The sequence below is a fragment of the Brachycentrus maculatus genome, unplaced genomic scaffold, assembly GCF_059751285.1.
Source record: "Brachycentrus maculatus isolate JH-2025_06_01 unplaced genomic scaffold, ASM5975128v1 h1tg000175l, whole genome shotgun sequence".
In the NCBI taxonomy this organism is placed as follows: Eukaryota; Metazoa; Arthropoda; class Insecta; order Trichoptera; family Brachycentridae; genus Brachycentrus; species Brachycentrus maculatus.
In genome coordinates this window covers 511,675-640,941 of record NW_028280927.1, presented here as the reverse complement: position 1 = coordinate 640,941, position 129,267 = coordinate 511,675, and the positions used below count along the sequence as shown (strand labels likewise).

General features: G+C 30.9%; 5 protein-coding genes and 1 pseudogene across 7 annotated transcripts; 4 read left to right on the top strand and 2 right to left on the bottom strand.

Annotated features, from left to right (window-relative positions):
- The first annotated feature begins 28,136 nt into the window (after positions 1-28,136).
- Nep5 (M13 family metallopeptidase neprilysin 5) lies at positions 28,137-45,807 on the top strand. Its single transcript, XM_088262178.1, has 15 exons — positions 28,137-28,176; positions 29,044-29,140; positions 29,335-29,429; positions 29,809-29,921; positions 31,933-32,119; positions 33,439-33,700; positions 35,108-35,381; positions 36,434-36,736; positions 37,450-37,644; positions 40,029-40,365; positions 42,637-42,685; positions 42,848-42,915; positions 43,306-43,436; positions 44,242-44,397; positions 45,631-45,807. The coding sequence occupies exons 1-15, from the start codon at positions 28,137-28,139 to the stop codon at positions 45,805-45,807; spliced, it is 2,484 nt and encodes an 827-aa protein (XP_088118304.1).
- Positions 45,808-50,289: 4,482 nt separating this feature from the next.
- LOC148308142 (uncharacterized) lies at positions 50,290-60,595 on the bottom strand. Its single transcript, XM_088262185.1, has 6 exons — positions 60,242-60,595; positions 57,611-57,749; positions 56,271-56,429; positions 54,132-54,323; positions 52,719-52,916; positions 50,290-51,709 (listed from the first exon to the last, which is right to left on the bottom strand). Exons 1-6 carry the CDS (start codon positions 60,329-60,331, stop codon positions 51,348-51,350), a joined length of 1,140 nt encoding a protein of 379 aa, XP_088118311.1. The 5' UTR covers positions 60,332-60,595; the 3' UTR covers positions 50,290-51,347.
- An 11,362-nt stretch (positions 60,596-71,957) lies between these two features.
- On the bottom strand, positions 71,958-83,489 carry FucT6 (alpha-(1,6)-fucosyltransferase 8). Of its 2 annotated transcripts, none has more exons than XM_088262230.1 (10): positions 83,283-83,489; positions 80,744-81,234; positions 79,388-79,705; positions 78,579-78,744; positions 77,594-77,780; positions 75,883-76,120; positions 75,203-75,356; positions 74,602-74,775; positions 73,813-74,055; positions 71,958-72,500 (listed from the first exon to the last, which is right to left on the bottom strand). In XM_088262230.1, exons 2-10 carry the CDS (start codon positions 80,986-80,988, stop codon positions 72,408-72,410), a joined length of 1,818 nt encoding a protein of 605 aa, XP_088118356.1. In that variant the 5' UTR covers positions 80,989-81,234; positions 83,283-83,489; the 3' UTR covers positions 71,958-72,407. The 2 variants fall into 2 exon arrangements, with proteins under 2 accessions (XP_088118356.1, XP_088118358.1); XM_088262232.1 differs by having other exon boundaries at positions 83,316-83,447.
- Positions 83,490-84,796: 1,307 nt separating this feature from the next.
- LOC148308140 (V-type proton ATPase subunit D) lies at positions 84,797-89,475 on the top strand. The gene is made up of 6 exons (XM_088262229.1): positions 84,797-84,883; positions 85,050-85,167; positions 85,677-85,824; positions 86,848-87,063; positions 87,560-87,690; positions 87,984-89,475. The coding sequence occupies exons 1-6, from the start codon at positions 84,843-84,845 to the stop codon at positions 88,068-88,070; spliced, it is 741 nt and encodes a 246-aa protein (XP_088118355.1). The 5' UTR covers positions 84,797-84,842; the 3' UTR covers positions 88,071-89,475.
- A 645-nt stretch (positions 89,476-90,120) lies between these two features.
- On the top strand, positions 90,121-94,135 carry LOC148308139 (uncharacterized). Its single transcript, XM_088262205.1, has 4 exons — positions 90,121-90,375; positions 90,509-90,972; positions 92,485-92,981; positions 93,756-94,135. Exons 1-4 carry the CDS (start codon positions 90,247-90,249, stop codon positions 93,992-93,994), a joined length of 1,329 nt encoding a protein of 442 aa, XP_088118331.1. The 5' UTR covers positions 90,121-90,246; the 3' UTR covers positions 93,995-94,135.
- Positions 94,136-107,650: 13,515 nt separating this feature from the next.
- On the top strand, positions 107,651-124,250 carry LOC148308138 (arylalkylamine N-acetyltransferase 1-like; annotated as a pseudogene). The gene is made up of 4 exons (XR_015837711.1): positions 107,651-107,854; positions 115,418-115,619; positions 120,950-121,219; positions 122,266-124,250. The product of XR_015837711.1 is annotated as an arylalkylamine N-acetyltransferase 1-like (transcript).
- The last annotated feature ends 5,017 nt before the right edge of the window (positions 124,251-129,267 follow it).

Here is a 129,267-nt window from a genome sequence, read left to right as displayed (position 1 = left end):
CGTCTAACTGTCCATGGGATTCAGAGCATAAGCCTCCAAAGCCACGTTTGAGCAGTCCACTTGCAAACCACGGTTTGTTAAAAAAAAATAGGTTTTTAACCAATGGCGCCAATCGGTGGAAAATCTAGAATATTAACGTCATGTTTGACAAATCTGCCAAAACTCGTTAAGTTAGAAATAAATTGGAATAGAAAAATCAATACTCTTGCAAAACTCGCTATGCCGATGTACAGTTCACTTTCAAATATCTCTCAAAAAGGTTCAAATCGGTAGAAGATTTAATCTTCTACCGATTGCCGCCATTGGCCAAAAAACTTGATTTTTTAACATAACGTGGTTTGCAAGTGGACAACTCATTTGAAATGCGTAAAATTTTCTCCTTTCTGCCTCTTTTATGGTCCATGTTTCAACAGCATATACAAAAAAAAAGTGGACCAAATCCTGGCAAGCGTTTTGGTGTTGTTGCTCATACTCCGATCTTTCCAGATTTTGTCTAGCTCTAGGTATTGCACTTTTGGCAATGGCGATACGACGTCTGATCTATCCTTCGCAAGCTCCTTAATTGCAAATTTGAGATCTAAGGATTGAAAGGTTTGATATTAATTATGAAATACTCGTATTTTTGTTTTCAGGCTATTGCATGGATTATGTTAATACTGACATCGGTATTAGTAACTGGAATTGAGGATGAAGATAGCAGAGAAATAGACAACGTGAGCTCTTTTGTAGGAGTATTCATCGCATTAGCATTATTTAGTGCCATCGCGATATTAATGGATATAATGCTACTCATTGGAATAGTCAAGGTATCGGAAATTAATTTTATAACCATGTAAACTGATATTTTCATTGCAGAGAGGATGATAATGGACGGTCAGCATGCTCGACTACTGTACTGGAGGTCCCGGGTTCGATTCCCGGGGGGGGGAGGGGGGAGTACTATTGAATAAATATCACAGTTTTTCACTGTAATATTTATTCAATACTACCCTGGACTGGTACCTGAGGAGGAGGGCTGATCACCATTCCTTCATGTGTTAATGATCAAGATAACACTGCGTTTATATAACGCAGTGCCCTATGCACCGTTGGGTGCGGATGAGGGTTTGAGGAAGATTAAGTAACTGATATTACATATTCTGTTGCGCTCCCTAAGACGAATGTGTGGAAAAAACGTTGTATGACAGAATTAAAAAATGAAGAAAGGAATCTAAGGCTGAATTTGGGATAGTTGAAAAGATTAAGTTCTTTCAGGTGGTATGTGGATCGAATGGATAACGAAGAATTAATAACAATGAATAACGAATATAATATATTTAGAAAGATGTGTTGAGATGGTTTGGACATGTGGAACGTATGAGTGAGGAAAGAACGGTTAAACAAATTTATGAGGCGAATAGTTGAAAAAAAAGCAGAGGAAGACCGAGGAAAACTTGGCACAGTCAGTATGTCAAATACTTGAAAGCGGCCGGGTCAGGAGTCGTAATAATCGTCGGGCATGTATGAGGAGATGCATGAATATACCAAGAGAAGAGGCGAAGAATGCTTGCAAAGATAGAGTGGTGTGGGGTTCGATTCTCTCTACCTGCCCCTGCGGGGAAGTGGTTAGATAGTTAGTTTTATACATATTAATATAAATATGTGTGTGTGTGTGTGTGTGTGTGTATATATATTTTAATCCTTACTGGGATTTCCCGTGTCGATGATACATTTTAAAATACTTAAAAAATTACTGTCTGTTATTTTTCGTTACTGTCTGTCAAGAGTCATGCAATCATGGATGACATGTGGGGAATAACGCGACTTACACAAGTCCTATCCATTTATTGACAGGTCTTTCTTATACTTAAATAGTTTCGCTATCTTTGTTGATAGTGGGTGAAGGCCATACGACTTTACTAAGTTATATTCAATGTTCCTTTGATGAAATGTTTGATTTGTTTCTGCATTTATTTTATGCAGTTTATTATACATAGCGCTCATTCAATAAAAAACTTTATTTTTCAGGAGACTTCAAAAAACTTGTTTTTAAAGTTTAAGAATATAATGAAACGTATTAAAAATAAATATCAATTATTGATTAATTAGTGATTACTTTTCACACTTTGCTCACTCCTTTTAAGATCGTCATAAATCAAAAAACTTCATTTTTCAGGAGAACGATTTTAAATATAATACAATGTATTAAAGATAAATATCAAGCCACTTACTGAACTTTTTACTGTGCAACAGATCTTTTTAGGTAAAACCTGAAGGTTTTTTCTCCATTTGAAAAATATTTAGTATACTTAAAAAAATATTTAAACAATACCTTTTCTTCAAAATGCAAAAACAACACTTTCTACCCTGTAGCGGGTAAATATTAAGTTAAAAATATGCCTCTTTTGCTGGGATATAGTACATTTTCAGGGCATTTCGAAAAAAATCCACAACTGAAAATTGACGAGTTTTGATTAATGACGTTCTTGAAAGGAGTGAGCGATAGGTGCTTTGTGTGTCCTGAGTGTGTTGTCCTGCGATTAAGAGATTTATATCAGAACTTTGAGTTATTCGCTTAGCGAGCAGAAAAAATGGGAAAAAGTTGCTCCCTTAACGAGCGACTTTTCGCATGAGTTACAGAGAAAAGATTTTTTCAAATCATTTTTTCACGACATTCAGTTGTGAGCCGGGACTTTAGAGCCGGGGTGCTAGTCAAAAAAAGTTTCGCTTAACGAGTAAAATTCTAGTACGAATTATGGTCGTTATGAGTTTATTTTATGAAAATTGTAAATTCTTAATTTTTCTCTCTGTTTTGTGTGTATTAGGTTAAAATTTGTTAAAACCATAAAATATATTCAAAAAGAACTCTACCGACAAAACATACAAGGTGGCTTGGTGGGTCTTTGTAAAATATATTTAAAATTGTGATTTAAATGAATGTATACAATTTATGTTAATAAAATAAATAAACATGAGGTGTTCCACTGTATTTTAAAGTGCCTCGCTCGAACCACTGTATCCAATAATCCCAAACTGTGAAATATATGTCAATAAAGTTGTTACAGATTATTATAATTAACCTAATATGTACATTGTATCGATTTTTAGGAATACACATCACTCTTAGTGACATGGAATTTTTTCTCGATAATTAGTATACTTGTCAACATGATATGCCCTTTCATATACGCGGTACTGTGTTTTGCGGATGATGAAAGTGAAAGTGGTATTCTTGGAATATGTTACGCTATAATTTACCCAGGTAAGACAATAACCATTTTTATAGTACAGTAGACGCTCTCTTAACCGGCCTTGAGGGGACCGACCCGGGGCCGGATAGCAAAAAAAGCCGGTTAAAGAGGAGGTAGTGAAAAACACATTTAAAATGAAATACAATTACAAATTGTAAAAATTATGTACCGGAAAAAACCACACATCACTCCAATATTTTTTTGTTGTATTTTGGGCCCGAGGTACTCTTAGAAGAGGCCGGTTAAAGCGTCGGGACCGTTAAGAGAGGGTCTAGTGTATTACATGTATCGAGATGGGGTATATTTAGAGATTATTATATTATATTATATTTAGAGATCTCGACCTCAAAAATTCAAACTGGAAGGACAATGTCAAGTCAACAAAACTAAATATAGTTTTGCTGACTTGAATTTTACATTTAGAACTGAGTTTTTCGACAATTTAATAAAAATTCAATTATTTTTGACATCTCAACATATGTTAAAAAGGATATGGAAGTCTGGGCATTTGCAGGAATGTATACACCATAAATGTCTCTAGTAAACTCTCGTATACTGTGTTTCGAATTTGATATATTTAGCAGTTTCAAGAATTTAAGTGTGCTTGTAAATCGTGGGTAGAATTGATGAATGTTACACGTGTGTAAACTGATCACTTAAACCAGCCTATGACGGTCGTAAGCCCTGTAAATGTCCAGACTTCCACATTTTTATAAATAATATAAAGGTTGCAGGTATCTAAAATTTGTCATTATCGAACGCAAAACAATTGTACGTTTGTTTAATTACAAAAAAAATATATACCACGTTATTTTTTATTTACAGGATTGAAAATTTACTTCATTGTCGTGGTGAGGAATTATTACAGCGCATTAGTGTCAAAGAATATAATTCAATCACACGCTATGCCAAATCCATATTTACAATCGCCGTATCAATCAAATGCACCAATGCAGTTCACAAATGCACAAACGGTGTATCCAGATACCCAAATGCAGTACCCAAACGGACAAATGATGTATCCAAACGAGCACATGGTGTACCCAAATGCGCCACCTCCGTATCCTGATGAACAAATGACGCACTCAAATACACAAATAATCTACCCAAATGCGGAGCATCAGTTCCGAAATGGCCCAGATAATAGTGGGACCGTGCAAGTGTCCCAAGATGTTCACCAACTCAAAAAATAATCCCTTTACCTACATAAATTCAGAGGAAAATATATAGCTTTAAAATTTCCATTTTAAAACTGAACATGTTATCGAAAAACGTTTTATGCATTTATATTTTTTACGTTTTAAAATTATTATAAATAAAATAATTTTTATATAAATAGAAAATTACACTTATATTTATGATATTAAAAAAACCAAATACAAATGGAAGAAGTTTTTTTTTTATTAAATAATTTATTTTAAGCTTAATTTTAAACTACGTAATGCAATTACTTGACATATTGATATTGATGCATCTGTAAATCGAATTCATTGATCTGGAAATTAAATGGAGGTTTACACAAATATATTTTACCGATAGCCAATATGTCAATATTAAGACATTCACTTAAAAAATACTCCATGCTGATTGGAAATAAAGAAAAATATGAATAGAACTCATAATATTATTATTATTATTTTGAACAAGTATTTGGACACACTCAAAATATTGTTAATAGAACTCAGTAGTATTCTTTTGCAGAGATAAAAAAAAATAAAATTAACGCACATAAAAAATACAATTAACATAAATAAAATTTTTGGAGGATATAAAAGTTAGCACCAAAATGTGAATTCATTTTCATAGTGATTTTACTCTCTTCGTATTTCAATAATCGTTTTATTCTGAGATGAATTTGTTAAGATCAACAAATTAAATAGTTTCATAACATAACCAGAGTCTTTGCCAGCATAATAAATTGTACGACACTTCATAAAGTGACATGACTATTACTGATCAACTTTAATTGCACCTGAATATTAATTCAATCCAATACAGTAGACGGAACAGAGATAGCTTAAGGAATTACGATATACATATATTTTATTAATGTTGATATAGATATACAAGTTCTACGATAATCAGTTAACAGTACATTTTTGTATGAGAGAACAAGTTAAACTATTTTACAGAGAACAAGTTATATCAACATTCTTAAACAAACACGACATTTTCTGATTTTTTAGAAAATGGGAAGTAAAAATATTTACCCAAAATGTAATGGAAAACCACTTTATCGTACCATGAAGTTTGAGTAAAGCGATACATTAATCTATTGTATTTGGCACAGTTTCACCCAGCAATAAATAAAACAGTTGCTTCGGACTTCTAAAATGTAAGGGTATTAAAAGAGTTATGCATTTTTAAATAAAATAATAATAAAAATTATCATTATGTGATAATAAATTTACAATTTCTACTTTTTTGTTTTAATCGGTACTTAGCCAAAGCAAATACTTATTCTTCACATCAATATAAATATTACATTTTTTTTTGCATTTAACCTTACAAATTATGAAAGAGGTAATCAATATAAAGATATTATAAATTGAAAAATATAAAAAAGATTCAGAAAAATTACATTAAAACATTATTTCATTAATTTCATTTAAGTAAAGTCGAGAAAAGTATTAAAGTAAACATTCATCGAATTTTTGTTATGCTATTTTTTTGTTTTTTACCTTTCCTTCATGTGTAAACGATTAAGATAACACTGCGTTTATATGACACAGTGCCCTATGCACCATTCGGGTGCGGATAAGGGTTTTATTATTATTGTATATTTTTTTGTTGTTGAAAATATCTATGTTAAATTTCTAATGAACATATTATTTTGTATTTTTTTACTCGCTACTTACAGATGTTGACAATAGCTAATATAATTTCTTCCCCATCCTTTTTCACCTGTTTGCGGGTGATTTCCTAAAAGGATTCACCATTGACAATAATAATAAATGTCGTAAAAGAAAGGTTTCCACACGATAGTACAAAAAAACCGAAATATTTTAAATTTTAATTAATGCTTATTATAGAACACCAAAGACTAAATGTAAAATACTTTTACGTGCTGCTCGTTATGGTTATTTTTTTCATATTAATGTAAAAATCATCCTGATTCGTATTTAAGACATGGAAAGCAACTTTAGAGAACAATGATGCATGCTAAAAGAATTTTTTTTTAAAAATTAATAAAAGAGAGATATTCTTATGAAATACTTAAATGTTTTAACTTAAAAGTATTTTATGGCACGCTCAAGTAACTTATGTTTGAAAATAGGAATCAAATTGTGGTAGAATAAAAAACTATTGACTGCAACTATGACGACAGTGAACTATCTACGAGGATAATAAATAATTATTCTTTATTATATTAAAAGTTAAGTACGATGATAGTATTTATTCATGTTACACCTATTTCACATAGTAAAAAGTATTTTTCATGTATTTTTTACCATCAAATACGACATAAATTACGACATTCAGATAAGCGGTTTTGTATCACAATAAAGCGAAAATTGCAATCATTATCTGGGATGTATTATGACTACTTTTATGACTTACTATCGTAATCATAAATGATTCACGTTCAATAAATTCAATTTGTTTACAAGTTTTTCATAAATTTTTTTTGGTAAGTAATAAATAAATATTTTGTAAACTTAATGAATTGTTAAAAAATTGAAGTTAAAAAACACCTATTTTGGCCATGTCTTAGATGATTAGATAGAAAAATTACAAATGAATTTTTTAATTTTTTTTGTAAAATATTCCCTTGACATAGGGATATTCAGTGAGGGCAGCTTATTAAAATTTTTAAAGGGATGAAATTAATAAAGTATGTACTAAGATTTCAAAAGAAATATGGAATTATTTTTACAGCATAACATTATTTGATTGTAAATCATAATAAAAAATAGATAAGGAATCGGTTATTCCAATAAGAGTAGCAGAAAATGAAACAATTAAAATGGGAAATCATTATCAAAGGCGGATTTTTCGAAATTAATCTAGACGAAAGTAACGCAGTTTTATCAGTTGTTAGCATTTGTGACTAATGGGTATTTGTAATAATGAAAAAAGGATTATTCAGAAATTTATATGAACATTGGTTAAGAAAGTTCCTACTGTAATATTTTTTACAACATTTTAAGTGTGTCCAAATACTTGTTCACAAAATCTGGATTATCTCCAATTACAGGAGTTATTTTCATATTATTTTTTGACATCTCATCAAAGATGAAGAAGAATATGGAAGTCTGGGCATTTACGGGGCTTACGACCGTCATAGGCTGGTTTGAGTGATCACTTTACACACGTGTAACATTCACCAATTCTACCCATTATTGACAACCACACTACTCAAATTCTTGGAAGTTCTATATATATGAACCAATTTAGAAACCTTGTTCATGAATCACTAGAACTTCACTAGAGACATCTATTGGTGAGATGTAAAGAAGCTTTTTATTAAGCAGAAACTCTTATATTAGTATGTGAGATCCGAATCCTGGATTATAATCACACACATGAGAAACGCCAGAAAATAACATTTTCATTTTTATTATTAAGCTTAATAATAAAAATGAAAATGGTATTTTCTGGCGTTTCTCATGTGTGTGATTATAATCCAGGATTCGGATCTCACATACTAATATAAGAGTTTCTGCTTAATAAAAAGCTTCTTTACATCTCACCAATAGATGTCTCTAGTGAAGTTCTAGTGATTCATGAACAAGGTTTCTAAATTGGTTCATATATATAGAACTTCCAAGAATTTGAGTAGTGTGGTTGTCAATAATGGGTAGAATTGGTGAATGTTACACGTGTGTAAAGTGATCACTCAAACCAGCCTATGACGGTCGTAAGCCCCGTAAATGCCCAGACTTCCATATTCTTCTTCATCTTTGATGAGATGTCAAAAAAGTAATATTTTTTAAGAAGAGAAATATTTGTGTTTTCATTATTTACACAATTATTTCAATTTCATACTATTCTGTGAGCCTAAGCGGCTCATTATTAGAAATAGGTATAAAATTTTAATAGAGTGTGTTCGAATCAAGAAACTGTGACTTAAGAGTCCGCGACACTAATCACGGGACCACAACCCTACTCTAAATCTAAAGATGGCAAAAATTGAATACCGTTATAATCAGAAATAATATTCACCCTAGAGTAGTTAGTTCAACGGAGTAATGGGGGGGTCAGAAGTTATTAAAACAAGTATTATTTCAAAATCTGCTATAAATAGTAGTCGTATTGCGGAAGTTTTCACTTGTTGCATTACTTTCTGACCACACTGTGCGTGTCGTGTCGTGTTGTGTTGAGGTGACTTAGTTATTCAATAGGAAATCTTCCATATACGATGAAGCCCATTGTAAGTAGATAAACAAGATGATACATATACAGTGTGCAGTGTAATCTGCAAAGGAACTGCCCATTTAAGGCTGGTCGCTAACTTTTACCATATCATTAGTTATTTATTTATTAAAAATAAAAAATACAAATATAAAACAAACCGCATTTTCACATAACTATGTTTCATTCTTACTTCTCTTTTTTTTTAATCTAAAATAAAGTTTACATTATTTTGAGTGTGTCCAAATACTTGTTCACAAATTTGGTTTTTCTCCAACTATAGGAGTTATTTTTCCATTTATTTTTTGACATATCAATATAGATGAAGAAGCATATGGAAGTCTGGGTATTTACGGGAAATATTTAGAAATATTTGTGTTTTTATTACCGTCATAGGCTGGTTTAAGTGATCACTTTACACACGTATAACATTAATTAATTCTACCCATGATTGACAATCACACTACTCAAATTCTTGAAACTTCTATTTACGTGTATATGATCCAATTTCGAAACATTGTGCTTAAATTACTAGAATTTCACTAGAGATACCTATTGGTGAGATGAAAGAAGCTTTTTATTGAGCAGAAACTCCTTAATTTGAATGTGAGGTGCGAATCCTGGATGTAAAGATAATAATCACTTACATACAAATACCCTTAAATACTTAGACTTTCATATTCTTCTCTATTTATGTTGACATGTCAAAAATAATATGTAAAGTTCAGTAAAAAGTTCGTTCAGGAAGATTGAAAAATTATATTAAAGCGTTTAAAAAAATACACTTTTATTTTTCATATTAATATTTTCTTTATAAACATTGGACCATTGTTATGTGAGGAATTATCTGTGGTTCATCGAATATCTCCTTTGATAAAGCGATAGAGTATCATAGTTTAATGAATGTTTCGATTTGTTTTTAATAGGTGCCATAGCTAACCCAGACTGACTATCAACGGTCAGAATAAAATGGCGCTCAATGTTTACTTTAAAAAATATATATTAAATCTATAATATAATATTTAATTCGGTAGTAAAATGGCTTACTAGATTTCACTCATATTTCACATTTGAAGTTTATGGAGCATGTGGCTTTTTGGACGATAGTTGAGGCCTAAGCCCATGGTTCAAAACTTAAATTAATGGGTAAGATACCATAGTAAAACGTGTTTTCGGTCTTCACAAAACTACTTTAATTTATTTGATTAGGTACATCTCATAAACTTTTTCATTTTATTTTCCATTTTCAGTGGTTTTGAGAATAATGATAAGTCAAAATGAATTGCTTAATTAACATGTTATTAGAGTTTTAATCACATAAACTTCATTTCCTCTAAATGTCATGTTTAATCATTTATTTAATTAATTAATTTAATTGAAAATTCAGTGATAACAACGAAACCGGAGAAAATATTTCTTCTTCCTTCTAACTCTTATCCACACACAATGGTGCATAGAGCACTGCATCCCATTACATTATGAGGCGGACTAAGTAGAAAATATAAAAATATAACACTATTATTCATAGCAGCCAAAATATTGGATCTTTTACGAATTAATTCATAGCAAAATATTCATTAATATTTTTGGCACATCTGGATCGACATCAGTTATAGATTTATTATTTTTTGCAGATTTTCTTCTCGTTGTTCGCTCTCGCAGTTGCCATAGACCACAGAGAAAAACATTTCCTCAAACGAAACGCACTCCTGGGTAGGTTTGGCGGCTCCTTGGAGAACTCCGTGCTAGGCCAGGGTGCCTACCAGAGCGCCCCATCTTCACTGGTTTCTTCAGCCCTGGGAACCATCGCGGCTGCTGGACCCGTCAATGTCTTCGGACACGAGATAACGTCCACATTCACGAGACATTTAGGGATACCATTCTCACACCAAGGAGTTCCTGTAGAACGTCGATTCCCATTCTTTAAGGTTAATAATTTATTCTGATATTCAATGGATAAATTGATATTTTGATTGGTTCGATAATATTACGATCACTTGTTTTACTACTCATTTCGCCATCTGAATCCAATTATCCTAAACGCATAAAAGTCTAATTATTTTTGGATAAAATAAATGATTTTGTAATGCAACTGATTTTATTGTGCAGGAAGTCATTAATTTATAATAATATGTAGATATTCTAACAGTAAGTATCTAATTTTTTAAAAGAAAACGATACTCATTGATAGAGAGAACTCACATTTAAAATTTAAAAAAAAAAACACACATGATAATCGTGATCGATGTGTGATTATTGGCTAGTAAATTAAAATGAAAAATCACAAGACTATCGGTGGCATTCTTATTTAAATCTGTAGAGAACTAAAGAAGATTGAAGGTTTAAACTTTAGATATTTGAATAAATCGAAAAACATGCGTTCGCAAAGGTCATCAAATTTCCGTAATCTATAAAGTGTGTGGTAACTAGATTTCCTTGCTCCCTGAACACTATTGCAAGCTGCCCGCAGGTGCCTGGGACGGTGTCTGTAGACCGACCGCTCCCCGTTCTTGTACCAGAGCTCCTCCCAATCCCGCTGGATCTCCCCATCCCGCCTGCTGTGGAGCAACCCTTCTACTTGCCGCTGGTTCTGTCGATTTGGCAGGTAAACTATCTTCAAGAAAATAACTCTATTTTATTCTCAATATTATTCATATTTAAAGCATTTACTTTGTGGTTAGTAATTTTTCCTTTTTTTTTACAAAAATGTTAATAATAATAGTATATCCACTCACCGAGATTTTTATGTTTAGAATGCATATCGCTCACTTCTTTCAACAACGTCACGAAAATCGTCTTTCAGTTGTGCATGTTTTCAGAATGCCCAGAATGTACTATATCCTATATCTCAGCAAAAGCGGCATATTTTTAACTCATATTTACCTGCTAAAGGGCAGGAAGTGTTGTTTTTGCATTTTGAATTGATGTTTTGTTTAAAATTTTTTTTTTAATATACTAAATACATTTCGAATGGAGAAAAAACATTCAGGTTTTACCTCAAAAGATCTGTTGCACAGTAACAAAGTTCAATAAGTGGCTTGACATATTTTTTTTATACATTTCATTATAATTTTAAACTTTAAAAACGATCTCCTGAAAAATCAAGTTTTTTGATATTTGACGTTGTGAGGGATATGTAAAGATTGATTTAGAATATATAGGGTCCGCCATCTAAAGTTTTTTTTTTCAACTAGTGCTTATTTCGTGAATGGTAACACTTAGCTCATGTCTGATTTGACAGATAATTAGTTTTATCCTTCCGCTAAGCGAATATGGTTGTGTATACGCTTGAACAACGCTGGGAAATATTGCGACATTACTTTGAAAATCATGGTAATGTTGCAGAATGTGTGCGAAAATTGCGTACGGTTTTTGGAAGAAGAGAAGCACCGTCAGCTCCGTATGTTCGTTATCTTGTGAAAAAAGTGAAAGAAACTGGCATCCTCATCGATAAACCAAAGCGTGAAAAGCCAAAAACAGTGCGTACACCCGAGAATATCGATGTTGTGGCAGAAAGTGTGCGTGAAGCGCCATCAACATCAATTCACCGTCGTTCTCAACAATTGAACATTTCGGAGACATCATTGAGACGAATTTTGCATAAAGACCTTGGTATGACGCCATACAAAGTCCAATTGGTTCAGGAGTTGAAGCCAACTGACCATCCAATGCGTTTTCGCTTCGCTGAGTGGGCCTGCGATCGACTTACAGAAGATGCCGATTTTGCCAAAAAAATCATCTTTTCGGATGAAGCTCATTTTGATCTTGGCGGGTATGTAAACAAGCAAAATTGTCGTATTTGGGGCACAGAAAACCCGCACGCATACATTGAAAAGCCGGTACACCCAAAACGAGTCACTGTTTGGTGCGGATTTTGGTCCAGAGGCATAATTGGGCCATTTTTCTTTGAAAATGAGCAAGGAGTGGCCGTTACAGTCAATGGCGATCGTTATCGGGCCATGTTGAACGGATTTTTGTTCACAAAAATTGAAGAGGAGGATATTGGCAACATTTGGTTTCAACAGGACGGCGCTACGTGCCACACAGCCGAAGCTACACTCGATAGCACTTATAGCATTTTCAAAAAAAAAAAGTTATTTGGCGGACCCTTTAGTTGTTAGACCGTCATAAGTTGAAATTTGTTGGATATTTCTATGGATATTTTTAAATAATCACTTATTTCTCTTAACAGATCGGAGCCTCAGTTGCCTACGCGTTCACGCCTTGGTCGTTTATTCCAAGCCATATGGCGTGGAAAAGGAAATCAGCCCTTGTATCCTGCAGGATACCCTCAAGTTTAGGTGTCCTTTTCCTGAAGAGGAATTGGATTGTTTTTTCTACTAGCATAACAATCAATTCCATATAACCTTCGATTTATTTCGATTTATCTGAATAGATTGTTTGAAAAATATATTTGTTCAAGTACGCAAAATGAAGAAGTTGGATCACCTGAGCGGGCAATAGGATGCGTGGATGTAGCGGCATCTTTATTTTACATTACATAAAGGTGATATTTTGATTGATATCTCAAGAAAGATGAATAAGACTTAGAAGTTTGAGTATTTACAGAGTTTACGAACTGACAATGGCTAGTTTTAAGTGATCACTCTCTATCCGTGTACATTCTCAATTCTACTCACAATTGGTACACTGCTCAAATACTTAATTTTCTCCTGAATTTGTGCTTTAATTGACACCATCGTTCACATGCTAGTTCTCAGCACTATTTATGGTTGTGGAGAGTAAGTTTTTTTTAAAATTACCTCTATGAAATATATGTTTGATTTTTTTTAAATTATTTTACTTACTAGGATACGCTCGAATTTGATTAAAACAATATTTTGACCAGTTTTTATAGATGAAATCATTTGAGAAATCTAAATCATGAAATCTTCATCTATGTTGAGATATCAAAACAAATAACTCATGTGTGGAAAACCCAAATTTTTTAACAATGATTTGAACACATTCATAATATTGTACATCAAGGCGAGATAATTTGTGTACTGCTTCCTATACAAAAAAATACTTTGTAAAATTAAATTGACAATTAAAGTTTCGTCCGCCTCCGTAGTGTAATGGTCAGCACGCTCGGCTACCGTTCTGGAGGTCCCGGGTTCAATTCCCAAGGGGGGTAAAATAAATATTAGTGATTTTTTCACTGTAATATTTATTCAATATTACCATGGACTGGTACCTGAAGCGGAGGGCTGATCACCTTTCCTTCATGTGTAAATGATCAAGATAACACTGTGGTAATATGACACAGTGCCCTATGCACCATTGGGGTGCGGATAAGGGCTTTATTATTATTATGTATTATTAAAATTAAAGTTAAAAATATAAATATAATTTTATTAAGGTTGATAGTTGAAGTCTATTGAGATGGGAATATGTAAGTCTAGGCAATTACTGGGCTTCAGAACTGTCATTGACTGGTTTAAATGATCATTTTATAAACTGTATAGCATCGTCGCCATTCTATCACATTACTCAAATTAAGGTATATTTGCAATGAATTATTTATTATTTATTACTCATGTTACATGCAATGAACAACTCCCAAGTGGAACAAATCCAACATTCGTTACCAGACACACTAAATATTTTTATTATTATTTTATTTTTATTTTTTATTTTGGACACACCAAATATTTTTTTTTAAATATCACGTTTAAATAAAGACGAGTAATAAAAGAATGAGCTGTAAGAATATTTTGATAATAAAAATTGTCTTACCTAAATTTTTTTTTTCATAACCCGTATATGAATACATACGAGTATAATAATAATAATAAAACCCTTACCGCACCCCAATGGTGCATAGGGCACTGCTTCATATAAACGCAGTGTTATCTCGATCGATTACACATGAAGGAAAGGTGATCAGCCCTCCACTTCAGGTACCAGTCCAGTGTAATATTGAATAAATATTAGAGTGAAAAAATCACTTATATTTATTAAACCCCCCTGGGAATCGAACCCGGGACCTCCAGAACGGTAGCCGAGCATGCTGACCATTACACTACGGAGGCGGACATACGAGTATACTTATGTTTATTTAAAATGTGGTAGAAGTAAAGTTATAAGTTAAAATACTGTCGAAAAACAGTACACAATGTTTGTGTTTTAAGCGTCATTTTGTTTTCTAAAGTTTCAAGTCTTATTCAACATAGTTACAATTATACAAATATTTTATTAAAAAAAATAACGCGACCTGCATTAATTTCGAATATTCTCTGTGTTTTTATTATATGTTTTATTTTTAAGACAATCGATAAATAATAAAACATTCCTTTTCCGAATTAAAATCAAAGTATCGATATTATTCAATTTTTTATTTGGTCTACTGAACGAAATAAAGAAACGTTATTAATATTGTCCCCATAAGAAATGCTTTATTTTGGTGTGTGATTGAAAAAATACTGTATGAGTTGCCATATTTTTTCAATTTAATTTAATTTATTTGCATAGTATAAATAAATGTGATATTAGTATAAAATCGTAATTATATAGAATTGATTGTTATGACGTTTTTGTGTCCCTAGTTGTGCACTTACCTAGTTTATCCAATAAGTAGAAGAATACATTTGTTATCATAAATATTTTTAAATGTTTTGTTTTTTTATTTAACATGTTCCCAAGTGAGTAAAGATTCAGTAAAAAGAATAATTTGTTTCCTGAATGCTTTTCGCCGATACTGTGTGGCACATTTTACAAACTTTATAAAATGAAGCCACTATATTTTAACCACTTATTGGTACTTTTCTTCAACCGGTTTCGACAAAAACCTTGTCATCATCTTTTTATTGGTACGTACAGAAGCAAGTACCAATAAAAGCGGTTAAAAACAAAGTAGTCTCATTTTATAAAGAATAATTTGTATTTGAATAATAACATTTTATGATTGACAACCTCTGAAATTGGAGCAAGGCTAATTCGACACTTTTATAATGAATACATCCATAAAGGGAAGGTAAACATTGAACTCAGAAAATCAATTCCAATATACATATTTCTTCACTTTACTCGAGTTAATTGGTGGCCGATTAAAAAAAGGCTGTAAAATTATCATAATAAATGGCGAGCAAACTCTATATCTATGTTCATGTTACACATTACTTACGATTATCTTATTATATCTGGATCAAACATTCCTATATGAGTTATATATCAATACAATGAAGTATTCCATATTTCTTACGATCATCTTATATCGCTCACTCCTTTCAAGAACGTCATAAATCAAAATACTTGATTTTTCAGGAGAACATTTTTAAAGTTTAAAAATATAATAGAATGTATTAAAAATAAATATCAAGCCACTTATTAAACTTTTTACTGTGCAACATATTATTTTAGGTAAAACCTGAAGGTTTTTTCTCCATTTGAAAATTATTTAATAAATTAAAAAAAAAAAATAAACAATACCTTTTATTCAAAATGCAAAAACAACACTTTTTGCCCTGTAGTGGGTACATATTAAGTTAAAAATATGCCTCTTTTGGTGGGATATAGTACATTTTCTGGGCATTCCGAAAACATTCACAACTGAAAATTGACGATTTTTGATTTATGACGTTCTTGAAAGGAGTGAGCGATATATGGATCAAACATTCCTAAATAAGTTATATATCTAAACAATAATATATTACACTTTACTAAAGAATTATATATCTGGATAAAATATTCCAAAAAGAGTTTATAATACTTCGCTATAATAATGTGTAACAAATTACTTTCGATTACCTTGTTGTATCTGTATCAAACATTCCAAAATAATTTAAATATCATTATAACAAAGTTTCGATATTTCTTACGATTATCTCATTATTATCGATCAGGTATGCCAAATACTTGAAAGTGGTCAGGTTAGGAGTCGGAACAATCGGCGGGTATGTATGAGCGTGGAAGAGGCGAAGAATGTTTGCAAGGACAGAGTGGAGTGGCGCTCTATTCTCTCTGCCTACCCCTGCGGAGAAGCGGGGTGATGGTTAGTTAGTTTTTTTTTTATTTGGAAGAAACATACGTAAATAAGAAATAAATCAATACGGTAAGAGGTCACGAGTCAACATTAATCTGAGACTCAAATAAGTATGACATTAAAATGCATTCATCACAAAAAATATAACAAATATATTTTAATTTCTGATAATTATAGACACATGTAAAAAAAATCAGCATGAAAAATGATATTATAGGGTTTTTAATTTAAATTTTACTTTGTAAATACTACTAATTCTGGTATTTACTAAATAAAATAAAATTAAAATGGACAGATTACCACAAAGTGACTGCCGAATCAAATAATGAAAATATTATAGGGTCTCTAATATTGATGGTTTTTCGTTATGTTTTCGTTATTGAAATAAATTCGTATATACACTCAATAAATAGTTCTAGCAGTCCTGTTAAAATGTACAAACAAACAATAAGTTAGATGAAGAAAAAAAAACACAGTTAGTAAAAACAAAGAGTCTTGTATCATTATAAAGTCAATAATAAATTTCCTAGTCAATCTTTCAAAATTTATGATTTTAGTCCTTGGTAAAGTTGTTTTGCAAGGAATGGTCGAATATTATTATTTCCTACGTGTAATGTAAGTTCCCACTCGCTTTTACATGAAGAAATCACTTAACTGTTTCCTAATCCGAATGTCTAGATTCTAGATCATTACGTAAACCAGCAAGTCTAACAGAAACAGTGATATGCGGGAACCTAAAGTACATACTTGATGCCTTTTACGTTAAAGTCAACGGTAAAACTGCTAAAAATTACATTAAAAAAGACAGATATATATATTTTATTCTATGTAAGCTGCAACTATTAATTAAAGTAATTACAATTAATCCCATCTAAGCGATATTTCGTTAGAATTTATATATTTTAATTGAATTTATTTATAAATTCATGGTGAATATAAAAATCATAAAATCAAAAGAACTGGATAAACAATTTATGCAGCCATAAGAGGAAAATCATTTAGAATTATTTTTAACTTCATTTAAAAAAAAAAATTAAATGGAAGCTTACCCTAGACTGGTACCTGAAGCGGAAGGCTGATCACCTTTCCTTCATGTGTTAACGATCAAGATAACACTGCGTTTATATGACACAGTGCCGTATGCACCATTGGGGCGCAGATAAGGGTTTTATTATTTTAATTTATTTTTATGTAAACCTTGGCGAATTTGTACGAAAATCAACTCATTTTTTTACTCAATTCTTTATAGGAATTCTTTATAGGTTATCAGGAACCTAATGAACTTTAATTCTATAAAATATGCGCTGATTTACGTTTTTGATTATATTATACTTTAAGGTTTAATGCGTCGGTAGTTGTGCACGTATGATTGCTCCAAATAAATCAAATATACATACATGGCGATTCTTCAGCTTTAATCATGTAATTATATGAGTCCGTACATATTTCATTTACGCACAAATGCAGGGATGGCACACCAATAAATAAACTTTAAAAAAAAGATAGTAAAATATTCGAGGTTTTTTTCAATGAAACCCAATTCGAACTAAAGGAATTATTTTTATATTTATTTATTCAAAACATTTAACATACGTAAGTTATATATACGATACATATAATATTCCCGATGAGTAATTTCTATTTTTCATTTTTGGACATGGGATTAAGGTTAACAAGACTGGAACACAAATAATAAAGCACCAAAAGAGATTTTTTTTAAATAACCAAAACTAATGCATGGCAAAATATAAAATCAATAAACAGGTATAACAAATAGCATAAAATTTATTTTAAATATGAAGCATATTTAAAAGAAATAAATGAGAAAAATATAAGGTAAAAAACCTTTTCGATTCTTTTTAGTTGATATAATAACAAAAGTTATCAACAATACTTTTTAATTTAATAACACAGATGCAACCAGTGTTTGGGTTAATAATTATTTTTATTTAAATAAAAATTAATAAAGTAGAGATTTAATGCCTAAATATACGTATTACAATAACATGTGTATGAATACCTCATAACACTTGGGGCATTTAAAATAAATATATTTTAGTTATAAGGGATATGTTACATAAATTCTCCTAGAGTTATTTACTGAACGCTTTGAATTTATTATGCAATATTAAAAACGCACACGCGCGTGTTTTCTTTATTTATTTTATTATAATTAAAATAAAACTTTAGTTATAATATTTAGTAAAAATGTTAATAAATATGTAAATGATTTTTCAAACGTAACAGTAACACTTGCAATACCAAAAATTGCTCATGGTGGACAGCGTGCTTCTTGAGAGCTGCTATCATTTAGCATTATCAATGTTTTTGATCGAATTGTTGTTTCTTTAATTTTAAATATTTTCATTGCTCCACAAGCGCTATGAAATAATGCATACTAGTAATCCGTGCCTACTATTTTATTTCCTTTCCAGACTTGAGGACTATAACTCTATAACCAATCTTTAAGATGAAAAGGCTATTCGGATAAATAATATTGTCCAGCTCCAAACGCTGAAGGTGATTTATTTTTCAAAATCCAATAAAAGTTTTGTTAAACCTGTCAATAGAGTATCCGAAGAGGAAGGTCGCACGGTCATCTTTGTGTCTTACCTCGATCCAGATGTTTTGGGTATAAAAGGCTTCAGTGATCGATACTTGACATCAGTTGGTTTGGTGACTAGTCCAGTTTAGTGATCAGAAGAAGATATCAACCTTAGAAAAATGCAAGCTATCGTAAGTTATCTATTATTTATAAAATGGTATAATTTACATAAGGAAAAAAATAAAATACTTATAACATATTGTAAATCACACATCCCTTACTAAGTTTGAAGAAAAATATTTGATATTTTATGACTGCTACTACTACTACCATCACGCCGTTTCCCCGCAGGGGTAGGCAGAAAGGATGAAATGCCACACTCTTCTGTCCTGACATACACTCCTCGCCTCCTTCACATCCTTTTATAACTGCCTTCAAATGCCTTCACTGCCTTTTATAATGAGTCGAGTAAAATTCAATATTCTAACCCCTAGACATAGAAATATTGAATCCTCCTTCTCTATAAAAAAATACGGCTTTTATGCACCAATGACTCGTTTGTGACGTAATAGTAATCTCGAGATAGCATCTGGACTTCTAAGGTTTAAATCTGACTAGTTTAAATCACCAAATGAATAGCCCATGTACTTTATTGTCACTGCAGTTTTCAATTTGTAGTAGTATCATAAAATAAAACAGCATCTGAAGAGCTAAGTTCCACTTTTATTTTATTTGGCCTTAACATAGCCCCACAAAAAATAATCTAAAGGCGTTAAATCATATGGACCGTACTATCGATTCAAATAAAGATTTCATGCATTTCTCAGAATTTTATGTGTTTAAAAAAAAAACCGATGGCTACTAAAAAATCACCCTTTATATATACATATAATAGTATAATTGTGTGAAATTAAAACACACAGATCCTGTTGTGCGTGGTGGCCGCCGCCGTGGCCATGCCCTACGGGCCCGTGGTGGACCCGTGGCAGCCCCAGCTGGCGCACGCCCCCCTGGCCTACGCCCAGCCCCAGCTCGCCCACGCCCCCCTCGCCTACGCCCAGCCCATCGTGAAGCAGCTCGTGCAGCCCTCGTACGTCCACGCTCCCGTCATCAAGGCCGTGGCCCCCGCCGCCAGCAGCTATGCCAGCTTCTCCCAGGTTCGACAACCAACCATCTTCTTTTTCTAACCCCTCGTTCGCATCTCGTAAATAAGGTACTGCGTCAAATCAATATAGGAATGTAACCCCTAAGGTGTTGCCTTCCTTTACTGATTTGTGCAAAGGCAAATAGCTGCAAGTTAAACAGTAGTTTTGAGATAAACGAGTATAAAGTTACAACATTAGAAGAGTTATTTTCATATTATTTTTTAACATCTCATCACAGATGAAGAAGAATATGGAAGTCTGGGCATTTACGGGGCTGACGACCGCCAATTACGGGTCGTCAGCCCCGTAAATGCTCAGACTTCCATATTCTTCTTCATCTTTGATGAGATGTCAAAAAATATCAGTTTAAAGTTAACTTAAAATGGTGCTTTTTGCCAACACGTGTATCAAATTAATACAAGTTGCGGCTATTTGGACAATGAATATCTCGGTAAAGGGAAGAGATATAGCAAAATCTGTCGTTGTATATGATAGAGGCTAGTTTTAAGAATGTTTTGAGCCGTGTTACGCCAAACAGCCGAAACTTGAGTTACGGCTAGTTGCCTTTACATATTAGCCTTCCGCTTTCAAGTGTTTGAAATACTTGATAATGCCAAGTTTTCCTAGATTTGCTTCTATTACCAACCACATTCGTCTCATAAATTTGTTTTACTTTTCTCTCTTCACACATTCTATTCATATGCCCAAAAAATCTCACATACCTTTCATTTTTGTCGATGATGCTTATCTTTGCGTTGCATTATTTCCTTATTTGAACATTAGCTTTAAACCTGTTAAGAGATAAGGAACATATTACGAACGAGGAATAAAAGGCACAATTATGTATTGGCAATAAAATTATAGTTTTTTCACATTTCCTAGGCTCTTAATAAGTAATACAATATAAGTTTTTAAAAATAAAATTTATACAATATATAATCGAAAAAACGAGAATTAAGCATAAAATAAATCTCTTTGATTCAAATTATTAGATTGTATCTACATACATAAGATATTTATTTAAAAAAAAATTACAATACGTGGAAACAGCGCCGAATTAGGCCGTTAGTTTTAATTAATTTTCCATAGTCAGGGAAAGATCATGCTAAGACAGTCAGTATTCGTACAAAGTAATATTTGGATATAAGATTGGCGATGGTATCAAATATGTATCAAACAATTTAGCATATCTATTAGTTCAATCTACAGCTGGACAGATCATAACGTCATTAATATTTCTACGAACTTTCAGGTTCACGTGAGTCACCCTGCTCCAGTTGTGAAAGTTGCCCAGCCAATCGCGTACTCCCAGCCGATAGTCAAGGTCGCCCAGCCCGTGTACGCCCAGCCCCTCATAAAGCAGGTGGTAGCCACCCAACCCGTGTACTCTCACAACCCCTGGTAGCTTGGCAGACGCTTCAACAACCTTCGAGTGATGGCGTAGAAGAACAAAACCACAGATAATAACGAATACATGTAAATTCACTGATAATCTTCCTAGCTTTGTCAGAATTACCCATTTTCCGAAAAGGAAAACTTCTTTCTTTTATCTTTAAATGTTTTCTATTAAACTTCCTCCTTGTTTGAATAAACCATGATTTTATTAATTTTTTACTTGGACCGCTTCTTCAAATACGTTTGATTTTTCTACATAACTCTCCATATACTCTGTTTGTTTTATATATGAAGCCAAATGAATGCTATGTAACGTATCGTTACCTAATGCAGTCTGTTATAAATTATTATTTATTTGAAATAAAGACGAATGAAACACATATTTGTATTTATCAAAAATACCTTCTCAGATATCAAAACATAACAAATGCATTTCCTACAACTTATTTACCATTATTCTAAAAATACATTTCAACTGCCAAGTCACTGATCCATCGCGAGATCGCATTAAACAATCTTCATTAGTTTATGATTTAAATTTTACTTGGTAAATACCACTTTTTCCTAAACTCTATTGTGACACGTGTTTCGATGCATTCCCGTTTTCAAACACCGTATGCGGAATGTATCGAATTACGTGTTAGAATAGGTTTTAAGAAATAGTGGTATTCACCAATTAATGGTTAAATTAAAAATGAATAGATATTACCACAAAGTGACTGCGGAATGATTTAATGAAATTTATTTGTTTAAAAACGTAATTGTTGATTGTCTGGAAAAGTTATTCATAAGTACAATTTAAAAACAAATGCATGCCTTCATTTTTGTTTTCTTTATTAGCTTGCTAATTTTTCTTACATATAAAGGAAATTGGTCATCCTTTTCGTAAATAGGACCACCGGTTTCCCCCATATTTTAAGGATATCATGAAGAACTTAATTAATGGCTTATTAATTATTTAAAACGCTTTCATTTTATGGCTTGAAAAATGCAAAATATGTACATGTATTTATTGAAAAACTTTACATTTCGTATAATGATTTAGGATTCAGAAATATTTTAGACTTTCAAAGGGTTACTTGTATTGACGAACACTTTTTTTCCAGTGAAAAAATATTTTTGTTTTTATAATTCCTGTTAAGTATCGATTTTCGACAAAAAACGTAATGTACACACGCCTAATGGGACTTCCATTTCCCATTCCAACAAACATGTCCATTTCCTTCGATGTGTTTACAATTTGTCAACAGTTCGACAGCTTTTTCCAGATTGATCGCTGATTAGAGGACTTGTAAATTTTACCAAACGTCCAAAATGTTAATACACGATAAAATAAAACAAAAAAAACTTTCTGTAATTTAAAAAATGCGATTTACGATATCAATGATATTACGTATTTGGGTTAAAACCATATTATTACTATCGGTCGTAGAACTGTCAAGTATATTATTATTTTTTAAATAGGTAGTAAATAACTAATTTTTCTTTAATATGCACAATAATATTTATTTATTTCATAATACCTAAGGCACTAGTTGATTTTCATACAAGTGTTTTTGATATTTTTTATACATTCAAAATATCGCCCCCTGTAGTCAAGAACTGGTTACCCTTCTTTTTCGTGGGTAACAATCTTTGTGATCTTTGGTTTGCTTTTTTCATAGTCAGTTTCCACCCAGTTTTTTTTATGGATAGAGATCCTCCGCCCGTCTCTTCAACTTAGCGTATCCGCTACAACGCATGTCGGAGATAATTTGATCCATGTAGTTTAAGCGGGCTCGTCCTGTGTAGTTTTTGACTTCGCACATGCCTTCCGCAATTGTAGAAAGCAAACTAGGGTGTCTTATATTACAGCCTATCCATTTATTATTATTTTTGTTGTATTACTATATTTAGTAAGCATCTAGACTCCCCAGTCGTGTTTAAAAATCTCATTGTTCCCTACATATTAAGACTAATCAATCCCCAACATGTGCCTGTAGCATCACATCTCAAACGCCATAATAAGACTTAAAACGGATCAATCATTTATATCACGGATATATCTATTACAGTGAATCTACAGTTGTTATGCCTCAAGTTGTTATGTTGGCCAACTAAATATAAATTAGAGGTAAAATAAATATGAATATAAATAAATAAAAATATGCATAAAGTAAAACAAATATGAACATTAATAAAAAACATGAATATAAATAAATCAGAGGTAAAATAAATACGAACGGACAGTAAAGTGACTTGTTTGCAGATACGATAGAAAGAGTGAAGGAAGATATGAAAAATCATCACTTATTTGTATTTTGTAATTCTTGTAATATATTGTAATTCTATTTTTATTTTTTGCAAGAATTATTTTATCATTATTCGATGTTTTTTGATATTATAAAAAGGCATGTTAATTCCTTTTGAACGTTACTAGGACACCCTCCTCCCCCCCAATTCGTTAGGTAGGTAGTTAACATAAAATCAATTCACCCACACCTTTATAGGTCATTTGCGGTCGAATATAAATAAATACCAAAGTACTTACTGATATATGGTAGAAAATACATATGCTTTCCACGTCACTTGAATATTTGATTACCAAGGATAATAATTGTCGATATATTGGTGCCAAGGAGACAATGAACTGTACTTTTTTTAATGAAAGGTCAAACATTTTCCCCTGCCAACAACGATTAGGTTTTTTTCTGGAAACTTCAAGTGATTAAGCATTTTATTAATGTCAGTTTACAAAAGAAAAATATGGTGTTTAAGCATTAATCATATTAAATATATTTTAAAAAAGGTTTAAGTATATTACCGATATAATGTGACGGATAAGATAATGCTGTAACGGGATGTAAAGAAGACGCCTAACTGAAAATGGTATTGAGTTTATGGTTTCTGTGTTTGAAAATGATACAGAACGCATCGAAACACGTGTGACAATATATTTAAAAAAAATAGTGGTTTTTACCTAGTGAAATTTGAATTCTAAATGGATGAATATTACCACAAAAAATGTCCGAAATAATTAAATTTTTCGAATTTTCGCTACTCAATAAAAAAATCAAAAGCAGAGATTTCGTTAACTTTATTATATTTTAATTTGTTTGGTTAATAATAATAATAATTTTGAATGATTTATATAGCGCCATTTTCGTAAAATACTACCTCAAGGGCGCTTATACAGAATGGATTATGAAATGGAAATGATAATGAAAGAAAAACGTCGTCAATCTGCTGAGTCTAAAGGGAGGAAAGTGGAGCCGCCGTATTATTGCGCCTTCTTCTCGGTCTTCTTGGGCTGCAGCATGGCCAAGATGTTATGATTCTTTTATGGCGATGTCTTGAAATTCCATAGGGATTCAGAGTTCGATTAGCAATCATGCTTCAACCATTTACCACATGTGGATTCATAAAAATAATATGTTTTTAAATAGACATATATTTTAACAACGATTGAAATCGACTCTTTCTGACCCTTATTATTTCCAAAATTGATGAAAACAAAACCAAAAGTAATATTGAACTTAAAACGCCCTTGAGGTAGTATTTTACGAAAATAGCGATATTTAAATCAGCCAAAACTATTATTATTACGAAATCGATGATAGGAATGCAATTTAAAGGAACCACCACAATCTCTAGTATTTCAAAAATGTTACTAAGAAACATAGTGTTAACTTTATAGTTTTATATTAAGTATCTAATTTTATAATAATTTTATTTTCCAAAGAGTTAAATAATTGAAAAGGAGTCCATATATTTTTATTATAATAAAGTTTCAACTCACAAATTACATTTTGTTCGAAATCCATACAAAAAATTCATAAAATTTCTTCTTAACCTTATCTCCCAATGGTGCATGGGGCATCGCACCATATATATATAAAAATATTGATCGCTTAACACGAAGGTGAGATGATCGTCCCTGCGCTTCAGGTACCAGTCCAGGGTAATATTAAATAAATATAAGAACTCACATATTTATTTAACCCCCCCCCCCTGGGAATCGAACCGGGAACTCCAGTGCGGTAGCCGAGCGTGCTAACCATTACACTACGGAGGCGAACAAAACAAAACATTTACGTACGTTGTACATGAAATATTGGTTTAATTACTATTTCAATTTCATATAATTGTTGATGGTACACCAATAATATAATTCTTGGTCACGTGTCATCGTGACGTCAGTAGTGCCAGTCTACCGCATCCCCGCATGCAAGCGAGCTTTTTGTACATTATCGCTCTAATCTATGTTCCTCGATAACGATAACATTTTTTATGAAAGGGAGCTATCAAGTGTATTATGCTGATTCAACTCAACAAATGTAAATAATCCCTTTTTATGTAATTTCGTGATGCGTGATATTCTCTGTTCTATCTCTAATGTAGTGGTTTCAGGATCCATCAGGATTGGCTTGCTTTAAATTGATGCGATGTATACTAAAGTACAAAGACATGCGAGATAATATTAAAACACTTAATGATGACTTTAGTCAAGAAAGTAAAATGATATAGCGCTCTATGCACCATTAGGATCTGATAAGTAAACAAAGGCATGATCTGATTTTTGGCATAATATACAAAAAAACATTCGTTTATGTTTCTTTTTCAAAAAACCTTATACGCACCCGATGGTGCATAGGGCACTGCATCAAACAAACGTAGTGTTATCTGGATCGTTAACATACGAAGGAAATGTTATCAGCCCTCCACTTCACTAGTCCAGGGTTATATTGAATAAATATTAGAATGAAAAATCACATTTATTAATTTTGACTCCGTGAAAATCGAACCCGGTACCTCCTATACGGTAGCCGAGGGTGCTACCGTACGGAGGCGGACAAATTAAATTTAGCTTTAGGAAAATTATACTTCATGAATATGTTGTAGAAAATAAAAATATCTGTCGACTGGGAATCGATCGCTAGGCAAAGTCTACAAATTTTACACCTAATAGAGCTAAGTAATTGAACGACCATTAAATAACTAATATTTTAGAACTGAACTGTCTTTATAACAAATTGTATTCATGTTGAATTTAATTCAGGAAATTTTAGTTATTTTGAGAAAAAAAACTTGATTACATTCCGTGAACTGTCATGAAAGTTAATATCACAATGAAATAATTGTAAATAGTTAATTACAGTTTAAGTCGTTACCGACAAATTTGTACATTATAATATTAAACATATTATCAATAGATATACTCCCGACATATGAATGTTTTCGTATTATGCCGTGACTAAAAGCTCTTAGTGAATCAGGGTTGTAAAAAGTTTTCATAATGGTTTTTAAAAGTCTATACGTTTCACTTATTATATTTTGTGAAAGTCAATTAATTAAATATTTTGTAACACAGAACTGAAATACTAGGTAAATGATATTTTAATTAACTATCAATTGTTATAATTTAAAAGCTAATAAAACAGTTTTAAAATGTTTTAAATTAAAAAGAAAAAAAATACACCGTTCACACCGGCTTTCTTCATTCTTTTGTATGATTCAATTATGATTTATTTTAAATTATGTTTTACTTGGTAAAACCACTATTTTAAAAAGTACCACTTTAAAATAGTGAAATTTACCAAGTAAAACTTTAATTAAAAATAATAGATATTTCCACAAAGCGACTGCCAAATCAGTAAATGAAACGATTATTATTGATTCACCTTTTTTTTCAAAATTAAACTAAATTAATTTTACAGGAAACGAAATAAACTTTCAATCAAATTACACGTATATACAATAGTTATAAAACAAAATAAAAAGTTTCCAAAAAATAATGTGGGTTTCACCAATTGCTTACTTCGATTTTTAATTTTATTTCAAAAGTAAGGTACAAAAGTAAGGTTTTGCATATTTTTGTATTTAAATAAAAAGTCATTTATGTTTCATCTAAAACACGCAACGTATCACATCACCTGCATGTCGTTCACTATCTGGAAATCAAAAGAATGATGAAGTTTTAATATTATAAAAATTAAATAAACTCGACGAAGCATTTTCCCATCCCTTAAAGATACGGAATCGGAAAATACGTTAGGCTGAACGTAAACTACCCCTATTCTGACATGAACTGTCACCAAACGTAGTCTCTACCCAACCGCCGCACAAGGTGGCGTGTCATTTGAAACAAACGAAGCCTACCGTTATTTTTCGACGAATAACTTTTATACAATGGAATGATTTCAGTGTGTTTTGCTTTAGGCACAAAGCAAAATATTTAAAGCTTGAAAATCGATTAAAAACAAACTTTGTTTTAGTATTAAACTATTTTAAGTTTACGTATTTGATCGACATGAGTTTATGGTTGTACTTTGGTGGAGAATAAATAAAAAAATATATTATTACTTATAAATGAATGTGATAGATCTGTGATTAAGTGATGCTGTGAATATTTACAAAACTGTTGTTTCCTATATTATATTGCGTAGGATGTACATATAACATATGTATATTATAAAGTAAGGTGCGATTACATTGATGTAAAAATGAATGCGTGGAACGAAGGGGAAGCTATAGCCGTTTCAAGTAAGAACGTATTTATGTTACCTATCGGAAATCTTTGAAAACTATTTTCGTATTTACGAGTATGCGTGTTTACTTACTATGATGGATGATAAATACCGCTGGCGGTGTTTTCTAGAAAGTATATTTAGTTTCAAAATCTCGGTTTAAGGCACAAAACATAATGAAATTATTTATTTTAACCCTTACTCCTCAAAATATCGTTAACGCTAGTTAGGTAAAGATCGTTTTATATTCTTACAGAATATTCCAGTAATTGAATCTAGATCGAAGTTATTAAAAAAAACACTTGTAATAAACCACTTTATTTTTATTAAACATGAAAATTTAAATTGAGATAAAACGTTAATTAATAATATACTGTTTCAAAATACGTCACCATTATTATCTATTATGTGTTTCCTTTAAAATAAATCCCGTTCCTTAACTCCTCCTCCCCTATTTTTATTACCCTATCAACCTCTATATATACCCCTTAATATTTTTTGCTCGTTAGTTTTAATTTTCACTGGTAGATGAAAACATTTGTAAGTTTTCGAAACTAGTCGTGTATAATAAAAATAAAACTCAGTAAGTGGTTTATTACAAGTGCTTAGTTTTTAAAAAATAATAAAAATGTCATTCCACAAATTTAATGCCGAATCAATAAATAATATCAATCGAAGTTATCAGTTATTATAAATAAGCTGTAATTTTTATTTTGATATCAATCACTCAGTGATTATTTTGTTGGGAACAACTCAATATTCCACAACTAAAAAAATGTTCAAATAAACAAACTCACAGAGGGTGTCATTAGTTTGTAAACGAACAAATTATAAGGTAATGTGTGTATATCGAATGGTGAATAATTAGTCGTGTAATTCTAAGATTCTAGTGGCGTATCTCCACCAATAAATACAATAAGCAAAAGACCAGATACTGTTGCTGAAGGTTATTTGGTAGCAGTTGGTTCAAGAACAGCGAGGTTAGTATACAGAACTTGACACAATTAAAAATATACCCGTATTCACATTCAAGAGTTACAGAATAAAATATGCATATACATTTATGTATATTTAATTCCATAGGGGATGAAATTGTTTGTCACATTTTTTATTTGTGCGATTATTTGATGATCTTGAAACTTATCATTTTTGATAATCTTGTTTTTGTTTTCAGACTCAGAAGAAAACAGCAGCAGAAGATTATAATAATAATTCTAATAATTTTGATAATTATTTTACTTATAGTACTGATCGCCATTTCTAGTTACTGTGAGTATACGATGCATTTTTTTAAATACCGTGGATAAATAAATAACTTCAGGGATAGATAAGTACGCTATCTATATTCATCCCAGAAGATGACAAAAACCGAAAGTAACACAAATAACAATGGTTATAATCAATGTTTAAATTAAGTCAAAGTATTCATTACATTTAAAAAAAATGGAACTCGAAAAACAAGTATGCTGTAACAACGGACTGGCCGTCGAAAAGTTGAATTATTGCTTCCACCGAATTTAAAACATGCTTATTTCGTAAATAAGCACGAGTTTTATAACGTCAATATTAAAAAAAAGAATTTGAGTAGCAGGATTTTTTTTGGTTAAATAAATAGATTCACTTATTATTTTTCTTTTCAAATTTATAGATGCCGGTAAACGAAAGCCGAAAATTTGTGAGTCTAGACAATGTATAAGATCAGCTTCCAATCTTTTATTATCAATGGACCAAACTGCAGATCCCTGTGACGACTTTTATCAGGTATGTGCTCAGTATTTTTTTTAAAGTAACCCTTATAAAACAGGTTTATTGGTAAGAATAACACTCTAAAAACTAAATAACTAACCATCACGCCACTACCCACAAAGGTAGGCAGAGAGAATAGAACGCAACACCAATCTGTCTTTGCAAAAAATATTCGCCTATTTCATATTCCAGCATCTCCTCATACAAACCAGCCTATTATTCTTACTCTTGACCTGACTACTTTCAAGTAATTGAAATACTTGAAAATGCCAAGTTTTCCTCGATTTTACTCTGCCTCTATTTCCAACCTTTTATATTCACCTCATAAATTTAGTTCTACTTTTCTTTCTGCACATCGCTCACACCTTTCAACAACGTCATATATCAAAAGTCGTTAATTTTCAGTTGTGCATGTTTTCGAAATGCCCAGAAAATGTACTATATCCCAGCAAAAGCGGCATATTTTTAACTTAATATTTACCAGCTACAGGGCAGAAAGTATTGTTTTTGTATTTTTAAGAAAAGGTTTTGTTTTTTTTTTTTTTAGACTAAATATTATTTAAATGGAAAAAAAAACCTTCAGGTTTTACCTTAAAAGATCTGTTGAACAGTTACAAGTTTAATAAGTGGCTTGATATTTATTTTTAATACATTGTTTGAAATTTTAAAACCTTAAAAACAATCTGAAAAATCAACTTTTTGATATATGACGTTGTTGAGTGAGGAGTGAGCGACATGCCCAAACCATCTCGACACATCTTTCTTAATGTCATTATGTGTATACATGATTTATGTTTTTGATTTACGTTTTTTGTTTACGACTTAAAGATTCTAAGTCTTAATTGTTATATATGTAATAATGATTACAAGATATGAAACAATCTGCAGTTAGATTTAAGCAAATTTTAAGAGGTTGTGTTGGTTGGAATTGTATTTATTCTATGGGGGAGTCTTGAAATCAAACATTATAAATTTTATAGAGGGACTGAATTTATTGGCAATTGAATGAGGCCGAGTCACGAAGGTATTATGATCAATAATGCATTCGGTTCATTACTACTATCTATTGACTCTCTTACTATGTGACCTGATAGCTCAAAGCTGTGTACAATAAACTAAAATACGTTTTTGACATTTTCACATAGATCAAGAATATAGATTAAGAATATATTAAGAATAGAATATAGAAGTCTGGGTATTTATTTATAAGGTATATGATTTGTCTTGGCTAGTTGAGTAATCACTTTACAACAACCACACTATTCACTTTCTTAATAAAACCGCAAATGTGTAAAGCCTCTAATAAACTTATATAGTAATGGTGTGACTAATAGCTAAATATTATTTTTTCGTTGATCGGATTGGTATCGTATTGGTTAATTTTTCTCGATATATATTTTATACTAACCTATGTTTTTGATGTCGAATTATCTCACATATCGCTCACTCCTTTCAAGAACGTCATAAATCAAAAAACTTAATTTTTCAGGAGAACGTTTTTAAAGTTTAAAAATATAACACAATGTATTGAAAATAAAAATCAAGCCACTTATTGAACTTTTTACTGTGCAACATAGCTTTTTATGTAAAACCTGATGGTTTTTTCTCCATTTGAAAAATATTTAGTAAATTTAAAATAATAATTAAACTATACCTTTTCTTCAAAATGAAAAACAACATTTTCTGGCCTGTAGCGGGTAAATGTTAAGTTTAAAAAGAATGCCTCTTTTGCTGGGATAAAGTACATTTTCGAGGCATTCCGAAAACATGCACATCTGAAAATTGTCGATTTTTGATTTATGACGTTCTTGAAAGGAGTGAACGATATTAGAAGCTTAAAATACTTAATACCCAACCACCTTTGCGCACTTATTGGCGTGATTAGATTAAAATAATCGAATCTGAAAAACTAATTATGTAACGATTTATTTTGAAGAAGCCCTAATTTCAATCTATACTTTCTTCTTCATTTTATCTCTCCTGTGATCTCGTGATATATACTCTTAGTTCTGAATCCTGATTTCAGTACACTTGTGGGAACTGGGCGGAAGACCACCCGAAGCCGGACTTCCTGTCCTCGTACGATTGGTTCACGGACAAGAAGAGAAGGGTAGAGAGAATGGTGAGGGATATCCTCGATAAGAACATCTCCAAAGCGGATCCGCTCCCTTTGAATCAAGCCAAGGACATGTACTCAGCATGCACAGACACAAGTTAGTTAACATAAATTAATGTACTTATTTCATTGGATTTCTTCCGATCTTATTATCGGGATTATGCCGAAACACAGAATCACCTGAAAAGTTTTATAACTTTTTTTACAGTTATTTTTAAACATGTACTTTTCATAGCATTTTTTAAATTTTAATGTAACATTCATTTCACAAAAATAAGTCTTCTTGTCTGAGCAAACATAAAACGCTGACTATTAGCAATGGGATTAATAGAAGTTACTCGATTAATAATCAATTCATTCGAATCATTGTATGTTAGTCGAAAGTCGTTTAAGTTAGAAAGTATTTAATTAGATTTGTAATCATCAGACGAGATACTTTTTTTGTGTCCAAAAATAATCAAAAATGTTGATGATCTCTTTCTGAACTAAGCCAATTCGCTCACTCTTTTCAACAACGTCATATATAAAAAATCGTCAATTTTCAGTTGTGCATGTTTTCGGAATGCCCAAAAAATGTACTATATCCCAGCAAAAGCGGCACATTTTTAACTTAATATTTACCCGGTACAGGGCAGAAAGTGTTGTCTTTGTATTTCGAAGAAAAGGTATTGTTTAATTATTTTTTTAAATATACTAATTATTTTTTAAATGGAGAAAAAAACATTCAGGTTTTACCTAAAAAGATCACAACACAGAAAAATGTTCAATAAGTGGCTTGATATTTATTTTTAATAAATTAATTATATTTTTGAACATAAAAACGGTTTCCTGAAAAATCAAGTTTTTTGAAACATGACGTTGTTTGAAGGAGTGAGCGAATTGTGGAATTATTTATTCTAAACCTTCAAACGGAGTTCATCTGCATATAAATAAAGATTTTCTGATTAATACTTCAACATTCATGAAAAAAAATATAGAATGACCTGTCATGGTTTGGTTCAAGTAACTTTGTACACTATAACATTTACCATTCTACCTTAATTAAATCACACTACTTAAATTTTGAAAGTAATATTTATGCTGCAATAGAAAATATGCGAATGTTAATTTTTCGGCCGCATCAATGGTTTAAATTAGTTAGTTTTTTAGAAGCATAAAGTACAAAATGTATGTAAGATTTTTCTCGAATTATTTGACACAGTAGAAGACGCAAATTTTTATTATATTGTCTGTTTCGTTACGCATATTATAACTGGTTCAGGCCCTACATGAACTGTTTTATATATTAGGGCTGGTAAGAAAAGTTTATCTATTTATAAACTTTTGCAATGATATGTTATAAATATGTTAATTGTAATATCGTTAACATTTCAATATTTAAAAAAATACATATATACCTACCTGTTTTTTTTTCAGAAACTTTAGACTGTCTTGGTGTTCAACCTGTGATTGATTTCCTGACAAGAGTTGGGCTCTCGGCGTTACCCACAATCTTCAATATGTCTAATGATCCTTACACTATTCCTTACAAATTCGACTGGATAGGATCTGTTGTAAAAGTTAAGAAGAATCTCGGACTTGATGTTTTTATAGGATTCGATATATTTCCCGACCCCAAAAATAACACCATCAAGAGGATTGTCATGGGAGAACCCTCCGATTCAGAACCATTTCCCAGGTAATATTAACTAAATTGTTATTAACCCTAGGTTACGGGACATTCGTAAAATTTACGACGGACATCCAATCTATGGAGAGCACCGAGACAACACATGTAAAGAATGAAGTAACAACTAGCATGCATCTTAGTTTTTTTACAGATATTTTATGTTTGAATTTAATATAAAGTTCTCAAAAACCATGTTGCACTTATTTTTAAATATTTTTAGTAAACGTTTTTAGTAAAATGTAAGTTTTTCTTATCGTCATACATTTTACGATAGTCCCATATTAAGGTACATTCAAACAAGTCCCGTGGGCTAGGGTAAATAGATGAACCCAACATTCAAACTTTTTGAGAGAAATCAAAGTCTATTATTTAACAAACTGTAGATTTACTGATAACGATTTAATAATGATTTAATAATGATAATGATTTAAAAATGATTGGAGTTGAAGTTATTATTTGCTTTGTTTATGATGCGCTGGGCTTACATTAATAAAAAATATTTTTAGCATATTTAATAAACTTTATCTGAGGATCGGGCAGGATAGTTGGATATGGCCTAGTCATGGGAACTTCTCCGTTTATGTCTAAGTGATGTGGAAACCACTGAAAGCTCAGGAGAAGACGGACTGTCACTTGCTTTAAAACCTTTCGTTTCACTTCTAAAGTCCTCATTTTGTGTACTCTTTTTTAAACAACTTTTTCTAACTTGCTATCGAAAATGCTACCACCTATCTCGATAAGTCCCCACTACTTATCACGAATTTTATATCACTAATTTCTTATTCTTGTTACTAGTAATATTCAAGTTTAAAGTGATTACCAAAATCGCAAAAGTGATTTTGATAATCGTTAGTAGTTTTCAAAATCACAAAAAATAGTAATTTTTAAAATATGTTGTAGACAGCTATTCTTAAGGTGATATGAGGTTATTAACATATTAAGGTATAGGATTAATACACGAGGTATCTTATGATAAACATAGGTAATATCACTCACTCCTTTCAACAACGTCATACATAAAAAAACTTGATTTTTCAGGAGATCGTTTTTAAAGTATTAAAAATAAATATCAAGCCACTTATTGAACTTTTCACTGTGCAACAGATCTTTTTAGGTAAAAGCTGAACGTTTTTTCTCAATTTGAAAAATATTTAGTCTATTTAAAAAAAAATAAACAATACTTTTTTTTCAAAATGCAAAAACATTTTCTGCCACACTTTCTGCCCTGTAGCGGGTAAATATTAAGTTTAAAATATGCCGCTTTTTCTGGGATATAGTACATTTTCTGGGCATTCCGAAAACATGCACAACTGAAAATTTTCGATTTTTGATAAATGACGTTGTTTAAAAGGAGTGAGCGATACATCTTATATTAATTATACAGTCTTATAAGGATGGTTAAAATTCACATTTCAGTTATATCGAGACGGATAAACTAATACCAAAAATAAAGAAAAAAATATTTTATCCAAGAAGGAAATCGGAAATACCTGATGGAGAAATCGATGTCGATGATGAAGAAGTATCGTTCTACATAAAACAATATACAATATTATATCAAGGCGTAATAAGGGAATTCATCAAAGCAATACAAACCAATCAAACTAAGAAGAAAAGCGATGAAGAAATAGATAAAAATATAGACTGTGCTCTGAGCGACTACGTTACATTTGTGAAGGCAATATTTGCAGTGAGTATTTCTTTAACGAAAACGTCATTAACGAAAAGTCATTTTACCTACTGTAATGACTGACCATAATTACGAAATTCTTGAAATATCAATAAAATATGAGCCATAGGTATGAATGTCTGTTTGTCTCCCTGCTTATTTTCTTATCTTATTTGGCCTTCATTTGGATCCAAAAGGTGTATAGATCATCGTAGTTTTGTTATTCCATAAAGTTAATGCCAGATGAATAAATATTACAATTATTCATTTATTTTAACTTCATGTACAGAAAAAGTACATTGTCGAGCTTATAGCTAAAAAGCAATATCTTCCAACCAACCAAAAACAGACTAGTGAAATATCACCAATAGGTCAAAACGTTTGATGCCTTATATAGTTGTTTCCAATCAGAGAGTAGATAGTGCTTGAACATAAAGTGTATGTGAGAATTTTTCATATTTTTTTTATAACCCTTATCCGCACCTAATGGTGCATAGGGCACTGCATCAAATTGACGCAGTGTTATCTTGATCATTACTTACATGAAGTCAAGGTGATCACTCTTGCGCTTCAGGAACCAGTCCAGGGTAATATTAAATAAATATTACAGTGTTAAATCACTAATATTTATTTTCTTATATTATTATTATATGAGAAATAACAACAAAAAATCATGAATTACAATTCTATTGCCGTGTTAAGTAAGGGTAATTTTACCGTTTCACTCGATTGGTGGTGTTCGGCGGGAAGGGTAATTTTACCTTTTCACTCGACTCATCGTAAATTGCGTGTAAGTTATTTTTACGCATGACTTTTGCGGCATCTTTTGATCTCATATCGATGTATACAGTATGTTAAATTGTTATCACTTCTTTTCAGAGATGTTTATCTCTATTATGAGCGCGAATTCACCCGCAGATAGTGTGTTAATGAAGCAACTAATTTATACTAAATACTTGAAAGTGGTCATGTCAGGAGTCGGAACAATCGGCGTGTATGTATGAAGAAATGCATGAAGGCGGCATGATAGTTAGTAAGTTGGATTAAAATATGCAAAATACTGATGTTTTCAGATTGGAGAAGAACTGAGAAACTCCACAGATGACGGAGACGACGACATCGACGTGGAAACCTTCGACATCTCCGTTGCACAGTTACAAAGTGAAACCGATAATATTCTTAAAATGAGCAATTTACCAACTGTTGAGATATGGTCACCGTATTTACTCGGCTTGTTTAACGGGACAAATGTAAAATTAGATTTCAAGAGAGATGAAATTATGTTTACCGATTATGACCTAGCTTATTTGTATACTATTGCCGCCATCATACAAGAAACAGATCCTTTGGTCTTAGAAATGTATATCTGGTTTCAGGTAGGTGCTTAAAAAAAAACATTATATCAAAATATTTATTTTTCAAAGAAAGGGAGGGAAAGGGCTATTCCATAAAACATATGTTATTGTTAAAAGTGGTAAAAACGGATCATTTAGTCTATTTGTATACTATTGCGGTCATCATATAAGAAACAGATACTTTGGTCTCAGAAATGTATATCTAATAAAATATACTATTGCGGTCATCATACAAGAAACATACACTTTGGTCTTAGAAATATGTAGCTTATTTATATACTATTGCGGTCATCATACAAGAAACAGATACTTTGATCTTAGAAATGTATATCTGAGAGTTGTATACTATTGCAGTCATCATACACGAAACAGATACTTTGGTCTTAGAAATATATAGCTTATTTGTATACTATTGCGGTCATCATACAAGAAACATATGTATCTCTTGTACGATGATTCTCTTTCGCTCCACTTCCATCGCGTCGGAATGTATGTCTCTCTTTCTACTTCTCTCTATGTTATATCTTTCTTCTCTCTCATGTAACGAAATGTGCCCAGTAAACGTAACGCGTCGTTGAAATTTCACTCTCGATTCTTATCCAATTATCGAATATCGAATCGCGAGCCTAAAAAATGAACTTATAAAATGTGTGGTTAAAAAAAACATTAGTTATTCTTGGGAAATCATACTTCTGGCTTGATGAAACATTAACGATTTTTTTTTAAATTTTTAGGTGGTAGATGTATTTATTCCGCATACAACAACCGCAATTCGGGAAATCTACTACAAATACATGAGAGAAATAACGGGGCTTGAAAGTAACATTCCAAGGTCCATTCGCTGTGCGAGTGGGGTGAGCGTGGTAATGGGAATGGCGGTTGGCTACGCAGTGGCGGATCGCAACTTTATGAATACGACTTTTCCAAAGGTAATTACAAATTATCGACATTAGTTATAACCCGGCTACACGTATCTTTGCGAACTGGTTTGTGAAATGTCATCGGTATATCGACGACCGCCCGTTTGGCAAAGTGTACCAAAGTCGATATATCGATTTTTAACACTCTAAAACCGCTTGTGCACTACACGAAAATTTTACCGTCCGGCAGTCCGGTTTTGAAAAATGAAAGCGACTACGACAGTTTCGAAGCGTGATCGAATTTACGCGCAATGTGTTCACGCACCGATCCAAAAAAGATGGACAAATGCACAAGCCAATCCAAGCCAATCATCCGTTTTATATGCTAACTGACGTGCCGGACGGTAAAATTCCGTGAAATTCCGTGTAGTGCATAAACGCCCCAACGGTTAAATGTGATTTTTTATGTAATTTTGAATCACCAGACATCTGAAACTTTTCTCAAATATTCTAATAAATTATCATGTGTACCAATATTTTATTCAACACTTTTTATTATCTACTTATTTGTACGCTTGTTTCCCTTAAATATAATAATAATAATAATAATTTAAAAAATATATATTTCTTTACAATACTTTGAGTGTATCCAAAGGTTTACCCACAAACACTAAATTCAACTGAAGAGGAGTTGTTATCAAAATATATTATATGGTATATCGCTCACTCCTTTCAACAACGTCATATGTAATAAAAACACGATTTTTCAGAATGTCGTTTTTAAAGTTTAAAAATATAATAAAATGTATTAAAAATAAATATCAAGCCACTAATTGAACTTTTTACTGTGCAACAGATCTTTTTTGGTAACACCTGAATGTTTTTTTTCCATTTGAAAAATATTTAAACAATACCTTTTCTTCAAAATGCAAAAACATTTTCTGCCACACTTTCTGCCCTGTAACGGGTAAATATTAAGTTATAATACATATAATACATTTTCTGGGCATTCCGAAAACATGCACAACTAAAAATTGACGACTTTTGAAATATGACGTTGTTGAAAGGAGTGAGCGATTTGGTGGCCATCCGCACATATTTTGACTCGAGGTTCATCTGTGTAATTGTACTGCATGGTGATCTAATATTATGTAGAAATATTACGCTTAGCAGTCCGGAACATAGGTATTGCGCAAGAGCATATTAACTGTCAGCGTACTAGTATAAGTACGAGGAAAATGCATCTTGCAGATGCAATAAACGGCATTAAGTATCACAACTAGTTTTGAATTGTCGACTAGTTATTACACATGTGTTAAGAGTTCATAACATTATTACCATGTACCTACTTAAAGAAATCTCAACATGAGCACAATACTTAGAGCTAAGATAGTTATAAAAAATATAAGAAAACAAAACTGTCCTGGGAATCAATGGAAAGATGGGACGAAAACTTCAAAGTTAAGATGTATTTTTACCCATAAAGCCTTCATTTAAGAAGGTTGTCTCAGTGATGGGCTACAGGGGACTCGGAGGGGCTTGCGCGAGCCCCTTGTTAAATTGAGAAAAAACAATATTCTCTAATTAAAAATTAATACGTCAGAATTTTCTACCATAAAAAAATAAGTCATTTCTATATTTTGTCGTTTGATGTGCATATTAAGTATTTTTATTGTTTTTAATTATCATGTATTTTGGATAGTTAAAACTAATACACCTCCCCCCTTCCGCTTCCCCCTCCATACACGAGCCCCTTGTTGTTAAATTGGTAGCCCTCCCCCATGACATTTAGGATAGTAATGACAAGGAAGGTCAATATAAAGAAAAAAAACATAAACACCTGGACCAATTGAAAATAAATATTTGTCGAAAAAAAATCCTTTTAAAAATGTTTATTGAATTCCTATTATAATTGCCGGGCTTCGTAGTCGATTGTATACCTTACTACTCCACGGTGTCGGCCCTTGCCTAGCTAAATAACGTTATCATTACTGCTATTCGGTAAAAAAAACGAATATTCATATATTTTCTATTCGTTATTTTTAACTTCCTGACAATACTAATCAACAACCGGTTTTAAAATACCAGTATCGTCAAAAATAAATGTCTAGAAGTGATTGTTGAAATTATCAATATTACGTAGTCAAATCAGAAAAAAGAAGCAGCTTTCAACGATTAAAGTTCTAAAGATACGACTTTAAAATTTTGACTTTTGTTACAAAATTCACATACAGCGTTTGAAAATTATATGAAATGCATCAAAACTAACCAAATTATATCTTTTTTTTGACATCTCATCAACGATGAAGAAGAATATAGAAGTCTGGGCATTTACAATTATTTATTATTTGTAATTGGAGATAATCCAGATTTGTGAACAAGTATTTAGACACACTGAAAATGTTGTAAATAAATTATAATATTTTAAAATTGAACCCTTCTTTTTTGTTCAGGTGATGAAAATGCTGGAAAACATCAAATCTTCGTTTGAGGATCTCATATTATCGATAGCCTGGATGGACATGCCGACAAAAGCAGCCTCCGTCGAGAAAGTCAGGAATATGAAAAGTCTTATAGGATTCCCCCAGTGGTTGCTGGTTCCCGGAAAGCTGGAGGAATATTATACCGGGATCGCGACTAATCCCAAAACACACATTGAGAACCATCTCTCCGTCATAACGGTGGCTTTTAAAAATAAGCTCAATTATTTCAGAATGCCCTACGTTTTCAATTGGGATACTGAGCCCACTGAAGTAAATGCCTACCACACTTTTCAGGCTAATGCTATAAGTAAGTACTTTTATACAATATTTTTTAGTTAATATTGTATCTCCTAGAACTACAAGAATTTACCTACCCCGATAAAGTCTATCTGTAAAGATAACCTTACTTATATCAGGCAGAAAACAAAGCATTAAAAAAATCCTTACAATACAGATTGACCACAGGTTTCAAAATATGAATGCCGTTAGAAATAAGAGTCCAAATTGAATTTATCTGCACTTTATTTAACATCTACGTAGTTAACACCTTTTAATTTATAGTCTCGATTGTCAACTTACACAATTGAAAGCAGATATTTAAGAAAATTTGCCTAATAATACTTATTAATTAAAAAAAATATCAAATTTTATGAACACCTTTTTTACAAGCGTTTTTTACTGTCGTAACTACCAAGCTGAGGTTTGGTAAGCCTTCTATTTTACAAAACAAAAACGTTTTCATGTAAGATAAGATTGTGTTAATATTAAGTATTGAAATAAACAATGCTAGATTAAAAATTAAACATCCTCACTTTCAAACATGTTCTATGAACCAATTCTCGTCACGAATCATATTCTGAAATGGTTGATTAAAAAAAAAATCACTTTATTGATTCAAAATCGAAAGGGTAGATGGATTTATTGTTAATTTATTGTTAACGGAAAACAGTAGTTAAAATAAGTGTTGCTCTAAGAAATCCATACACCTTTAAAGTTATTAAATATATTGGCATTGCTAAACATTTAATGAAAAGAGATTTCTAATAAATAATTGCTGAAAGTTGCGTAGATACTTAATAACTGGTTGTTACAGTATCTTTGCCCTATATTGATAACTACTCAGAAGTTCTGTTTGAGGAAATTGATAAATATACTTGGAGCAACGTAGATTGAAAGACATACTTTTAAGGAAAAAGCATCGAAAAAATAAATATTTTCCTACCAATTTTTCGGACACCTTTTCATTAAAATAAACACAGTTGAGTTTAACTCAACTAAAAAGTATTTTTTTAAAACAGTTATCGTGAAAATCAACGTCATTGATCGACTGTATTTATGTTTTAAAAAATACGTGGTCAGCTGTGTATTAAATGTTTCTACTATAAAATTAAACACGTGAAATTTTGAAATTTCTGTAATATTTTTACTTTCAAAAATAGCCCCCACTTTTTGCAAACAGGCATAACTGAAAAACGTCATAGTTTTTTTTTTAATTTTCCTTTTAGTTTTTGTTTTAACTTTTTTATGTTTTACAATTGACAAAAAATACTTTACGAATTTACAAATCACTAAAAATATTGCTATATTGTCATTTTGTATTTGATTTTGGTTGTTTTAATAACTTTATACATATAAGTAACTGGTTTCTTTAAAACCAATTTTTGTATTTTCAATATAGATGTAGGATTGTCATAACGTTAAATCTAAGAATACAAAAGAAAATCAGGGAGCTTTTCTTACAGTCGTTATTTTTCACAGGCTCGTTCTGAATGATCGATAAAATCTAATAAGGTATTCAAGTACCTAATATTCTTTATATGTAAATTTGTGCCGGTCAATTTTATATTCGAGCGGCTAGGTATTGTTTAAAGATTTTTATACTATGCAAAAAAATATAATTTAAATATAAAATTAACTGTAAATAATAATTTATCATCACAAAATGTTTGAAATTAACTTTTTCGTATATTTAATAATTACAATTAAGATTTACCATCGATATTTCATAGACATGAAGAAATTTATGCAAAAGGGAAGTCTACGTTTTCGCAGGGTTTACTACCTCTCATCGGCTGGTTGAACAAATCACTGTATACACTTGAGTAACGTTCACCATTTTGACCATGGTTTTGGAACTTAAAAAAACCAAAGGTGTATGTGCATAGATAAAATAGTTAATGATACACGAGTGTACAAAGTAATTACTCAAACCTGCCGATAACAGGTAGTAAGCCCTGTAAATAGCCAAAGATTTTTTATTCCCCCTTCTCATAAATTGTTTCGTCTCTTTCTACAATGAATCTAGACACCAATAAAATATTTCGCATTCAAAATATTGTATAAACATCCATATGTTTTGTAATAATAGTGTTTAAAAAATAAAATAATAATACAGCATATTACTTGAAAACTATTTTTTTTTAATATTTTTAATTTTACCATTTAATGACATCATAAGAATATGTGCACTAAAATTTTGCTCCATAAATTCATAACACTATATTACATGAAATCACTCAGAGAACCACAATATTCTTATTTGTATGTCTAAAAATGTGATATTTTTCATTGGACGCAGCCGTACCTCTGGTAATGTTGCAGTACCCATTTTATGATCTAGGATTAGAGTGAGTTTACCACCGAATATCTAGAAAAATTAATTTGCTTATCAAAAATTGTCATGTTTTTTTTATATAATACTTAATGGTTATATTTGTATGCAATTGCGAATGTTGAATAATTTTACGAATTTAAAGCTGTATCCGTTTTTTAATAATAAAATATTTTAGGGCACTCAATTATGGGTCGATTGGAACGGTTCTAGGACATGAACTTACACACGGATTCGATAATTTAGGTAAGTATTCTTTAAAGACTTATAAACACTGGAAGTACTCAAGACACAAAAAACTATTAAACTAATTGTATGTAACCCGAGCATCCTAGCTTTTACTCATTTTTTTTTTTTTTTAAAGATAAATATTTGTTTTTTTTTATTATTATTGACTCAAATATTTCAATTTCATTCTATTTCTGTGAGCCTAAGCGGCTCATTATAAGAAATAGGTATAAAATTGTGTTAGAGTGGGTTCAAACCGAGAAACTCTGACTTAAGAGTCCGCGACACTAACCACGGGACCACAACCCAATACGTTTCGTTAAGTTATATATTTTCGTTTAGTTATATACCATTCCGTGATTATTACATGAAATTTCAATGCTGAAACTATATAATTTTGACTTTCAGGCCGGCAGTATGATAAACAGGGAACTTATGTACAATGGTGGACCAATAAAACAATAGAATCCTATGTTAATAAAACCAAATGTTTCGTGAAACAGTACTCAGAATTTTACCTGCCTGAAATTGATCAATATGTGAGTATAAAATGATGGTTATCGTTCTAATTACAATTCTCCCTAGATATGTTTATATTTGTCAACTATATTTATCATATAATTTTTTGATATCTCATCAAAGATGAAGAAGAATATGGAAGTCTGGGCATTTACGGGGCTTACGACCGTCATAGGCTGGTTTGAGTGATCACTTTACACACGTGTAACATTCACCAATTCTACCCATTATTGACAACCACACTACTCAAATTCTTGGAAGTTCTATATATATGAACCAATTTAGAAACCTTGTTCATGAATCACTAAAACTTCACTAATATAAGAGTTTCTGCTTAATAAAAAGCTTCTTTACATCTCACCAATAGATGTCTCTAGTGAAGTTCTAGTGATTCATGAACAAGGTTTCTAAATTGGTTCATATATATAGAACTTCCAAGAATTTGAGTAGTGTGGTTGTCAATAATGGGTAGAATTGGTGAATGTTACACGTGTGTAAAGTGATCACTCAAACCAGCCTATGACGGTCGTAAGCCCCGTAAATGCCCAGACTTCCATATTCTTCTTCATCTTTGATGAGATATCAAAAAATTATATGAAAATAACTCCTGTAATTGGAGATAATCCAGATTTTGTGAACAAGTATTTGGACACACTCAAAATGTTATATTTATCATTGTTAGATAAACCTGTAAATTAGTCGAATACATATTTATTTGCTTGTAAATTTGAGTGAACGGTAGTTTCACTTTACATTCATAGTAGAAATTGATTTTTGCAATTTGAATCGATCAATAAATATGAGAAAGCAATTATTATTTTAAAGGTAAATGGAAATTTGACGCTTGGTGAAAATATAGCGGATAATGGCGGGGTGAGGTCAGCCTTGAAGGGATATTGGAAGGAGTCGGAAAGGAAATTGGCCCTCCCAGGACTATCAGACCTTAGCGGAGATCAGCTGTTTTTTCTTGCCTATGGAAACGTATGTCTAACTATTGTATTATACTCAACATCTACTCTATTTTTTTAATATTAAATCTTTCAGGGTGAACAAAAATTCATGTCTAACTTTCTCATTATTTTTTAACATCTTATCAAAGATGAAAAAGAATATGGAAGTCTGGGCATTTACGGGGCTGACGACCGTCATAGGCTGGTTTAAGTGATCACTTTACACACGTGTAACATTCACCAATTCATCGAAGTTATATATATATATATATATGAACCAATTTATGAACCTTGTTCTTGAATCACTAGAATTTCACTAGAGACATCTATTTAAAGATGTCTATAGTATTTGAACACACTCAAAATGTTGTTCTAACTTTCTATGGGGAGTGGGTTCATTTGTCATGATTTTTTTCTTCACAAATTCTATGTAATCAGAATAAAAAGAATATGTAAAAAAAGAGAAAACTCACCATCTCTAGGTTTTATTCTATGACAAAATCACATATAAATATCCACAGATGTCATATCTTTACAAGTTACATCATACAATGTAACACACGGACTTCGATGTTTACTAACGTGGATACTCCTTTGAGGAAAATTCGCGCCGACGTTTATTTACTTCCATACTCCCGAGAAGGTTAAAAAAATAATACTTTATTTCACAATATAAGACAAAACGTAAATTTATCAAGTCGCTCTCAAAACCGACGAAACGTCGCCATCTTGGTTTTTCTCTGTCGCACTCTGTTTTACCGACGGAACACCTTTTTAAAAAAATAAAGGAATACATTTCGCTCACTCTTTTCAACAACGTCAAAATCAAAAAAAAAATATTTTTCAGGAGATCTTTTTTAAAGATTAAGAATATAATAAAATGTATTAAAAATAAATGTGAAGCCACTTCATTGACCACATTAAACTTTTTACTATGCAACAGATCTTTTTAGGTAAAACCCGAAGAGTTTTTTTTCCATTTGAAAAATATTTAGTATATTTAAAAATAAAACAATTAAACAATACCTTTCCTTCGAAATGTAAAAACAACACTTTCTGCCCTGTAGCGGGTAAATATTAAGTTAAAATATGCCGCTTTTGCTGGGATATAGTACATTTTTTGGAAAACATGCACAACTGAAAATCGACGATTTTTTATGTATGACGTTGAAAGGAGTGAGCGATTTCTTAACACAAATTACTCTTGAGATTGCCAACTTAATATTTTAATATTAGCAGTATTATTTGTTAATTTTCTTTCCAGTTGTGGTGTGGCATACGTACTGCGAAGTCCCTCGGATACGAAGTGACCGATGAACATTCTCCGAGTCACTTGAGATTAAAAGGAGTTTTACAGAATACACCTGAATTCGCAAAAGCGTTCCACTGTCCTAAAAACAGCACGATGAATCCGATCAAACAAAAATGTATTTTATTTTGAAACACTTCTTGCACAACCAATCAATGGTTTTCAAATAATTTTCATAAAAATGGACATAAATTCAGCATAAATTCAAGGAAAAACAATATATATACACTTTTAAAGAGAAAATAGTTTTTACAGAATAAATATCTGTACGTCATTTGATAAAATAAATCAACTAAGGGTATGCGCTATATAACTAATAGTATTGACCACTCATATTCCATACAATACAATTTTTACGAAGGTTAAATATATTATGAGATTGAGTAAAAGTTAATTCTTTTGATTTTGGTTTTCTATTTCATTCATTTAAAAAATGATAAAAATCGAGATCATTTTTAAAATAACGTCATGACACATATAATTTAGTAAAAAACTGCTTAAATCATTGACCTTAATATCAAAAAGTAAAAAATGTTCCAATTTGTTATAAAAAGTTTTTTTTTACTAAGCAGGAGTTTTATTTTTGAATTTTTACCGGTTTTCGTTGTGTTTCATACAAACGGATTTTTTAAAATATTGCACCAATCAAATTGAGTGATTTCAAAGTGTGCCTTTTAAAGTGTAGTTCAGTTTTAAGTAGGTTTAAGGGACCAAACTTATAAAATAAAATATTATTAATAACAAGTATGTTTTATTATGTTGCCTTAATGTATGTTTTATTATGTTACAATAACATTAGCAATATTAATATTTTAATAGTAAAAAATACCTTAAAAATTAATTTGTACCATTTCAGTGTTTTAATCGGATTTTTTTTTAACTGACGTATTTCAGTGAGTTTTCATTAATTTATTATGGTATTATTTTTCAAGAAAGTATCAGCATAATAAAAAAGTGCATTTAATAACGTTAAAACTAAAAAAAAAACCAGTCGCGCCATCTCAAGAATACATGGTTTAATCTGCCAAACGTTGACCAACTTTATAAACTTAGTCAAAGATTCATTGGCGATACCTATATAATTTGACATCGTGCAACTAATGAAGGTTAATAATAAAATATCATATTGGTAATTGTGTTTTTTTGTTCTTTTTATAATTAATGACTTGACGAGTGATGTTAAAATACATATTTTATATTTCACCAAATTGGTGACTCAATTCCATCTCCCAGGAAGGAAGAACCAATTCCTAGATCACCTGTAATTGGAGAGTTGCCAATTAATGATGATCCACCGATCAAAGAGTGCCCTCCAATAAGGGAGGAGTCTCCGATAAGAGAATGCCCTCCAATTAGGGAATTTCCTCCGATTAGGGAATGTCCTCCGATAAGGGAATGTCCTCCGATAAGGGAATGTCCTCCGGTTAGGGAATGTTCTCCGATTAGGGAATGTCCTCCAAATAGAGAATGTCCTCCAATTGTGCTGATTGCGTGGGCAGGATATCCGCTTCCAATGTAGCCAGTGCTGATCGGTGCGTTGATTAGGGCAGAACTCCCTAGAAGGGACGTTTCGCCGCCGATGTATCCATGATAGGGAAGTTGTGTGTCAATAATTGGATGGGATGCTGTAAGAGGAGCTTTCTTCTTCCAATACTGGGTGACGAGTGGTGATGATACGATCGGTTTCCACGTGTTCTGCTTCCATCCTAATTGCCCTCCGATCCACGGGTCAACGGAGTCTATTCCGGAAATGATGTCACGTTTGACAAGAGTTTGAGGCTGTGCTTGTACATTGTCCTTAAGTGCTGCGCCTTGTATCAAAATAACACACTGCAGGACTATAATACCCTAAAATAAAATAAACAATATGCGATATAAATGATCTGAATAAAAACGCTTAAAAACACGAATAACTTGAAATAAAATTTAAAAAAAATATATTAACAATCTGCAAATATCATAAGTTTTCTTTCATAAATTTAGATCGTGTATGAGCAATTTGTAACACCTTCTCCGTAGTGTAAGGGTTAAGTGATTGGTGCTGAAGATCCCGGGCTCTATTCCCAGAGCGGTCAAAATAAAGGAAGGTAATTTTTCACTCTTATTTATTTAATATTATCCTTGGGTGGTACCTAAAGCGCAGAGTACCTTTGTTTAATATAATTTACCATCAAGATAACACTGCTTCTATGCAGTGCCCTTTGTACAATTAGTGTGGTGAAGGGATAGAAGAAGAAAAAATACAAACCAAATCGTAAATTAGGCACAGAAATTTAAGTTGAACGAATATTTTTCATACAAAATATGAAAAATTGGGGACACGCAATTAAAAAATATAACATTACTGTGATTTTTCGCAATCACAATAAGTTTTATAATGGAAATTATGAATGGAAAAGAAAAGAAAATAATATGATATAATATGAATTTCTAAACTATATTTTTTTAAATAACATATAGTTTAGAAATTCATATTTTTTTGTTTTTGTTTTTGTTTTGTTTTTTGTTTTAAAAAAAAAAATTATTTTTTATTTAGAATTTCTAAACTATATGTTATTAAAAATCACTAAAGAAAATTGACATTAAATATTCAACGGGTTTTACTGAATCAGTCGCTTACCAACACAAACGGTTTCGTGTTCATTGTTGAAACACGCGAACCCAAACTATTCTGCTATAAATCTAGTGGTAATTTAGGCAAGGCTCGTATCGTGCTAACACCACAAATGATAAAAAGAACTAAACGATGCGGGTTTATATAAGAAAACAGTCTTTAGAACAATCCGCGTTTTCCTCAGATCTGGTTCTTAGAATCGGATTTACTGGTATTTAAATTTTTATGTAACGAAGAAATGCATTGCACTTTGTAAATTGCTAGGGTGAGGGGAAATGCAGTATGTATTCACCTGTTATGTTGCACATATTACGAGTACGCATCGGAGAGGTACTGTTATGTGAGAAGCATACGAGTATGTTATGTAATCCCAGGGTGTGTCAAGATACATGCCTTCTGACTTAGGTTTGATGTTATTTTATTAAAATAAATATTTTATTTTAATTAAGGTTTTTATGTGTCGTCTTTTTAAAATGGATTACAAACTTTAATACTTTAAAATAGTATTACACAAAGTGAACGATGAATAATAAAGAGAGTATATATTAGTTACATTACCATACCACAAAGTTAACAATGCTTTTAATATACAAAATATACAAATAGCCTTTCTAAAATTCACATTGTGCATTATACTTGTATCTCTCTCTTTCTCTTTAAATTAAGTAAGGTGTGTTGAGATGGTTTGGGCATTTGAATCGAATGCTTGAAATAATGATAGTTAAACAAATTTATGTCGCGAATGTTGGTAATAGAAGCAAAGGAAGAAAGAGGAAAAGCTTGGCATGATCAATTATTTTAAATACTCAGTGGTCAGGTCAGGAGTCGGAAAAACCGGCATGTATGGATGGGGCGATGCATGAATGTGGAAGAAGGGAAGATTGTTTGCAAAGAGAGATTGGTGTCGCGTTCTATTCTCTCTGCCTACTACTGCCTCTAGCGGCATGATAGTTAGTTAGTTTGGGTGTGGGTATATTTATAATAGACTTATTATTTGGAAACAATAATCACATTAAATACGAATTTGAACTTCCCAGATAAAGTAATAATAATAAAATATGTGGTTATGTTAGTTGTGACCATATTCTTGAGATATGTTTACATTTTATAAATATTTATTTCATCGTTTTCTCAGGTTACTCCAATTTGCGATCCAGATATTTCGCGGCATACTCTCACCTTTAGCAATTAAGGAAATTATGTCGTTCAAATAAGTGTAAAAGTTTAATTTATTTTGAAATAATATTTAATAAGGAATTTACGCAGTAAATATTCCAGAAAAAGTGGAGATTTAATAGGCAATTTGAAAAGGTTTTGAAAAAGTGCTTGAATAAAATGTGGATATTTGTGTAATTACAGTGAAAGCAGATAAAAGACGTTAGTATGTCTCAAATCAATAAATAATGCCTGTTTTTGCAAGTGTAACTATTAAGTGTTTTTCCAATGACTTATTTTTTATCGTATATTAACGGGCAAAACCAATTTGTACACAATATTTTACATGTATACTTTATGATAAAATAATGTATTTTCTCTTTTTAAGTATATTATTAGTTCGAAAAATACTTATCTAATCAAAGATGAACATATAAACAAAGGAATTATGCATTAGCCTGAAATATTGTAATTATTATTACTTTATAGTTAGGAAGTGACATATTCCAGTTATCGATATGATCTGCGAAATCATTGCCGATGTTTTGCATTCGGTGTATAGGAATACTGAATCCTGACACTGTCCGGCTGTTATTGCAAGAAAATATATTGTGGTTTCTAGTGTTTTTGGTATGAAACTATCCTTACATATCAGAATACCTCTCATATAACAGGCAAAGCGATCAGTTCTGCACGCTAGATATTTGGATTTGAGAGTAGAATATATTTGGTGGGATTCAAAGGACAAAAATGATTTCTAAGTGAAGGATATTACTACTATATGTATACATTGGAAAGGATCATTATTCTATTGAACTTGTATTTTACAATAAAAACAATAAACAAATATTTCCAAATATTTTATTAACATTTAATAAATAACAATAAATAGTTTAATAAATATCCTTACATATAAAACGGCTGTACTTTTGTTTGATGAATCGTGATATAATTGTTGATGAATTGCATAAATTGAAAGATTAGAGTCGAGTTCAAAAATATATTGTCAAAGCAAACGACTTAATGAAAGGAATGCGGGCTTTGATTAGTTCAAATTGTAAAAGCTTTTGAAGTTAATTACCAAGATAGTATTTAATGGTGTTGCGATATCGTAGTTAAATTTCTTGTGATTAAATACAAGAATAATTTCCCACCCTATGACTGTAATTTTATACTAGTTGTGACGATTAAGATCACTCTTGATTAGCATGAATAAATTATTATCTAGAAAAAGTTTTTAAAGTGAAAGTTCTTAGGCGACGATTCGATAATCGATAATTGGACAAGACAGAGAGTGAAATTTCAAGGATGCATCACTTTATTATGGACATTTCGTTACACGAGAGAGAAGAAAGATATAACGTAAAGCATTACGCTCATTTTTGTACGTTTCCTACTTTTGGATCAGAGAAAATGAATGACATTTAAACACAGGTATTCTGAATGGTTAAGAATATTTTTTTTAAGTGATGTTTTCATATAAAGTGAATATTTTTACTACCTTTGTTATAAAAAAGATATTATGCCAAAAAAAAGTCGTAGGTATGCATCTGAGGCACAAAGCTAATAAACTATATGAAAATTACATTTAAATATTATTATTGTTCAAGCAAGATTTTTTTAATGAGATACAAAATATTTTTATCTACTTTTTTGTCTTATTTGTCCTAAATTCATCAATTTCAATATTGATTTTTAAAAATAAATAAATTTGTTTGCATCATCCAAATAAACACGGCTAAAAGTAAAACTTTTATAAAATACATTTTAATAAATTAATGTTTATTACAGAAACATTTCAGTTTAATTAGTTTTTTGTTTCAAACGAGAAAACAAATGCAGCCGTTAAAAAAATATTACGCCGTTAATTTGATGGGATCAAATAAATAGTTCAGGTATTTTTTTATGTTTCATTATCGGTGGTGTCAGTAGTATTAATAGTAGTATCCGTAGTATTACTAGTAGTACTGGAATTATTAGTAGTACTGGTATTATTTTTATCTTCTGTTGGCACTTTGATTCCTAAGACCGTCGTATCTTCTTCGGAACTTTCTAGAAGCATGGACGAGTTGAAGTTCATGTCGATAACTGTGTCGTCCGGGGTTTTAGGCGATGTCGAGGTGACCGTTGGTGGGGCTAGTTCACACTGCCTGCCCTTGAAGCCCGAAGGACATTCGCACCTGAACAACCCGTCTTCTTTGGGCAGACTGGTGCACTTGCCGCCATTTTGACATGTTCCTGCATTTTTTTCGCAATGATTGAGTTCTGTAAAAAAATTTCAAGAAACTGATAGTAAAGTACCATAAACATGAAGCGCCCTTGAGATAGTATTTTTCAAAAAAGGCGCTTTATAAATTATCTAAATTTATTTTTATTATTTAAAACCTATTATGTTATTATTTAACGATCCATGTTGAATCTCTAAAATGGAAATTCATACACATATCGGTCATTTGTGATTACAATGTTACAATCTAAAAATAATACTTGACACTGGCAGAATCATTCTTTTACTGGGTGACTACAAATTAAAAAATAATAATAATAATATAAAATCGTTCTCTTTTTTAAAAATACGCATTTGAAGCATTTTATTTGGATCACTTTGATAGGTAGTCATACCGCTATATTAGTTTAGAGTTTAGAACAACGTAAAAGAAGTCTTCAATACGCTAATGTATGTACCTACGTGATTTTCACACAACTTTACTTTTAAGTTTCAAATTTGAGTTTTAGCGTTGTTCTCGTAAATGCGCTATCGGTAGAACATTACATCTTAGAATAACAAAATGTTATTGATTTTTTTTAAAAAGTATAATAAATAATGTGAATGCAGAGGTAATTAGAAAGTACAATCAGGGTGCATATGAAAAAGAAACATTTTATGGTAATGAGAATTCCAGATGTGAGAACACACATTGGACCAACAAAAATGTATCTTTTAACATTGTTATCAATTTTAACAACCAAAATTATTAATTAGGACACGTAAATCAAACAACATTACAAATTTTATTTGAAATAAAACCAATTTATCAATGACCACTCAGTGCGAGATTTGAGTTTCTTTTCACCAGAATGTATACATTCCATGTAATTACAGAAACTTGATTGGTTTTAATAACTTAAATATGATTTTAAATATATTTTGAAGGACCCGATATTTATAAAAAAAATATTCGTGACACATCACAAGGGCGCCGCGGGTTGGCCACCCATGCTTTAAGTAGTTAAGTACTAAAGTCACAGAAAAACACCGTCTGACGGATGGTACCTTGGTCGCAGAGCATGCCGCCCCAGCCGGGCGCGCAGAGGCAGTCCCACGGGCGGCGGCACGAGCCGTGCTCGGGGTGGCATCCCGGGTAGGGGAAGCAGCGCTCGCAGCGCTCGCCGGTCCAGCCCACGCGGCAGCGGCACTCGCCGGGCCGGCGGCAGTAGCCTCGCTCGCTATGGCACCCGGGGGCGCAGATCGCTGAAATAAAAGTTAGTTAAGTGTAATATGAAGTTAAGCGTGTTGCCTTCCTAGGCGCAATGTAAGTATTCCATAGAAATGTAAGTTAAGTTAAGTTAAGCGCTAGGGTGTCAGTTGTCCTGGTTATCCGACCGTGAACTCTAAAACTTATACGTTCCAGTAATTCCGGTGAATCAATGCATGAGTTAAACAATGTATAAAAGATGATCACATCTGCTGATTTTCTGTAATCCTCCGGAGACTTCATTTTTAAGAAGATCGTAGAGTCTATACAATTTGAGTGTGATCTAGGTCTAGAAGATATTAAGTTGAAGTATTTTAAAAATCTATTTTGAACTCATTCGATTCCTCATTTATAGATATCATAACTAGGATTCCAGACCTGGGATCCATATTCAAGGATGCTCTTAATTTAGGCACACCCTGTATTATGCCTAAATTAGGAGTTTTCATAGTATTTAAAGTTAAATACAAAAATAACGTAATGTGTAGGTCTTATCTGTGGACACGTTGCACGTGGCAACGAGGATAGCCTGGAATGACTGGTTATGATTAATTGCCTGGAGGGGAAGAGAGGGAGAGGAAGATCCCCACACGATGGACCGATCAATTTAAGACAGCAGCAGGCACCAGGTTGGAGCGCTACATTCAGCGCAGTCAAGGGATAACTGGAGAAGACTCATTGCTTCCACAAGGGTCACAACCCTCAGTAATGAGGTCCTTGACGGATAAGAAAATGTGTAGGTCTTAACACATATAAATAAGATAAAAAATATATACTTACGCTGTTGAAATGCGCTCCCTCAGACGAATGTGTGGAAAATCATTGTATGACAGAATTAAAAACGAAGATATAAGAATGGAATGTAAGGCTGAATGAGGAATAATTGAAAAGTTTAGGAAGAGTTCTTTACGGTAGTATGGACATGTGGAGTGAATGGATAACGAGAGAATGAGTAAGAAAATATATGTGGCGAATGTGAGAGGGAAAACAGAACGAGGACGACCGAAAAAGACTTGGCACGATCAGATCAATCAGAACCTAAAATCTGGCGGTGTCAAAATTCTGCGTAATCGAAGGGCATGTATGACTAGATGTATGGATGTGAAGGAGGCGAGGAGTGTATGTCAGGACAGAAGAGTGTGGCGTTCCATCCTCTCTGCCTACCCCTGGGGGGAAACGGGTGGTAGTAGCAGTAGTAGTTGTATACTTACGGGTTTGGCACAGCAGGCCAGTATATCCAGGGAGGCATTTGCATTCCAGAGGTTTGTCGCAGTATCCCTGCTGACAGCCAGGAAGAGGCTGACAAGAGCGACAGTTGGGACCGGCCCATCCCAAGCGACACGTGCACGCGCCGGGTGAATTGCAGTACCCTCGCGTCGGGTGGCAGTCGGAACGGCATAGGGCTGCAACATAATAATAATAATAACATTAAATAAAAATAAGTATTGATATATGTATCGCCTACTTTAAAAAACCGCCCTATCCAATTTTATAAGATTTTAAAATAAATACCCTATCGGAATGCCAATTGTAAGTTTTATTATTTTTTTTATATTTATATTCTTGAAAATCCTGCTAAAAATTTCTTAAAAAACCGCGTTGCATTTCAAATTCCGCTATGTCCAATGTTATATGGGCCTTCTGACCCATATCGGCCAATCAGAGAGCAGGGATAGGTCAAAAATTACGATGACGTCATTATCGGTTCGTGTCTCGTGTTTTTTTTAATACTGAAAAAAAAACTCGATTTCATAATATTTTATCTAAAAATAGACAAATCTTTGAAACATAAATGTTACCCGGAGAATTTCGCATTTTTTGTAAAATCGACTTACATGGATCTGGCGGCTTTTGAAAGTAGGCGACACATATCAACGTAGATGAAAATGACAAAGAAAGTCTGGGTATTTATTTAAAGGGTTTACGACCTATTATTGGCTGATTTACATAATCACTTTTTATACGTGTAACATTCACAAATTGCATATTATTTGGAGAAATAAAATGACTTTGTTTTTTGATCCACTTACAGATTGGTGTGTCTTAATATATGTTTTTTTAAATAACTGTTTAAAACATAAACTGACTCCAAATTTCATTAATTCTCAATTTAATAAAAATAAATAAATAAAAATTTTAAAGCAAAAATGTGTCTGTTGAAAGAAGAGATAAAAAACACATTTAAAAAAAACTAAAAAATAATTGGATCAAAAAACGAAGTCATTTTATTTCTCCAAATAATATATCACAATGATCCACAAAGTTAATGCTTTGAATATTCAAAATATTAACAAATTCCACCAATAATTGATTAGCAGAGACCTTAATGAAATGTATGTAAGATCCTTCCCGTATTGTTTTACATACTGTAGAAATTTGATGTGTTACTTGAGCCCAGTACAAAAAAATATTTAGATCTGTATTTGGTCTACAATAATGAACGTATCGACATGATTCATTGTTTCTCTGACAGGTGACACTTATACGTTCATTATTGTAGACCAAATACAGTTTTTTTTGTACTGGGATCAAGTAACACATCAAAGTTCAAGTAGCCCCGTTCTACGGTACCATATTACTGAAATACGCCTGAATACGCATATACTGAAAGACGCCTGAAATGTTTTCAGACGTCTCTCAAAAGACTATACAAATCCACCGAAAGGAACTATCTTAAGTTACAGTATAATTCTGTGCTGTAAAGACATTGTGAGTGGATAATTCATTATTGGATTCCAAATTTCTATCATATCATGCTTTCCTTTTGTATACTCTTTCTTATATCCTCAACTCCTTATCTGCTCCTGTATCCTACGTCTTACTTATTATTTATACTCAATTATGCAGTTATTAAATTATTTAATTATTCCTACTATTTTTATTTATTCCGATTGTTGCAATGTCTCCCTTCGTAGTGTCGTGGTTTGCTTACCACGCTGAAGGTCCCAGATTCGATCGTTAAAATAAATTAAAGTGATTTTTACTGTAATATTTATTCAATTTAATTCTGGATTGGTATATGAGACGCTGGGCGGATCACATTACATTCATATATTTATCGACCAAGAAAACACTGATCATAAACGATGCAGTGCCCTATACACCATTGGGTGCGGATTAAGGTTACAAGAAGAAGTATAAGTTTTACATAAGCAAACAATTTTGCATATAAACATACACTGATATATGTACTATCTGCCCAGTAATTTCAAACACCATCTAAACGGTACAAATCTTGACCATTCTCACTTTTTTTGTGTAGACGCAAGATATTCATTCATAGCAATGTGCATATCTATTATATAAGAAGTTTAAACAAATTAACAAAAAAAAGTTTGACAGAAACTTACGTTCAGAGCAGAAAAGGCCATCCCATCCCTTATGGCAGATGCACTCGAAGGAAACGTTGCAGTATCCATGCTGGCAACCAGGAAGAGCAATGCACTTGTTGCACCTTTCTCCGTAGAACCCTAACTTGCATCTGCATTCACCGGGACGTTTACAGTACCCTGGAATTAAATAACATGCATAATTATGAATTTTGTAAACAGCCTGATTTAGTCCTGGTTGATTCACCTACTCATTTGACTCACACACACTCAAAAAGTTACACTCGGTCCCATATAAAGCGCACTTAGAAAACATACAATTTTAAATACTGATAAAACATTAATTGACAATATGCTTTTCTGAAAACCATCACCATTATTGTCCATCCCCCTATTAAACCAAGTCCCACCCACCTCTACGTTAGTTTTTATAATCACCTGTCGATGTAAACACCTGTTATTTTCGAAACAAGTCGTGTGAAATGAAATAAAACTTACAACATTTTGAGTGTGTCCAAATACTTGTTCACAAAATCTGGATTATCTCCAATTACGGGAGTTATTTTCATATTATTTTTTCAAAAAATAATATGAAAATAACTCCCGTAATTGGAGATAATCCAGATTTTGTGAACAAGTATTTAGACACAATCAACATGTTGTAAATAAATTATCTGGTCAAATTATAAGCTTAATAATAAAAATGAAAATGGTATTTTCTGGCGTTTCTCATGTGTGTGATTATAATCCAGGATTCGGATCTCACATACTAATATAAGAGTTTCTGCTTAATAAAGAGCTTCTTTACATCTCACCAATAGATGTCTCTAGTGAAGTTCTAGTGATTCATGAACAAGGTTTCTAAATTGGTTCATATAAATAGAACTTCCAAGAATTTGAGTAGTGTGGTTGTCAATAATGGGTAGAATTGGTGAAAGTTACACGTGTGTAAAGTGATCACTTAAACCAGCCTATGACGGTCGTCAGCCCCGTAAATGCCCAGACTTCCATATTCTTCTTCATCTTTGATGAGATGTCAAAAAATAATATGAAATAAAACTTAATTAGTGGTCTAATACAAGTGTTTAATTTTTAATAATCAACTTGTCATTCCACAAAATTAATACCAAATCAACAAATAATATAGTCGTGGTATGCATATTACAAACCTTTGTAATCAAACTTTATTAATACCCAAACGATTTTGTTTATTTGGATAACGTTTTTCTTCTTCATCTTCTTGTTCTATTCTCATTACAATATATTGTACAATTTCTCCAACGCCACTATCATATATGTTTGTCATATTTGATCCACAATAAAAAAAATTATATAAATATTTTGTAGCAAGGGGATTTTACCATTGAGAGGGTCGCAGCCCCGTTTGCAGATTGGGACGTCACAGAGGTCCCCTTGCCATCCAGGAAGACACTTCAGTTCGCCATCTTCGTTACATTTGTAGTGACTGTATTCACTCTGAGAAGCCGGAATCTCACAAGCCTGGAAATATTTTTTCACAACATAAACCAACTGGAAGATTAGATCTACCTTACTTATTAAAATATAGTTTTACTCGGTAAATACCACTATTTCTTAAAATCTATTGCTACATGTGTTTCAATTGCATTCTTCATCATATTCAAACACCGCAAAAATGATGCGCAGTGCATAGAAACACGTATCACAATTAATTAAAAAAATAAATAGGTATAGGTGAATCAAGTAATGACATTAAAAATAAAGTAATTACGGAATGTTATTCGTGTGGAAAATTCCTTATGTTTTAGAAAAAAAAGATAAATGCAGTATATTTTTTTTTTGCAAATTGTATCATAGAAAAACGAAACGATTTAAAAATCAGAGAAAAAATACTACCGGGAAAATTTGTATTTTACTTGAATTATGTAAAAAATCACATAATTGTAGTTAGAATGGTGGATTCATACTCTAGTCAGAATGGTGATTTCACACTCTATTCTTCGCAACACCAAATGTGTTGAAAAAACAAAGAATAATATGATTAAAGTGACAACCAAATATTCAATTTTCAAAGATGATTAAAATATATGTTTATAATATATATGTAGGTAGGTGGGCTAGATGAGGGGATATATTTGCAATTTTTTATTTTGTTTGACTTCATCAATATACTGTTATTTTTTCAAAATTAATTATATACGCTTTTACATCTACACATAGGAAAATTCAATTTATTTGCTTATGCAAAAAACCGTTCTTTGTCAAAAGAATTTTTAAAACAACCGCTTTAATTTTATTGGTATTTTGATGATAATTATCGCCAAATATTACACTGCGTTTAGTTTTGCAGTAGACGTCATCTTCAAGGAATTTAAATATTTGTTCTCTGATTTGCACAACTTGTACGAGTACTGGTATCCAACCTCGAGTGCTTTTGATTGGTACTATTCTCCTATTCTTTGAACAAATAGCAGTACGTCTTTTATCCTGAGCTGTATCACTTGAGTAATCTATATCCCATTAACCTTATAATACTAAACTATTGTAAAAATTACGACGACAAAATGACAATTCCTATGTCTCCTGCTTCACAGTACCTTTCTAATACACTTTTCCCCTTATTACGTGATCTTACAAAACCAAAAATATTACTATAATTAAAATGTAACATTGTTTTAAAATCACTATAAATATTATATTATAACTTAATTACAATGTCTACCGGTTTCGAAGCTAACCGCTTCTTTATGAAGACTGATTAATCAGTATTAATCAGTCTTGATAAAGAAGCGGTTAGCTTCGAAACCGGTAGACACTATAATTAAGTTATAATATAATATTTATATTGATTTTAAAACAAAGTTACATTTTAATTATAAAATGGAAAATCACAAAGTTAGTGCTTCAAATATAAATTATAAAAGTATTACTATTATTTTTTAAGTAATAAAACATTTCGATTATCATATTTATTCCCGTTTTATTTCTATGTCGTTTTTTTACGAATGTTTAGTAACAACGTCACTCGCAGGATAGTTTAGTAATCTAGGGTTAAATATATTACACATCTAGTTAAAAAGAAAGGGAATTTAAAACTGAAATCATGTCGTTTTGGTGCACCGTCCTATACTCGTACAGCACTTAGGTGCAGACATGGATTGGAGGAAGTCTTACAAGACAACACGTTTTGGTAGCTCATTTGAATAATATATGTATATTTTTATCATTACAATCGTGACATCCATATTGATAAACAATAAGTGAAAATAAAATGAAAGTTATGCGTTGCCATAAAATATGGTATGGTGCTACAAATATTATTGGAAACATTACGGACCGAAATAATATTTTATTAATATAAAAATTAATAAAATATAAAAAAATGTTTTTATTTACCTAAAATAAAATTATTAAAAAAGGTTTTAAAAAATGTTTGGTTAAAATTTAGTCAAAATTAATACTGCTACTTAATTTTTTTCTCGCATTTTCTTTGATATCTTATTATTTACATGTATGCATGTAACTAGATAGCTCCTTTCTCAAAACTAATACTCGTAATAGGTACTAAAAACTATCCACTTAATGAAAATTCAAATCAATCGGATCTTTTCAAATTGAATATACCAAATTTTATGCTATTTAATTTTTTTTTTTAAATATTGTAATTTCTCATATTTCTTGTACAAAAGATATATACATTTTAGTTAAGTTTTTTTAAAGCATTATCTTTATAAAAGTAAACTAGTATATATGGTCAAGGTCAAGGGTTTTTAAACTGTTTGGATTAGTGGGCAGATAGTACATGTATTAAATTCAACATATAAAACTCATATAGATAATAGGAAAGGAGTTTAGGGGGAGACAGAGAGAATAATAATAAAAGGGATAGAGAGAGTAAATAATACACAATGAAGTTCTCGTATAAAACCGAAAATATATTTTTTATGATAATATTATATATTTACGATAAATGAATTTATTTACGAAAAATAAAATAATTGAACAACACGTACCTGCTTTTTCCATTTAGGTACAAACTTAGCTGGCCACACAGAGGGCACAATCACCAGCAAACAAAACAAAAATAAATAATTTTTAAACATGTTAACAATTCATTTATTACACTAAATATTTAGTTAATGTACAATTCATTTCGCCACTAAAAATACCCGGAAACTGCGTACTGAAACAACAATTGACCCGATTAATCAAACGCAGAGGAACTTATTGCAATGGAGTGCACTTAGTAAGAGTTTCGCTCGATTTGAACCGTGTTTGAGAGGTGATTTTAAGCACCGTTGACATTGAAGGTTGAAGCGAGAGGGGTGAAGATGTGAGCGTTGGAAGCACCGTTCCGCGATGACTGAAGAGATGAGGCAGAGGCAATGAACTTGGGAGTCGGGAACCGAACCAGTCTGGCAGTTCTAGCGGTCACGTTATTGATGTTGGTGCGTATATGTAATAATAACAGGGCGAACAGAAAGAAGAAAGACATTACAATATTTATATCTTTAATATTAAAAAAAAACATTGATTTTAAGAGTCTACTTAATTGTATTTCATTATTATTAAAAACATTTAAAAATGACATGTCGCTCACTCCTTTCAAGAACGTCATAAATCAACAAAAAAAAAATTCAGAAGAACGTTTTTAAAGTTTAAAAATATAATACAATGTATTAAAAATATCAAGCCACTTATTGAACTTTTTACTGTGCTACAGATCGGTTTAGGTAAAACCTGAAGGTTCTTTCTCCATTTGAAAAATATTTTCTTCAAAATGCAAAAATAACACATTCTGCCCTGTAGCGGGTAAATATTAAGTTAAAAATATGCCGCTTTTGCTGGGATATAGTATATTTTCTGGGCATTCCGAAAACATGCACAACTGAAAATTGACGATTTTTGATTTATGACGTTCTTGAAAGGAGTGAGCGATATGTGACAATTGTTTTGCCTTGTTATGGCATTTTCAAACTACTGTGAAGATTAAATGGACTGAGGGTCCCTATATTCGAATATATCGTAGTCGTACAGGAGAAAGTGACCAACTACCAAAACATAAAATGCTCAGGAGGGCCATTTAAGTCACTTTTGCTTGGCAACAAAAATAAACACCAATGCAGTTAGTCATTTTTAACGAGTCAATATATTAAACTTCCAGGTTTAAAATCCTTTGGGATGCGGCGTTTTTTGTATGAATTAAAATTAAAATTATAATTGAAATGGAGTTCTAAAAAGTAAACGTCAAATCTATAAGATACAATATTTGCATGTTGAATGTTTATAAATATTTATTTCACCCAAAAAATATTTCTTAGCGCCAGTGATTGACTCTTGATTGATGAGCGGTTATATTTAAAAAATAAATAAATGAAGAACTGAAAAACAAGAAAACCACTTTTCCTACTAGTATTGGATATGCTCATTTTATTATTCTACAATCACAATAGACATAAGGTGGCTTGGTGAGCTTCTGCAAAAAAACTTTTAAAAAAAACTATTTATAGTATATGAACGTTTGTATGTTTATATATGTACGGTTTTATTTTTAACAAATAAATTAATAGAATGAAGAAAAAATGCTGTAAATTTCTCAATAACATCGGATATGCTCATTTTATGATTGTACGATCATTTTCCTCTCAGATGTCTCAGTTAACCTGTACTCGAACCCAACTTCATAGAAACATTAGTCACCAGCCACCATCAGAAGTTGTGTGAATAAGAGATAGCTAACTGTTTAGTATTCCGGTGCCAACAGGTCGAGAAAGTTTGGATCATGCTACCTGTTCACCTCATTTCTCCTCGCTTCATATTCATATATTAATAATACTCTGTGATGAAAATATGCGGTCCCTAATACTACCAAATAAAAACAAACCATAAATACGTAGTGCAGACACCGCAACTAGATAATGATTGCATTGAAAAAACTAACTGACTAACTGATTGGCAGAGAGAATCGAACGCCACACCACTCTTTATTTATTATTTATTTATTCATTATTTATTTATTTATTATTTATTTCAAGACATATTACATACATAAATTAAATAAACATATAATATTCCCGGTGAGTAATTTCTATTTTCTCATTTTGGGATATGGGATTAAGGTTAACAAGACTAGAACACAAATAGTAAAGTAACAAAAAAGATTTTTTTTAAATAACCAAAACTAATACATGGCAAAATATAAAACAATAAACAGGTAAGTATACTATAATAAATAGGCACAAGAAGCATATTCAAAAGAATTAAATGAGAAAACACGAGGTAAGAAGCATATTTAAAATAAACAAATGAGAAAATATAATAATGAGAAAATATAACAAATGAGAAAATATAAAAAACATAAGGTAAAAACAAAATAAGAAAATATGACTAATCTTTCCATAAAGTATGTATCTTTCCATAAAGTAACTTCTCAGATCATTTATTTTGGATCCCCGAATGGGTTTTATTTTATATATGTCAGGCAGCTGGTTAATTTGGGTATTGGCAATATAATTTAAGGACCTTATTCCAAATTTAGTAGTATTTATCTGTCTTTGTAATCATTCCTTCCTTCTTCCACGTTCATTTGTGTCCTCATATATACCCGCCGATTATTCCTACTCTAGAACTGACCACTTTCAAGTATTTTAAATAATTGTTCCTCCGCTAATTTCCAACCGTAATTCGTGATTTATCGATCAATTTGCTTTCACATATTGCTACTAAAATAATTCAGCTATTTTGTACTCAAAATGATCAAAACAATTTTGAAAATAAAGATAACATCCCTCAGTAGCTAAAAAAATCACGCCATGGCTGGGTTTCCTTTGGGAAGTTAACGCCTTAACAACGTATTGTAGATGACACATTTATTTCCATTTGATAAAAAAAACTAATATTCATGAATTATCCTTTAAGTATCATAAATTCCCTGATAGTATTGATCGACAGCTGGTAATAAAAGTTTCCAAAAATAATAAAAGTTTTCCCACACTCTGAGTAAAGTCGTTAGCTTTTAGTGAACTTTTCACTGCAATTCAAACCCAGAAAATAAAGGCATTTACCCGTATTTTTTAAGAGCAGTGTTTGAAGCATTAAACGCATATATAATATTACGAAATATAAGACATATACATTTATATGAGAGTGTTTTTGTGTGTGTGTTTGTATTATATATTAACACATTCCCGAATTGAATGCTAAGTAATGTTAGTTGACGCCGATATTAATTATTTAGTGGAAGTAACAAATCGCGAATTTGGAGGCGTTTGCTCTCGGCAGGGCTTAAAAACTACGGGTCCATAATATAATATTTGTAAATATATGTTTTAATTTGTACCAGAAGATGAAAACAATTGTCGTTTTCGAAACTAGTCGTAAATAAAAATAAAACTCGATAAAGTGGATAATTCAAGTGTTTAATTTTAATAAAATAATCATGTCATTCCACAAAGTTAATGCCGAATTAATAAATAATATATATGTATATATATATATATATATATATATATATATATATATATATATATATATATATATATATATATATATATATATATATATATATATATATATATATATATATATATATATATATATTTATATATATATATATATATATATATATATATATATATATATATATATATATATATATATATATATATATATATATATATATATATATATATATATATATATATATATATATATATATATATATATATATATATATATATATATATATATATATATATATATAACAAAATCAATACCTACATCTAAAGTAAAGATAGAACGTTAAAAATCTTAAATGTGCAGGCAAAGGCTGAGACTATCTTTATTTTAAATCCATGAATGAATTAAAGCTCCTGAAATTATATATATTTTTTTAAATCACTAATTCACCGGCATTTGCCTCCATGGCACCCTCTAACGATGTTTATCGCGTGTCACTTAGAGGATAAAATTTCGCCCAAAGGGCAATTTTAATGTTTTATTTTATTGAAAAATATATTCATTTAAAAAAACACATGCCAACAGGTGTTGAAATATGTTTATAAAAATTTCAAAAAAGGCGTATGAAAAGGATAAGACTATGTATATTTCATAGACATCAACAAATAGAGCCGTCAATAATTGAGTAATATCACCAATATTAAAATAAGTCTATCGTTTCTGTGACGTCATTCATTACCAACTTACGAAAACAACGCTTTTACGAAGGTGAATTTTACAAAAGAAAATGATGAATGAAAATATTGATTATATCGGTTGTTATAAACACAAAACGAGTTCAATACAATTTTTTATAGGTTGAGTATGTTAAAGTAGATCCATTTTTCATTACGGCGTCACACCTGGTTCGAACGAAGATCTAACATGAAGCCCTCATTGTTTGAACGATCTCGACCCCCCTTGAAGTCGGTATTACACCAAGTAGTCAACACCTCCTTAATGATAAGTTGGTGACTAATATTAGGGAAAAGATTTTTAAAAAGTTTGATGGAGTGTAAAGTTTTCGCTTGATGACCCATGGGTATGTCACTCGAGACCTACTTTCCTCAAAGAGAGAAATAAAAATGACGGAGAGTGCATAACTGTAAGCGGACTGGTGTGAACTAGAAACTTGCGGCATACTTTAGTATCTCAGTGTAAACAAGCAGTGGTGTAGTGCATCAGTTGCGAATTTATTTATACATATATATATATATATATATATATATATATATATATATATATATATATATATATATATATATATATATATATATATATATATATATATATATATATATATATATATATATATATATATATATTAATATATATATATAAATATATATATATATATATATATATATATATATATATATATATATATATATACATATACATATATATATATATATATATATATATATATATATATATATATATATATATATATATATATATATATATATATACAAACAATAGATTGAGGTGAAATTATGAGAAGAATGGTAAATGTCACAAACTGTATAAAGTGATCACATAAACTGACCAATAACATGTCGTGACTTGCATATTCCCTCGTCAAAAAAATCTATAAAAAAAACATCTTCATCACTTACTTTAGAAAAACTTCTAAAGCTTTTTTTTCATTAAAAAAATTGTTTGAACTTATTTGGTCACTAGCAGAACATGATAGTACCTAAAAAGTCTAGGAATTGGGAGAAAAAAAAATAAAACAGGTATGTTGAAAAAATACTTTTTAATGCACTCCCCAATTACCGAAACACACATACCTAGAAATTTTAAATATGAGATTCATGCATATATTTATTAAGTGCATTTAAAAATGAACTATAACCACAATAGTTTAAAAATACATGTAATAAAATAGGGAGGGCCCTGCATATTCTCTTGAAAATACTACCGCATTGATAAAAACAATAATAAATGTAGTTATTTAGTCAACCCTTCTCTTGATTCGATGTATTCTACCAGGAAAATTGCATTTTCATTTCTCAGATGCAACTAAGTTGTGGTTGAAGGTTTTAATCAAAACCACATTAGCATATTTTTGAGTATTAAAATCAATAGAGCCATCTATCAATTAATTACAAAACTTAAGCAAGATGGCTGTCAACAGAAAGTGCATAGCTCATTTTTACCATTATTAGATAGATAAACAGACATTTTAGGAATAAATGTTTATTTGTAAAGGTTAAAAATATTGTAACTGATGTGTTATGAATGTAATTTATATGATATTATAGATATGACTTCATAGAAGTTATATGTGATTTTGAAATCATTAGATATTTTTAAGATGTTATAAGATATTTATTTTCTTTTCAATGCTTACTTTTATCCATGCCAAGATTAGGGTTAAAACAAAAATAATAATATATTTTAGTGTTAAGGTTTAAAATATTGCAGGACCCTACAAAAAAACAGGATTGAGGTTATATATTATAGAAATAATCAACAATCTGATCACTCCAAATATATTTATAAAAAAGTTTTTTTTTTATATGCATAGTTAAATATTAAATACAATAGTTTATATGATAAAACGTGTTAAATGTGAATTTATGATTTAATTTGAGACAGTTGTTTTGTGAATTTATACAAAGTTAAGGAGAAAAATAAAATAAAAAAATAGTAGGGAATATATTTAAGAAAAAATACAAATTGATGGTAAAATTAAAGAAAATACATGTGGTTAATTATGTATTATGATTCTAATGAAAGGTACATCTTGGTTTACATTTTATTATGCACATACATAACATTTTGGAATTAAATTTACTTTGTGTAAAAAAAAAACTTCTTCCAGTACCATTTTAGATGCCCCAGTTGTTGGTGATCACTTTAGAGAAAGTCTTCTACTGCTCGGTATAACTTCCCAAATCTTTTTTTTATGATAAGTTAAAGGTATTTAACACAAATTTAAACGAAGGCAGTAAAATTTTTGTGAATATTTAGAAAAATTTATAATAAAATTTTATAATAAATTTTTGATATATAACTTTTCGACAATCGAAAATTTTAATTATTATATCGTCCAAAATTCGAAATTAAATGACGCGAAAAAACTATTTTAAAAAATTGGAAAATTATCAGATTTTTTATCAAATGATTCAGATAAACAATTTCATTAAGTTAGTACATTATTTTGTCAACAAAAACTATTTTCTGTAGGAATATTGTCGTACATCAGTTTCTCTATTGTCAGCATATTTGGCGTCCGGGCTTAGTCTACAAAAGATGGTCAAACAGAACACATAATTTGACTATCGAGCAAAATTTATCACTAAATTGTTGGGTAATATATCCAAAATTTAAACACGGTTATTGGATTGAACTTAATAATTCTACTTTTATTTACATATACATATATGATAATATGTGACGCGTTTTGTCTTATTAAGACATATTATTTTTATAGACATCAAAGATGAAGAAGAATATGGAAGTCTGGGCATTTATGGGGTTGACGACCGACATAGGTGGGTTTAAGTGATCACTTTACACACGTGTAACATTCACCAATTCTACCCATTATTGACAACCACACTACTCAAGTTCTATATATATATATATGAACCAATTTTGAAACATTATGGATTTTGTGTGGATAAGTTTTCTTCTATTTTCTTCAAACACACTCAAAATTTTGTTATAAAGACATTATCCAACACTCTGTAATAACTAATAAGACGAAACACGTCACATATTATCATATATATATGTAAATAAAAGTAGAATTCAATCCAATAACTGTGATTAATTTTGGATACATTTTACCCAACAATTCAAAATGGAATTCTACCAACTGCTGCAGTTACGATATAGAATTTATCACATCCAAAAGTTTTATATTCCATTGAGTATACACTGTGTGTTCCACATATACGCAGAAATACAATTTGTATTTATTGGATTGTACAGAATCCATTGGCCTATTAACATTGGTCACATACAGATCAAGCCGAACATCTGGAAAAGGATTTTTATCTTGTTGTTTTATTCGGTGGTTTTTAAAATAAAATATTTTTCGAATTTTGGCCAAATAAATTTTAGTTTGACGAGCTTTTACTTATACAAGAAAAAAAATACAATTTATACAGAATTATAAACATATTGTCAATGCACTAACTTTGCCACTATTTGTGAATCAGAACTCAAAAGTGAAATAAAAGATTGATGTTATGTATAAAAATAAATTCTTACATATTATATTTCTGATCTGCACATGAAAAGCCTTAATAATAAGTGAAGAATGTCTTGTTTTATGCCCTCTGGATTTTTTTTTCAATTGGACTGGAATGATACATTTTTTTAATGTTTTATTCATGAGCAATGGATTTGTAAAATATATACACACAAATAATCATATGTACATGGCAACCCTTCCTAGGTATGCTATCATTAGGCATAAATTATCAATTGTTAGGTTAAAAAAATTAAATATATAATTACATTCTTTGTTCCAATAGATAATAAAAAAATATTTTGTAACTAATCATTACGTCAAAATCGTAATCATGCCAAGTGTGGCTTATGTACCCGTCTAGTCAAGAGATTCAGTGGTTGCCTTGCGATCTATGGTCTGCAAACAGTACTGCTACTGCGGAGTTTGCAGACACTGTTCCGAGTATTTAGTGCTGGAAGTGGGAATTAAGGAGTGGTTTTTTCTCCACTAGTTTTAACAGTATTAACAGTACTAACTTAATAAAAACATACACACAATGATTCATATAATGCCAACATACCGTTTTACAGAAAATTTTCAAATAAATGTGTTAAGTGATTTTTTAAAGTTTTATAAACGCAAACCAAATTTTAATATAATAATTTATATGTAGAGTATGCATGTTGAATCTGATATTCTTTTTAACTGATAATAGTCAATATACTTGGTTTGAATGAAAATTGTATACTTCTGCATCCATTTTTAATTAATCAATATTACAAATCTTTAATCATCAATAGAACAGTCTCATCATATTACATTTCCCAAAGTGAATTGTGTGTATGTTTGCTATTTGACACATTACTATGTAGTGTATAAATTCACTATACATTATTATTACATGACAAAAGCATCGATAATCCATTTTATTATGACAAATAATTGTGCTATAAATCTATAGTTTTTGATACAAAAATAGTTTGAGTGTTGTTCATACATAATATTGGAATTAGCAACAAATTTATCATTAAAAGGTACATAATAAAAAAAATCCAAATAAATTATTTGTATATAGAATAATTGTTAGATAAAAAAAATAGTCTTTAAAATAAATAAACAAAAGCATATGAGAAAAAATGTTACTGCGAGCAAATAATTATATTTAAACAAAAATAATCTCAAAATTAAGGAGTCGAAAAATATAAGAATATATATGCATTTAATAATAACAACAAAAAAGTAAAAGGACAATTTGACTACATTGTTTTAATGCGCACATTATTAATATCTATTTTATTATGGATTTAAAACCACATTTTAGCTGGTATTGTTATACTAAAAATAATTTTCCCTCCTAAATAAATCAAAGTATATAGCTGTTTTAAAGAAAAGGTTTTAATTTTAGTTTCTAACTGATTAAATTTTCGTAAAAGTAACCGTTTTTAAAATGTATACGAAACTCCATCTTAATTTGTTTTAAACAGTTATTAAATAAACCAAACAAATTTTATTATTTTTGATTGATGAAAGTTTTAATTGCAGTGGAACAAAAAATACATTTGTTAATATGATCAATGTTCCATATATGTATGTAATAAGGCAATTAAAAAATAAAACTGGCATTACTTCAATACTTAAGATTATACATATCACTCACTCCTTTCAACAAGGTCATATATCAAATATCGTCAATTTTCAGTTGTGCATGTTTTCGGAATGCCCAGAAAATGTACTATATCCAAGCAAAAGCGACATATTTTTAACTTAATATTTACCCGCAACAGGGCAGAAAATGTTGTTTTTTCATTTTGAAGAAATTGTATTGTTTAATTATTTTTTAAATATACTAAATATATTTCAAATAGAGAAAAAAAAAACCTTCAGGTTTTACCTAAAAAGATTTGTTGCACAGTAAAAAGTTCAATAAGTGGCTTGATATTAATTTTTAATACATTTTATAATATTCTTAAACTTTAAAAACGATCTCCTGAAAAATCAAGTATTTTGATTTAAGACGTTGAAAGGAGTGAGCGATATGTATTTTACTTATCCATAAAAATATACACAGTGGCAAAAAAAACAAATGAATGTGAAATAAAACGGATTTTGGTGAAAATCCAGAATAATGCACTAGTGCATATAAAAATATCAGATTTACATATATGGCTAAAATGTTTGGTAAGCCCTGAAAGTAATGGCACTTTATTATAAGCCGCAGATCTTCTAAATATTTATTTAGCCTAAAATTAAGGATTTAAAATAGTTATGTATAAATACAGAAGACTCTTGATTTACTTGAATCATTTTGATTACGAAGCGCCCTAACTAGGATGTTTAAAAATCCGGACTCCGGTTATAGACAGGCAATATGTTGATATTTATAAAATTGTAATTTTGAAATATTTTAAATTAACTGGGAAATTTGTCCTACCGGAATATTTTTTCATCATCCATCCCTGTAAACCAAGGGTCTTGTATTTTATACATAACAAAAAAATAATTATGAAATACAAGTAATTATCAATCAGCAAAATTTATCATTTATATAAGACTAGGAGGCAAACAAATATTTAAGTGTGCCGATAATATCATAATTAAATTTAATCCATATTTACATTTAAACAAATACTTAATTTATAAAATATCCCAATTCTGTATATACTCATTGTTCTGGTAATTGTAGAAATTAATCTTTAATACTTGGAGGAAATAAATAAAATTAAAATTATATCAATATTTGATATTTCAGTTTTGTACTGACATTTCTTGGTAGAACTGCATTTTACAGAATAAAACAACAACTTTTTAGTTTTCCACATTTATTTTATTTGACCGTGACCAGGTCACTGGTCAAATAAAATAAAAGTGGAAAAAGTTGCTGTTTTATTATAATATTTGAGATTCTTTCTATTTGAGAACACCATACCATACATATTTTATAAATAATTTACATAGCCTCCATTAGTAACTATAATTTATACTTAATTGAGAAATGAAACAAATCTATTTCCATCAAAATTAATTCTGCGATAGTAGCAAGGGACTGTATAATGCAAATTTTTGTAAACAGATATTTGTATTTTTTTAGTGTTCAGAGTGATGACAATTTCAATTTACTGTTCAGTAAGACTTTGGGAAGGTAGGGTAAAGACGTGGTCATTGACCCTGTAAGGTCAGTTCAGTCAGTATTGCTCAGCAACCAAATCTTTCACTGTATAAATATACTTTTTTGTTGTTGTTGGATATTCTGTTAATTTGAGATAAAAAAGAGTTAAAAGAAATTCACACATTTATGCTAGTCATTTGCCCACTTGCAAAATTACTTATATGTTAGAGTGTAACAAATGATACATTAGAATTCAATTTATATTTTGGCTAGACATAAGGTAAAATAACCTGTTTTAGACATTTATATACAGCTAAAAAAATGTGATAATTAAATATTATTTATAAAAAGTTATGCAGTCAGGAAAAAAAAATAAAAACATAAAAATTTACATCAAAAACAGCTTGCGCGTGTTGACTCAACAAGGAAAATAAAAATAAAATCATCTTTGATGTAAAATAATAGGATGCTTAAGAATTTGGGAGCAAAGACACTCTGGTTACCCTATCTACCTAATGATAAAAAAATGACCATTCCAAATATATTCAGTACAGTTCTTAATCGTAATTTTATGGAACTATGTTGTTTCCAATTTTTTAATTCAATTACCAAATTCATTAGCCTTCTTTATAAAATGCTAAACATTCTATGTATATGTTTAGCATTTTATAAAGAATGCGTGATGGGATGTGCAATGTCTTTGGTTCAATTCCGAACTGGACCAATAAGTGCTAACTCAGAATTAACTATAATTTTAAATATAATAATAAAACACTTATATAAGACCAATTTCTTAAGTTTATTAATGTAAATATGACTAGTTTTGAGAACTATGTAGAATGTTCTCATTAATAGATAAAAAAAAATAAGCCTGTTGTATGAAAACATCAGTGGTTTTCAAAATTAGTCATGTTTACATTAATAAACTCAAAAAGTAGTCTTATACAAGTGTTTTATTTTTATATTTTATTCATCATGTTATTCCACAAAGTTAATGCCAAATAAATAAATAATAACCTATGAATCGTTAAGATTATACAAAAAAAAAACATTTGAGGGTTTTCAGTTACCTTATTGATGTTCAGAAAGTAATTAAAATAAATAACGGTTAACAAAAATTGTGTTAACCAAAAAATAACATTTGAAAAAAATACTTTCCTCTAATTTGATCGCGGTTTGTGTGTCCTAAAATCTATAAAAAAAGAATATATTACTCTGAATTTTTACAACACGTTAAAGTTGAAATCTCCGTTAATCTTTGAGATGTAGATTATATCCACTTAATATCATCAACTAGAAAATAGTCACTATTTACTAATATTTTTTATCACAAATTGTACTCAACATAGGTAAATTGTCTTCGCCGAGTTAAATTAATTTAAACGAACTATTGTGCTTGTACCAGGGGAACTCCAGTGTATGTAGGAAACTCAACATCGTTTAGTTTATCCACTGTCTTGAATGATGGGAAAAGGCCCACCTAAAATGAAGAAAAAAAAACAGTTATAGAATACATTTTTTTTTTTAAATTACCTAACGTCCAAGTGACTCTGTAATCTAGCTACGGCTTATGCAACTCCGCTTATCATGACCCTACTCAGGCTTCAACTTTTTAAGTTTCATAGTCTATGCCTACTCGTGAGTGGATTCACTCTTTATGTTTAAAGTTACTATAATTTCATGTAATTCATGAGTGAAAATTCTAGGCAAAAACACTCGCTAATACAATTTTAAAGGCCAATCGTACATTTTTATTCAACTTTGCCATATTGCGGATTTTTGCTAGAATCATCTTAAGATCAGGTCAGGGGACTCATGTACATCCAACTCAACTTTGGTCTTGAATGTAAGGCTGAATTAAGGATAATTTAAAAGATTAACAAGAGTTCTTTAAGGTGGTATGGAAATGTGGAGCGATTAGATAGCGAGAGAATGACTAAGAATGTATATGTGGCGAATGTGAGGAGAGATAGCGAGAGAATGACTAAGAATGTATATTGGCGAATGTGAGGAGAACAGAACAAGGACGGCCGAAAAAGACTTGGCACAATCAGATCAACCAGAGCCTAAAATCTGGTGGTGTCAAAAGTCTGCATAATCGGAGGGCATGTATGACTAGATGTATGGCTGTGAAGGAAGTGAGGAGTATATGTAAAGGCGGAGACTGACCGGAGCATTTCGTCGTAACGTAACATATTACGATGCGAGCATTCAGGCAGTCAGTACACCGAGCCGAGCTGTTTGCCGCTCGTTCCGAATGCTCCATCCGAAGTCGGATGCAATTTTAGGTTAGTACAGGGTTGCCAATCTGTGGGAAATTCCCCAAACTGCGGGGAATTTGTAAGGATTGGCACTGTATATTTTTTTTCTTGATTTGGAGTAAGCAGTAATTTATTGAAATCACAGAACCAAGAATCACATCTTCGTCGTCCGACATTTTAACTACAGTACGAATGCAATGTTGCAAAGATTCATACAGATTTTGGGTTATTGATTCAGATTTTCTGATTTTTTGGTGTGACATATGGCAACACTGAGCACAAGGCCACTAGCGAGCACTGATCGCGGTCAGTCAGCAATGCCGTAACGTCATATAGTAACATGCTCGCCGCGAGCGATGTTACGTTGTTTTGTTACGACGAAATGCTCCGGTCAGTCTCCGCCTTAAGGATAGAAGAGTGTGGCATTTCATCCTCTCTGCCTACACCTGTAGGGAAACGCCGTGATGGTAGCAGTAGAGTAGTAGCAAAACTGACTTATTCAGCAAAACAAGACCAGTGCACATAATGTACCTGATTGGTCCTCTTATTCATGCCTTTGCTGTAACCGTTCCAGTGGTTGCCAGCTATCCCGACGTTGTCTCCCACCCGGAGCTGCATCTCCTGGGGACTCTGGGGGGGAGGGTCGTGTGGCAGCACCGCCTGCACATTGTGGGCGTTCTGCCCACCAAAATAGTAGATGTCGTCTAGGGACACAAAGCGATCCGACGCATCCACATGCAATGACTGCATGATCTCGTAGGCTGCCCTGCACACCTGCCAAGGGGAGAGATACAAATTAATAAATCTAATAATGGTGGGGTTCTTGGATTCTGTTTATTAATTCAATATTAATTTTAATGTAATGTAAAACTATTTTATCTAGAAAATAAATCTGCTTAAGGTCAAAATTTGTTGTGTTACTGTTACAATTGTATAATTTAACTAATATTGGTCAAGAAAATTTGTATCGAAATAAGGTGGATAAGTAGTAAGAAATAGATGATCATACTATAATTAAATTTAATTAATTTATATGTGTGTGGATTTGTGATAGATCGGTGGAAAATATGGTGTAAAAATATTCTACGAGCAGATACTGTGAATTGTTCTGGTAATTATTTTGGAAAATGTCCTTAAATGTAACAAATGCAATTCCTTTTGCTTTGGGTGATTTTGCACATGAGCCCTGAGTGGTAGTAATTAACTAAAAAATATATGATTTTAGCTGGATGAGGGCAGGATACAGAGGGTGAATATCAGCTTTTTAGTGACAGAATACATTCGCAATATATAATATTGAAAATTAAACAATTATTGTACCTGACTACTGAATGTACAGACTAAGAAATCACTGCGACTGAGAAGGTGAATATCCAAAATGATTCCGTGCAATGAATTGTCACTATATCTTGTGGACACGGCGGCTGTTTTTGCTACATTTGTATCTCCTAAAACATCATACGTGGGATATTTCTTAATTGCTTCCGAAATAACCTAGAAGAAAAAAAAACATACATAATAAGCAAACAAAAAAACTAATCACCTTTTAATGTGAAATTGACAATATTTAAGTAACTCGAAATTCGCCACACATCATCCACTGTCCACGAAAAATCGCTAATGGCCAAGACCTCAATTGCGACTGTAAAAGATTAATTGGTCAAGTCAAAATAAGCATCAGTGATAAATCAGTAAATATTACTAATTTTATTTACTGTCTTCAGGATGCTTTAGATGTGATTTATTAGTTTTATTAGAATCAGGTTGCAGTCCCAAGTTAGTGTTGCTGAATCTAACACAAGTCTCATACATAAAAATAGTACTAAATATAAATACAAATATACACACTAAGCATGCCAGCATTTCTCTCACGTATACATAATATAAATATAGTATAAATATATTCAGTTAATAGTCTTACTTTTGGATCATCAGAAGCGAGATAAATGCGCCTTTTATCAACCTTTTGAACCATCTCTAGTCGGGTGAAATATTCATCCACGTGTGTCATGTATTCATCCAATGGGTGGAAAGCTGCTTCCGTTCCAACCTTATCTGTGCGCCGAATGTGAACCCTTCAAGAAAATAACATATCAACTCCTCGCATCTTATCCAGTGATACATAACAGCGGTGGGTAAAAGCATTAATGAAAGAATGCTGATAACTAAGTATGTACATATTTGAATCTCGTGGTACTGTCAGTTTGTGCTTTTAAAAAAAAAACAATATTTTGAAACATTTAACAATATGAAATTATAAAAATAAAAAAGGGAATTTTTTTAAATATAATTTTTGAGATTACAAAAAATATGGAGTAAGTAGCTCTTGTAATACTAAAATTATCATATTATAATTAATATATGGGGGGATTTCAGTCCCCTTACTTGAGCAGGCTTGGTTAATTTGAATGTTTTATTTAGAGAAATCAAATAAAAATTATCTAAAAATAATTTGAATCTCACTATGAGAACTACTCCAGTAAGCTCATTATTTTCTACTCTTTCTTACCCTTGAGGTAGTATTTCATGAATATGGCGCTATATATATTTTCATAATTAATTATTATTATTAACAGCGTGTAGTTTAAGGGTTCAACATACCCCACGATGGGCCCGTGGAAGCCCATCCTCTTGATGGCCTGGTCGAGGAAGGTGGCGGTGGCGGGCTGCGGGCGCAGCAGGAACTTGAGGAACTGGCCGAGCCACCAGGCGGCGGGGGCGCCGTGGAGGCGGCGCAGGCGCGGGGCCAGGTCCGCCGGGATGGCCAGCGGCAGGAAGGGCGGCCGCGGGGACAGAGCGTCGATCACCGGGACGGACAGCACTTGCGTGTACCACTTGCCTGCAAATAGACAAACCAGTGATACTCTGATTTTATGTTCCCGGATTTAACATTTTCCTGCCAATTGCGTGCAATTATTTCAGCCCCGATATGTTTTTGAAATTTTTAAATTTTTTCCCCCCAGTTTACATTAAAAATATCCCGACATTTGATTTTTTACTCCATCTGTAATGGTCCTTTTTTACATTATTTGCAATTATTGTTTACATGCTGTTTTTACTGTTTTATTTGTTAAGTCATTACGAATGTTTAAATGTATTTTTCTCAATACCCCCAATTTATACGTTCCCTTCATTTAGGTTTCGTATGGATAAAATCTCAACTATGCGATTTTCACAAAAAAGAAATCAATACCATCACTTACATTTCCATTTAGGTTTTCGTATGCAAAAAAACTCATCTATATAATTTTAATTTTTTTTTTCAATACCACACAATTAGATCTTCCTGTAACTCCTGTAATTGGAGATAATCCAGATTTTGTGAAAAAGTATTTGGAAACACTCAAAATGTTGTATTAGATCTTTCATTCAAGTTTTATTTTATCAGTCCCTTAAAAAACGTAAAATAGGAGTTTCATTGTATTATCATTTCTACTGCCGCTAGTGTGCCAACATATTTCCATGCTCAGGACACAGGTGATTCAAAATGAATGGTGAAAACATAATGTAAACAGGGGTATTGTTGTATTGACAACCCACCAGTTATCCTTACTACTGACTTCATTTGTGGATATGTATTATCTGATATTAAAAACAAATTTGAAATTTCAGTTAAGTATTTTTGTGTCATGAAAACATTATCAACTTTATATGAACAACAACGATTTTGTCTAAATATTTTTTCTAGTTGAGCACTGTTTTAGGTAATAAACCATACAAAGCGTCATTAGCCTTTGTACATATTGCTATTTTCCTAAATATAATTGCTATTATTAAATTCTAAGGGTTTGATGCTTCCATAAACTATCTGCATTTTCAGATAGTAATCTGCCAGTCAACACCCATACTACAAACACGAGTGTATATGTGTGCGTACCACGTTTGCGTACCACATACCCACAAACAGAATTGTAGGCCCGCTTCCCAGCTTATGATTTTTGCATTGTTAGTTATAATACGGTTTTGGTCATCAGGAATGGTAAAAATCCATGTAAACAAGTCATTAATTTGTATGATTTAAAAAATATAAATGACGTTATTTGTTTTTTGATAAATGTAATACAATATACAGTAAACAGGCAGCAAAAGTCAAATCAAAAGATGATTTAAAATGCTTTTGTAAGTAAGACAGGCAGAATATTGTAAGCGCTTGGAGACTGGAGATTGATGTTAAAATGGCCGCAAGTTTCTTTCTGATCACTTTACTATCACGCAATTTACGATTAAGATAATGTCACATTATTCTGACATTTCTAGCAAAAAGCATTGATTATTGAGAAATAAAAATGCAATAGTAGTAAACATAGATTACCTGGCCATACGTCTCTTGTCTCTCCATCAGGGGAGGTGCAAGTGTCGGAGACAGGATGGAAAATCTGTTCCCAGCCGCCACGGTGGTACCTCCAGCCGACGGAGTGGATTATGAGTGTCCTCTCTGAAGCGTAGGCCAGTATGAAGCAGTATACTACGTGATGTAACTGGCAGCCATAACCACAGCCCTGAGCATTAAATAAATATATTAAAAAACTAGTAAGAAGTGATAATTAGATAGAAATGAAGTTTTACTGACAAGCAATAACATCACTTTATTTTAACACACTAAGAGCGCTTGTACACTTCACAGAATTTTACTGTCCTGCAGTCTAGTTTTTTCAAATAAAAGCGACTATGCAGGTTTAGCATGATCGAGTTTACACGCACCATGATCGCACACCAATTGAGCGCACCAATTCGGATAAAGACGGACAAGTGCACAAGCCAATCATCTGTTTTTTCTTGCTAACCGGACTGCCGGACAGCAAAATTCCGTGCAGTGCCCAAGTACCCTAAGGTAGCTTGTGCACTACATGGAATTTTACCATCTGGCAGTCCGGTTTTGAAAAATAAAAGCGACTATGATAGTTTAGCGTGATCGAATTTATGCGCACCGTGATCACACACCGATCAAGCACACCGATCCGAAGAAAGAAAGACAAAAGCACAAGCTAATCCGAGCTAATCATCCATTTTATATGCTAATCGAAGTGCCGTACGGTAAAATTCCATGTAGTGCACAAATACCCTAAGGACGGTTTGGTCGATTGATACTTAAGGACGGGAAGTGTATTTTTACCTTCTGCACTGGCCTAATTTCAAAGTCAGAAAAGAAATAACTTAATGTTTTTATATAAATATTATGTACCAATCTCTTTATTAAGGTCTAAACTATATGTACACAATTATCAAATCCCGTCGCCAGCGGTCCGCAGGTGTAAAAAAACACCCTTCCAAATTGGGTTAACATCAAGACATTTTACCTTATTGAGCGTGCACACAAGTTTTTTTGCTTTAGAGCAATCTGCGGGGTTCTGCAAAGCGTGAAGTCTTCGCTGGACTAAATCTCCAAGTGCAGCGGATTCAGTTTCTCGCCATCTCTCATAGCCATCCACTTCTGGGATTGTGTGTAGGTCATTCAAAATGGAACTGAAACATGAGTAGTGAGATTGCAAACTGTATAATAAATATGCATAAGTATGTTTATACATATTATCTTTCTTTTTTATGTTACAGGATAAAGAAAGGAAGATAAAACTCATTTAACTCTTTAATGGGCTTTATAAAGCTACCATATTGACATACAGTAAAAGCTCATTAATATGAACAATGTTAATTTACGTATGTGAAAATTCTGGTTCTGTGATGATTATTATACTTTTTTATACTTTTAACTATTAAAAAGTGCTTTGCACAATATGACAGATCAGTTGAACAGGAGGATAAAGATATATGTAATGGCAGAAAATTAAAATAAATAATTAATACAGGATCTGTTTAGTTCTAAACAGTATTAATGGTTAAAGTTTAGAATGAATGAGAGATTCTTTTAAAAAATTGATAACAAAAAAAAACATTTGTACTGGAATTCTACATGAAGTTAAATATAATATTATGTATATTTCAGAGAGTGTTGTAAATAGTATCTAGTTTCATAAATAGTTTTATCATGTTGTAATGTTATCACTTCAATATTGTAGCATAAATACATACATTTATTATTGGGAAATAGTTAATAATTAGTGATGAGGTTTTCGATTGATTACAATAAGTATTATCTTTTTGAACTAACCGTTTATGTTCAGCCCCTAAACTTAGAATATTTTGCAAAACTTTTGTAATTTCGGGATTTTCCGAATGGTCCATATTCATGACTTTGACAACCTCCGCATGAACAAAATTCCAAAATTCACGAGTATTAGTTTCAACCTTTCTTCTAATATTTTCATACTCTGTGGAAGGATTAGACTTTTGATCAATGTCTTTCCTCCATGTTGTGGTTTTACCAGTCTTAGCGCTCTCTAGAATATCAATAGTATTATCCAAGGCTTTATTTACAGATTCGTCGAGTTGTTTCACTAATTCTAATTGTTGTTCCTTGGTGAAGTCCCTGGAAAAAGAAATTACAATATTGACTCAAAGATGACTACAAAAACAAGACTGACAAAACTTAGTTTGGATAAAATGTTCTAAAACAATATACAGGAATTTTGTATATGAAAGCAGTAAATTAGGTAAATTATTTAAATAAAGACAACTAATCATAACTTCGATGGGTGCCAAATGTACACCACAAAAACATTTCTGAAATTCCTTCAACACATTGTTTGCAGGTAATGCTTATAAAACTCAAAGCAAGAAACTAGCAAGTTTTGAAAATAGATGCCTGAGGCGAATACTGGGTATAAAGTGGTATGACTTCGTCAGGAATGACGAAGTGAGGAGAAGAACTCAACAGCCCCTCATACTGGAAGTCCTGAAGAGAAGAAGGTGGAAATGGTTGGGACATGTCCTTAGAATTCCACCTGAGGGCATCAATCCCTCGTGTCTCTTCTTCCAACCCCGAGGATTCCGGCGCCCCGGAAGGCCGCTGACGACCATTCACCGACTATACTCAGCGGAACTTCGAGACGCCGGACTGACCTGGGAGGAAGCCAAGGAGATGGCGCGTGACAGAGTGACTTGGAGACGACTCGTGTTGGCCATATGCTCCACCTAGGGAGCGAACATGGATAGAAGAAGAAGAATGCTTATAGGCGTCTTTTACATACTGTTGGTATGGTAGAGATCGGGAGACGCTTATAAGCGTTTAATATGTTTACTTTAAGTAGAGCGCGAGAGATGCCAAAAAACATTGTACAGATCGGAATTGGGTCTGCGGACACTTATGATTAGTATACCGAGGGTCGGGGTTGATGAAACAATCACCCAATAACGATGTGTATATAATTCATCAGTTATTGACTCATTGCTTAACTTATTATTCATAAAGTACAAAATACAGTTCATAAAAGTATGTCAGTCTATTTATAACAGGCAGGTGTCACAGTGACAGTTTCAATATTTGTAATGATAAATAAATTACTTTTTTCTGTAGAAAAGACAGAAGAGTAAAACAAAACGAAATTGTAAAAATGTTAAGATTTACCTTAAATTAAAATCTCGGAATAATGTTTTCAATTCTTCATTTTGTTTTTTGAGAATTCCAAGTTGCTGGAATGCCTGAGTCAGACGATTACTGACGGGTTCAATGTTGGACTTGTCACCTTTATTAGGGCTGGTGCACATCATGGGCAAGGCAACCATGACCATAAAGCATATCCATATGATAACAAGGAACATGAGAATCTGCCCCCAGCGACCTAAAGTCGTTTGCCGATGTAACATTTTCATTTTCACAGCACCAAAAATATACAACTATCAGATCTTACTCAGATACTTCATTTAAATATAACTTTTTGTCTGCTATGTTAATTGAATATTAACAGTGTTTTACGTACTTAAGAGATTAAATCAAATTAAAATTAAATTGTTTGCAATTATCATAGTGCTTTCATCGTTTAAGTATGTATTGAGATTAAGAATCAGATTTATTGTTACGACATAGCATATTTTATCGGGACTCCATGCAAAGGGAATCTGAAAGAAACAATTAACAACATGAAATAAGTGTACTCACACTGATAAGGACTAATATAGTAAGGACGCTTGTCCACTACCCGGAATTCTGTGTAATTTTATTGTCCGGCACGTCAGTTAGCTTATCCACTACGCGGAATTCCGTGTAATTTTACTGTCCGGCACGTCGGTTAGCGTTTTAAAACGACGATTGGCTTGGATTGCCTTGTGCTTTTGTCCATCTTTCTTCGGATCGGAGCTCTTGATCGGTGCGTGAACACGTTGCGCGTAAATTCGATTGTAAAATCGTCGTTTTAAAACGCTAACACATGCCGGACGGTAAAATTCTGTGTAATTCCGTGTAGTGGACCAAGAGTTTCATTTTAGAATTTAAAAAAAAAATATATTCACGTTAGAAACATATATAATAAGATGTTTTTTTGAAACAGTTAAAAACCCAAATATATTTTTTGACGTATTACGTTGTGCAACATATTTTTTACAACTGATTAGCGGGACACCAGATTTATTTTTGAAATATTTTTCATTGAACAGTTGTAAGGAGGCAAATATTAAATTTAAAAAAAATGTTTTATTTGTTCAATCATAGTGACAACATAACTTTTTTTAAAATATTTATTTTCTATTTAACACTAAGTTTTCATTATTCGTTCTATGATTTTAAATTTGTTAACCGTATTTAGGGATGTTAGAATGCTGGGAACAAAGTGAATGGTGCACTGAAATCAGTTATAGCAAATAAAAACCTATCAGCGGAAGCTAAACTGGCAGTGCACAACGGAGTCCTGGTTCCAACTCTAATGTATGGAAGTGAAACATGGGGTTGGCAAAAGAAGGATGAAAGTAGACTGAATGCAGTCGAAATGCGATCTCTCAGAAGAATGTGCGACAAAACGATGTATGATAGATGTGCGAATAGTGAAATAAGGAAGGAATGCAAAGCTGAGATAAGCATTATCGATAAAATTAAGAAAGGTGTGTTGTGAGATGGTTTGGACATGTGGAACGAATGAGTGACAAAAGAACGGTAAAACAAATTTATGAGGCGAATGTTAGTGGGAAAAGAAGCAGAGGAAGACCGCGAAAAACATGGCACGATCAGGTATGCCAAATACTTGGAAGTGGTCAGGTTAGGAGTCGTAACAATCGGCGGGTATGTATGAGGAGATGCATGAACGTGGAAGAGGCGAAGAATGTTTGCAAGGACAGAGTGGTGTGGCGCTCTATTCTCTCTGCCTACCCCTGCGGAGAAGCGGCGTGATGGTTAGTTAGTTAGTTAGTTAGTTAACAGTATTTAGCGGTGCAAATTTATTAAAAGTGGAATATGCAAATATGTAAGTGGAATGACACAGATAAGATATCGAAATCTTTGAAAAAATAAAACTACAATTCACTCACTATAATTTTTTTTTTTTTTGCGCTTGCACTATTGTTAAAAATATAGCTGATCAATCGTTTTCTTTACAACAAAATGCCTAATTGACATATATGATGAAAATAATACTAAAACATACTTTTGTTGGAATTTATTTATTTTACTGCCTAGCATCATGCCAAACATTTGAAATAAGGGGATATTAATACCATGAATTAGTTAGATCAGAGGCAATTTTAGAAGTAAGGAAAATATTAAAATAAAAAATATTAACAATGAAATCTGAATGGGTAATTCTATACTTGTTTTAAATATTCATTACAAAGTCCACCAATTTTGGTTAGAACGTGAAGATTATTATGGAGTGAAATTGTTTGAGCACCGTGACCAGATAAATTATATGAAAAATATTATTGATAAATTTTGCACAAAAAAATATAGTAAAACAAGTATTGAATCGAATAGCTAAACTCTAAATAAACAAACAAATATTTACTTATGTATTTTACATAGAAATTACATTTCTTTCTAAAAGAATGGTTCATAAAAAACAGTTGGAACCAATTTAACGGAATATTTACAAAACGTTTTGTTTTTTATATATAGGAATGTTACCCAGGAAGTAACCACTTTTCTAAATAATACATTTCAATGACCACCAAAGGTTCCTTACCGGTAGTGTGATAAATATTTTTAGAGTACATACATATCCACAAATCACACCGCTTATAAAATATTAACGTAATATAGCATTTCAAGCACTGAGGATAACTTTTTTTTTCAGTCAAATATGTTTAACATTACGTGGTGAGATTGTTTTTATGAATTTGAGTTTCACTCGCCCTGCTCACTTCTCAGATGGCTTGACATCAATGGTACCAATAGAGCGAGCATAAATTTAAGAATGTCAATCTGAAAAAAAGCTGTGGGTTGCCTTATTGACTGAAAATATTTTTCAATATTGTCCTCATGTTTATAAAAATATAAAATGAATCAACCGTAGGTAGGTACTAATAAAAAATACTAAATGCATCCAATCTGTACTGCGTTTTAAGTATTTAGCGTAAGGTTTTTTCTTTCCCTACAATAGTCTTTGATTTACTTTTCTAGCAACTAAGATATTTAATGATTAATTTTGATCTCTCAATGGGGTCGAAGAGCAAAACGCAAATATTCCAAAACTCCAACCAGCGAAATGAGCGAAAAAGTAATACAGTGGAACCTCCTATAACGAGCATAATTCGTTCCAACATCTTACTGGTTATGCGAAACACTCGTTAAGTGAAATATTTTTTCCCATAGAAATCAATGTAAAATATGATAATGCGTTCCATGCCAAAAGAAAACTCCATTTTTTATTATTGTTTATTCTAATAAAATAACTTATAAATTGTAAAGGAGTGCAACAACTTGGAAAACAAATAAGTTTTTTTTTTAAAACGTAAATAAAGATGTGAATATGTGACAAATAATTAATTAATTTAAACTAGAAAACTGTTGAAAGATATTTGTTTTTGCCAACGCTTCCAAATTTAGCGAAAATGTGTCACACCTTTATCATTGAATAAATTTGTAGCATGAATAGCTACATTTTTACTAGGGTGATGCTGCTTAATGTACGATGCAACAGTTTCTCATGCTTTCAGGATTTCTCTTATTGAGCTAGAGGATTGTTGAAATGTTACTTCCTCCTCCTCAATTAACAAGCTCACCTCCATAATTTCTTGCTTTGAAATACGATGCAACTCCATAAGCTCTTTAGTGGTCAGCTCTTGACTATGTTCTTTCAAAAGCTCTTTAATATAGTTATTATCCATCTTGAGTCCCGGCGCGAAAGTCCTAGCTTACAAGTGAATATCGTGAAAAAGGGACTTGTCCTTTTTCTGTAACTCGTTATGCGAATCATCGCTCGTTAAGGGAGCATCTTTTTAAGATTTTTTGCTTGTTATGCAAATTACTCGTGAGAGGTTTCACTGTATCAGAATTATACAAATTATATCTTTTTGAATTGAAAAATGATAAATGTAATTTAATAACAATTTGTTAATCATTGCACTACGAAGATGGACAGATTTTTATTGTTATTTTTACTATTCAGTATTGATTCAAACTAAGTAGGTGAGTACTATATAAAAGTAAATCATTTGCAATGATACCACACACAGAAATAAAAATCACAAGGTGATCAGACGAAGTGTCAGCTGACTTTTAGCTATTGCTTGTTTTCTTCATCATGTCTGGTAAAGATAGGCTTCCCATTTTCCCCTCTCGAGGGTAAGTAAAATAATTTTGAAAAATCTATCCATGATTACTCTTTATCTTTTCTAAGTGTACTGTATTTTTAATGGATTAATCCTTTTTTCTAAATTCATTGCGAATCAATATGAGGGAGTGTCATTTTTTGTATCACAATAATTATTTACTCTTTTTTCCCTTGCAGGGCCCAGATGTTGATGAAGAGTCGTCTGGCAGGCGCACAAAAAGGTCATGGACTCCTCAAAAAGAAGGCTGATGCCCTTCAAATGCGTTTCAGGATGATTTTGGGCAAAATTATTGAGGTAGGAAGGATGGCATATTTGGAGCACTATTTAATCGAAATGGCCTGTCATTTCATGTTTAGAAATCTACATCCTACTTTGCAGAAAAGTTACAGAGATAACTGAATGTCTACACATTATCATTCATTACACGTAAACTTTGAACTTTTAAATAAGAATGTGTATTTAGCAAAGATCTCCCAATAATAAATATTTTTATTGAATTTGAATGCTATAAAATATTTTTTTTTGTAGTTTGCCTTCTAATCACTGATAAAATCATCCCTTAACCGTTTCATTGCTGAAATGTTTTCTTTAAAGTAAAAAATTTTGAAAACTTGTTTGCAATAATGGTTCATTTCCAGTTAAGTTGATTGAAGGGGGATAAAAAAAGGTTTCTACAAAAAAATGCATTTTTGTTTTTTGTCGGTGTTAAAAAACTTCGGTGTATCAATGCTTTTCAACATATACAAGAGTCAATATATTGCTTATCAGCAGTCAAACGGTTAAAAAAATGTTAATGCTTTCAGACTAAAACATTGATGGGGGAGGTGATGAAAGAAGCAGCTTTTTCATTAGCCGAAGCAAAATTCGCATCTGGAGACATCAACCAAATAGTTCTCCAAAATGTAACAAAGGCTCAAATTAAAATCCGAACAAAGAAGGATAATGTTGCTGGTGAGTTTTTGAGAAATCTTCTCCTTATCGGTATCATTCACACTTTTCTTAGTTGTAAGATTATTTATCATGTTGCCTTACAATATGTAACATTATTTATCATATATATATCGCTCACTCCTTTCAACAATGTTGTATATCGAAAGACTTGATTTTTCAGGAGATCGTTTTTAAAGTTTAAAAATAAAGTAAAATGTTTTTAAAATGAATATCAAGCTGCTTATTTTTACTGTGCAACAGATCTTTTTAGGTAAAACCTGAATTTTTTTTCTCCAATACCTTCAATAATTAAACAATACCTTCTTCAAAATGCAAAAACAACACTTTCTACCCTGTAGCTGGTAAATATTAAGTTTAAATATGTCGCTTTTGCTGGGATATAGTAAATTTTCTGGGCATTCCGAAAATATGCACAACTGATAATAGACAATTTTTGATATATGACGTTGAAAGGAGTAAGCGATATGTGTATAAGGCTGAGTGAAAAATAGACTGCATTTTCGCACTTTTGGTTTTTCATGCTGTTTTTACACCTCCATACTTAGAGTTGATTCTTCTGTCATCATGTGACCAAAGTTTGATATTGGTTGCTCAATTTTTTTTTGTCATTGTAATAGTCTTAAATATGGCCGCTCCCTAGCAGTTGGCCCCTAGGAAGAGTAATAGCATTGATCCGATTTCTATTACAAAAAAAAAGAAAATCATTCTTCTACATGACATGAGGGAAGTGCTCTGCTATGTAAAGGTGCATGTGTGAGAATGGTGAGGTTTTAGAGTAGTCTTACGCTCTTGATACATAAAGGGGGAATAGGATGATGGTAATTGCAAACCAAATTATCCTAAATCAACATTGCTGATTATTTTGTTTTGATTGACCATGTTGAGTTGCAATGCAACAATTTTGTAATGTTAGCTCTGGTAAATATCTGAAAACGAGAAAAAAAATAATTAAAATTTCATTTCTATTTATTTAGTATTCACTTGAATCTAGCAATTAATGAATATGTTCTTGTCTGTTCTCAGGTGTAACTTTGCCAGTATTTGAATCGTACACAGACGGTACAGATACGTACGAGTTTGCCGGTCTCGCCAAAGGAGGTCAGCAAATTCTAAAGCTGAAGAAAAACTTCCAAAGTGCCGTGAAACTTTTGGTAGAGCTGGCATCTCTGCAGACTTCCTTTGTCACACTGGATGATGTCATTAAGATTACAAACAGACGTGTCAACGCCATTGAGCATGGTTAGTTCCACTTCTTTATTATTCCACATAGGTGGTGTTGCAATTTTTGTAACATATTTATCTAATTATCATCAAGATATTCTTGACTTTTGACCAAACTTATTAATTTTCATTGCATGTTTTGCATGTGTAATATTTTATCAGACAAAAATACATAAACACAAACATGTTTTTTGAGAGTTTGATAATATTTAATCGAAATATCTTTTTTATTTGATTTTTTATTTATTTTTATATTTTATATTTCTTTTTTTATATATTAAATGTTAAATCAAACACTGATTTTTGGAGTCTACTAAGTTGTATTTTATTGTTGAAAAAACACATAAAAATCAATTTTGTGACAATTGTTTCGCCTAGTTATGACATTTTCATATGAATGTCAACGCCAAATTTATAAAGAAATATCTTTCAGGGAAGAATTCTAATTTTTCTTCTACATATGTAATACCATCGTTTCTTATATTCATGTGGTTTTTTTTTTTACTCTTTCTAGTTATTATTCCTCGTATTGAACGCACACTGGCTTACATCATCTCCGAGCTGGACGAACTGGAAAGAGAAGAGTTTTATCGTCTCAAGAAGATCCAAGACAAGAAGCGTATAATCAGAAAGAAGGAAGAAGCTGTAAGTATTACTGAAAAATCATAATTATCCCTGTGGAACAATTAGTAGTTTGTCCAAAGTTCCTGATTAGACTTATGATCATTTATATTTATTTACTGGAATGTTATATTTTCAAAATTCTGATACATTCCTCCAGCAAACACTTTTTTGACAATATTTCCGCAGTTTATTTAAAGGTAAATAAAATTATCATTGTCTCAATTTTTGCATATTTTTGCCATCTCTCAGGAAAAGTTTTATTTTTGATCTTCTTATTTTTGATCTTTAAAAAAAATACATTTATTGAATTCCAGCGTGTTGCCGCATTGCTGGCTCAAGGGGAAGATGTCCGTGATGTTGCTAACTTACTGGATGAGGGGGATGAAGATCTTCTTTTCTAATCTGCATCCATCAGCTTTATGTGCAATGAAATTATCGGATTCCATCAGAAGCTGTAATTTATAACTTCATTATACTTGTTGAACATGTTAATAGATATAAGATGTGCATATTTTATTTATGTATGTACTAATTTCATTTCAACGCAAACGTTTATGTGTTTTATTTTTGTCACTATTTATAATTGTAAATAATTGTAATTATTTCACAAATAAATATGTATTTAGAGTATACTAACAAAATTAATGACAATATATCAAAAGTGAAATATCCAACTGAGGGAATTTAATGCAACATTAAATTTATAAGCCTTATTTTGTGGTTTCAATGGATATTCATCATATCACATGTCAACAGTAATTTTATTTTTATTTTGTACAAACCTGCAAAAAAATTCAGTAATCCTTATTTCAATATTCTATTCAGGCAAGAATACTGCCCCCATAAAAAGCGCTGCATCTACAATTTTCTGTTAATTTAAATGTTCTTTTCCTTATTGTATTTATTTGTAAAATATAGCACTGCACTCTAACATCAAAATTGTTAATGGCATATTACATAACATTGGAATACCAATTACTTACGTTTCACTCATTATCTCAGAACTACCCAGTTTGTAAATGCCACATTTTTCCTTATTAAAGCAGAATAAGGGCTGCATTTTGTAAAACAATTAATGTATTTATAGGTATCAATGTTACAAACCTTATGATCATTGGCACTGGTAAATTTAATGAACCGTACTAAATATTCCCCGGTTGGATTCAATAAATGTTTTGTAGAAAAATAGATAAATAACTCTGGAATAAAGCTATTGTAACTCTGCAAATATATAGTAATAATTATTAGTTGGTACAAGTCAGGCGATTCGCTTCCACCCGTTTCAAAGCTCCATTTTGAATAATATAGCTTTTACCTTTAATTACAGAAATTATGTGTGATGTGTTAAGTATTAAAATGGCTTATCGTGTATTTAAATATTACGTCCACAGCTATATATTTTCATTCAAATGTATGCAACTCATTTTATTCTCTTACATTTTTTCAACTAAATCTGTATGTTATTCTGTCTTCCCGCTTTCGGTATTTTAGTTGTGTACATTCCTTATTTTAATAAAATTTTTTTTTTGTGTGAATAACACTTTAAACATAACTTCATCAATTTGAAATGCCTGTTTGTACAATGCCTGGCTCTGATGAAAGTTTCCAAAATGAAAGATAATAAACATTTCTTAATCAGTATTGTATAATTGGAATTATTCATTTGACAGGTTTTGTATATACAAATATTATAAATATATCATAATGTGAGAGTAGTCCATAGTTCAATAAAGTTTAATATTTATGCCAGCAATGGATAAATTCTTGTTATAGAATGTGAATTTAAATAAATGAAACATCAGTTAACAGTTTTATTATTATTATATACCCATATCCTAAAAAATGAAGCGGAAAGGGGGCACATAATATTGACATGGTTTTTACCATACTTCAATTTACCAAATTTATTAATTAGTTTATTTGCATTCAATTATATATCTTCATTTTAATTTAAACAGAAACATGTAATAACATGTGTGTAGATATACAGTATATGTTACAGTTTAAACCAGAGAATAGGTGGAAAAACAAGGTAAAGAGTAAAAAATATTAGAGAAAATTAGTAAAATTAAAAATAATTTGTAAATATACACAAGAAAAATAAATTTAGAGCATGATAGAACAGTTTATTTGGAATAGAAGGGTAGTAAAGGGAATTTTGGAGAAGAAAAACGGTTACTAAAATTATTGATTTATTGGATTTATATAAATACAGAGAGAAAAACTTTTACGTTTGCAATTCCTATAACCCAATAATGCCCTTTATCCGAATATTTCATATTCAGAAATTGAGCCTCCGGAAACCATATCTGTAGAACGTTTTGTGTAAATAAAATGACTTTGAAGTTTTTAAAATTTTTATATACTTAGTCAACATCAGTTTTGTATGAAAAAGTCTTGATCGGATATTAAGTGTGTGCCAGTGTGTGCAACTATCGGATTACCTCCGAACCTGCGTTAAAAGTCAGCCATTATGTTTTTATGGCTGTCAAATATTTGAGGTTAGAATGTTTCATCTGTCAGATTAGTTTAATATATTTACCTATTCATGGATTTACAGATTAATATTTACTAACGATGGATATAACTTTTACTTACAAAAATACGTGTCGAGTTTGTTTGGAAGAAGGCGCAAGCTTATCTTTGTTTGATGGTGAAGAAGAAATTCATTTATATTTAAAAATTATGGCTTGTTCTGCTGTGCAGGTAAACCCTTTCCAATTTTCGTTATGTTTACAAACATCGTTTACAACTATGTCTTTGTTTTAAATATTTTATACGAGATATGGATACTGTCTAAGAAATACAATAACATATTTAGATATTTCTATTTTTTTAGATCTGCAAAGAAGATGGTTTTCCAAATAACATTTGTCCAGTTTGCTATAGTATGCTTAATACGGCGTTTGAATTCAAACAAAAATGCGAGAACTCTGATCATAAACTACGCAATTGCATAGCTAAAGATATCGTGAAGACTGAAGAATGTGATGATGACTACATATACCCGGATGATAATATACTCACTGGCTCTTATAACTCTGAAGTCGATGTTAAAGACTTTGATCCTATTGACGAGATACAACTTTATGCCGATATCATTGATGTTAAAGAGGAAGGTAAAGTTCATAAACTTAAGAAACTTAATAAAAAGAAGAAGAAATGGAAATCATCAGAGAAAAGAGTGCTTAGGGTGAAGAAGGCGGTGCCGCTACCTCATTCTTCTAGGAGAAACAAACTTTCCAACAAGATTGCTACATCACTGTTGGAGGGAACTTGTGTTTGGAATGGCCGAGATTGGAGGTATTTTATTTGTATTCAAATTTTATTTTAGTTAACCCAGCATCACTCATTTTTCTACTAATTGCAATAAATGAACTAACTCGCAATTTAGGTAATAATAATAATAATAATAAAATTGGATAACTTATATAGCGCCATTTTCGTAAAAAAATACCCTTATAATAATAATAATATAATAATAATTTGGATAATTTGTATAGCGCCATTTTCGTAAAATAATACCTCAAGGGCGCTTATAAAGACATAGATAATAATAATAATAATAGGATGATGATGATAATGATATACAAAAAAATAAATGGATTAAAACGTCGTCAATCGGTCTCGGGCCGTCGAGTCTGGAGCGGGGAAAAGATGACAAATTAAAACGCCTTCCTCTTGATCCTATGGGCTGGAAAATGGCCAAGGTGTTGGGCAGGACGCCTTCTTGAGCGATGGTCGTCACGCTGGAGGGCAGCTTGTTGGGCTCCTCGTCATTGTGGATGGCCAACTTCCAACTTGCAGACTAGCACAGTCGGGTTCAACACAGTTCAAACGGGACTTCGCTTTTATCCTCCTTTGACGCCTTTCCGTTATCCGACATGATTGTTTTGTCTCTGAGGTTTTCGTAGTTCGATTTCATCAAATTTAACCGTTTAAGCACACGTTCTAGGATCGTTATTGTCTTTGCACATTTTTGTTGCAGTCATTTATTCCCGAGATGGTAGGGGTTTCGGATGAATACACTATGGTCGTAACGTACCCTTAAGGGACTAACACAAAGCACTTTTTAACGCCCGATGGCCACATGTGTTCATTCGGCACAGATTCTTAGAAATACACTACACCGTTTAGGACCGCATTGCTATATTGAACGACGCAATCATATTCTTGATGCACTTTCATCAGTTAACAGCTAACCTTTGTAAAATTATAACTTTTAACCATTTCAAGTTAACACCAATCACAATATTTATAGATGAGCAAAAAATTGCAGACTTGAGATGTAAATGTCCGGAGAAAATTAAATAAATGATGGAGCGTGGTTCCTCAGCAGCCGCGTCGGGCGCTCGAGGAACCCACAGCCTTGTATTGTGCTTTAGATTAGGAAGAACAAGGTTTTTGGATTTTTGATGTTCTTGTGATTATTTGTAGTGATTTATAAATAATTCCGTCTCTGTAGTGTAATGGTCAGCACACTCGGCTACCGTACTGGAGGTCCTGGGTTCGATTCCCAGGGGCAAATAAATATAAGTGATTTTTTTAAATCTAATATTTATTCAATAAAACCCTGGACTGGTACCTGAAGCGGAAGGCTGATCACCTTTCCTTCGTGTGTTAACGATCAAAATTACACTGCGTTTATATGATGCAGTGCACCATCGGGTGCGGATAAGGGTTTAAAAAAGAAGAATAAATAATTAGACTAATATAAAGCAGGCTATCTTAAATGGATAGTTGCTACATGTTTTACCCTTTATTATATATTTATTTCATAAAAAATACTGAGTAAGAATGTGTTTGTATTTTAAGGTTCCAAGAATATGAAGAAGAAATATCCGAAGAGACAAAGAAGGAATTGGACGATCTACCTAGGCTTATAAAAGAAAAAGATGAATTGTTGAAAGCGAAAAAATCTCGCCGCAAACTTGTTGTCAAAAAGGCTAAAACTTTATCTATAAATCTTTGCGATACTTGCGGCCAGGTGTTTAAATCAAGACACCATTTAAAACATCATATTTTGATTAAACACCAGCTGACAACGCCTAACATCATTAAATGCAAGGATCCAAGTTGCAAGAAATTATTTAAGCATCATCATTACATGGAGCGGCATTTGAAGAGGTGTCATAGCACTCGGAGAGAGTTTATTTGTAACGAATGCGGGAAACAATATGCTTTTATATCTGGGCTGAGACAACATATGAAGTCGCATTCCGGCACACAAATTTGGAAGCACTGCTCTTTCTGTACGCAGAAATACAGAACGCAGAAGTCCGTAGAAATTCATATAAGATCTGTCCATACTGGTAAGAGACTTGTAATTAGGGCTTGATTTTTTTAAATGTTAAATAAAGTGACATAAAATTTGAGGTATCTAAAGGGTTTATTTAAAATAATAAATAAAACCGATTTCATAAAAAAATAACTTTGTTATAAAATCACAATATATATTATTCTAAGTAAATTATGTCAACCGGATTACAAGCAAACAGCGACAAGCAACGGGATTATTTGATTTTAAACACTATATGCTTAGCTAAAAATAAAAAATAAATATTGGCCATTAGAGCTTCCGTACAAATCTCAAGTAACTATTTTTTTTTATAAGTTCCAGTTATAAATAATGGAATCGATGAATGTATTATTAAGTATTAATGAAATATATAATATTATAATTTTGTCTGCCTCCTTGGTGTAATGGTTAGCGTGTTTAGCTACCGTGCTGGAGGTCCCGGGTTCGATTCCCAGGGGGGGTTGAAAATAAATATTAGTGATTTTACACTCTAAAATTGATTTAATATTATCCTGGACTGGTCACTAAAGCACAGGAGTGATTACCTTGCCTTCGTGTAAGTAATGTTCAAGATAACACTGTGTCAATACGATGCTGTGCCCTATGCATCATTGGGTGCGGATGAGGGTTAGAAGAAGAAGATATTATAATTTTATAACAATTTTTTTTCATTTATAAAATCTACTTTGATATTAATTGTAAATTGGATTTCATATTGGTGAACTTCATAATATATTGTTGATTGACATATTGTGATAAATTGTTTTATGTATATACTCAATTACAGGTGAACGTCCGAGTGTTTGCACCATGTGTGACTCGGCATTCTTCCACGACGATTACCTCAAAGAGCACATGAGACTTCACACCGGGGAAACTCCTTATAAATGTCCCATTTGCAAGAGAGGATACGCACAAAGGGGGAATATGAAGAGTCATATGAAGCAGCATAGAATGTCGGAGCTCGACGATACTATGAAAGCCAATATGAAACCCAACTATCTGAAACTTTTACGAGATTGTTGATAAACTGGTAAATTTAATATTATATCAAACAAAGTGTGGCAATTCTATAATCCAGTCATTCCATCTGGATTTTAAGTCTGCCTTTTTAAATCAGAAATATATCATTGCTGCATGTGAATAAGGGGATAAGGGCGTTTGTCCAGTACACGGAATTACACTGAATTTTACTGTCCGGCACGTCAGTTAGCGTTTTAAAATGATGATTGGCTTGGATTGGCTTGTGCTTTTGTCCATCTTTCTTCAACACGTTGCGCGTAAATTCGATCACTCTAAACCAGTGCTCTGCAACTTTTTCTCACCTGCGATACACCAAAATTCTTCCTAGAATTCCGCGGCACACCTAAAGCTTAAATATATAGACCATTGAAAAAATATTTATCGATTTGGCGTTTAATTTGTAGAACTCCATTTTAATTTATGTATAAATTGTTAAATCAAACATAGATTTTTTGAGTCAACTAAGTTGTATTTTATTGTTAAAAAACACATAAAAATTTATATTGTGACAATTGTTTTGCCTTGCATTTGATTGAAAATGCCATAACTAAGCGAAACGAAGCATGTTTTTTCACAATAAAATACAACTTAGTAGACTTAAAAAATCTGTGTTTGATTTAACAATTAATACATAAAATACGTTGAAAATTATGTATTTATAATTATTTTGAAACAAAAGACAATGTTATAAAAAATAATTTGTCATTGTGTTAACCACACAACGATCAATTATTTTTGTATTTAATTACATAATGTAAAATAAAAAATGTCAATTACATTGAATTTGGCCGCGGCACACCTGAATCCTGCTCACGGCACACCATTGTGCCACGGCACACCGGTTGCGGAGCACTGCTCTAAACTGTCGTAGTCGCTTTCATTTTTCAAAACTGGACTGCCGGATGGTAAAATTCCGGGTAGTGGACAAGCACCCTGAGTCATTTTTATGTGGAAATGGGAGTCACAAATAAATTTGCTGGAAACCCACCCGTTCCATATGATTTTTTTGCTAGTAAAAGAAATAAATTTATTATTTTCTTTGATAATAATAAATGTGCTAAAGTTTGTTTAAATATTCAATTCTTATTTGAGTTTCTAATTTCAAAATCCACATTTATAAATACAAAATACATTATTTTGCCTTATCCTCTTATTAATTTAGAGTTGCAACGTGTTACAGAGACGCACATGATGTTTGTATTATTTAGGTTGGTATAGCCTTAAGAATTCACAATGTTTTGTCATTTTTAAGTACCGAGTTTGCAGTTTGAAATTGTCACACTGAATTTGAAATGACTGAAACGTTAAAATTTTGTTTATGAGATCTAATCTCTGTGTTAGTAATAGAAAAGTCAACATTTGAATGTGTATGCACAATACTTATTTAAATATAAGGAAATCTAGTTTATCCATAGAGCAAATAATACATGAAATATCGCTCACTCCTTTCAACAATGTCATATATCAAAAATTGACAATTTTCAGCTGTGCATGTTTTCAGAATGCCCAGAAAATGTAATATATCCCAGCAAAAGTGGAATATTTTTAACTTTATATTTACCCACTACAGGGCAAAAAGTATTGTTTTTGTATTTTGAAGGAAAGGCATTGTTTAATTATTATTTTAACAAAATATTTTTCAAATTGAGAAAAAACCTTGAGGTTATACCTAAATGGATCTGTTGCGCAGTAAAAAGTTCAATAAGTGGCTTGATATTTATTTTTAATACATTTTATTATATTCTTAAACTTTAAAATTGATCTCCTGAAAAATCAAGTTTTTTGATATATGACGTTGTTGAAAGGAGTGAGCGATATATAAGAATTTTATTTAAAAAAATGGTTAGGAGCATTTAAACAGGTGTTGTCTTTCAGTTATTGTACTATACAGATACTCAATACAAAACCGTGAAAAATAAATGTATAAAAAATCATTTAAGTGCAATATATCTCGTTTTTGCATGAATAAAACTTATTTACTACTTTCATATACTTTTGTTTAAATATCTGACAAATTCTATAGTTAAAATTGTGTCACTCGATTTGATGTAATCCTTGTAATGCAACATAGATAAACGTGTTATGTAAAAAAATCACAACATCCACTTATGTCTTCAAGTAACATGTTTATGGTAGCGCATTATTTTGTATACAATTTTTTTAATTATTTTATTGACCCATTGACTACTGAGACATGTGACACAGATGCAATGCTTGTTTGATACAAATTACGTTAACAATGGAGCTTAGGGTGAAGAACATTAGTGCTATATGGAATAGAATAGGGGAGTAGGAAAAATATGATACAAAATTTTAATATGTGAATACAAAATTATTTTATGAAAATATTATGTAATGAAATTATAATAATAAACTTTATATGTTTTGACTAGTTAAAAAATAATAAAAACAGAATATTTGCTGTTACACTCTGATATATGTTCTTTTTAATAGAAATATTTGAAAGCTGATATATAGCACAACCGTAATATGTATATGTTCTAAACTGATGTAATTAAAACATATGTGTTTTTTTTATTTGTAAAATATTAAATTTTTTATTTTACAATATTAAACAAAATGTAATAAATGAAGATAATTTAGTGTCTAATTGTCAATGGGTTAAAATGCAATATATTTGAACATGCAATTTACTTTTAAAGAACACAATGCAATTTCGTTATACTTTTTAAAATATTTATGTTAAAAACAAAATATTGTAAAATCAATGTTTTCAAGTCTTTTAAATGTATATATATATGTGTTAAAGTTTTTAGGAAAATAGATTGTTAAGGTGTATATTGAGAAATTACGAATAAAGCTAATTTTGAATTTATGTTTGGCGAGCGAGGTTTTACTACTTTTATGCATTAAAATAAATTGAATTTAGCTTATTGAGGCCATCAGCTAGGGATTGCAAATCTAGATGTATATTGGAAAATCTGAATTTTAACCCAATTTTTAAAAGTTCTGAAATGTTTCAGTATTTTTTTAGTGAACATCTTTATCATGATGTAAAAGACGTATTATTCCATTTCTGTTAAAATAAAAAATAAACAGGTTTTTATTTTTAAAAGTTCTAATTGAATACAATCCATAACAAGTAATAAAGCCATCTATTCATCATCACTATCATCTTATGAAATACTAAAGTATTTATCCATATTTAAGAGAAAACCGAGGCAAAAGTGTTTCAATGTGTTTGTGAATCTAGACACATTATTTTAATAATAAAAAAATTAATTCATCACATTCAAAGATAATCTCAATGCATCCTTTGTGTGTGAATAAAATGTTCTTCCCTAAAAGAGCTGTGTATTCCAGGCGAATCAGTGATCTAAAGTGATCTTACCGGCTCGCAACCGGTGCACTTAATTTGGCGAGTGTGTCTTTGCTGTTGGGATCCGATGGCGTGGAATACTCTTCCACTAGTAGTTAAACAGTAAAAGTGAGATGATCTTTTGAAAAAAAAAACAAAAAACGCATTTGTTTGCTAAATCATTTCCACAATCCTTTCTCCGATTAAATCGCAGTGAAGCGCCCTTAAAGTAGAATTTTACAAAAATGGCGATATATAAATTATTTAAATTATTATTATTATTATTGTTATTGACGAAAAAAGCTTTATCGTATTTTTTTAATCTTGACTTAGGATTTTTCGGATTTCTACCACCAATTTATCCCTACCACTAATGAATAAGTGGTCTTATTTTATTTGCTAAATATTTTTATCAAAAAATATTGTTTTTATCATATTGAATTTAAGTAGAAATATGGAATAATATCTGTTTCATATATTTTTAATATTGGTTTTGTGGAAATTTTTCAATTTGCGTGCTGGGCCACTATAATGCTGGGAACTTTATTTAATATATATGAATTTTATTTTTGATGTTGACAAATTGTTTTTATGCCACCTTTAAACTTCACAAAAATTCTTGGTTTGCCCTTGTCTTTTTTTACTAATTATGAATTTATTAATAATTATATTTGTAATCAATTATTTGTATTTAAAAAATATTTATATTTCTACATCAGTGCTAGAGCGAACATCTTGAAAATTATGACATAAAAACTGTTTTATACATATATATAAATTCATTTTAAATGTTTGTTTTTATTTTCAGTTAAAGAATGGTGCTATGTTGAGTGTTTTTTGTATTCATATGATCTTATTGGGATTATTTAACATATATCGCCCACTCCTTTCGAGAACGTTATAAATCAATAAACTTTTTTTTTCAGGAGAACGTTTATAAAGTTTAAAAATATAATACAATGTATTAAAAATAAATATCAAGCCGCTTATTGAACTTTTTACTGTGCAACAGATCTTTTTAGTTAAAACCTGAAAGTTTTTTCTCTATTTGAAAAATATTTAGTATATTTAAAAAAATAATTAAACAATACATTTTCTTCAAAATGCAAAAACAACACTATCTGCCCTGTAGCGGGTAAATATTAAGTTAAAAATATGTTTCTTTTGCTGGGATATAGTACGTTTTCTGAGCATTCCGAAAATGTGCACAACTGAAAATTGACGATTTTTGATTTAAGACGTTCTTGAAAGGAGTGAGCGATATCAGAAAAAAAATTCAAGATACGCTGCTATTGCATTGATGTGGCGATATATTATAGCATTGTTATTTAGATAATACGTTTTATATATTATACACATATGTACTGAAAGATTACAATATTAAATTATATTTAGGGTTGCCAGATGTTAAGATTTATTTTATTTAAAAAATTACTTTTGCAAAATATTATAAGCATTCATCATTCATTTGAATTGATGAAAAATATTTACGATAGACTTACCGATTTACCGACATTGCTTTTATTGAGATGTTTGAAAAATTCTAAAAGCATATACCTTTTGTTAAATTTTATTTTAGAAGTTCCAAGAATTTAAGAAGTGTAGTTGTCAATCATGGGTAGAATTGGTTAACGTTACACGTGTGTAAAATGATGACTTAAAACCAGCCTATGACGGTCGTAAGCCCCATAAATGCCCAGACTTCCATATTCTTCTTCATCTTTGATGAGATGTCAAAAAATAATAGGTAATATGTTGTTTACAAAATTGTGTATTTTTCATATTTCGGTAGTGTAAAGGTAAAGGGGTATATCTGCCAATTTTTTCATTTTCTAAGTGTGTTCCACAAAATGTCTAAAATAGTGTATTCCATAATCTAGCAAAAGGATATAGCTGTAGTTGCAATATTTATTTAGTTTTATTAAGATATGTACATTAAAAAATACATAAAACAAATTTATTTAATTTCACAAGTTTGTTTTTGCTCTCCTGTTAAATTTGGTCTGAGACAGATATGCCCCTTGGCCTTTACACTACCGATTTATGGAGTAAGCGGGAAATTCATTTACCGGAATTTTTCCATGAACCATCCAGGTAATTTAATAGTCTACTCGTCTGCTGTATCTTGTTTGATATTTCTGGCAATCTGTAATTGTTATTTTATGGAAAACACTCTTTTCAAATAAAAAAATACTTAAAAAATATTTGTATTTACTTTTATTTGCGTTTCTATTTCATGATATTGCTTTACTTTTTTACTGTCCCCTACCATAGAAAATATTTTGTATTTAAAAAGAAATGTTATTACATAATCAATTACATAGTGTGTTATAAAAAGCATAAAATATTTCCACCAAATCTAATAATTTTGGTTCATCAAAAAAAGTTTTAAAAATATATCTTACTATTTTAACATGCTCTGTTTTCCTAATAATCATTTATTTTAATTAAATAAAAATGTTACATTTTATAATGTACATTGTAACGTAAATCTACATATTTATGAAATGGTGAAAAACAGTACATATATAGAAAGCTTTTTTATAATAAATACAAAACGGGGCATAATAACGGTTGATATTGAAATGACTCAAAAATAGTATTCTATATTTTTCTAGCTTACATCATTACGATAAAGCCCGGCAAAGTAAAATAGTATAAGAAACATATGATAAGTGAACTAGTATAAATAATAAATGATAAGTAAAAAGTATATGATAAGCACTACGTTTTTCGATTTAAGTACTTTATCCACGAATTTCCCAAGGCGCAGACTTGAGGGGTCGCGGTTGCTTTAAATGCGCTAAGTACTCCAATGACCTCAAAGCGAAAGGGAAAGAAAAGTTCCCCTAACTAAGGCATTTCTGACCCTACATTCCAATGGAATTGAAAAATTTATTTTTTTTATTCAGGGTTGTCATTTGTTTTTTTATTTTTATTTTTGCAGAAATATAACCCTGATAAAAAGTCGGAATTTGCAATATTTTAAGAAAATAGTATTTTTTTCTGTATTGAAACATCGTCTATGTATTCTTAATTTTTTCTATCATAATATTTTATGGGCATATTAATATTATGCTAGTTTTTATCGTCATGTTTAATTTATAAAAAATAAGTCTTGTCAATTTTATTATTTGGAATCATACTTTCATAGTTTGTTCAATGCCAGATTTAAAATCTTTTTTATTACTGCCAATAGAGATCGATGTTTTATGTAAAACCAAGCATAGGTGATTTTTTTGCGAATTTAATTCGATTCTATGGAAATCAAAATATTATCAACTAGCAGGGTTGCCACGCACTGCTGCGGCTCTGTCTGGTGAAATGGAAAAGAAAGAATTAATAAAACACATTTATAATATGTATGTTAAATTTCACAATGCTTGTGGGTATACAATATTTCAGCAACTGTTAAGAAGCACGCTGTCCGCCATGAGGGATGTTTAGTATTGCGTCACAGGATATGTGTATGTAAACACGTATATGAGTATTTGAATGCATGATTGTTTCAAAATTTTAAAGCAATTGGAGAAAAATATTAGAATATTTAAGATTTAGAATAAATGAACATTTACTTTTTATATTTTATTTATTTAGATTAGAGAATAATTAATATCCATTTTTAAAATTTATTTGATATTTTTCAGATGGACATTATATTCATAACATTTATTTTTTTTCATTTGATTTTTTTTATGAGCAAGGTTTTTCGGCTAAATTTATTTTTTACACTTGTCCACGTAATTACAACCTTCAAGCTTTTATTTGAGAGGTTTAAAATTAGATTCAAACACGCTATGGATTCTTATCTGTGTTAGCGGCCTGACGTAGGTTTTGCATATCAATTAAAAATCTCATATGATTGATATCTCTGATTTTGTAAAAAAATATTGCGGTCGATTTTAAAATCTATATTAATTTCACGAATACTTGATAAAATACGTTAAAATTCTTGAAATAAATTTTTATGCATTCCGCATGATTTTCAAACATTGTACTGTATTTGAAAATGCGGAATACATCGAAATTCACGTTGCAATAGATTATAAGAAATAGTAGTTAGTATTAACAAAGAAAAATATAAATTAAAAATGGGCAGAGAACTACCATAAAGTGACTGCCGAATCAATTAGTGAAAAAATAATATTTAACTACTAAAAATAATATTCGTATGCCTATTTATTATACCTGTTTATTCTTTTTATATTTTGCCATGTATTATTTTTGGTTATTTAAAAAAAAAACTTTTTGTAACTTTATTATTTGTGTTCCAGTCTTGTTAACCTTAATCCCATGTCCCAAAATGAGAAATAGAAGTTACTCATCGGGAATATTATATGTATATATGATTTATGTATGTAATGTGTTTTAAAATAAAAAAATAATAGTATTAAAAAAAACAATGGTATGTGAGGAGAATGGAACCATCCAGACTCGCATCCATCCTCACATCGCACTGTACGGCCAACCCCATGGTAGACGACTCCCGGACAGACCACCAAAGAGATGGATCGATAGCTGGGAATCGATATTGCATGAGGCTAATCCCTCTTAAAAACAGGCCACAAGGCTACACCAAGAAGAAGAAGAAGATATATCTTTAGCAAATTGCCTGTTCACAGTTTGTGCAACACACTGTTCACAGTTTGTTGCCAGATGTTAAGATTTATTTTATTTAAGAAAATACTTTTGCAAAATATTATAGGCATTCATTATTCATTTGAATTGATGAAATATATTTACGATAGACTTACCGATTTACCGACATCGCTTTTATTGAGATGTTTGAAAAATTCTAAAAGCATATGCCTTTTGTTAAATTTTATTTTAGAAGTTCCGAGAATTTGAGAAGTGTAGTTGTCAATCATGGGTAGCATTGGTTAACGTTACACATGTGTAAAATGATGACTTAAAACCAGTCTATGACGGTCGTAAGCCCCGTAAATGCCCAGACTTCCATATTCTTCTTCATCTATGTATGTCACCAAGAAGAAGAAATATCTTTAGCAAATTGCCTGTTCACAGTTTGTGCAACAGTTATTTGCGCAGATGTTACAAAAAGAATTGTCATCAATTAGCACAGTCAATGTATATATTAACATATTTAAACAACCACAGCGTTACGCAAAAATAAAAATAAAATTAAAAACTTCAATAAAACCCTACTTGCGCAACTTTTTGAAAGTGGTCTTCAATTTACCGTTTTGCGAAAAACGTGTTAATTTTTTCAGAAAACATTAAATTCCATAATATATCTTCTAATCTAGTACGCAATTGAGCTTGTCGTCCAGTCAATCAATTTTAATTAATCTTGTGTATTCCAAGAGTGTGAATGAGAATGGAGTGGAGCCATGAAGATCGCAATTAATGCCCTACATTTCGCAGTCAAAACACAATAACCACGCTCTTCAGTTGATGAAGTGTTTTGACTCATTGCAAGGCTGAATCAAACGATTAATTGAACACGAAAGTATGTGTAATCTAAAACCTTATTAAATCTACCAACAAAAATACAAATTATAATAAAATTAAAATGTAATTTTGTTTTAAAATCATTATAAATATTTTATTATAACTTAATTATAATGTCTACCGGTTTCGAAGCTAACCGCTTCTTTATCAAGACTGATTAATAGTATAAATCAGTCTTGATAAAGAAGCGGTTAGCTTCGAAACCGGTAGAAATTATAATTAAGTTATAATAAAATATTTACAGTGATTTTTAAACAAAGTTAAACCTTAATTATAAAATGGATTGTCACAAAGTTAGTGCTTCAAATATAAATTATAAAAATACATATTGTTTTACCAAGGTACGAGGTACTATGTATGTCTTACATAGAGAGAATAAATCTTTTGATCAGGGCCCTCATGGAGCACCCCGGCACTGTAGAGCGAGTGGTATGTTTGCTTCACATCACATACCACACTGGGATGGGTTGATAAGGCATAGAGTTTTAGTAAGGCTTCCGGAAGAGGCTGATAAAGACTGTGAACCTCACCATAAAACTGATGGTGGAGTACAGATGTTGCGATTACTAGCGAGTTGATCTTCCTCCGCATCATTTTATTTACTTTAATCTCCCCTGTTTACATTTTTTCTCAACGTTATACTGTAAAGAAGTGATGTTATTTAGTATTTTTTTGTTAGATGAAAATTAACATTTTCCAAACGATTTTGACGTGGGTACGTATGTCTAATATTTAAATTAGTTAGCCAAAAAAGCGTTTGTTTGTATATATATATAATATATATATATATATATATATATATATATATATATATATATATATATATATATATATATATATATATATATATATATATATATATATATATATATATAATATATATATATATATATATAAATATACATATATATATATATATATATATATATATATATATATATATATATATATATATATATATATATATATATATATATATATATATTTATAAAATTTAAACAATGCTCTGAATTTTAAAATTATTCACTAACATTACGATCGATATACTTTTAAAAGGTGTTTCATTCCGACTAGGTCTGTACAAAATTTAATATACATAGTAATTAGTTGCGGTCATTTTTTTGTTTTCATAAATATTTCTGGACAAAAACTTTTGAGTATGAAAGTCCGGTAATGGGGTTTCCACAACCCTTATCAATCTTCATAAATTTCTCACGCACATTCTCAAACTACAGTAAGTAGAGACACGCATACCAACGTTCGCAGGGCTATGTAGGTACTCGTACAATACAATGACTTCAGTGGTACACATATTATGGTATTTGTGGTTTGTGGTAGATCCTATAACCGTGACATAAAAAGACATTTTAGTTTAACTAGTCTCAAACTTCTAACAAAAAGAGCACAGTTATATCAAATACATGGATAAATAATAAATAATAATTAAAGTGTAATTTTGTTTTAAAATCACTATAAATATTTTATTATAACTTAATTATAATGTCTACCGGTTTCGAAGCTAACCGCTTCTTTATCGCATCTTGATAAAATATTTATAGTGATTTTAAAACAAAGTTACGTTTTAATTATAAAATGGATAATCACAAAGTTAGTGCTTCAAATATAAATTGCAAATAATATTTTTTTACTGTACATAGCTGTTAGGTTTAATAATTATAAAAAACATCATTAACTTATCTGATTTTAGAAATTTTTATTCTATACAATTGACAAAAACAAAATCAAACAGAAAAAATACATATATCAACGGATAAATTTAAAAGTAAATAAAAATTGTAGCTTTAATTTTAAACGTAGCTGATTTATCCGAATTCTGCTATTTATATTTAGTTATTTTTATTATAATGAAAATGTGATACAATATTATAAACACAGATTTTTAAATTATTTTAAGGGCAAAAGTAGACATTTAATAATGATGAAAATATGATACCTACGTAGATTTTCATGATAATAAAATACGTGATTTTCTCGCCTGTTTTCTAACTCTTATAAAAATGGACAAAATTATCGTGTATAAAAGGTTTTATTTGCATAATTTTTACAAAATATTTTACTTGAATACGTAAAAAAAAGAAACGTGTCCTTTTTTGACCGAGATGGCAGCGCCATCTGTCGAAAATAACAGCAACACACGCAATACTAAAAATTGCTTATGGCGGACAAAGTCCTTCTTGACAGCTGCTAAAGTATTGTATTCCCACACAAAGCCACAAGCATTGATATTGAATATATTAGAAATATACGATTTTTTAAAAAAATCTTACTTTTAACTTCTGAAGAGCCGCAGCAACGTGTAGCCGGGTACAGCAAGTTTATAATTCAAAAAATCAGATTTAACAATATTTATTTATTTTTCACACATTTATTTTTATATTTGCGCTTTGCGTCAGCAATATCGAACAGTCAGACAGTTTAAAACTGCAGTCATATTAATATTCAATAATAAATAATTATTAAATAAATTAAGTAGAATCACAAATCGGGTTTTTATTTAAAAGAAAAAAAACGCGCTTGATCTTAGGACAACGGAATCATACCTTTCTTAATAATTGTGAGAAAAGCTAAAAGCTCTTTTGTTAGACGTAAATGCAATTTCTTCTAAAAGCAAATGTATAAAGCGGCGTTAAAATGAAAGAATGTAAGTCGATAAAAGGTACCACTACCTTAGGTTTATGCACATTCAAAGAATCTACGTCTATACGTATCTACGTACAACCGTAACCCTACGCTACGCGAAGAGAGCTACGTGCTACGGCGCCGGTAGGTAAGTGTGTACGTAACTACTTAGCTTCACGATCTGACATTTACCCTACGCGGTATTCCATTCACACGATTTCAATATATTGAAAGTGAATTTTAGTAAGTAAATTAATAAGAAGTTGTCCACCTCTGTAGTGTAATGGTCGGCACGCTCGGCTTCCGTACTGGAGGTCGCAGGTTCGATTCCCAGGGGGGTGAAAATAAATATTAGTGATTAAACAATCTAATATTTATAAAATATAATATTCCCTGGACTGGTCCCTGAAGCGCAGGAGTGATCACCTTGCCTTCAAGTGAGTAACAATCAAGATAACACTGCGTCAATACAATGCAGTGCCCTATGCACCATTGGATGTGTATCGGCCGGGAGGTCATGAAAGTTCCCGAAAATATAACAATATGTGAAAAGCGCGGAGTGTGAAAAATATTAGAATAAGCAACAAATTCACGTCAATTCTAAACCTGAAATGTTCACCAAGATACCTGCTACTCATTTATTCACTGTCCCACATCTGACTCTGAGCAGTTTTAAATTTTCATTTTTTAGTAAAAAGATATGAAGATCAATAATACCACGTAACACAGAGTGCGTAAAAACACTTCGACACTTTGACCTGTGGGTACGTTTTTACGGCATTACATGACATTTATGTAGAATATTGTGCACATTAACACATTTCATGGATTTTTAAAAATAAAATAATATAAACACGAATAAAATACAATATTTTTTTTTTAATGTATTTGTGAAAAAGAATAGGACCCTTACACAATATCAGTTTTTGGAATTAGTTAAGCTTATATGATTACTCCTTCTATTTTTATTTCTTAGATTATTCCTTCTATTTTCCTTTATTACGTATTATTTCTTGCTTATTTTCTTTCCCGTAGAGTTAAAACTATTGCCCTTAACTTCAATTTCCTTCACCCACATGTCTTTATCCCACAAAAATATTCCACTCTTAAATTCAAAACTGTTTACGGTATAACTAATTATCTGATGTCATATCGCGCACTCCTTTCAAGAACGTCATAAATCAAAAAACTTGATTTTTCAGGAGAACGTTTTTATAGTTTAAAAGTATACTACAATGTATTAAAAATAAATATCAAGCCACTTATTGAACTTTTTACTGTGCAACAGATCTTTTTAGGTGAATCCTGAAGGTTTATTCTTCATTTGAAAAATATTAAACATATTTGAAAAATTAATTAAACAATACCATTTCTTCAAAATGCAAAAACAAAACTTTCTGCACTGTAGCGGGTAAATATTAAGTTAAAAATATGCCGCTTTTACTGGGATATAGTACATTTTCTGGGCATTCCAAAAACATGCACAACTGAATATGGACGATTTTTGATTTATGACGTTCTTGAAAGGAGTGAGCGATATGAGAGCTCATATATCGCTCACTCCTTTCAAGAACGTCATAAATCAAAATTCATCAATTTTCAGTTGTGCATGTTTTCGGAATGTCCAGAAAATTTACTATATCCCAGCAGAAGCGGCATATTTTTAACTTAATATTTACCCGCCACAGGGCAGAAAGTGTTGTTTTTGCATTTTGAAGAAAAGGTATTGTTTAATTATTTTTAAAAATAATCTAAATATTTTTTTTTAAATGGAGAAAAAACCTTCAGGTTTCACTTTAAAAGATCTTTTGCACAGTAAAATGCTCAGTAAGTGGCTTGATATTTATTTTTAAAACATTGTATTATATTTTTAAACTTTAAAAACGTTCTCCTGAAAAATCGAGTTTTTTTTATTTATGACGTTCTTGAAAGGAGTGAGTGATATCTGCTCTTAAAAATAATATAATTTGAAGAGCAAGTTAACACCGAGTCATATCGATAATTTTTTTTAGGGATAGTTAATATTTTCAGAATTTCAGGATCGCGGCAATTTTCAGGGAATAAAACCGAGAAACAGGGAAGCTCAGTACTACGAAGCAAGAGAGAACTCCCAATCCCGAATACGAGCTTGCCCTATATTACAGACGAGGAGGAAAGAGACGCAACGAAGAAAATCACCATATTCCCGTCTCGGTCACGGCTCATTCCCTAAGCGATTGTCGGCGGGTTAAAACGTCTGGATCCTTATTCCTGGAAAACTAATCATTTCGATAAAGTTGTATTAAAAAGAAATGTACTATTAAGAAGAGTGAAAAACTAATTTCGGTTGGTATTCTTACCAAGTATATAGCAAGTTAAGGGTATTTTGGAGTTTCAATTTAGAGCTTTCTTTAATTTTCTACCTGACACTTGCGATTCTCAATATTATATCGGTAAGTGGTTTCATTGTGTATTCTTACGTTTGATAGATTTATCGCATGTTTACTTTGGTCCTTATACCCTTTTGATTGTTGGATGTTTGACTTTAAGTATGTCCTGTATCGATTTTAACACCCTAATAGATTTTGCTAATAGTATTGACATCTTTAATAAATACATAATAATTTATTTTAAACTTATTTTTATAATAATGTTTCCAAATAAAAGAAAAACAAAAAAGTGAAAAAAAGGTCTTTAAAAAAATTCTTAGTAATTTTGGAATTTTTTTAATACACTTATTGATTTGGCGTTTAATTTGTAGAACTCCGTTTTAAATTTATGTATTAATTTTTTTAATCTACTAAGCTTTACTTGATTAAAAACAAATACAGATTAACATTGTGACAATTGTTTCGCCTAGTTATGGCATTTTCAAATGAATGTTCTTTTGAAAATGACATAGCTAGGCGAAACAATTGTCACAATATTAATTTTTGTGTTTTTTTTATCAATAAAATACAACTTAGTTGACTCAAAAAATCTGTGTTTGATTTTAAAATTAATACATAAATTAAAATTAAATACGTATCCGTGTCGTTTAGTTGTAAGTGCTTTTAACTACCATGAACGTCATAGGTTCAATTTCTTCTTTCTTCTACTATTTCTTAACTCCTATCCGCGCCCAATTGTATATAGGGCACAACATTGTATTGAAGCAGTATTATCTTGATCGTCGATTACATGAAAGCAAAGTTCTGCGTTTCAAATACCAGCATCAGTATAGTGTTATTAAATAAAAATTACGGTAAAAATCACATTAATTTATTTTGACACCCCTGGGAATCGAACCAGAAACCTCTGATATGGTAGCCAACTGTGCTTAACATCACACTACGTTAAATTCCGAGCGGGGGGAGGGTGAATAGGAAAATAACACAAATCACATTTCACCATTATCTTTATTTTATATACATTTTATTTATTACGGCTTCATGATATTGACAATCGAGATATCAGTGCATCAATGCGATGCAGTGAACTATGCACCATTGGGTAAAAACACATAAAGGCAAAAAATCATCACTAACTTTGGTTGGTATTATTTATGAAGTTCTGGGTACCGGCTGATACAAATAATTTTAAAAAATTCACTGTAAAATTTAAAAAGTAATCTTTAATTTATATTTGACGTGTAAGCTTACACGAGTACCTTCCCTTAAAAAAATTAAATTTTATATTATTTTTTCATCGAAATATCAATTAAAGTTCAGAATAAAATATATATATTCAGCTTCAATAAAATATTGTTAAAAGTAAAAATAAAGTATCAGTTACACGCGTCGTGTTAGATTGCAATGTTGTAATAATGGTGTATTGAAAAAATCGTAAAAGTCAAATTTCGCCTAGAAACGGGTTAGGTTTATAGGAAAATGGACCTAATGGAGTATGAAAGATGTCAGTTCAATAATGGAATGGGACAAGGGAGGAGTTATGGGATGCTGGAATACAGGGTAGACAATATTCTGTACCTACACAGTAATGTACTCGTGTATATGTCATACTAATACCACTTAACACTAACACACAGACACTGTGTGCCAGATTGAATTAACATGCTCTTACATACTAAACCTACTTTGATGTCTGCTAGTCATATTTTAATACGTACTTGTCAACTAGTACAGCAATATCTAGGTACTTTTGGTTGAGATCGTTCTTATGTTATGGAATATCAAATTGAAAAGTCGACAAAAGTAAATCGATACCAGATTTATTTTTATTTATTTCCAAAAAACAATTATTCTGAATATTTTTGTTTTATTACCATACCACAAAGTTATCAATGCTTTTAATGTACAAAATATTTTATTTACTGCTTTATTAATAATTTTAATATTTCTGAATATTTTAGTGCTATTGAATTTGTTAGAAAATGAGGATCTCTTTCTTAAAAATAGCCACACTTAATCATATAATTGAGAAAGATCATCGCCTTTTCAGACTCATTCAAATTTAATTTATTTATGCCTTTCATAGGATAAAAGTATTTGACCTAGATTTATGCTTGATTTATGATTTTATGAATATAAAAATTGAAAACTCGACAAAAGTAAATCAAAACCAGATTGAGTTGTTTTATTTCATTTTAATAATTGTCATATGAATATTTCTGGATATTTTTGTACAATTTTATTCGTTAGAAAATGGAAGTTCTTTTCTTAAAAAAAGCTACCCTAAATCATATAATTGAGTAAGCTTTCAACTATTCAGACTCATTGCAATTTACTTAAATTATGCCTTTCATAAGATAAATATACCATAGGATAATAAATAAATATTTTATAGGATGTCAAATTGAAAACTGGACCCAAATACACCAAGACAATATTTGATTATTTTATTTAATTTTAATTATGTCGTGTAATGCGTCCGCCTCCGTAGTGTAATGGTCAGCACGCTCGGCTACCGTTCTGGAGGTCCCGGGTTCGATTCCCAAGGGGGGTAAAATAAATACAGTATAAGTGATTTTTTCACTGACTTATTTATTTAATATTAACCTGGACTGGTACCTGAAGCGGAGGGCTGATCACCTTTCCTTCATGTGTAAACGATCAAGATAACACTGCGTTTATATGACGCAGTGCCCTATGCACCATTGGGGTGCGGATAAGGGTTTTATTATTATTATTATTATTATGTCGTGTAATTAAATTATTTCAATATTTCAGGGTATTTTTGTACAGTTTATTCTATTTGATAAAGAGATTCTCTTTCTTAAAAATAGCATCTCATTATACAATTAATTAAGATCATTAGCAATTCAGAATCATTGCAATTTACTTAAATTATGCCTTTCATAAGATAAAAGTATTCGACCTAGATCGGCTGTCCAAACTCAAAACACAGTAAGGGATTTTTTTTTTGTAGTAGGTTTTTTTGCATTTTTCGGACTAAGTAGATTCTACTTAGTCCAAAAATGCAAAAAAAAAACTACAAAAAAATGTCCGTTACTGTGTTTTACGTTTGGACAGTCGAGATGTATGAATCATTTATATATATGAATAACCTCACCAAAGTAAACGCATTGAAGTCATTTTCTATCTTTCAATTTTCTACCATCACGTACATAGAAGCCTAGGCTACCAAGTAAGAGTCGGCTCCTCGGGCGCCATTTTTCATTTGTCAACGAATACTATTTAACACGTTGGGAGTGGCGTACGCGCGAGGCGAGTACGCCTTATATTTCTGCCCGTGCGGAATACGTGCTAGGCGCGTATAATTGATAATGAGTAAAATGGATTTTAAAAATCATTGCGTAATTGAAAGTGTGCCCTAACAGTCTCGACACAATAATTTATGTCAGTGTGGAATGAATAAAAACAAATACAAAAAATGATTAGTAAATATCATGTATGAATGTATATTTTGCGAATTTAAACTCGGCTTTAGTCCCTTCGAGGAATCATGTTTTTACTTACTTGTCTCAAAGCGAGTATAAACATTGGCTGCGCATGAATGCTACACACAAAGATAATAGTGTGTACTAGTATGAGAATAATTATCATATTGTTTGATATTTTTAATATAGTTTTAGCGTTTTGAAAATTCCTATTCAGTGTCGCTCACTCCTTTCAAGAACGTCATAAATGAAAAATCGACAATTTTCAGTTGTGCATGTTTTCGGAATGCCCAGAAAGTGTACTATATCCCAGCAAAAGAGGCATATTTTAAACTTAATATTTACCCGCTACAGGGCAGAAAGTGTTGTTTTTGCATTTTGAAGAAATGGTATTGTTTATTATTTTTTAAATAATTTTTTATTTATACTTACTATTTTTTAAATGTAGAAAAAACCTTCAGGTTTTGCCTAAAAAGATCTGTTGCATAGTAAAAAGTTCAATAAGTGGCTAGTAATTTATTTTAAATACATTTTATTATATTTTTAAACTTTAAAAACGTTCTCCTGAAAAATCAAGTTTTTTATTTATGACGTTCTTGAAAGGAGTGAGCGATATCTATATATTGAACGTAGTAAACGTGTTAAATGTATGTAGAGAACGTCAATGATTTTTGGACAAAAGTATCCTTGTCAATGTCTATACGAGGGATCCAGATATGGTGTGGGGTGTGTAGATGCCAAAGCTTTTATTGTTTTTTTTCGCGACGTAAAAAAGGTCGTCGTCCGTGAAATAACTGTGAAAATACTTGCACTATCGCGAATCATCATAGACATTGATATCAGGGGAGAGGAAATTTTATCTTGCGACTAATATTTTTCAAATAAGGTTTGATTTAAAAGGCGCCGTGGCGTAATTGGGTAGACGCTCGACTGCGAAACTGGTGTCGCGGGTTAGTATGCAAAATAAAATCAAAAAATATTTATTTGTAATGTTTGTGATGTAATTTTCATATTCGCATTAGTTATCCTTACTATCCTACCTGCATACAAACCATAAAATATTAAAAATATTCTAACCTACTAGTTTAAGACAATTATTTTGTACGTGACATTAAACCGCCATTAGATTTTTTTTAAAACTGTAACTTGTTAAAAATAAAGAAAGTTATTCAAAATAGTTTACTGTTTTTGTATTATCTTTTAATTCGTTTGTTTTTAATTTTACATATCCAAACGTTGTAAAGGGTCCGCCAAATAACTTTTTTTTTTCAAAAACAGGGCGCAAAACATCGAGTGTAGCTTCGGCTGTGTGGCACGTAGCGCCGTCCTGTTGAAACCAAATGTTGCCAATATCCTCCTCTTCAATTTTTGTGAACAAAAATCCGTTCAACATGGCCCGATAACGATCGCCATTGACTGTAACGGCCACTTCTTGCTCATTTTCAAAGAAAAATGGCCCAATTATGCCTCTGGACCAAAATCCGCACCAAACAGTGACTCGTTTTGGGTGTACCGGCTTTTCAATGTATGCGTGCGGGTTTTCTGTGCCCCAAATACGACAATTTTGCTTGTTTACATACCCGCCAAGATCAAAATGAGCTTCATCCGAAAAGATGATTTTTTTGGCAAAATCGGCATCTTCTGTAAGTCGATCGCAGGCCCACTCAGCGAAGCGAAAACGCATTGGATGGTCAGTTGGCTTCAACTCCTGAACCAATTGGACTTTGTATGGCGTCATACCAAGGTCTTTATGCAAAATTCGTCTCAATGATGTCTCCGAAATGTTCAATTGTTGAGAACGACGGTGAATTGATGTTGATGGCGCTTCACGCACACTTTCTGCCACAACATCGATATTCTCGGGTGTACGCACTGTTTTTGGCTTTTCACGCTTTGGTTTATCGATGAGGATGCCAGTTTCTTTCACTTTTTTCACAAGATAACGAACATACGGAGCTGACGGTGCTTCTCTTCTTCCAAAAACCGTACGCAATTTTCGCACACATTCTGCAACATTACCATGATTTTCAAAGTAATGTCGCAATATTTCCCAGCGTTGTTCAAGCGTATACACAACCATATTCGCTCAGCGGAAGGATAAAACTAATTATCTGTCAAATCAGACATGAGCTAAGTGTTACCATTCACGAAATAAGCACTAGTTGAAAAAAAAAACTTTAGATGGCGGACCCTATATTATGTTTTATATAATTATTTATTTTAATCTAGGGAATCAAAAAAAATATTCGTGATGAATATTACAAAACATTGTAAATATATAAAGATTTTATATTATAAAATACATATTTAAAAATTAAATAATAAACGCCACATTTTCATCGATACATAAAATTTTAATAAATTATAAATAAAACACTTTTTTTTACCACTATTATATTCTTACGACTGGTTTTGGAAGCTCTTGTCCGCCTCCGTAATGTAATGGTCAGCACGCTCAGCTACCGTTCTAGAGATTCCTGATTCGATTCCAAGGGGGGTCAAATAAATATAAGTGATTTTTTAACTCTAATATTAATTTCATATTACCCTGGACTGGTACCTGAAGTGGAAGGTTGATCACCTTTCCTTCATATGTTTACGATCAAGATAACACTGCGTTTGTATTATCTAGTGCCCTATGCACCACTGGGGTGCGGATAAGGGTTTGAATCAAACGTTTTGGAAGCTACAGATGCTTCCATTTACGGGTTTGAAAATATACTCATTTGTATTTGAACGCGTAAATGAGAGCATCTGTATCTTCCGCAACTATTCGTGACAATATAATATATATGTAATATCATAAAAAAATAATATAATACTCAATTGGTAAAATACAATTGTATTATTTATAATTTCATTGTAAATTTACAAAAAAACTACTCAAGTAGCTTTATTTTAAACCATTATGCACTGTAAATATGTAGAACATTAAAGAAAATGAGATTTAATATAATATAATAATTTATATTTTGATTTTTTAAAGTATAAAAGTCAGTTTTTAATAACAAGACAATGTAAATGTTACGTAAATTTTTACGTTCGCCGTTAACTACAGAATACATGTTTTTTTTCTCTTTGCTGTTTATTTATAAAAAATAAAGTGTTTTTATTTATAATTTCATCATATCTTACCACAAAGTGGCTGCCGAAGTAATAAACAACAAAAATTGTAATAATTCGAAAAAGGCGTATGACAGCCTTTCATTAATATTGCTATATCGGGGTTAAAAGGGTTGTTTTAAGGGGTGAGAATTATAAATCTCTTTCATTTCCACCCGCAGCCGGTTTTATTATCTACCCCATTACCAACATATTACAAACCTTGACCTCATTCAATTACGAGCGCAAAAATGTTTATAGTATTTTTTATTTAAAAAAAGTACATGGGTAAGAATCATTTCATATTGATCATAAATAAATGATTCTTTTAACATATTAATTTTTTATAAGAATCATGTTTACAGTTTCAATTTGTATATTCAGTTTAAATTTGTATTTGTTATTTTTTTTCTTCTTCTAATCCTTATCTACACCCAATGGTGCATAGGGCACTGCATTGTATTGACGCAGTGTTATCATGATCGTTACTTACATGAAGGCAAGGTGATCACTCCTGCACTTCTAAATATTCGAGACGAAAGAGGTGTCATTTGTTGCTGCAGACCAATCCACAGGATAGAGACAATATAATAATAAAATTGTAAAATCAACAAAATCAATTTTCATCCCCCCCTGGGAATCAAACGCGGGACCTCTAGTACGGTAGCTAAACACGCAAACCATTACACCACAGATAAAAACCAAAGTTTCTTTAAAGTGATATGAGTTTGATCTAATATTATTAATATTTACAGCACGTGCTATGAGGTTACTTCTTTTTATTTTTATGTTTTTATTTACAAAAAAAAATAGTATATAAACTACTCACAGTACACTTATAGTATATTATGTTTCACACACGTTAGTGGTATGGTAGTGACGTGTAGTATTATTTGCATGCTGTTGTGGTGATTGTCCTGACGAAGAGACTGGTATGTCTCGAAATCGGTAGAGAAATAATAAAATAATAAAATTAGTGGTTATATATTAATATTACTAACATTTTTGTAATAAAAAAATTTAAAAAATCAGATTTTTACTTTGATGGAACTAAAGTGTCGTTTTTCTCTTTCAGATTTAAGATGCAGTTTCGCATTATTGGCGAGGAAGACTACGACCTGGTGATAGACCACCTGCGGAGTTCATTCTTTAGTGATGAACCCCTCAACAAGGCCGTGGAGCTGTGTGCGCCTGGAGAAGGCCACGAGGAGTTGGAGAAGCAGTGCGTGGAGACCATGAAGGACGGCTACTCCATACTCGCTACGGAAGATAACGAGGTAATCAATATTTTAGTCATTACACTTTCATAAATTGTATGACTGGAAACATGAAATTCTCATGGATCTTCCTCGATAGACATCTAGAGGAAGACCAAAGAATTCATGGATGCTGCAGAAATAAAATACGATTATACGGCTTAAGTTGTTCATGAGAGAAGGATCTACAACCAAGAGATGAGAAGAGCTGACCCCAACAGTCTACAAAGACTATAAGTTGGGATGAAGCCAGGAAAAAATACGTCCTGTTATCCATGCATAACGATTCTTCAATTCAATGTCGGAATTTATAATCGTATAAAGTTGTTTTTGAAATTTTGTAAAATAAAAAGGATACGGTGTTCTCATTTCTGAATTTAATGTTTAAAATTTGTAATATCGCTCACTCCTTTCAAGAACGTCATAAATCAAAAAACTTGATTTTTCAGGAGAACGTTTTTAATGTTAAAAAATATAATACAATGTATTAAAAATGAATATCAAGCCACTTATTTAACTTCTTACTGTGCAACAGATCTTTTTAGGTAGAACCTGAAGGTTTTTTCTCCATTTGAAAAATATGTAATATATTTAAAAAAAATAATTAAACAATACCTTTTCTTCAAAATGCAAAAACAACATTTTCTTCACTGTAGCGGGTAAATATTAAGTTTAAAATATGCCTCTTTTGCTGGGATAAAGTACATTTTCTGGGCATTTCGAAAACATGCACAACTGAAAATTGACGATTTTTGATTTATGACGTTCTTGAAAGGAGTGAGCGATATGTAAAAATAACTTACTGACCAATTTTTACTGATATCTTAAAAGAGAAGAATATGTTTTTGCGATGAGAATATCATTTGTTAGTATTTACAATGCTTACATTTGATGGTAAAATTAAAATAATTCCTTTCACCATTCTTTCCATTATTGACATATTACTGATATTACTAAATTTTTTTATTTTATTCTAAACTTAATCGCTTTTTTCATCTTATATACCAGAAATATAAATGATTAAAACATTAATTCAATTAATTATCTCAATTAAAAGGGATTATAAAAAAAACTGGAAGGAAAAGAAACATCAGTTGGAAATTCTGAAATAAAAGACAGGGCAAAGAAAAATTGAGAGCTTAGTTTTATAAAGCCTTAATCTTTTTTCCTATTGACGTTTTGTGAGAGAAGTTGAAAAGAGATTTTACGCGAAGACAAAATGACATTTAAACTTATGTAGGGACAATAAATCGAGCTTTATAAAGAGCTTTAGTCTGACTATAATGAAGTTCTAAAGTTAGTCTTTGGTGAAGATGTTCGTCAGACTGATAATATAACAAAGATATCCATTATCTATACTAATGATTCTTTGATACTTGATTTAAAATACTATTTTTCTTAGTTCAATTTGAAAAAATAGTACCTTTTTTTAAAATGAAAAGAAAATTGTAAATGCCAAATCCGAATGTGATTAAGTGTTTTTAAAAAAACCTTACATAACCTAAGAATTAAATGTACATATCGCTCACTCCTTTCAAGAACGTCATCAATCAAAAAACTTGATTTTTCAGGAGAACGTTTTTAATGTTTAAAAATATAACACAATGTATTAAAAATGAATATCAAGCCACTTATTGTACTTTTTACTGTGAAACAGATCTTCTGAGGTAAAACCAGAAGGTTTTTTCTCCATTTGAAAAATATTTTGTATATTTTAAAAAATAATTAAAGTACACCATTTCTTCAAAATGAAAAAAACAACACTTTTTGTCCTGTGGTGGGTAAATATTAAGTTTAAAATATGCCTCTTTTGCTGGGATATAGTACATTTTTTGGGCATCCCGAAAACATGCACAACTGAAAATTGTCAATTTTTGATTTATGACGTTGTTGAAAGGAGTGAGCGATATGTTCATTACACACATAAAAAATGCAAGCTAAATTAAGGTTATTCTTATAATTTAATCACTTAATTGGTTTCTTACAAACATCATGTGTAATGTACAATTGTAATTAATTTATCATGATTTTTTTAAAAGTTTGTTTGTTTTTCATTAACAAATTATAATACCTATTGGCATTTCATAAAAAAAAAACTGAAAAATTCAATAAATATCTATATTTTAGATGCCATTAGAATAATGGTTTTAAAATACTTAAGTTCTACGTTTGCGTTTTATATTATTTTATATACTATTTGTACCTGGACATTGCTGTGGCGCAATCTGGCTAAATGGAAAATAAAGAAAAGAAAAAGGACATTTCTATTATGTTAAAGTTCATGATGTTTGTGGGTATAAAATAATTAACAAAGTATTAAGAAGCGCGCTGTCCACTATGACCAATGTATAATAGTAATGTTCAGCTGTTATGTTGCCATTGAAATAAAAAATATATTTGAAAAAGTACGATTTTATCTGGGACATAAAATTTCTCACTTTCAAAACTTAAAAGTGATCACTTAAACCAGCCTATAACGGTCCTTAGCCCCGTAAATGCTCAGACTTCCATATTCATCTTCATCCGTGTTGATTTGCCAAAAAATAATATAAAAAATATTTAAACGACTTCGTTTGTTTCAAGGTAATTCATCAGAAAATCTCGGAGACGTGGTAATATTTTTCACGAATTTTCATTTGAAATGAATTGAAAATTTCTTTAGAAAATTTTATTTTGTTTAGTGCAGATGCTCACAGTGAAATGCGAACGTTTTGAAATACGAAATACAGAAGGTGTCGGGGTGAGAAGTGAGAAGCGCGATAATGGTAAATAATTGAGGAAAGTATTGGCGAGGAAATTTTTGAGTTATCACGATCTCTCTCCCCGAATGGGGAAAATACTTCGCGTTTATTACGGCCAAAACCCCAGACGTGATCATAATCGACTTTTGTATTTGGAGTGACTGAAATCGGAATTCCTCCGAGAGGTCGAACGTAATTTGGCTGGACTTTTGGATTACCAAACCCTCGACTGATACGGCTGAAATATGTGCCCTCGGCACTGGAAATTTCAGTGAGGGCACATTATTGAATCTCGTAATTGTATTTTTGAAGAAATAAATAAATCAAATATACATCACAATGTTTTGATCATGTCCAAATACTAGTTCACATATTCAAATAAAAGGATCTCTTCTAAATAAAAGGTCTCCTCATCTCAATATAGATGGCTATAGTGAATTCACATGTATAGGGTTATGAAATTAATGATACTCGTATATGTAGGAGTTCCTAAAATTGAAGTAGTGATGTTGACATTCATGGGTAGAACTATAGAATCGCAGTGATTTTTGAAAGATACAATATGTATATATTTCTATATACATTTCTATATATATATATATATATATATATATATATATATATATATATATATATATATATATATATATATATATATATATATATATATATATATATATATATATATATATATATATATATATATATATATATATATATATATATATATATATATATATATATATATATATATATATATATATATATATATATATATATATATATATATATATATATATATATATATATATATATATATATATATATATATATATATATATATATATATATATATATATATATATATATATATATATATATATATATATAGTCTAATTATGCTTTATCTTCTTCTTACCCTTATCCGCACCCAATGGTGCATAGGGCACTGTGTCGTATTGATGCAGTGTTATTTTGATCGTTACTTAACTGAAGGCAAGTAAGGTGATCACTCCTGCCTTCACTTCAGAGACCAGTGTAGGGTCATTTTAAATAAATATAAGAGTGTTAAATCACTAATATTTCTTCTCAAACCACCTGGAAATCGAACCCGGGACCTCCAGCACGGTAACTAAACAAGGCGGACGAAATATATCTATTTTTAATAAGTTGAAATTTTTATATTTGATTTTATTTTATTTGTGCGGGAATTGTACAGCTTTACATATATAAAAATTATATTATAAACAATAGTTACATTAACAATTATAAACATTACATTACATTACATTTAACCTGCACCTTTATTGTTTCTGTAAGCTTGTTTTGTTCGCACTGTATTTCATTTATTGTAATATGTTTTTCATTGTTTGTGAACCATAAATAAATAAAATAAAATAAATTAACAAAAATAGTTACGTTAAAAAAAGCCAATTAAACAATTTCACATTTATGTTATAAAACTATTAAAAAAACATATTATAAATAGGATAAATTTTGAATAAACTACATATTTATTTAATGACAATATTTTAAGAGCTGAAACATTACTTCTAAAGCTCTAGTAAAGGCCGTGTACATTCAGAACAAAGCTTTTATTTCGTTAAGCAGGCTTTATTGATTGGTCGGGTGCTCCGATAAGCCTTCATCGTCCTTGAAGGCTTATGTTTTTATGTATATTATTTTCTTACTTCGGATAAATTGTTTTCTGTGATAATTATCGGACTATAAAGTCAAATGTTTCAATAATAAGCGAAAAAAGTACATACAACATGTTTCCATGTTGGTTGAACGCAGACCACTATAGGATATAGGATGCAAATCTATACACAAGTAATCTTTCTCTAGTTTTGTTTATAAATAAATATGTTTATATAAATGTATACATATGAGTATATAAATTACAATAAGGAATTCACATTCTATGCTACTTGTAATATATTGGAGATAAAAATACTTTCACTTAAAAAATAAAGCATAGTATTCAATATGTATATTAAATTTTGAAACTCGAAAATTTTCAGAAGTAAATTATTTCGCTACAATTTTTTTTTTGCATCTTGCATACATTTAAATAAAATGGTCTTTGTCAAGTAAAAGCTAATTCAAACCAACCATAGATGTTACTACGCACTTAAACGTAAAGCGACTCGAGATTTATGATATTTGGATGAGTTTAAAAAAATATATCGTGGCTTTCAATCTTGGGCAGAATGGTGAATGTTATACGTATATATAAAGTGATCATTTAACCAGCCTGTATAAAAGACTTATTAAATATAGACTTCCTGTAAACACTTAGACTTCCATATTATACTTCATCACTTGGCAGGCGCCGTGGCGTGGTTAGGTATACCTACGCTCGACTGCGAAACTGATATCGCGAGTTCGAAACCCGCCAATTGCGAAATAAATGCAAGAGAGATATGTTTTCAATTAGTCTTAGTGTTTGTAATCTGTTTTTCACAATTACCTTCCATGTCTTTATTATTCTACCCGCAGACAAGCGTCTGTAAAGTAGAGCCTTTGAGTGCTATTCCTTCAAAAAAAGTCGTTGAGATGTCGAATTGTAATTTTTTGAATTTAAAGTGTGGTAAATTTTCATTAAAGATCCTTGGAGTGGCACTAAACGGAGTTTTGAGACCGGGTGATACCACGAAGGCATTACAGAAGTTGAAGACCACGGATGACGTGAAGTACTTCAAGATCTTCAATCTGCTGTACAGCATCACGGAGAAACTGGACCTCTTCACCGAGTACCAGGTGGAGAGCATCATGGAGTGCAGAATCATGTCCGTGGGGCGCAGGGCAAGGGGTAGAGGACTGGCAGGAGAGCTGATGAAGAGGAGCATACAGGTGGCCAAGGATAATGGATTTAAGGTATGATCATCACATTACATCGAAAGATTTCAGAGGTATACTCTAGATCAGTGTTACGCAAACTTTTTCTGTTCAAGGTACACTTGCCATGTCAAGAAATTTTAGAAGTACACAAAAAAAAACAAAGTTTATTTGTAATTATGCTTCAATAACTTCAATTATTAACATTATTTAAATAATATAAACCGAAAACATTTATAATATATGATGTTTGATGCGAAAAGCGAGCCTGCTAGCTGATCACAGGCGAGTAAATTTTGGAGCAATTGTTGATAAGGTTGCTCTCACCTTTTCATTGATCGTCCTGCGTTTTTTTAAAAATTATTTTTATTAATAGTAGTAGAGTCGAAAATCCCAATTCTCATGTTCTTCGCGCAACAAAGCGTCTCGCACTCATAGCTCTCAGATATTTTAAAGAAAAAGTGGTGTTTACTAGGTAAAATTTTAATTAAAAATTCATTGATTAATATCTTTAATGTAACGAATCAATTAATAAAATTATTCGTACATATTATTAAAAACGAACCATTTTTTCATTGTTGGGTAATATATCCAAAATTAAACAAGGTTCATTGGATTGAATTCTACATTTATTTATGTATAAGTTAATACGTGACGCGTTTCGTCTTTTTAAGATTTTTAAGACATTATCAAACACTTTTATTAACATATACAAAAATAAATGTAGAATTCAATCCAATAAACCTTGTTTAATTTTAAATATATTACCGAACAATTTAATATGGAATTCTACCAACTGTCTGCAGTTACAATAAATGTACATTTTTGTCATAACGTGAAAATATAAATGTGAGAAAAACTAATTATTTGGTTTTTTTTATCGAAGGTAATTTATTTTTATTTTTTATAATCTAGTTATTTTTATCAGTAGCAAAGCTTTGTTTTTAAAAAATATCTCATTGAAAAATAGAGAGCTTATCTAATAATAATAAGTTTGTGTGAAAGTTCTACATTTCGATGCGTCGTAAGTCTTCCTATTCGATATAGATTTTATTTGTACCGAGTTAATCTGGACTTTTTTTCAGTTGATGAAAGGAGATGCCACTGGAGATTTTTCGCAGAGAGAAAAACGGGCTGAAAATGATAAAGGAGTTATATTATAGTGACTATTTGGACCCTGAAACTGGACTTCCGGTGTTTCAAGTACCACCTCCTCATGAAAAAATTATGATTATGATCTTAAGATTGGACTAAAAAGCACACAAAACACGAAAAAATGGATTAATCAGACCAATCTACCGATTTCATTGAAAATGTTTTTATAATTCAAGATAGTTATTTATTGACTATTAATTGAAGCTTGTGTTTGGAAATGGCTGATGTCATAGTGCAAGTTTGGTTTAAAAATGGATAATATCATTTTGTATGTTTAAAAAAGTTTATTTAGCAATATTACAGGAAATCGTGCATGACAAAACAAATCATCAATCTGTATACAGCCTGGTTCCAGCTTCCATGCATATTTTTACAAGTACTGAAATGAAAAGGTCTAATAATCACAATTGAACACTAGCGTGACTAATATCATTTCGGCTAATTTATTGCAACGTTCTTCTAACCTTTATCCGCACCCCAATGGTGCATAGGGCACTGCATTATAAACACAGTGTTATCTTGATCGTCAACACACGAAGGAAAGGTGATCAGCCTTCCACTTCAGGTACCAGTCCAGGGTAATATTGAATAAATATTAGAGTGAAATAATCACTTATATTTATTTGACCCCCTCTGGGAATCGAACCCGGGACCTCCAGCATGGTAGCCTAGCGCGCTGACCATACCATTACATTACGGAGGCGGACTTATTGCAAGGTAATTCAACAAATCCAAAAACATGTTTTGTTCTGCCAGAATTACACATTTTAAATGAGAAAATCATATGCCATTCGTTTTTGTAGTGAAAAGAGGATGGGATAGATAGTCTGATTAATATCTGGTCAAAATAACAACATAAAAGAAATCCTAAAAAAAATTAACTTCACTAAACTATAATATTGTGACAATGTAATGTCGTTTGAACGTAATTTGGCTATTTGGTTAAAGATATGTTTTGTTCAAATTTGAGAAATTAATGAATATTATCGATTCAATAAACATATCTCTAAGTATTATGTTTCAATGAAATAAACACGTCATAACACTTTTTTGGTGGATAATCTACTCTGGGAGAACCTGCTCTTACAGCGGAAAGTAATGAAAAACATGTTACAGCTTTCGTTTTTCAATATCTTCTTAAAGTAATGCATCGATAATATTATCAAGTATGCATACATTTTTATGTGGATATTATTAGTATTAAAAACGTGCAAAAGATTTCTTTTAAACATTCATAATAATATAAAGAAGATAAGTTACATTTAACTAGTAGTAAAATTTAACGGAAAAAATGTCTGAAAAAACCCCTATCAAGGGCCCTAATATTTTAACGCTTTTTACTAAAATAATCATTTTAACCTTAAACAATACGTGTGATTAACCGTGAAATATTTTCAAGAAATGCAGAAAATCTGTAGACATACGAGTATTTACGAGTTTAGAAATAATTAAAAGTTCATAGATAAGACAATAATAGAACTATTTTAAATAAATGTTTTAGATGTGTATTGAGTGTTTGTAATAATTAGTTATATATCTTGTATTTTAAATATATTATTTATGAGTATTTGAAAAATGAAATAAGTATTCAAAAAATTTAAAAAATCGAAAAGTATTCTGTGTATACATTTAATCATATTGTGTATACACACACACATATACAATAACATAATATGATTATGTGATAAATACACTTCATTTTCAAATTGTTTTTGTTTTAAGTTATAATAGTTCGATATTTTATTTCGTTATGTCGATACAGAAACATAAATCTTAACTAAGGTTGACTATTTTACGAAAATGGGTTTTTAAATAGATTGTTGAAGGTTATTAATAATGGACTTTTTATGGTTTTATTTACAATTTTATATTACATTTTTTTGCATACCATTACTCTCATATCGAATATATTAAGTTGAAGGTTAATATTTTATTAAAAAATGAATTATTTTATTAAAATCTTTAAATCATTTTATTATAACAAATACATATGTGATTCCAAATAAGTTTTTCAGAAATTGACAGATTTATTTGTAAATATCAAAAAAATAAATACATGTTTTTGATTAAGACAAGGTTGGAGTGGTAAATATTACACACTGTTGAAAGTGATTACTCAAACCAGCCAATGATGACAATCCATGTCATAAACAGTGAAAATACCTTAACTTTATTTATCATAAAAACTTTCATTTTTCCGTTGAGATATTTATGAAAAAAATTTTTGAAACATTCTCTTGTGGTGATAATCTAATATTTTGAATTAAGCTTAGAACACGTTAAAAATTATTTAAAAAATAAATGTTTTTGGTTTTTTGGACTAAACTGAGTGAATTTTCGAAAGTGTTTTTAAAGAGAATATAAAACACTGCCGTAAATTAAATATCTAACTTAACCCATCAAATTATTGAACGATTTAACACATAAAAATGATAATGAAATAGAACTTTTAAGGATGCAACGTTAATTTCAAAGAGAAAAAAATAAACTATCGATTTATTGTTAATACTGAGTCTGTAATGATACTGTTAATAAATATTTATTTGTTCAAGATGAAATAACTATGAAAGTATTGAATATAGTAATAATTTCATCTTATTAGATGAAATTGTAAGTTTTCAGTTTTTATATGTATTTTATTGTTTTTTCATAGATGGTATTGATTTTTATCCAAAGATTTTTTAATATGGAAAATTTATTTATTTAAAATTTCTAAATTAAATTTATAATACTGTCCTCATCATTGATCGTTCACTTTGTGTAATACCACTTTAAAAAACGTTACTTCGGTTTTGGAATTATCATTCCATCATCAGGTCAAGTGTAGACTAAAGTAAAATTGTTACGGTCTGACATTTATACAAAACTGAAACTTGAAAGAGAGAGAAAACAAATGAATCATAATGGTAATAGAGTTAAAACTATTTTTAGTATAACACAAAGTGAACGATGAATGATAAAAAGAGTGTTATATTACATACCACAAAGTTAACACTGATTTTAATATACAATAAATAAATTTATAAGGTACATTATAGGCTGAGAATAAATATTTATAATTATATTAATTCCGTTAGTGATGATTTACAAAAAAAACATTTGAAATTAACATTGTATTGTGTAAAAATGTTACAATCGTAAAAATCAAGGCTTAAAATTAATTGGCAATGTGAAAAATGAATCATTTGTATGGTACTGTATTGACCAATTACTAACTTGATGTGATAGAAATCTAATGTTAGGGTGATATTTTAAATGTTGTCAGTATAAAATATTTATAATAAATATACTATTATAAAATATATACATATAATGGATTCATTATGTAATCTGTGTATGTAATCGCATTGAATGTGTTTTTAGAAATTTGGCAGGTCCAAATAATTTACAAAATAAAATAACAAAATAAAATTAATGAGTTTTATTTATAGATACTAAGTAAACGAAGTTATTCCTATTGTTATTATAATGTATTTTGCTTAAATATCATAAACAAGTGAAAGTTTAAATTTTTTTTTATTACATACATATTAATTAAGCTCGCAAAATGTACTTATCCATAATTGAAGATCTTGAGACAGAATATAAAATTGAATTCAATATTCAATCTCCGTCTCCATAGTGTAGTTGGTTAGCATGTTTGGCTACCATGCCAGAGGTCCCGAGTCTGATTCCTAGAGGTCAAAGTATAAAGTATTTTTCACTATAATACTTAGTTAATATTACCATGGACTAACCAGAAGCGCTGGGCTGATTACCTTTCTTTTGCGTGTTTAACGATCAAGATGTCACTTAATCTGTTTAAAGCAGTGCCTTATGCACCATTGGCTTTGGATAAGGGTAAAAGAAGAATGATAAATATCATAGTGTACAAAATGTACAGTACGTAAACCACACATGTCACAAAATCCGTTTTTTCCAGAAGCCGGTAAAAACCTAATATTTTTATCAAAGCAAAATATAGCTCAGGGTAGTTTTCGTACCTGATTTGAGGGATGTTCTATATTTTAAATGACACAAAGTGCGATAGTTTTACTGTATAATAACAAAAAAATAAGCTGTCAACATCTGAACGGCCGTGAAAACCTAGAAACAATCATTTTTACTATATTTTTAGTGTTATTTATTGAATTGGCATTAACTTTGTGGAATGACATGATTATTTTATTAAAATTAAAAACTTGAATATACCACTTTAATGAGTTTTATTTTTATTTACGACTATCGAAAACATCTGTCATTTTCAAAACTAGTCGTAAATAAAAATTAAACTCATTTTTTTATTTTTTTATTTGTTTTATTCATTTAATATATTTAAATTTTTATTTATAACATAATACATTCGAATCATTTATACATACGGAGAACTTTTATATTTCGATTCGCTGTGCCTCTCCATAAAAGAGTCTGTGCTCTTGTGCTTGGAAAGGGACTTACACTCGTGGTTTAATGTTATATAATAAAAGATATAATAGTTTTTCATTAAAGTGGTATATTCCAGTGTTTAATTTTAATAAAATATTTTAAGTGTGTCCAAATATTTGTTCACAAATCTGGATTTTTTCTACTTAGTTTACATATTTACATTTTGACATCTCATCATAGATAAACAAGAATAGTGTGGTTATCAACCGTGACAATCGTCTTCTTCTTCTCCTGGCTTATCGTTTTTGTAAACTGCTGGGCTCCTTGTCCTCAGATTGTATGTGTTGTAGGCCATGTCTTCGAACCATATTCTCTTTTTGTAGCATCCTTGAATTTTTTAGTCTTTCTTTACATATCTTTCGAGGAAGATCCATTGCTATTACTTGGTTTACGATTTACTCGGATTCTCTGCGTCCTATGTGCCCAAACCATCTCAATATTCCTATTTAAGTAGATACAAAATTGATTACATATTTTTTAAAATATAAAATAGACTTTTATTATAAAAATGTTTTTAATTTCCCATTAAAATTCTGCCGTCGAGACGTTGTAACATAATGTCAAATGTCGTTGTCATTTTATGATATCTTTTCTATTTCGGAATTAAAATTCTTATAACAAGTCAGGCCATTTGAGTCAGATGGTGGCGCGTCACTGAAGGTCTCTGTAAATGAAACGGCCAATAGTTTCACCATGAAACGTGCTTATACAATTTATAAGTACGAGTACAATACGGGTGGAAGAACTCGTGGGATAAAAGTGGTATTGTATACGGGAAAACCGGGTCATATCAGAAATAAAAAAAAAATGTAAAAAAAAGTTATTTAATAAAGAACAATGTTAATAGCAATGAATATAATACGAATATTACAAAAGAAAAACGAATGATTTATATTTTTCATACTCACATCATGAACTCATCACTAACCAAGGGATATTATAACTTAATTATATATTATTCTTTCCGACTCCGTAGTGTGATGGTCAGCACTCTCAGCTATCGTACTGGAGGTCCCGGGTTAGATTCCCAGGGCGGAGGGTTTAATAAATAAAAGTGATATTTTCACTCTAATATTTATGAAAAATTACCCTGGACTGGTACCTGAAGCAGTGCGCTAATCACATTCATGTGTTAACGATCAATATTACAATGCGTTTATATGATGCGGTGCCCTATGCGCCATCGAAAATGATCGATATACAAACTCTATATAATGTGGTTTTATCTAAATACAAGCTAAATAAACATTTTATTAAAATGTTCAAACAAAAAAATTATCGATGTTCAATCTCTATATAAAGTTCTTGTATCTACATACAAGCTTAATAAACATTTTATTAAAATATTTAAACAAAAAACGATCAATATACAAACTCTGTATAAAGTGATTGTATCTAAATACTTACAAGCTTAACGAACATTTTATTAAAATACATATTTAAACACAAAGTTATTATACTATACCATAAATGTAAATAAAATTAATGAACATCTTTACGACAAATATTTTCTGGATAAATTATGTTTGTTAATTTTTTTTAAATAACATCATATCTGTGATCTCAATAAATTAAATTTATTACATTTAATTAACACACCACATCAATGACATATATATATATATATATATATATATATATATATATATATATATATATATATATATATATATATATATATATATATATATATATATATATATATATATATATATATATATATATATATATATATATATATATATATATATATATATATATATATATATATATATATATATATATATATATATATATATATATATATATATATATACATATTATTAATTCGTGGTGACAAAATGACAGCATCATTGGAATATGAAGTTCGAAACATTGACCTTGTTGTTATATTGTATTTTAAACTTCCACTCCATAACTTTTGTGGGCGGTGCCAAGATGTAGTAAAACCCAGTGAGCCTATGTAACTTATCGTAATGTTTTAACAAATGATTAAACAAGAGCTTACTGCTAATTATTGATGCGAACCATTAAAAATTTCAGCTCATGTTGAAAGTTTGAAGGTTGACAGATGCCATATCAAATTGTTCTTTTGAACTCAGTTTGAAATCAGATTCCGTACAAACTTCAAGCAAAACATAAAGATGAAATATGAAAACTGAAACGATTGTTACTAGACTAAACTATTAAGTTTAGATAACTTTATATTTTGCTTACCATCGCCATAAATGACAACGATTTTATCTTTTCCGCAACCAACGGCGCATAGGGCACTGCATGAAGACTGGGCAATTGTGCTTTTTGCAGTCCTGGAAATATATTAAATAAATACGTGGGTTAAAATAACTTATATTTATTTTTCCCTCTTGGGATTCCAACTCGCAACTACTACACTATTGAGACGGACAACCGTATTGATTGAATTTCGAGTGATAGTGAATCGCGCATTAAAAATTATTCAAATTAATTATTATTATGTAAATGGTAAATGTTAGAGAGTTTTGATT

Coding starts and splice junctions, on each gene's coding strand:
- Nep5 (XM_088262178.1), top strand. CDS start 28,137: ATGAATGCGTGGAACGAAGGGGAAGCTATAGCCGTTTCAA. Junction 32,120..33,438: donor CTCAGCATGCACAGACACAA/GTTAGTTAACAT, acceptor TTTTTTTTTCAG/AAACTTTAGACTGTCTTGGT. Junction 43,437..44,241: donor TGCCTGAAATTGATCAATAT/GTGAGTATAAAA, acceptor ATTATTTTAAAG/GTAAATGGAAATTTGACGCT.
- LOC148308142 (XM_088262185.1), bottom strand. CDS start 60,331: ATGTTTAAAAATTATTTATTTTTGTTTTGTTTGCTGGTGATTGTGCCC. Junction 56,430..57,610: donor GGGCTGCGACCCTCTCAATG/GTAAAATCCCCT, acceptor ATTTAATTCCAG/GGTACTGTAAACGTCCCGGT. Junction 52,917..54,131: donor TGGCCTGCTGTGCCAAACCC/GTAAGTATACAA, acceptor CTTTTATTTCAG/CGATCTGCGCCCCCGGGTGC.
- FucT6 (XM_088262230.1), bottom strand. CDS start 80,988: ATGAAAATGTTACATCGGCAAACGACTTTAGGTCGCTGGGGGCAGATT. Junction 74,776..75,202: donor TCGCTTCTGATGATCCAAAA/GTAAGACTATTA, acceptor TTTTTCTTCTAG/GTTATTTCGGAAGCAATTAA. Junction 74,056..74,601: donor TCTGTACATTCAGTAGTCAG/GTACAATAATTG, acceptor TCCCCTTGGCAG/GTGTGCAGGGCAGCCTACGA.
- LOC148308140 (XM_088262229.1), top strand. CDS start 84,843: ATGTCTGGTAAAGATAGGCTTCCCATTTTCCCCTCTCGAGG. Junction 85,168..85,676: donor TTTTGGGCAAAATTATTGAG/GTAGGAAGGATG, acceptor TAATGCTTTCAG/ACTAAAACATTGATGGGGGA. Junction 87,064..87,559: donor TGTCAACGCCATTGAGCATG/GTTAGTTCCACT, acceptor TACTCTTTCTAG/TTATTATTCCTCGTATTGAA.
- LOC148308139 (XM_088262205.1), top strand. CDS start 90,247: ATGGATATAACTTTTACTTACAAAAATACGTGTCGAGTTTGTTTGGAA. Junction 90,376..90,508: donor TGGCTTGTTCTGCTGTGCAG/GTAAACCCTTTC, acceptor CTATTTTTTTAG/ATCTGCAAAGAAGATGGTTT. Junction 90,973..92,484: donor TGGAATGGCCGAGATTGGAG/GTATTTTATTTG, acceptor TTGTATTTTAAG/GTTCCAAGAATATGAAGAAG.